At 46.5% G+C, this 141,119-nt stretch overlaps 5 protein-coding genes across 6 annotated transcripts in view; 1 reads left to right on the top strand and 4 right to left on the bottom strand.

The window, feature by feature from the left end:
* Positions 1-25,916: 25,916 nt before the first annotated feature.
* HSD17B10 (hydroxysteroid 17-beta dehydrogenase 10) lies at positions 25,917-41,545 on the bottom strand. Its single transcript, XM_068249782.1, has 6 exons — positions 41,460-41,545; positions 35,613-35,777; positions 34,249-34,413; positions 30,810-30,938; positions 29,871-29,979; positions 25,917-26,389 (listed from the first exon to the last, which is right to left on the bottom strand). Exons 1-6 carry the CDS (start codon positions 41,481-41,483, stop codon positions 26,199-26,201), a joined length of 783 nt encoding a protein of 260 aa, XP_068105883.1. The 5' UTR covers positions 41,484-41,545; the 3' UTR covers positions 25,917-26,198.
* Positions 41,546-46,401: 4,856 nt separating this feature from the next.
* RIBC1 (RIB43A domain with coiled-coils 1) lies at positions 46,402-82,308 on the bottom strand. 2 transcript variants are annotated; one of them, XM_068249780.1, is made up of 9 exons: positions 82,262-82,285; positions 81,554-81,597; positions 75,892-76,010; positions 75,723-75,804; positions 72,423-72,767; positions 68,161-68,279; positions 64,674-64,901; positions 49,803-49,969; positions 46,402-46,597 (listed from the first exon to the last, which is right to left on the bottom strand). In XM_068249780.1, exons 3-9 carry the CDS (start codon positions 76,006-76,008, stop codon positions 46,516-46,518), a joined length of 1,140 nt encoding a protein of 379 aa, XP_068105881.1. In that variant the 5' UTR covers positions 76,009-76,010; positions 81,554-81,597; positions 82,262-82,285; the 3' UTR covers positions 46,402-46,515. The 2 variants fall into 2 exon arrangements, with proteins under 2 accessions (XP_068105881.1, XP_068105880.1); XM_068249779.1 differs by lacking the exon at positions 81,554-81,597 and having other exon boundaries at positions 82,262-82,308.
* Positions 82,309-82,587: 279 nt separating this feature from the next.
* LOC137528484 (EKC/KEOPS complex subunit LAGE3-like) lies at positions 82,588-87,343 on the top strand. Its single transcript, XM_068249781.1, has 3 exons — positions 82,588-82,752; positions 85,030-85,158; positions 87,013-87,343. The coding sequence occupies exons 1-3, from the start codon at positions 82,703-82,705 to the stop codon at positions 87,128-87,130; spliced, it is 297 nt and encodes a 98-aa protein (XP_068105882.1). The 5' UTR covers positions 82,588-82,702; the 3' UTR covers positions 87,131-87,343.
* Positions 87,344-106,223: 18,880 nt separating this feature from the next.
* WDR45 (WD repeat domain 45) lies at positions 106,224-127,113 on the bottom strand. Its single transcript, XM_068248373.1, has 11 exons — positions 127,025-127,113; positions 126,871-126,944; positions 125,780-125,854; positions 125,594-125,698; positions 125,389-125,485; positions 123,028-123,122; positions 122,867-122,946; positions 118,155-118,363; positions 113,519-113,620; positions 112,089-112,234; positions 106,224-106,538 (listed from the first exon to the last, which is right to left on the bottom strand). The coding sequence occupies exons 2-11, from the start codon at positions 126,917-126,919 to the stop codon at positions 106,429-106,431; spliced, it is 1,068 nt and encodes a 355-aa protein (XP_068104474.1). The 5' UTR covers positions 126,920-126,944; positions 127,025-127,113; the 3' UTR covers positions 106,224-106,428.
* Positions 127,114-132,516: 5,403 nt separating this feature from the next.
* GPKOW (G-patch domain and KOW motifs) overlaps positions 132,517-141,119 on the bottom strand; it is a 49,098-nt gene continuing 40,495 nt past the window's right edge. Inside the window, exons 9-11 of the mRNA XM_068248367.1 lie at positions 135,085-135,154; positions 134,433-134,518; positions 132,517-132,746 (exon numbers count right to left, since the gene is read on the bottom strand). Of these exons, the coding sequence (XP_068104468.1) occupies positions 132,618-132,746; positions 134,433-134,518; positions 135,085-135,154 (285 nt within the window). The 3' untranslated portion in view covers positions 132,517-132,617. The remainder of the gene's footprint in view (positions 132,747-134,432; positions 134,519-135,084; positions 135,155-141,119) is intronic.

Here is a 141,119-nt window from a genome sequence, read left to right as displayed (position 1 = left end):
ACTGACACTGATCCCCGCTGCCTCCCGTCCCACTGACACCAATCCCCGCTGCCTCCTCTCCCACTGACACTGATCCCCGCTGCCTCCTCTCCCACTGACACTGATCCCCGCTGCCTCCCGTCCCACTGACACCAATCCCCGCTGCCTCCTCTCTCACTGACACTAATCCCCGCTGCCTCCCGTCCCACTGACACCGATCCCCTCTGCCTCCCCTCCCACTGACACTGATCCCTGCTTCCTCCTGTCCCACTGATCCCCTCTGCCTCCTCTCCCACTGACACTGATCCCCTCTGCCTGATCCCTTCTGCCTCCCCTCCCACTGATCCCTGCTGCTTCCCGTCCCACTGACACGGATCCCTGCTGCCTCCCGTCCCACTGACACTGATCCCCTCTGCCTCCTCTCCCACTGACACTGATCCCCGCTGCCTCCCGTCCTACTGAAACTGATCCCCGCTGCCTCCTCTCCCACTGACACTGATCCCCGCTGCCTCCCGTCCTACTGACACTGATCCCCGCTGCCTCCCATCCCACTGACACCGATCCCCTCTGCCTCCCCTCCCACTGACACCGATCCCCTCTGCCTCCTCTCCCACTGACACCGATCCCCGTTGCCTCCTCTCCCACTGACACTGATCCCCGCTGCCTCCCGTCCCACTGACACCAATCCCCGCTGCCTCCTCTCCCACTGACACTGATCCCCGCTGCCTCCCGTCCCACTGACACCGATCCTCGCTGCCTCCTCTCCCACTGACACTGATCCCCGCTGCCTCCTTTCCCACTGACACCGATCCCCGCTGCCTCCCGTCCCACTGACACCAATCCTCGCTGCCTCCTCTCCCACTGACACTGATCCCCGCTGCCTCCCGTCCCACTGACACCGATCCCCGCTGCCTCCCGTCCCACTGACACTGATCCCCGCTGCCTCCCGTCCCACTGACACCAATCCCCGCTGCCTCCTCTCCCACTGACACTGATCCCCGCTGCCTCCTCTCTCACTGACACTAATCCCCGCTGCCTCCCGTCCCACTGACACCGATCCCCTCTGCCTCCCCTCCCACTGACACTGATCCCTGCTTCCTCCTGTCCCACTGATTCCCTCTGCCTCCGCTTCCACTGATCTCTGCTGCCTCCTCTCCCACTGACACTGATCCCCGCTGCCTGATCCCTGCTGCCTCCCATCCCAGTGACACTGATCCCCGCTGCCTCCCATCCCACTGACACTGATCCCCGCTGCCTGATCCCTGCTGCCTCCCATCCCAGTGACACTGATCCCCGCTGCCTCCCATCCCACTGACACTGATCCCTTCTGCCTACCCTCCCACTGACACTGATCCCTGCTTCCTCCTGTCCCACTGATCCCCTCTGCCTCCGCTTCCACTGATCTCTGCTGCCTCCTCTACCACTGACACTGATCCCCGCTGCCTGATCCCTGCTGCCTCCCGTCCCACTGACACTGATCCCCGCTGCCTCCCATCCCACTGACACCGATCCCCGCTGCCTCCTTTCCCACTGACCCCTTCTGCCTCCCCTACCTCTGACACTGATCCCCGCTGCCTTCCATCCCACTGACACCGATCCCCTCTGCCTCCTCTCCCACTGACACTGATTCCTTCTGCCTCCCCTCCCACTGACCCCTGCTTCCTCCTGTCCCACTGATCCCCTCTGCCTTCCCTCCCACTGACACTGATCCCCGCTGCCTCCTCTCCCACTGACACTGATCCCTGCTGCCTCCCGTCCCACTGACACTGATCCCTGCTGCCTCCCGTCCCACTGACACTGATCCCCTCTGCCTCCTCTCCCACTGACACTGATCCCCGCTGCCTCCTCTCCCACTGACGCTGATCCCCGCTGCCTCCTCTCCCACTGACACCGATCCGCTCTGCCTCTCGTCCCACTGACACTGATTTTCTCTGCCTCCCATCTCACTGACACTGATCCTCTCTGCCCTGTCCACAATGCATCTAATAGACACACATTAATGGAAATAAGCCCTTGCTGTGCAAATTTTGGGACATTTGTGTGCCAGCTTCAAAACTGTAGCATGCTTTAGAGACACATACCATTTATATAGCATTTTTCTCCTGGTAGACTCAAAGTGCTTAAACTTCAGCCACAAGGGTGTGCTCCATAGGCAGTAGTAGTAGGAGTCTAGCCCAAGGACTCCTTACTAGACTCCTTTGTATAGTACGCTGGCCCAGCGGTGCGCATCCTAGATCGCGCTCCTGTTGCCGGGCACTTTCTGCGCATGTGCGTGACGTCATGAGCGATCAAAGACGCGCACCGCTGGCCCAGCGCAGCCGTACTACTCCGGGTCATTGCGACCCGGAAGTAGCAGCGGCTCCATAGAGGTTCGCCCGTGAACGGTTCGGGCCATCTCTACTCCTTACTGAATAGGTGCTGGCTTATTGAACAGGAGCTGAGATTCAAACGCAGGTCTCTTGTGTCAGAGGTAGAGCCCTTAACCATTACACCGTCAAGCCACTGCTGTGCAAGTGGCATTTTCTGTTGCAGGGGGGTTTGCCTTTAAAGGACACCTGAAGTGAGAGGAATATGCCATATTTTTTTCCTTTTAAACCATGAAAATTGCCTGGCTGTCCTGCTGATCATCTGCCTCTAATGGTGTCCATTAATGACACAATCCCACAGATAACTGATGATTTGATCATTATGATCGATTGGAAATAATCAGTCGTGCCCACTACCAAAAAGCTGCTAACCAATCCGATCAAATTGGTTAGCAGATTAGTGGGCATGACTGACCCATTTCCTATTGATTACAATGATCAATTTAATCATTTTCGTCAAAACGACCACCTCAATACTTGTAGCCATAGACCCTAAACAAGCACGCCAATCAGGTGCTCTGATTGAAGTCAGACTGGATTAGCTGCATGCTAATGTAGCGTGAGTGCCAGATCCCTGCTGCCTCCCGTCCCACTGACACCGATCCCCGCTGCCTCCTCTCCCACTGACACTGATCCCCGCTGCCTCATCTCCCACTGACACTGATCCCCGCTGCCTCCCGTCCCACTGACACCGATCCCCGCTGCCTCCTCTCCCACTGACACTGATCCCCACTGCCTCCTCTCCCACTGACACTGATCCCCGCTGCCTCCCGTCCCACTGACACCAATCCCCGCTGCCTCCTCTCCCACTGACACTGATCCCCGCTGCCTCCCGTCCCACTGACACCGATCCTCGCTGCCTCCTCTCCCACTGACACTGATCCCCGCTGCCTCCTCTCCCACTGACACCGATCCCCGCTGCCTCCCGTCCCACTGACACCAATCCCCGCTGCCTCCTCTCCCACTGACACTGATCCCCGCTGCCTCCCGTCCCACTGACACCGATCCTCGCTGCCTCCTCTCCCACTGACACTGATCCCCGCTGCCTCCTCTCCCACTGACACCGATCCCCGCTGCCTCCCGTCCCACTGACACCAATCCTCGCTGCCTCCTCTCCCACTGACACTGATCCCCGCTGCCTCCCGTCCCACTGACACCGATCCCCGCTGCCTCCCGTCCCACTGACACTGATCCCCGCTGCCTCCTCTCCCACTGACACTGATCCCCGCTGCCTCCCGTCCCACTGACACCAATCCCCGCTGCCTCCTCTCCCACTGACACTGATCCCCGCTGCCTCCTCTCCCACTGACACTGATCCCCGCTGCCTCCCGTCCCACTGACACCAATCCCCGCTGCCTCCTCTCTCACTGACACTAATCCCCGCTGCCTCCCGTCCCACTGACACCGATCCCCTCTGCCTCCCCTCCCACTGACACTGATCCCTGCTTCCTCCTGTCCCACTGATCCCCTCTGCCTCCTCTCCCACTGACACTGATCCCCGCTGCCTGATCCCTTCTGCCTCCCCTCCCACTGATCCCTGCTGCTTCCCGTCCCACTGACACGGATCCCTGCTGCCTCCCGTCCCACTGACACTGATCCCCTCTGCCTCCTCTCCCACTGACACTGATCCCCGCTGCCTCCCGTCCTACTGAAACTGATCCCCGCTGCCTCCTCTCCCACTGACACTGATCCCCGCTGCCTCCCGTCCTACTGACACTGATCCCCGCTGCCTCCCATCCCACTGACACCGATCCCCTCTGCCTCCCCTCCCACTGACACCGATCCCCTCTGCCTCCTCTCCCACTGACACCGATCCCCGCTGCCTCCTCTCCCACTGACACTGATCCCCGCTGCCTCCCGTCCCACTGACACCAATCCCCGCTGCCTCCTCTCCCACTGACACTGATCCCCGCTGCCTCCCGTCCCACTGACACCGATCCTCGCTGCCTCCTCTCCCACTGACACTGATCCCCGCTGCCTCCTTTCCCACTGACACCGATCCCCGCTGCCTCCCGTCCCACTGACACCAATCCTCGCTGCCTCCTCTCCCACTGACACTGATCCCCGCTGCCTCCCGTCCCACTGACACCGATCCCCGCTGCCTCCCGTCCCACTGACACTGATCCCCGCTGCCTCCTCTCCCACTGACACTGATCCCCGCTGCCTCCCGTCCCACTGACACCAATCCCCGCTGCCTCCTCTCCCACTGACACTGATCCCCGCTGCCTCCTCTCACACTGACACTGATCCCCGCTGCCTCCCGTCCCACTGACACCAATCCCCGCTGCCTCCTCTCTCACTGACACTAATCCCCGCTGCCTCCCGTCCCACTGACACCGATCCCCTCTGCCTCCCCTCCCACTGACACTGATCCCTGCTTCCTCCTGTCCCACTGATTCCCTCTGCCTCCGCTTCCACTGATCTCTGCTGCCTCCTCTCCCACTGACACTGATCCCCGCTGCCTGATCCCTGCTGCCTCCCATCCCAGTGACACTGATCCCCGCTGCCTCCCATTCCACTGACACTGATCCCCGCTGCCTGATCCCTGCTGCCTCCCATCCCAGTGACACTGATCCCCGCTGCCTCCCATCCCACTGACACTGATCCCTGCTTCCTCCTTTCCCACTGACCCCTTCTGCCTCCCCTACCTCTGACACTGATCCCCGCTGCCTTCCATCCCACTGACACCGATCCCCTCTGCCTCCTCTCCCACTGACACTGATCCCCGCTGCCTGATCCCTGCTGCCTCCCGTCCCACTGACACTGATCCCTGCTGCCTCCCATCCCACTGACACCGATCCCCGCTGCCTCCTTTCCCACTGACCCCTTCTGCCTCCCCTACCTCTGACACTGATCCCCGCTGCCTTCCATCCCACTGACACCGATCCCCTCTGCCTCCTCTCCCACTGACACTGATTCCTTCTGCCTCCCCTCCCACTGACCCCTGCTTCCTCCTGTCCCACTGATCCCCTCTGCCTTCCCTCCCACTGACACTGATCCCCGCTGCCTCCTCTCCCACTGACACTGATCCCTGCTGCCTCCCGTCCCACTGACACTGATCCCTGCTGCCTCCCGTCCCACTGACACTGATCCCCTCTGCCTCCTCTCCCACTGACACTGATCCCCGCTGCCTCCTCTCCCACTGACGCTGATCCCCGCTGCCTCCTCTCCCACTGACACCGATCCGCTCTGCCTCTCGTCCCACTGACACTGATTTTCTCTGCCTCCCATCTCACTGACACTGATCCTCTCTGCCTCCCGTCTCACTGACACTGATCCTCTCTGCTTCCCGTCTCACTAACACCGATCCCCGCTGCCTCATCTCCCACTGGCACTGATGTCTTCTTTCCCAGTGACACTAACGTTACTTTTTTCTCAAATATGTCAGTCACTTCAATTTATGTAAGGAATGGGATATAGGACTTAAGCTGGCCACTAACGGTCCAATTTCTAGCGAAAAACCGTTAGAGCGATCAGAGATTCTGATCAGATTGGTTGTAAATAATCTCCATTGGTGGACACAATGGATTATGAACGCTTCCACTGATCTCTGCTGCCTCCTCTCCCACTGACACTGATCCCCGCTGCCTGATCCCTCCTGCCTCCCATCCCAGTGACACTGATCCCCGCTGCCTCCCATCCCACTGACACTGATCCCTTCTGCCTACCCTCCCACTGACACTGATCCCTGTTTCCTCCTGTCCCACTGATCCCCTCTGCCTCCGCTTCCACTGATCTCTGCTGCCTCCTCTCCCACTGACACTGATCCCCGCTGCCTCCCGTCCCACTGACACTGATCCCCGCTGCCTCCCATCCCACTGACACCGATCCCCGCTGCCTCCTTTCCCACTGACCCCTTCTGCCTCCCCTACCTCTGACACTGATCCCCGCTGCCTTCCATCCCACTGACACCGATCCCCGCTGCCTCCCGTCCCACTGACACCGATCCCCGCTGCCTCCCGTCCCACTGACACCGATCCCCTCTGCCTCCTCTCCCACTGACACTGATTCCTTCTGCCTCCCCTCCCACTGACCCCTGCTTCCTCCTGTCCCACTGATCCCCTCTGCCTCCCCTCCCACTGACACTGATCCCCGCTGCCTCCTCTCCCACTGACACTGATCCCCGCTGCCTCCCGTCCCACTGACACTGATCCCTGCTGCCTCCCGTCCCACTGACACTGATCCCTGCTGCCTCCCGTCCCACTGACACTGATCCCTGCTGCCTCCCGTCCCACTGACACTGATCCCCTCTGCCTCCTCTCCCACTGACACTGATCCCCGCTGCCTCCTCTCCCACTGACGCTGATCCCCGCTGCCTCCTCTCCCACTGACACCGATCCGCTCTGCCTCCCGTCCCACTGACACTGATTTTCTCTGCCTCCCATCTCACTGACACTGATCCTCTCTGCCTCCCGTCTCACTGACACTGATCCTCTCTGCCTCCCGTCTCACTGACACTGATCCTCTCTGCCTCCCGTCTCACTAACACCGATCCCCGCTGCCTCATCTCCCACTGGCACTGATGTCTTCTTTCCCAGTGACACTAACGTTACTTTTTTCTCAAATATGTCAGTCACTTCAATTTATGTGAGGAATGGGATATGGGACTTAAGCTGGCCACTAACGGTCCAATTTCTAGCGAAAAACCGTTCGAGCGATCAGAAATTCTGATCAGATTGGTTGTAAATAATCTTAATTGGTGGACACAATCGATTATGAATGCTTCCACTGATCTCTTCTGCCTCCTCTCCCACTGACACTGATCCCCGCTGCCTGATCCCTCCTGCCTCCCATCCCAGTGACACTGATCCCCGCTGCCTCCCATCCCACTGACACTGATCCCTTCTGCCTACCCTCCCACTGACACTGATCCCTGCTTCCTCCTGTCCCACTGATCCCCTCTGCCTCCGCTTCCACTGATCTCTGCTGCCTCCTCTCCCACTGACACTGATCCCCGCTGCCTGATCCCTCCTGCCTCCCGTCCCACTGACACTGATCCCCGCTGCCTCCCATCCCACTGACACCGATCCCCGCTGCCTCCTTTCCCACTGACCCCTTCTGCTTCCCCTACCTCTGACACTGATCCCCGCTGCCTTCCATCCCACTGACACCGATCCCCGCTGCCTCCTCTCCCACTGACACTGATTCCTTCTGCCTCCCCTCCCACTGACCCCTGCTTCCTCCTGTCCCACTGATCCCCTCTGCCTCCCCTCCCACTGACACTGATCCCCGCTGCCTCCTCTCCCACTGACACTGATCCCCGCTGCCTGATCCCTGCTGCCTCCCGTCCCACTGACACTGATCCCCGCTGCCTCCCATCCCACTGACACCGATCCCCGCTGCCTCCTTTCCCACTGACCCCTTCTGCCTCCCCTACCTCTGACACTGATCCCCCCTGCCTTCCATCCCACTGACATCGATCCCCGCTGCCTCCCGTCCCACTGACACCGATCCCCTCTGCCTCCTCTCCCACTGACACTGATTCCTTCTGCCTTCCCTCCCACTGACCCCTGCTTCCTCCTGTCCCACTGATCCCCTCTGCCTCCCCTCCCACTGACACTGATCCCCGCTGCCTCCTCTCCCACTGACACTGATCCCCGCTGCCTGATCCCTGCTGCCTCCCGTCCCACTGACACTGATCCCCGCTGCCTCCCATCCCACTGACACTGATCCCCGCTGCCTCCTTTCCCACTGACCCCTTCTGCCTCCCCTACCTCTGACACTGATCCCCGATGCCTTCCATCCCACTGACACCGATCCCCGCTGCCTCCCGTCCCACTGACACCGATCCCCTCTGCCTCCTCTCCCACTGACACTGATTCCTTCTGCCTCCCCTCCCACTGACCCCTGCTTTCTCCTGTCCCACTGATCCCCTCAGCCTCCCCTCCCACTGACACTGATCCCCGCTGCCTCCTCTCCCACTGACACTGATCCCTGCTGCCTCCCGTCCCACTGACACTGATCCCTGCTGCCTCCCGTCCCACTGACACTGATCCCCTCTGCCTCCTCTCCCACTGACACTGATCCCCGCTGCCTCCTCTCCCACTGACGCTGATCCCCGCTGCCTCCTCTCCCACTGACACCGATCCGCTCTGCCTCCCGTCTCACTGACACTGATACCCTCTCTTCCTCCCGTCTCACTAACACCGATCCTCTCTGCCTCCCGTCTCACTAACACCGATCCTCTCTGCCTCCCGTCTCACTAACACCGATCCCCGCTGCCTCATCTCCCACTGGCACTGATGTCTTCTTTCCCAGTGACACTAAGGGTGGCCACTAATGGTCCAATCTTTTTCATCCAATTTTACCAAATCTATGTAGTAGAAGAGTAAACTGATGGAATATATTAATTGGATACTATAGGCAGTTCCCTTATATTAGATAGAAATAGCAAGATTGGATGAAAAAGATTGGATCATTAGTGGCCACCATTATTACGTTACTTTTTTCTCAAATATGTCAGTCACTTCAATTTATGTAAGGAATGGGATATGGGACTTAAGCTGGCCACTAACGGTCCAATTTCTAGCGAAAAATCGTTCGAGCGATCAGAAATTCTGATCAGATTGGTTGTAAATAATCTCCATTGGTGGACACAATCGATTATGAACGAGTGAAAAAAATGTCGCCCGAATGAATTTTTGTCGAACGAAAATTTGGATTTTCTTGGTGGTTGTGATAGATAGGATGCAATGATTGGTTAGTTGATGGTGTAGTGAACGATTTTTCGTCCGATCAGAATTTCTGATCACTCGAACGATTTTTCGCTAGAAATTGGACCATTAGTGGCCACCTTTACACTTGACTTACCAATTTTTTGCGAACACAGGCATTGGCTAGAGAAGATATATAAGAATATGTGAAAGCATAGACTGTAGATTAATAATTTGCTATGCTACAATCAGATTATTTGCACAGCCAACCAGATTATTATCAATGTTATCAGTGTCTAATCTGAACCAGTAGGGAAAAACAGATCCCTCATTATGGCCACCAAATAGAAGAATAATCTATCTCCTCTCTCCCTAGAGTGGCCTCTAGTGGCTGGAGGAAGCAGGAGTAATCTTTATCAACAGTCACTAGCTGTCATAAGCCTCAGAGGCTGGATATCCTTGACTGCACAATTGATGTTTATACTACTGCCTCATGAGCTGATTATAATCTGCTAAGAATGCCTAAAAGGACATTTACCCAGTACCCCAACCCAGCACATACAAAAGTTCAAGTAGATTGCACACCAACATAGCCACTAGTGTTGGGCGAACAGTGTTCGCCACTGTTCGGGTTCTGCAGAACATCACCCTGTTCGGGTGATGTTCGAGTTCGGCCGAACACCTGACGGTGCTCGGCCAAACCGTTCGGCCACATGGCCGAACTAAGAGCGCATGGCCGAACGTTCCCCGAACGTTCGGCTAGCGCTGTGATTGGCCGAACAGGTCACGTGGTTCGGGCCCGAACGCGCTCTGATTGGCCGAACGGTCACGTGGTTCGGGTAAATAAATACCCGAACCACGTCATATCTCCGCCATTTCTCTGTGGGTTTAGCTTTGGGTAGGCAGGCAGGGTAGTTCGCTCTCCAGCCACGCTAGCCAGGGTCCCCCCCAGTCATTGTGTGTCGCTGCTGGGAACAGTAGTACACCGCTCGCTCAGCCACACTATATATATATAGCATTGTTTACTGCCACTGTGTACCTCGCTCAGCCACGCTATATATAGCATTGTGTTTTCTGACACTCTGTGTACACGGCTTAGCCTGGCTATATAGCATTGTGTGTACTGCCACTGTGCACCTCGCTCAGCCACGCTATATATAGCATTGTGTTTACTGCCACTCTGTGTACACCGCTCAGCCAGACTATATACCATTGTTTACTGACACTCTGTGTACACCGCTCAGCCAGACTATATACCATTGTTTACTGACACTCTGTGTACACGGCTCAGCCTGACTATATAGCATTGTGTGTACTGCCACTGTGTACCTCGCTCAGCCACGCTATATATAGCATTGTTTACTGACACTCTGTGTACACGGCTCAGCCAGACTATATACCATTGTTTACTGACACTCTGTGTACACGGCTCAGCCTGACTATATAGCATTGTGTGTACTGCCACTGTGTACCTCGCTCAGCCACGCTATATATAGCATTGTTTACTGACACTCTGTGTACACGGCTCAGCCAGACTATATAGCATTGTGTGTACTGCAACTCTGTGTACACCGCTTAGCCAGACTATATAGCATTGTGTGTACTGCCACTGTGTACCTCGCTCAGCCACGCTATATATAGCATTGTTTACTGACACTCTGTGTACACGGCTCAGCCAGACTATATAGCATTGTGTGTACTTCCACTCTGTGTACACCGCTCAGCCAGACTATATAGCATTGTGTGTACTGCCACTGTGTACCTCGCTCAGCCACGCTATATATAGCATTGTTTACTGACACTCTGTGTACACGGCTCAGCCAGACTATATAGCATTGTGTGTACTGCCACTCTGTGTACACCGCTCAGCCAGACTATATAGCATTGTGTGTACTGCCACTCTGTGTACACCGCTCAGCCAGACTATATAGCATTGTGTGTACTGCCACTCTGTGTACACCGCTCAGCCAGACTATATAGCATTGTGTGTACTGCCACTCTGTGTACACCGCTCAGCCAGACTATATAGCATTGTGTTTACTTCCACTCTGTGTCTGCTGGGCCTGGGAACAGTAGTACACCGCTCACCCGCCACTGTATAGCATTGTGCTCTGTGTCGCTGCTGGGAATAGTGGTACACCGCTCACCCGCCACTGTATAGCATTGTGCTCTGTGTCGCTGCTGGGAATAGTGGTACTGTATAGCATTTCTGTACTGCCACTGTACTGCTGCCAGTCAGCGGGTACTGTAAGGATAAGTGAAATGAGGAAGAAATCCGGTGAAAGAGGAAGGGGCAAGGGAAGAGGTGTTTCCCCTGACGGTTCATGTACAGGCCACAGGGGAGCACCCAAGAAAACCCACTCAATACCGCCCATGTTGTCCAGGACAACAACCCTCACAAATCCAAAAGAACAGGACCAGATAATTACTTGGATGACCTCTCAAGCGTCCAGCAGTGGGTTAAGCAGCACCAGCACATCACGCACGAGGTCCGAGTCCTCAGCCAGTTACAAGGAGCCAGTGGGCACAAAGCTGACACAACCGGCAGCGACACCACGCACACAACTGCCAGATAACCAGTCCGATGAATTACCTCAGGACACAATGGGGTATTCGCAGGAGCTATTCCCAGCCCAACAAACTTCCACCTTTCAAAGGTCAATGGAGGAACAGCCAGAAATGTTGTGCCCGGATTCACAACCATTAACTGTGGGAAATGCACCGCGCACTGAAATACAAGGCGAGTTCGAGGAGGACTCGGAAACCCAAATCCCAGAGCAAGTTGGGCAGGAGGGGTTGCAATTGCAGGAGGTCGGCCGACAAGATCTGGAAGACGACGTTGGAGTGAGCTGCGCAGAGGTTGTTCTGGGGAGCTCTACTCCACGGCGGCGGCCCCCCACAATGACATATGACGAGTTTGAGGAGATGGAAGAGGAGGGTATGGACAATGTGGACATAGACCCAGATTTTGTTTGTGAACGAGAACATCGCCGTCGTAGCAGCAGCACAGATGAGTCTGTTGAAGAACCCACTGCTGCACGAGTTCGCCTTGTGCCACAAGGTAGGCGGCGCGCAATTTCAGGCACCACAAGTGTGGAAGTTCAAGTGAGAGGCAAAAGAGGAGCAAACAGAAATCGCCAGCAAGGAGGCAGGTGCTCCAAAGTCTGGGCTTTCTTTGAAGACTGCACTGAGGATGTTACCATGGCGATTTGCAAGGTGTGCAAGACCCGCCTGAGCAGGGGGAAAAGTATTAACAACCTCTCCACCACCAGCATGAGCCGCCACATGCTATCCAAACATCCCACTCTGTGGGCAAACGCGGCAGGACAGGGTACCAGCAACACTGCCTCCCTTGGGTTCACCAGACTCACCACCAGACCCGCCTCAGCAGCAGCAGTAGCCCAGCCATTGCGTGGTTCACAACATTCACAAACATCAGACGACGCTGACACTGTCACTTTCCGGAGTAGTGCTCTTGAGGTCTCCCAGTGTTCATCAAACACAACAACCAATAGCCCTTCCGTGTGCAGCGCTACGGTTCAGTTGTCTGTGTCGGAGATGTTTGAGCGCAAGAGGAAATTGCCAGCAAATGACCCCCGGGCCGTGGCAGTAACAGCCAGCATAGCCAAGCTTCTGGCCTGCGAAATGCTGCCATATCGAGTGGTGGAGACAAACAGCTTCAAGGGCATGATGTCAGTGGCCATCCCACGTTACGTGGTTCCCAGCCGCTACCACTTTGCGCGCTCTGCAGTGCCTGAGTTGCATGAGCACGTGGTCAGCAAAATAACCCGAAGCTTGAAGAATGCCGTTGCCTGCAAGGTTCACCTCACCACTGACACTTGGACGAGTGCGTTCGGACAGGGTCGATACATCTCCCTTACCGCGCACTTGGTGAACCTTGTGGAGCCTGGCAGCAATTCCTCACCTGCTACGGCGCGGGTGTTGCCCACGCCGCAAACAGCTGCACCGCCGTCCCTCCCACTGGATAACAACAGCAGCACCTACCTCTCTGACTCCTTCTCCTCCAACGCATCTCAAAGCTGTACCTCATCCGGAAACGCTAACCCAGCAGCAGTAGGATCGTGGAAGCAGTGCAGCACAGCTGTTGGCATGCGTCAGCAAGCGTTGCTGAAGCTGATCTGCCTTGGGGATAAGCAGCACACAGGGGAGGAAATTTGGAAGGGAATAAAGGAACAGACGGATTTGTGGCTGGCACCGCTGGACCTGAAACCGGGCATGGTTGTGTGTGATAATGGGAGTAATCTCATTCGCGCTTTAAGGTTGGCTAAGCTGACACACATCCCTTGCCTGGCGCACGTGATGAACCTAGTAGTTCAGCGGTTCCTGAGGACATACCCAGGCGTGGCCGATCTTCTGTTGAAGGTGCGTCGAGTGGCCAAACATTGTAGAAATTCCAGTACTGCTTCGGGGGCACTCGCCAAGATGCAGGAGCGCTTCAATCTCCCCCACCATCGCTTGCTGTGTGATGTCCCTACGCGCTGGAATTCTACGCTGCACATGCTAGCACGCTTTTGTGAGCAGAAGAGTGCAGTGGTCCAGTACATGACGGCGCAGTACCGAGGCGCATCCGGACAGCTGCCAAGCTTCTGTGGATCCGATTGGGCCAACATGTTGGACCTCTGCCAAGTCCTCCAAAATTTTGAGCAATCCACGTTGCTTGTGAGCAGTGACAACTCTTCAGTCAGCATTACCATACCACTGCTGTGTTTACTGAAGAGGTCAATGTTGAAAATCAAGGAAACAGCTGTCATGATGCAACTGGGGGAATCTGAAGGAGAAAACGATCAGCGTGATGGTACCAACATCAGGCCATCCGCCTCAGGGAACGCTGGCCCCAGCAGCTATGACGAAGAAGAGGAGGAGGAACAGCTGGAGTTGGAGCAGGAATTTCATGCCACCACTGACGAGGGCCAGAGCGGTGCACGTTGGACTTCCACAATTCAGCGCGAATGGTCAGCAGAAGCAGACCAGAAGGAAGGTGACGACTATGATGCATCACAACAACTATCACAACGCTCACAAGAGGATGATGAGGATTCTGGTAGGACTCTGGCACACATGGCTCAATTCATGCTAGACTGCATTGAACGCGACCCACGCATTGTGCGCATTCTGGACAACACTAATTACTGGGTTTATACCCTTCTGGATCCACGGTACAAACACAATGTTCCAAAACTGCTTGAAGAAAGAGTCAGACAGGTCAAAATGGAAGAATACCAGCAGGCCCTTGTGGAGACTTTAGAGAGGAGATTGACATCCTCCCCCTCCTCTAGCCAGTTGTACGCCGACAGACTGACTTCCGCAAACCCAGGACGACCAGGAGGGCAGCAAACAACGCAAGCCGCAGCTAGTGCCCAAAAGGGAATGGTATCGGCAGTGTCCTTGGAGTGGGAAAATTTTCTGACACCCATGCAGCAGCAGCCCACTGAACAGCAAGCGTGCAGATCCACCTCCAACACCGATCGCCTGGAGAAGATGGTCAAGGACTACATGTCAGATGACGTAGCTGTGTCGAACAATCCATCTGCACCCTTCAACTATTGGGTATCGAAGCTAGACACCTGGCACGAACTGGCAATGTACGCAATAGAGGTGCTGGCTTGCCCGGCAGCCAGCGTTATGTCGGAACGCTGTTTCAGTGCTGCCGGAGGCATCGTCACAGATCGGCGTATCCGCCTCTCCACAGAAAATGCAGACCGTCTGACTCAAATTAAAATGAATCAATCCTGGATTGGAAATGACTACGCAACACTCCAGGACCCCAACCAAGTAACATGACCAATGAACATCTGGGATGGTGTAGCGTTTCCCGTCCCTGTTTATTGAACCTCTCATCTGTATTACATTTATGACTGCATGGCGGCAAAAAGCATTGCTGCTATATCCGCACGCTTTTTGTCCTCATGCAAGGCCTGGGTTGTTGTGTCTCAAAAAGCATGGCCTTCTCCTCCTGCGCCTCCTCCTGTTCCATCACGTGTGCTGCTGCTGCTGCTGGGTTAGCGTTGCCGGTCCCTGTTTATGGAACCTCTTATCTTTATTACATTTATGACTGCATGGCGGTACAAAGCATGCTATCCGCACGCTTCTTGTCCTCATGCAAGGCCTGGGTTGTTGTGTCTCACAAAGCGTGGCCTTCTCCTCCTGCGCCTCCTCCTGTTCCATCACGTCTGCTGCTGCTGGGTTAGCGTTGTCGCGTGGTCCCTGTTTATTGAACCACTTATCTTTATTACATTTATGACTGCATGGCGGTACAAAGCATGCTATCCGCACGCTTCTTGTCCTCATGCAAGGCCTGGGTTGTTGTGTCTCACAAAGCGTGGCCTTCTCCTCCTGCGCCACCCTCCTCCTGTTCCATCACGTGTGCTGCTGCTGGGTTAGCGTTACCGGTCCCTTTTCCTGGAACCTCCTATATGTATTACATTTATGACTGCATGCCGACAAAAAGCATGTTACCTGTGCAAAGAAAACAGACATTTCCCGCATTTAAAAGACAGTTTTCCCTTTGAAACTTTAAAATCGATTTTCTCAAAAACTATAAGCTCTTTTTGCTAAAAAATTTTTTCCTCTTGTACCCACTCCCAAGGTGCACATACCCTGTAAATTTGGGGTATGTAGCATGTAAGGAGGCTTTACAAAGCACAAAAGTTCGGGTCCCCATTGACTTCCATTATGTTCGGAGTTCGGGTCGAACACCCGAACATCGCGGCCATGTTCGGCCTGTTCGGCCCGAACCCGAACATCTAGATGTTCGCCCAACACTAATAGCCACCCCTCTGCACTTAAATGGAACCTAAACTGAGAAGGATATGGATTTTTTTTCCTTTTCAAATAATACCAGTTGCCTGACTCTCCTGCTGGCTTTGTGTCTCTAATACTTATAGCCACAGCCCCTCAAACAAGCATGCAGATAAGGTGCTCTGACTGAAGTCAGACTGGATTAGCTGCATGCTTGTTTCAGGTCTGTGATTCAGCCACTACTGCAGCCAAAGGGATTAGCAACACTGTCAAGGGACAGGTATAGTTTAAAAGGAAACATTCATATCCCTCTCAGTTAAGGTTCCCTTTAGCATATAACACCAGGCTGTGTTTTGTTTACCCCGTTAGTCACCCCTTTAACAGACAAGCTGATTTTCAGCCCATTTAGAGTACCCTTAAGGGATTCTGCTGTGTGAGAGGAGCTGTTTTGTACATTCCAAGAATAACTACAGGACAGACAGAACTATTCTGCAGGCAGACAAGTTTTCACATGTGACTGATCAAGGTGCAGCACCTCTCTTATCTCTGAAGAACACAGCTATGATATTATTGAGTATAAATCCATTCACAAATACCCTGCAGCCTTGTATGTTCACTCCCAGCTCTGCTGTGCCCAGCTGCAGGCCTGTTCTTTCAGAAAAACTGCTGCTTACTACAAGGCTGCTATTCCTGGACTGCCTGAAGGGGGAGCTCTGTGATGGAAGAACTCCTCATCAAAAGAGAACTTACAAGATGAATATTCGAAAGCAAGACTAAAGGTGGCCATACATTAGAACGATTATGGGCAGATTCGACCAAGAGACACATTTATCTCTAATCGAATATGATTAGAGATACATTTGTCTCTAGTCAAATCTGCCCATACACTACAGGCCGATTCCCGTCCGATTTCAGCATGAAATCATCAAGGAATCGGCTGAGCCGCCATGTCCGCCCCGCCGCTGCCCCCAAAATGTATAAAAGTATGTAGTGTATTTATGCATTACCTGTCCTGTAGCTGCTTCCAAACGGTGTCCGTCCATCTCGCCAGGTAAGCCGCATACAATGCGCTAGTGGCGCATTGTATCTGACCTCCAACGCTATGCGCCGCCGACGTGTATGCAGAACCCGCGTGGAGGCTGACACCGGACAGGTAATGTATAAATGCACTACACTACATACAATTATACATTGCGGCGGAGGTTTCGTCATCTCGTCGCTCGTTCGCAATTTGGCCGTTGTACCGCCACGCACCCGACCAACCAACCTCAGCCCGAAATTTTCCAGCATGCACGATCGCCCATGCAGCCAATTTCTGTCCCGAAATTGGTCGCTTTTTTGGTCAGGCATGCACTTGGTTGGTCGCTCGGCTAATGTATGGCCCCCTTAATTTGTTTCCTCTCCATGGAAGAGATCTGAGAACTCTATGATTGTATCCAAACCTCACCTAATGGGCAAATGACAGATCACAGAGGTGTCTAGGCCTGGTATGGAGGGCTAGATGATTGGGAGTGCCTGGCACAGATTGCCTGCTGTATCATGGTAACTTCAGAAGAAGTGTGGAGCTGTGACTCAGATTGGTGTAGGGCGTTGGTGCTTGTATGTCCAGATGCAATGTCAATACTGCTGCCCATCACTTGCCACAGTACAACGCCTCCCTAATAATGCAGTGTCAGATTCCCCCTCCAAAAAAAACAACTTATGATATAATGAAATGTATGTGCTATAATACAATGCAGAAAGAATAACCCTTTGAACTTTCCTGCAGTAAAACCTTATCTAAGGCCTGGGACCCACTAGAAAGCGCAAGCAAGCGATTTCCCTGCTCCTATACAATCAGGGCTGTGGAGTCGGTCCAAAAATCCACCGACTCCGACTCCGACTCCTCAGTTTAGGATTCCACCGACTCCGACTCCACGACTCCGACTCCTCTAATTTGCATATTACAATTTTGTTGATTAAAAGTATGTAACATGAAATTCGTCTCTTAACTGCCAACGCTTAGGAATTTTACAAGACAACTGAAGTGAGAAGGATATGTAGACTACTATATTTATTCCCTTTAGACTAAAACTAGTCCTTGGTAAGAGAGTACTTGTAAAAGGTACAAACCGGAACAAAGAACATCTATCAGGCCCTAGGCAATGTAAGTGTGGGTACATGTAAGAATGATGTGCAGGTACTCTGCAGGGGAAGGAGGAGATTGTAAACAGACAACACCTCTGTGTTCAATGTGCACAGCATTCTCAGTGGATTCCCTGCAGCTCTGTGGGGAGTGCATATGTAGAGTATAGTACTACTGTGTAACAAAGTAAACCTGAGACAGATTGAATTAAAGTTTTATACATACCTGGGGCTTCCTCCAGCCGCCTTCTGGATAATCAGTCCCTCGTTGTCCTCCTCCACCACCTGGATCTTCTGCTATGAGTCCAGGTACTTGAGCCAGTCAGGCGTAGTGCGCATGCACACACTCCGCCGCCAGGAGCATACTACACCTGTGCAGCACTATTGCGCAGGTGCAGAATGTTCCTGGCTGTGGGAGCGGCATGCGGCTGGACAGCGCTGACTGGCTGAATTACCAGGACTCATAGCAGAAGACAGCGAGGGACTGATTAGCCTGAAGGGGGCTGGAGGAAGCCCTAGGTATGTATAAAACTTTACAAATTAAAGGGTAACTGAGATGGATGAAAAGTAGTCACCAAACCAAATTTTAATAACATATCAAATTATTTGATTTCATGAGCAAAGGGAGTGCATACATGTGCATAAATCAGCATCAATGCAGAATTATTTCCATCCCGTTGACCATCTCTATTAGTGACACGGCTACACATCAGGCTTTATTCTTACAGCATAGATGTTATTTAGTATATATAAGAGATTCCTGTGTACACATCATATATACAGTCACAATCAGATATGTATATCTGACCTTAAAAATACGAGGACTGCTTTATTGAAGCAGCACAAGTAACTAATTTTGATTGGTTTATTTCATTTTTGTGGACAAAGCACAGCTATTACTGTATATATACTGTATATATACATTATTTTTAATGACTATTATCTGAGAAATAGAACATATCATATTTTCTATTTTAATTACAGTTACAAATTAATTAGGAGTCGGAGTCGGTGCATTTTTTCCCGACTCCGACTCCAGGCACCCAAAATTGCCCGACTCCACAGCCCTGTATACAATACAATAGAATAAAAATGCTCTCAAAATGCTGCATGTCCTGCGATTGCGATTTGTTTAATCGAAATTGCCCTAGTGGAATCTGCCTCATTCATTTACATTGGCAGACTGTTTAGGGATATCGCTAGCGATTGAAAGCTATCCCTAAGGCCCCATTCACACTTGAGCGGGAATTGCGTGATTCCCGCTCAGCGCAAAACGCTAGCGGTTTTTAAAAACCGCTAGCCCATGTAAGCCTATGGCAGTATTCTCACTCTTAGCGTTTTGCGATTAGCAATCGCGATTAGCATGCATAGCACCGCTAATCGTGATCACTCCCAAAACGCTGCAGTGTCCAGTGATTTTTCCACGTTAATCTCGGAAAAATCACTCCCGCAAAACGCTGGTGGTAATCGCCGGAGTTTTGTGCGTTTAGGTGTGAATGGGGCCTAAACGCTCAAAAAAAAAACCTCTGGTGGGTTCCAGCCCTCAAGCTGTCTCTCAGGGCTCGTTTCCACTATCGCGAATCTGCATGCGTCCAACGCATGCAGATCCGCACATGTAATACAAGTGGATGGGCCTGTTTCCACTGTAGCGTTGTTGAGGTGCGTTTTTTTCAGCGTGAAAAAAACGCACAAAAGAGCCAACGATTTCGCCTGCGTCGGGAATCCGTGCGAATCGCCGCTAATGTATTTAATAGTAAAAACGCATGCGTTTGTTACATGCGTTTTTACCCGCGATTTCGCGTGCGATTTCGCACCTTTTTCAATTTTATTTAGCCCTGGCAGTGTCATGGTTAATTTCGCATGGCACCCTGCCATGCGAAATCGCAGGCGAAATCGCGGGTAAAAACGCATGTGGAAACGCATCCGCATGCGTTTTTACAAGCGTCGGAATGCGGCCGAAATCGCGTCGCAACAGTGGAAACAAGCCCTCACTGCTTCTTGGCTGTTTAAAGAAAACCTGTAACTAAAAAAAATTCCCCTGATGGGTACTCGCCTCGGGTGAAGGAAGCCTCCGGATCCTATCGAGACTTCCCCTGTCCTCCTGTGTCCCATGGCGCTCTCACTGTGCTCCTCTGAACAGCGGGGATGTAAATATTTACCTTACTGGCCTCAATACATGGAGCTTTATCAAACACTTTATCAAACGTTTGATAAATATATAACACCTTAGTGAATTCAAAATTAGATTTTACCCATGAGGTAAATTATCAAACGTTTGATAAAGTGATTGATAAGCTCCATGAATTGAGGCCACTGGCTCCAGCGCAGGCGCAGTATCGGTTTTCCACTCGGAGATAGGAGGAAATAGCCGATCGCTGTCGGGCCGATCTACTGCGCAGACGCACGTCTCCTGCGCCTGCGCAGTAGAGCGGACCTGACAGAGATCGGCTATTTCCACCTATCTCTGTGCTGAGAGCCACAACAGCGCCCCCGCTGGAGGCAGGGAAGGTAAATATATCAAGCCTTGTCAGGCTTGTAGAGCCAGGATTGCGGGACGCTTCGGGGGAGCCAGCGCTGGATTGCCTGCAGCTACAGGGATGGGGGAAGCCTCATTGGGATCCTGAGGCTTCACCCCTCCCGAGATAAGTACCCCCCAGGGGACTTTTTTTCAGTACAAGGTCTCTTTAAAGAGAAACACTGAAGCGAAAAAAAATATATGATATAATGAATTGGTTGTGTAGTACGGATAATTTCTAGAACATTAGTAGCTAAGATTTTTTTTTTTATAGCATTGCATCACTCTCTAATATTTGCAGTTCACACACTACTCAGCATTCTAAATGATTTTACAGAGCAGGCTATGGAACTTTTGAACTGTCCTCTGCAGAAAGAAAAAAAAAAAAAAAGTGCCAGACACTTGAAATAATACGCTTCAGAAGACAGAGCTCTCTGCAACTTTGAAAGTCATGGAGCTCAGTGGCTGTTTTGCATAGATAACTGGAGTTTCTTAACTCTTCCTGTACTGGAAACAATATTAGACTTACTGTATGTCTTTGCTCCTAATGTTTTATTGCTTAGCTGTACTACACAACCAATTAATTATATCATTTTTTTTTTCGCTTCAGTGTCTCTAAGTGCTTCAGACCCAGTTGGGTCTGAATATCTCAGAGAAGCTCTTTTGCATAGATAACTTTGCTTTTTTAAAGAGACACTGAAGCGGAAAAAAAAATTATGATATTATGATTTGTATGTGTAGTACAGCTAAGAAATAAAACATTAAGATAAGATACATCAGTCTAATTGTTTTCAGTACAGGAAGAGTTAAGAAACTCCAGTTGTTACTCTATGCAAAACAGCCATTAAGCTCTACGATTTTCAAAGTCGTGGAGAGGGCTGTTTTCTGACTTTTATTATCTCAACTGTTAGTTAATTTTTTACTTTTCCTCTGCCAGAGGAGAGGTCATTAGTTCACAGACTGCTCTGAAAGAATCATTGTGAATGCTGAGTGTTGTGTAATCTGCACATATTAGAGAATGATGCAATGTTAGAAAAAAACACTATATACCTGAAAATAAAAATATGAGAATATTTTCTTTGCTGCTAATCTTCTAGTAATTATTCATAGTACACAACCAATTCATTATATCATATTTTTTTTCGCTTCAGTGTCTCTTTAACTCTTCCTGTACTGGAAAACAATGAGGCTATTTTCTTTGCTACCAATGTTCTATTTCTTGGCTGTATTGTACAGATGTACAGAGGCGGCAAAAGGATAAAATTCACTAAAATTGTTAAAAATTAGTTATTAGAGAGGGGGAAATTAAATTTAGGGCCTTTTTACACTAGGTGTCACGTCCATGTCTGAAGCGGATGCTGCACCCTGGTTGCTGGCGAAGCCATGGCTGAATTGTAATAGTCAGCACGGATATAGGATTTCAGACGCGTGCTATGGAAAGCTGCAACATGCCGTCCAGAAACGCACTGGCATGCTGGTGTCTGGATAGGTGTGCGAGTAAACGCTGTGTATTCGTACATCGTGGAAACAGGCCCTTAGGACGTTTTTCTACTGCACAGCTGAATCGCAAATCACTGGTGATTTTTAAATTGCTAGGGTTGCTACTTTATCATAGAAATCATGAGAAGTATTTTCCACTACAGTGATTCGATTTGTAAATCGCAAATCACAATCGCTTTTTGGAGAGATTTTAAGAAGGATAATGCAATGCAAATAAAAAAATTGCAACCGCATAACAAAATTAATGAAAAATCGCAATCGCAAGCGTTTGCTAGTGGAAAAGGGCCCTTAGGCATAGGTAAGAGTTAGTGTCGGCCGTCCGAGAGTAGCACAGGTTAGTGTGAGGCATCCGAGTGGGGGAGGTTGGTGTTAGGTAGTGTTACTGTTCAAATTCGGCAATATGCAATTCGGAACCCAAATACACCTATATCCAGCACCATTTCACTAACCCCGATACCTCTACCTTCCCAGCTGGATGGAGGAAATATCAGGAGGGGTTTATCATAAAGTTAAATAACTCCCTGACCCTCCCTGCTGTTAGGTGCCGATATGGTGCTGAATGTGTGAGTTTGGGTTCTGAACCATGTATGGCCGAATTCAAACACCAACACTCAGGGCCGGTTCTCTCATGAAGCGAGGTGAAACATTTGCATCAGTACAAAAATGCTGCACCTGAAATCTCTGCGCCTGTGTGTACCTTCCTGAGGAGGAATGAAGTGGCTGAGGCTGAGCAGTGTGTTTGTCACAGACAGCCAGTGTTCCATTGTGTTGAGCTGCAGCATGTCATGTAAGAACATTAAATGAAGCACAGTAAATCGTTGGGTGCTGTGGGATCATTCCAAATCAGGAGGAGGGGGGGGGGGGGGAAGGCACATCCTCACAAGTTTGCCTCAGGCAGCAAAAAGTCCACAACCAGCCCTGCCAACATTAGTGTTAAGCCCGATACACACTTTGCTATGATTGGCCAATCACTTACCTTCATTCAGTTAACAGCTAAAAATGATCTGTTGCTGAACAACCACTTGCAAAACTTACTAAGTGAGAATACCCACCATTGTTTATGGGAGGAGAAGACGGATTAACAAGTTCACACTTAGACTCTTGTGTTTAGTTCACATGACTTCATTCTTCATGAATGGAGTAAGCATGTTCTCACTTCTAAGTGACAGAGCAGTGTCATGAAGAACTCTGTCTAGTCAGTAATTACTTCTCTCTAGTATTCTGTCTGCACCCAAGAGGCTTTAATAGATAAGTATAGCTATGACTAAGTAAACTCCATTTACTGACTCATTTCTGCGTGGGTGTTTTTTGCATCTTTCTTCCATCCAGTTATATTTTCAGCATTTCCTTGTAGGATCTCTGAGCACAGGCAGAGATGGATTACATGGACCCAGAATCCTTTGCATCCATCACATGATGCCAAGCACCACCTCTGGTGTATCACAATTTTAGCCCTACTACACTGCTTTATCTCGGAACTGGATTATGAAGAGTACAGAAGTGTCTTAAGACCCGCAGGTATTTGGAGGTTATCACTTCCACATGTCCAAATAGTAAGAGCCATAATTAACCAGTCGGGGATAGAAGCTGGGAAAATTGTTCCTTCAAGCAAACCTATGACTTGATAAGAAGAGAAAGTCACATGCACACCTCGGTAGAGGGAAGGCTTTCTCCTCCAGCAGCTTCCCACAACCTCCAGACCACCGATTCAGCAGTGGAACCCTCTGGAAGTTCACGCCCGCTCTCCTGACGGCGACGAGTACAGCGCAGGACGCCTCATGCTTGCACTTGCACGGTGGAAAAAGCTGCGCCTCACTGGCCCTAGGTTCCTATGCAGGCATGACGCATCCTGCGCAGTACAGCCGTGTTTTAAAGGACAACTGATGTGATAGGGAGGCTGCCATATTTATAACCTTATAAGCAATGCCAGGCTATCCTGCTGATCCTTCACCTCTAATACTTGTAGCCATAGACCCTGAAGAAACATTTAGCAGATCAGGGGTTTCTGACATTTTTGACAACTCTAACAAGATCAGCTGCATGCTTGTTTCTGGTGCGATTCGGATGCTACTGCAGCCAAATAGACAAACAGGATGCCAGACAACTGTGATTGTTTAAAATAAAAAAAAATATGGCAGCCTCCATATACTTCTCGCTTCAAAGTAAATCTATATAGTAAAAAACACTGTGGGGCACTTACCTCCGCAGCAGAGAGGATCCAGCGCTGGTCACCCCCTCCATGCCCGAGCACAGACGTAGATATTGTGGACAGCTTCTCTGGGCTGCCAGCACCGGAACTGGCTGGCTGATGAAGATGGGTAAGCCTCATTAGGATTCAGAGGCTTCCTCCTCCCGAAGCACTTTTTTCCCTTACAGGTTTACTTTAAAGGAGAACTGTAGTGAGAGGTATATGGAGCCATATTTATTTCCATTTAAGCAATACCAGTTGCCTGACAGCCCTGCTAATCCTCTGCCCCTAATACTTTCAGCCATAGGCCCTGAACAAGCAAACAGCAGATCAGGTGTTTCTGACAAATTTGACAGATATGACAAGATTAGCTGCATGCTTGTTTCTGGTGTGATTCGGACACTTCTTCAGCCAAACAGACCAGCAGGGCTGCCAGGCAACTGGTATTGCTTAAAAGGAAATAAATATGGCACCTCCATATAGCTCTCACTACAGTTCTCCTTTAAAAGGAAATAAATATGGCAGCCTCTATATACCTCTCACTACAGTTCTCCTTTAACTTCCTTGGCGGTTATCCCAAGCTAGGGTCGGGGCGGAAAACCACAGCGAAGAGCAGTAATCCCGACCTCTGCTCGAAGTAGCCACCGGAGGCTCTGTGCAGAGCAATGCGTGCAGCGGGCAATTTTACATACCTCCCGGGGATCCCGACGTCGGCCGGCATTCTTCCTCCTCTCGTCCGGGGCTCTGCTTCCTCCTGGTGAGATCGCCAGCTGTCGTCATGCCGACAGCCATCAATTTTACTTTAGCGTTGCAGCACCACCCGAAGGATGGAGGCATAACTGCAGCGTTGGAGCCAGGGAGGTTAGTGATTGTAAAAAACTGCTGCAGATCTCCTGGCAGCATGACTTTTTCCAGGTTTTAGTGTCTGAAAGGGTGCAAAAAAATTGCACCGTTTTTAGACCCCAAAATCTGGAAAGAATCATAACGCCAAGGGGGGGGGGGAGGGTTAAGGCTTATTTCGCACTACCCCATCTGTTGTGTCGTGGCACAGCGGACAATATAATCACATCAAAAGGCAATACAATTATATTTCAATGGGGGCCTTCACACCTGTTACTTCTGCTGTGCGACGATTAACGATGGGATAATGCACAGCCAGCAGCATTACCAGGTGACGCGTGCAGTGCAAGCATAGTCTATGGACTGCATACTGCACTGCTACACTGAAACTTTACATCACCGTTGTGCTCCTATTTTTCAGGATGTGCAAGGAGCCTAAACCTGCTGCTTTATAGCACAGCTATACCTTACAGGTTTTCACCATTTCAGCCTTTAACAGTGCAATGTATGCGCTTCTCATGACTTTTTTTGTTGAGGACAACCACCAGGATATTTTTCTATGTCTTTGCTGTGCAACACTGACATCAAGTGACCAAGCATAGAACTGCAATTTCCCGTGCTGTGACTTTTGGAGGGCAATTTACTTCTACAGCTAGCTAACAGTGTATACTGTACATAGCAGAGGTCCAGAATGAAAGAAACGGTGACATCTTGTGGTCGGATACACAAATGCAATTTACCTAAACTATACTATAAAGAGAACCTGAGCTGGTACCCAATTAAATTAAAAAAAAAAAAAACACACACTACTACCTGATCTGGGGGGCTAGCCAGATCAGGTAGATTCCATGTTAGCCACTCCCCACTGTAGAATACTTTCTTCGCATAACTATTCCAGAGGCTTAGCACGTTCTTCTCCCACAACAACTTCACCTCAGATAATCCTAATGATATAGCTGCATTCCGTAAATAAACTCCAGTCAGCCACAAACTTTAGATAAACTTTTCTTTTTAGGCAAAAGTTGTTAACCTGCAAACCATAAATTCTATTGATTTTCTGTAACAATCAGTTTAGGATTTGTTTGTGTTTTATAAAATCAGTCTAATCCACATTCCTGGGCAGATTTCTGGGTACATTCCTGGCAGGCGTCTCTGCCGATAACAGGATAACAGTCACACTGGACAATCTGTTGCTGCTCCTCGTCTACCCCAGCAATGATGCCGTAAGGCATAGACGGAGGGGCGTGGTGGTCTCCTGCACTGCGATTACTGCACTAAGGCTGCATACGAAGTGCACCATCAAGACGAATGACTTCTCCATTCAGCATGGGGTTCTCCACGATGGACTGTACCAAGTGAGCATACTCGTCAGGGTCACCCAGCCTGCTGGGGAATGGTACCTGCTTGGCCAGGAACTCTCTCGCCTTCTCAGGGAGTCCCATCAGGAGGGGAGTTGCAAATAAACCTGAAAAAAAAATGGAAGAATACCTCACTTTAAAAAAAAAAAAATAATAATCCAAAATTGGTTCCTAAATACCAGTGATGGCTAACCTTGGCACTCCAGCTGTGACAAAACTACGAATCCCATCATGCCTCTTCCTCCCCGAGTTATGCTTAGAGCTGTCAGAGTAATGCAATGCCTCATGGGACTTGTAGTTCCACCACAGCTGGAGTGCCATGGTTAGCCATCACTGCTATATATACATATTTAACCACACAAAAGGATAACAGCATCTGTTAAAATCCAGCCTTGATGGCGATCTGAACTGAAAGGGTTAAAGGACATCTGAAGTGATAGGAATATCGAGGCTGCTATATTTATTTCCTATTAAACAATACCAGATGCCTGGAATCCTGCTGATCTTTCATGCATCAGTGGTGTCTGTCGCTCCTACCTGAAACAAGCATGTGGCAAATCTAGCCAGACTTCAGTCAGAGCACCGATTTGTATGCTTGTTCAGTGGCTATGGATAAAAGCATTAGCAATACTAAATAAATAAATAAATCACAAGGAAATTCAATAGTACCGTACCTGTAATGTGATTCTTGCGTGCGCCTATAGACTTCAAAGGACCCTAAGGTGACAGACATATGGAGGCTGCCATATTCATTTCCTTTTAACTGCTTGCCGACCGTCTCACGCCAATTGGCATGAATGCCGCGGCTCCCCCAGGACCGTGTAACGCCAATTGGCGTTAAGTTCCCAGGGGGTGGGGGGAGTTTGGGGGTGGGGGGGGGGGCGGAGATTGCAGGGGATTGTGCGCAAATCCCTGCTAACAGACTGTTACACGGTGAAACGGCTGTCTATTTACATTGTACAGTGCTGTATTGGGGACAGCAGTGACACTCGGCTGTCCCTCTGGGATGCTCAGAGAGCGGTCGGCTCTCATAGGCCATAGGGAAGGGAGGGAGGGGAGAATTAACTTATTTTTTTTTTTTAAATCAATAAATAAAAGCAAAAAAACATTACAGCAGTGATCAGAGCCCACCAACAGAAAGCTCTGTTGGTGGGCAAAATAAAAAGGGGGGGCTGGGAGGGGGAGGGTTTTCATTTGTGTGCCGAGTTGTACAGCCCTGCAGCGAGCCCTTAAAACTGCAGTGGCCTGAATTAAAAAAAAAAAAAATAGCCTGGTCACTAGGGGGGGTGTAAGCCTACGGTCCTTAAAAGGTTAAACAATAGTTGCCAGTCCTACTGATCTTTAATGCATCAGTAGTGTCTGAAAAAGGAATGCAGCAAATGCCAGACTTCAATCAGAGATCCTGATCTGCATGTTTATACAGGGTCTATGGCTATAAGGGAATCAATATCAGCAAGGTAGTCAGGCAATGTGAATTAGTATAAAAAAAAAAAAAAATTATAGCATGCCACATGCCTCCCACCTCGGGTTCCCTTTCAACCTAAACGCAGCTAAAATGCCGCATGCAATCCATTTGCATTTAGGTTGAATCGCCGCAGTGGGCCAGGGCACTTTAATTACATTTATAAGCACGGCGCCATTGTGATTCCCAAAGCATGGGAAAAATCACATCTGATTTTAGGATCGGAACGCAGCCAGTGGAAAAGGGCTCTTAGGTGCCCATAACCTTGTCCCTGGTTCCTTAATACCCATGACCACTGGTCAAAGAACAGAAAGCTATCCACTGCATATTGGCAACACCCCCCCTGTCCAATATAACCTGACATTTTAGATATGCTCTGAACCAATCATCCAGTGAGCAGAATTTGGCTGTGTCCAAAATTGCTCAGCTCATTATACTTCCTCTTTAGGAACACACAGTTGTTTAGCTGCCCAATATATCACAACCAATGACAGTTGCCATTGTAACATGATAACCAGTGTTATTCACTTCACCCAACATTGGTTTTTAACATTAAAGTGAAGCAGAGGTGAAGCACCCTCATGTATTTCATCATATATATCAGTGGGAACATTAGAGAAAACGCCTACCCTGCTCTGTTTCTTCCTTTACTGCTCAGCCTGCTTGTTATCAGCCCTGATAAAATCCCCAACTGAGCATTCAGTCTGGCTTTGCTCAGAAATCATTATAGCTGAGGCTGTCTTCTCTGATGTCTTTTCAAGCCCAAGCCTGCCCCCTTCTGGCTCTGCTTTCCTGTTCTGTATATTTGCAGCATCACAGAGAGCTGTGATGAGATGGGAGGAGCTGCTAATGTAAGGGTATATTGAAAAACTTTTTTTTTTTCTTTATTCCATATTTGTTAGTCATAAGATGTTTTTAGCAATGGTGATTTAATTTTGCACAAAGCCCACTAAATAATATGATTTTCTGATGAACTGTGTTTTGCGACGAGTTTTAGTTACAATTAAAAAAAAAAAAATAGTATAGTATTTATTTAGTAAAATCTTTCAGGGGATGTGTTTATTTTGTGCCAAATCGTTCATCTCTGGTTTTCTTTAAGACTAATAGTTGCAAGTATATTCTGCTTTAACAACTTCAGGACCAGAGGTTTACACCCCCTAGTGATCAGGCCATTTTTTTTATAATTCAGCACTTCAAATCTTTAACGGTTTATTCCTCGGTCATACAACTTAGCACCCAAATGAATTTTACCTCCTTTTCTTCTCACAAATAGAGCTTACTTTTGGTGTGATTTGATTGCTGCTGCTATTTTTAGATTTTATTATGTTAATAATAAATACATACAGATTAGTTAATTGGCTTTCCCTTTAATTGGCTCTAGACTCTGATATACACACACACACAGTAGGAATTAGACTGTGAGCCCCTCCAAGGGACAGTTAAAGGACAACTGAAGTGAGAAGGATATGGAGGCTGCCATATTTACTTCCTTTTAAGCAACACCAGTTGCGTGGCAGCCCTGCTGATCCTCTGCCTCTCATACTTTTAGACCCTGAACAAGCATGCAGCAGATCAGGTGTTTCTGACATTATTGTCGGATCTGACAAAATTAGCTGCATGCTTGTTTCTCTTGTTTCTAGTGTGACAAAGACAGAAGGAAGGGAGCACCGTTCCAACAAGTGAATGCAGCGTGCCAAGGTCTCTCCCCAGGACTGGTGTGATTCAGACACTACTGAGCTAAATGGATCAGCAAGACTGCCAGGCAAATGGTATTGTCTAATAGGAAGTAAATATGGCAGCCTCCATGTTCTTCTAACTTCAGTTGTCCTTCAAACTGCACTTATGTCCCTCGCTTTGGGTATCCTATAAGAAGACACTGCTGTACACTTTGCAGTGCGTTTGGTGGAGGAATTTTGCAGCACATCAAATTAGACCTTACAAGTCCTGGCAGTGTTGGACAACTTGGAATTGGATAACGGGTCTCAAACCAACCAACCAACCAACCAACCAACGACCCCAGCTATGTGTGTATAACTTTTGCATTCGGAATGCAAGGATGCATCAGTTTTTAAGAAAACCAGATTTATATATGCATTTAAAAAAAAAAATGAAAACTAAAGCCATACCAGGAGCGATAGTTACAACTCGAATTCCAAGTGGAGCCAGATCGCGCGAGATGGGCAGCGTCATTCCTACGATTCCTCCTTTGGAGGCAGAGTATGCAGCTTGGCCAACCTGTAACACAACAATAAAAAGTACTATAACACTATGGCCTTGCTTCATTAAGGGTATCGCGCTGAAACATCGCAAGTTGAAACTTCTTACACGCTTTACTGAAATTAATGCAACTTAATTATGCCGCAGGCACGCCACGTGCGTTACTAGCATTGTAGTGTGCGCTCCTTAACAACGACCGATCCTTGTAAAGGCCACACGATAGTGACGTATTGCTACCGTGATGCTTTACTAATGCGGCTGTTACTACATTAACTGTTCAAGTGTGTTCATACATCCAATTTTACCAACTCCATCTAGTATGAGGACCAACAGATTTTGAACAGAGCAGGAGGGCACTCATACTACATGGGAGGTGATAAAATTGGCCATTTAAAGTTAGATGTGTGTACAGTATGCACTAGCTTTGGTGTTTAATTCAGAATACTGACAAACACCACACTTCAGTACTGAACAAGCAGACAGGGTCAGGGGGAGGGCACTACTTGCACATCATGGCACGTTTCACATGACCGTTAAGTGCAAGAAGTGACCTCTCCCTGACCCTGTCTGCTTGTTCGATGCTGAAGTGTGGTGCTCGGCAGTATTCAGGCATTCTGAATTTGTTATGCCAAATTTGAACTAGAATGCACCCTAAGTGGAGCTTTAGATCACACTTCAGGGTATTTAGGATCAACACACTGATCTCTTTCATAAATGACAAGTAGGCATTTTAGAATAATGGTGATTTTAAAGGAGCAATCTAGTTTCGAAGACTGGGGAACCCAAAACAAGTAATCTAAATCACATTGGTATATTTTGCACAAATCCCCCTCCCCCTGAATTCTGACCTGCCCATCAAAGGCTGCCACACTGGCGGTGTTTACTATGACTCCTCTGTGGCCATCCTTGTCCGGCTCATTCTTCATCATCTCTCCTGTGGCCAGCCGGATGACGTTAAAGGTTCCCGCAATGTTCACCTGGGGGATGAATAAGAAGTCAGAGTATAAGTCAAGGTGCAGAGCGGCATCATTCAACTTTTGGGCAGGATTTGCCCAGCTCCTTTTCTCCGGTAATTCTCCAGCAATTTCCTGTCTCTACCAGAAGTCTGAAATCACAAACACTGGTTTGCATGACAGCCGGGGGTCCTGGACTCTCTCGCTGGCCGGGGCCCCCACACCACCATGTGATACCCAGAGGAAAGTGCAGGCGAGCCCTGGACCTCTCACCACCAGGGAATTCATCCCCACCACCTCTGAACTGAATGCTAACTGCAACACACACACACACACCACACACACACACACACAATTGATTACTCCCAGCTAAAGCAATTTCCTACCTTTATTTGGTCAGCAGGCGCCAGTCAGCCAATCAGGTGCACTGTTATGCACCCTTTGCCTGCCGTACCAAATCTAGCAGGAATTGCATAAATTAGGTAGCATTCAGCTGGGAGACTTCAGTTGGACGTAAGCATAGATTACATCGCTAGCAGGGACGCCCCGTGCAGGCAGGTCTCCCACACGGTCTCCTCCCTAACCACTCACCTGTCAACCAAGCGGTTGATTTTAAATTTCTTTCTTGCAACTTCCATGATGCGTTTGACAGGTGAGTGGTTAGGAAGGGGACCGTGTGGGAGACCTGAGCAGCATAGAGCGTGTGGCTGTCAGGAAGAGGAACCTGAAGCAGCGCTGGAGTAGGCATATTAAACTGCTCCACTAGGCTACTCTGCAGAAAAGGGAGGAGCACCTCCTTAACCCCCCCCCCCCCCCAATATAGTTAACCCCCTTGGCGGTACGCAGTTTGAGGCCACGTCCGCCAGGAGGTTTTTTTGCCCCCAAATTTATTTTTTTTTAAACGCTTTAGCTAGCATTTCGCTAGCTAAGCGTGTGTAGAAGGTTGCTCCGGTCCCCCCCATGCCCGCCGATCGCCGCCGGCTATACATACCTCGCCACGATCCCACGAAAAGCGCAGTTTCCCGATCGGCTTCCGGCATTGCTATGGCGACGATCGGAGATGACGTCATGACATCAGCCGCAATCCCGATCGCCGTCCTCGGCAAACCATGGAGCCGATTGGACGGCTGCGCCGGCGTGAGAATGCTGGGGGTACGTATACCGGAAGTAATTGCGAAGCGATCGCGGGGGACCGGAGCAGCTGCTTAGCTAGCGAACCGCTAGCTAAAGCGTTTTGCACCAGTTTTTTTTTTCTAAAGTCCTGGGGCCATGTGATCCTCCGCGGCGGCTACCCCATGTGTAGCACGAGGTTACTGCTGAGGAGGTTAAACCACTAGTTTGAGACTGTTCCAGATATGTTAAATTGGCCCATGACAAACTAGGTTTTAGATTTTGGCCCCTTATGTGATTGAGTTTGACACACCTGCCCTAAGGGCTCAGAACACAACGAAATGCCACAAACCGAAGCCAATCGCTTTTCTGCTTGGTAGCAGAAAAGAGCTTAGCATCAGTTAAATGCTGCCAGTCACCTGTGTAAACCAAGCCTAAATGTAATACCCGTTAGCTCCTGGGAGAGTACATCATGCTAGGGGGATTACATCATGCAAGGGAGATTACATCATGCAAGGGAGATTTACCAGCCCCTAATTTAACAGCAAAATCCAAACAAAGGTCACTTAACCAAGTGCACATCTCCAATCTTTACTGCTTTAAATCACATTTATAGTGGCAATACAGACAAAAACAAAGGTTCGGGCCCTTTGTCAAATGCCAAATGGAGGCACTACACCACATGGAGGTAGATGACAAAGGGCGTAGGCCCAAAACATTGTGCGTTTTTGTGTCTGTATTGCCATTATACACATGCCTGAAATAAAGTAGTGAAGTTTGTGCATGTACTCACCTACTGTGCCAAACTGTAAATCCAAACCTCCCTTCAGTGACATTTAAGAGTTAAAGTGGACCTGTACTCAGAACTTCCCCTCTGCTCTAAAAGATTAGCAACAGCAAAATAACCTATAAAGAACAACATTTCTTTGTTGCAGCTGATACAAATCATGCTATAAATCTGCAGTGTGTCTACTTCCTGCTTTCATAAATGCAGACATAGGGCTAACATCCTGTGTTTGTGTTTACAAATTAGCTGCTCGGCCGTGGCAGCCAGCTGACACAGCTAAGAGATAAAATTACAGTTGTGATTAGTCATAGATGAGGGGGAAGACGGGCTAAACTCTCTAAATACATACTGGGTGCATTTCTATATGTTTTCCTTCTGTCCTGTTCAAGAGTTCAGGTCAACTTTAAATGAGCCACATAGAAAGCAATAGATATCTGACAGGAACTGAAAACCTTCCTCACTATTTATTACTGTCTATTGTCTTTAGCAAGATTTCTCCTCATGCTCTACTCTTAGTAAAAGGCATAGCTATGAATCTGCCGCTGGGAGATTTGGGCACAGGATAAAGCAGATATACGGCTTACCTTGTTCCTGCACAAGTTCCGGCAGCGTTAATTACTATTCCCCCTCCAGGCTGCCAAGGATAGTGGGGAAATGATGTAAAGTTGACTTCCAGCTATTGCTGGCAGTGAATTACATTTTTTTAACCCTCCTGGCGGTCTAATAAAAACCGCCAGGGGGCAGCGCAGTAGTTTTTTTTTACATTTTTTTTTTTAAATCATGTAGCAAGCGCAGGGCTCGCTACATGATAGCCGCTGTGCAGCGGCATCCCCCCCCACCCGCTTCAATCGCCTCCGGCGATCTCAGATCAGGAAATCCCGTTCAAAGAACAGAACGGGCTTTCCTGGAGGGCTTCCCCCATCGCCATGGCAACAGGCGGGATGATGTCACCGACGTCATTGGGAGTCCCGATCCACCCCTCAGGCAGCGCACGGGGTCTGGGGGGGGGGGGCAGAGCCGGCGCGGCGAGCGGCGGCTAATCGGCGCGAGCGGAGTACAAAAAAGTGCAAAAAAACAAATTATGCAAATCGGCCCAGCAGGACCTGAGAAAACCTCCTGCGCGGCTTACCCCCGCCAGGAAGGTTAAAGTAATTTGAGCTCCGTCTTTTGACGGCGCCCAAGTTACTCAGTAAACGCAGCTATAGCTGTAATTCCTATTGCGGCCTATGGTGGCGCCGGCTGCACCCAAAATCTCCTGGGCGTTTTTAACAGCGATCGTAGTAAAATGTGTGGCAGGAACAAGATGCAAGTAAAACTACACCCAATGGGACCCTTAACAGCAATACAAATCTGACAGGAACTGTTGCCATTCCTGTTTGTGAGGCTCTGTACGATTCATGTTGGACAAGTACAGTAACAGAGGCGTTAGTAACTCACAGTGATGACTTTCTGGAAATCTTCCAGGCTGTGGGGCTTCTGCTTGCTCTTATTGAATGTCTTTATGGCAACAGCGATTCCGGCGCAGTTCACCACAGCATGCACGCCGCCGAACTTGGAGCGTGCCATTTCCAGCGCATTGTTCACATCAGACTCCGAGGTCACCTGTAGTCAACAGAGAGAAGGTTAATCTAATGGAAGTGCACAAAGCACCACTTTGTGGACAAGGAACACTCCAGCATAAAAAGCAAGCTGTTAAAATATGACAGAATCGACAGGTTTTGGACTAGTTCATCTCCTCATGGGGAATTCTCAGGGTTTTCTTTGTTTTCAGAAGCAGAGGTAACCTAATCCAATACAAATAAAACTTATTTTATAACAGTTGTTTTGTGGCCAGAACAAATAAGCATTATTATTCATTAATTGCTTCCGGACCGGGTTAATTGAAATCTACACCCTGTTTGTTCCTGCCAGATTGTAGATTTCAATTACTGCCAATCGCGCCTGTCTGTATGACACCAGAGCTCTGTGAGCCGGTCAGAAGCGGATTTCATTGGCTTCTGACCATGTGATCACTGTTAGCTAATCACACTGGCTCACAGAGATCACAGAGTTAGTAGCCAAAGAAACTGACTGTCTCACGGAACTCTGCTGTCATAGTGACAGCAGAGCGAGTGGGCTTCAGCTACGGGAGAGCGGCGCGAACGGCGAGAAAGACAGGTTCGTTCCACATGTCTGTGGAGAAGTCTCTGGTCCTTAAAGTGAACCTCAGCCCCCTGCAGCTGACCGGTGCCCTCGCAGCCTCGCTCCGATCCTCCTGGACCCGCCGGCGGCCACTTCCGGTTTCACCGTCACCGGCCGTCAGGCTGGGAACACGAGTGATTCTTCGCGTTCCCAGCTACAATAGCACCTCCTATACTGTTATTGCGGCAAAGAATCGCTCGCGTTCCCAGCCTGACGGCCGGTGACGGCGAAACTGGAAGTGGCTGCCGGCGGGGACAGGAAGATCGGAGAGACACGGCGAGGGCACCGATCAGCTGCAGGGGGCTGAGGGAAGCCCCAGGTGAGTAAACTCATTTTTTTATCTGACTTAAGGTTACCTTTAAAGAGGAATTGTCGCGAAAATCGTAAAAATTTAAAACACATACAAATAAGAAGTACATTTCTTTCAGAGTAAAATGAGCCATACATTACTTTTCTCCTATGTTGCTGTCACTTATAATAGGTAGTGGAAATCTGACATTACCGACAGGTTTTGGGTTAGTCCATCTCTTCATGGGGGACCATGGCCTTTATTCTTTATAAAGACGTTCCCTGAAAAAGATTTATACACTTAAGCTGTAAGGCCGTATTCATATACTCACATCAGTGGGAGCAAAGGCACATTTGTCTCCAAGAGAATTGGCCACCTTTTCACCATCGGAGCTTGGCAGATCCAAAATGACGGCACTGGCTCCCTGACGCACAAACCGCTCCACTGTGGCCCGGCCTAGGCCAGAGGCTCCGCCAGTGACAATGCCAACCAGGCCCTGGAAGAAAAAATAGCCATACAAACTTTTGACTTATCAATCCAAGTGCATCTCCAGTGAAAAGCTACATCCTTCTGCAGAAAGTACTTATGTATGTAAAGCAAAGCATGCATGTGCTATTATTAGGAATACAGCACTAGTCATTCCAATCCACTTGCTTCTATAGCCTGATACTTCTAGCTAGCCAAACGATTGTTCCAGGCCCACACAGTTCAACTGAGCTGATGCTCTGCCCTCTCCTGCCCATGAAACTGGCCAACACTGCAACAGAGCCTTCCCGGTCCTCTATCTACATGCCCTCATTCCACCGTTGTCCCTGTTTGAATTTCCATGCCTCTGGGACTCCTCGGCAGGCTGAAGCAGCCGTGTTCCGAGCACTTCTAAAGACTGGTGCGTCTGTAGTACTCCGAAGGCTCTATGGCAGAGGTGTCCAAACTTTTTAGGACAAGGGCCATATTGCCTTTCTTGAGAGTGCTAGGGTACCAAACTAGCAAAATTACATTTCTCACTGCTGTTAGGTACACTATGCCTGTGACAATGGTCTCTATTCACAAAACTTCTCATAAATTATTTATTTTATAAAAAATAACCTTTCAGCACATTTACAAACAAAATAATTACTCAAACTAAGTTGCTCCTGATTAATTTCATTTCAATATTACTTTTCTGACCTTAAACAGAACCAGAGATAAAGCACCCTTGTGTATTTTACCATATAGATCAATGGAAACATGACAGTAAACACCTCCTCTGCTCTTTGTTTAATTTTTCACTGCTCAGTCCTCTTGTTATCATCTGATTATGATTTATAATGATTATAGCTGAGTCAGTCTTCTGTGATGTCTTTTCAAGCCCAAGCCCACCCCCTCCTGGCTCTGATTTCCTGCTAAGAGTATACATAGCAGGAAAGCAGAGCCAGGAGGGGGCAGGCTTGGGCTTGAAAATACATCACAGAAGACTGACTCAGCTATAATCATTACAGGGCAAAGCTAGACTGAATGCTCAGTCAGAGATTTTATCAGAGCTGATAAGAAGACTGAGCAGTGAAAAATTAAACCAAGAGCAGAGTAGGTGTTTACTGTCATATTCCCATAGATATATATGGTAAAATACATGAGGGTGCTTTGTCTCTGGTTCTCTTCAAGGGGAACCTAAACAGAGTGATATGGATTTTTCCTTTTAAAATATACCAGTTGCCTGACTCTCCTGCTGATCCTGTCCCTCTAATACTTTCAGCCACAGCCCCTTAACAAGCATGCAGATCAGGTGCTCTGACTGAAGTCAGACTGGATTAGATGCATGCTTAGTGGGATGTGGGTGTCAAAAAACACCCTCCAGTGAAAACTACAGGAGACAAAAGCGGGAGCCCAATGGTGTACTGTAGTATGTCAACAGCAATTGAACGTAAAAAAGTAAGACACTACTCACAAAGGTGGGTTGCAGAGGGGCAACCGACCACAGGAAGCAGGTGGAGACAACAAACCCGACTCTACTCGGGGTGGTCCCTAGGGGCCTGGATGCGGTCGCTTTCCTTGGTAAAAGTAAGGGGACAGATGTCCACCGTGGTCAAAGCCACAAAGCCAGGAGGTGAGGTAAGGGGGTATGGTAGCACAATAAGGGTGTAAGAGGCACCCTGGTGTAATATAAAAGCATCTAAAAGCAGTTTAAAACGGGAAATAAATATGAGGTAGCTTACCTCAATAACGAAAAATCTTTGTGTTTGACCACTTTGTCCTCCTTGACGTAGTTCTACGTCAAAGAGGACATGTGCACACCCGCGGCCGATCGTGCGCGTGCACGCGCACTCCCGCCCGCGGATGGTTAGCCCAGGAATCAATGAATCGGGCCATGGTGCCCGATCACTGATTCCTCTCCCCCGCAGAAAAAGCGACAGCTTCTTTCGGAAGCTTCGCTTTTTCTGCCTACTATGTCCCTCTAAGCGTACATTGTACATTGTACGCTTAGAGTGACGTCATGTAAACAAACTAAAAGTAAAACTACATCTAAATGTAAAATACACATATATTTACCCACATCAAATCCCATTTACATCCCACCCTCCCAAAAATACCCACATAAAATGTTTAATAATAAAAAAAACAACATTACAATAAAAAAATAAATCAACACAAATATTTACCCAGGGTCTAAACTTTTTAAATATCTATGTAAAGATGAAATATTTCTATATTTTTTTATTTTTTTTAATAAGCTTGTAAATCGTGATGGATGCAAAACGGAAAAAATGCTCTTTTATTTCCAAATAAAATATTGTCACCATACATTGTGATAGGGACATAATTTAAACGGTGAAATAACCGGGTCAAATGGGCAAATACAATACGTGGGTTTTAATTATGGAGGCATGTATTATTTTAAAACTATAATGGCCGAAAACTGAGAAATAATGAATTTTTTCATTTTTTTTCTTATTCTTACTGTTAAAATGCATTTACAGTAAGGTAGCTCTTAGCAAAATGTACCACCCAAAGAAAGCCTAATTGGTGGCGGAAAAAACAAGATATAGATCAGTTCATTGTGATAAGTAGTGATAACGTTATAGGCTAATGAACGGGAGGTGAACATTGCTCGGATGCATAAAGTGAAAACGACCAAGGGCTTAACCACCATGACCGCTGCAGTGGATTGCTCAGGCCCTGGTGGGTGGATTTTAATAATTTAAATATATTTTTGCTCTTTGGGAGAGGGCTCATCGCAGGGCTGTGGAGTCGGTACAAAAATCATCTGACTCTCAGGCCTTGTTCACATCTAAAAATGAAATCGCAAACGCAAGTGCTTTGTGATTTTGTGCGCCTTTTCTAAGCACATCCCGGCGCTTGCCTGTGTGCTGCGTTTTTTAAAGCGGTTTTGCACAGCGATTTTTTAATTCACTCCATGATGCAAGTCAGGAAGTTAACTCTTTGACCCGGAAAAGAATAGATACAATGTGTTTAGTCTTAAAATTGTGAACGCAATTGCCGCTTAAAGGGAAGGTTCAGGGAGGGTGGGGAAAAAATAAAAATCAATTTCCACTTACCTGGGGCTTCCTCCAGCCCATGGCAGGCAGGAGGTGCCCTCGCCGCCGCTCCGCAGGCTCCCGGTGGTCTCCGGTGGCGCGCCCGACCTGGCCAGGCCGGCTGCCAGGTCGGGCTCTTCTGCGCTCCAAGTCCTTGTACTTCTGCGTCCCACGCCGGCGCTCTGACGTCATCGGACGTCCTCCGGGCTGTACTGCGCATGCGCAGTAGTTCTGCACATGCGCAGTACAGCCCGGAGGACGTCCGATGACGTCAGAGCGCCGGCGTGGGACGCAGAAGTACAAGGACTTGGAGCGCAGAAGAGCCCGACCTGGCAGCCGGCCTGGCCAGGTCGGGCGCGCCACCGGAGACCACCGGGAGCCTGCGGAGCGGCGGCGAGGGCACCTCCTGCCTGCCACGGGCTGGAGGAAGCCCCAGGTAAGTGGAAATTGATTTTTATTTTTTCCCCACCCTCCCTGAACCTTCCCTTTAAAGAGAACCCGAGGTGGGATTTAATTATGTTACTGGGGCACAGAGGCTGGTTGTGCACACTAAGATCAGCCTCCGTTGCCCCATGGTGTGCCTCCAGGACCCCCCTGCGCGCCGTTATCCCCTCCGCAGTGCTAGCGACACGCAGCGTGTCGCCAGCACAATGTTTACCTAAGCGCTGTCTGTCAGCGCCGCTCCCCCGCATCGGCGCTACCCGCCGGTGTCCCTTCCCTCCCGCTGATAGGAGGGAAGTGACGCGGACGGGTATCGCCGATGCGGAGGAGCGGCGCTGACAGACAGCTGTGAGCGTTTAGTGCTCTTCCTATACCTTCCATTAGACCAAGAATCGCCCCAAAAATGGTACAAGCACTGCTTTGTGAAGCGCAAAGCACACGAAACGGACTGATGTGAACCTTCTCATAGAGATTTGTTACACAAGCGTTTTGTGGGCGATTTTGAAAATCGCCTGCGCTTGAGAAAAGGCCGAAAACGCCCTAGATGTGAACGAGCCCTGACTACTCCGTTTATGAAACCACCGCCTCCAGGTACCCAAAATTACTTAGACTCCAACTCCATAGTCTAATTTTTACAAAGGCTATGGATTTGGTTAAAAAAAAAAAAAAAAATCATCCGACTCCTCCGTTTATGAAACCACTGACTTCGACTCCAGGTACCCAAAATTGCTCCAACTCCACAGCCCTGGAATCATGCCCATTATGTCAAAACCGTTCCATTGTAAATAAACATATACTGTGTGCAGTTAGCAAAGTGGCAGCTGTCAATCAGTGGCTGTTACTGCTGCCGGCCCCTGAATGCAGCACCACAGCTACGGCTTGCGCCCAGCATGGAATTAACAATTGTTGAGAGCTTTCAGGGCTACCAGAGATGTCTTGCTGGGCCACATTTGACCCCTGGGCAGGACTTTAGACATGCCTGCTCTATGGGGTCCAGAGCCTTCCCTCTACAAAAGTATTTTTTTTCAGGTTTACTTTAACCTTGTTATTTTTAACAAGGTTTAGCTTTCAGGAGTACCACTTCCCTTCACTACACTCCTGCACATACTTTCAAAGAACATAAAAACTATTTTTTGCCACTTAACCTGAGGATGTCAGTTTAACCTTCTCAGTCACTATCACCCCAAATGTATTCCTTAAAATCTGCTGTCACTGTACAAGTCACAAAAATGCCAGTCACATAGCCATGTGCTTGTTAGAATTATTTAGGGCCGGATTTCTGAAAGGTCACAAAGGCCAAGGCCTTTGGCGGCTGCTACCCAGCAGGCCACCTGGACATGGAAAAAGGGTTGCTGAATGTGAAAGAAAAGCCAACAATTGAAAAAAGGGAGGCTGCAAATGGGGAGCTACATTCAGAAAATGAGGAAAGATGCTGCTCAAGGAAGCTGCACATGAAATAGAGGGACTGCTGTACAGAGATGTAACACATGGTAGAGGGGGCTGCACATGGAATGGGAAGGGGGCTGCTGCTCATGGAGTGGAAGCAACAAGAAAGGTGGCCTAGGAGTGGAAAAAGTCTAAATCTAGACTTTTATTTTATTATGAAACTTTATAAAGTGCTAATATTTTGTTGTACAATAGATAGCGACGGTATACAGACGGTGGATCAACAGAGCCCCATTGGTCTGTTGCAATCCAATTGGGAGCTGCCTATGCTTCTGCCGGGGCACCGATCTGTATACCAGCACTTGTCCCGTGCTGCGGCCCAGACGGGTAGCAACGCAAGCTGACCAGATGCACAACCGTGCGTATGCGACTGCGGTGCATGGACCACAGCATATCCTGTGCGGATACATGACTGTGCAGTGTGAACCCAGCCTAAATTCAGCTTGCTTGCCACTGTAATGTACAGTGCATGCATCTTGGAAATGGGCCAAACAAAAGATGCCAAAAAGTGCATTTGTTTGGCCCAACTGAAATCTGCATGCAAACCAAAATTGTATGTATCTTATGATGACCATCTCTAATGCTGGATGGCAGACAGAGGTCCATGTAACACGTTGCTCCCGGCTGGGGGGACACACTGCTGCTGCTTGTAGGCATGTCACATGACCAGCCTGCTGCGAGCATATAACACCCCCATCAGGCCAGTGCGAGTTCCGCCCGGGGATTGTGATAATGGCCCGGTAATAATTCTACTTCACCTCTCACCGATTCCAACTCACCTTCAAGCTCCGCAGATTCGCCATGATGCCCCAGAACCCGAAAGAAAAGTCACCCAATCACAGGCCTGACCATTCCGCGGCGGCCCAATCACAGGAGCGAACGTCACGGGGGTAAAGCCGGCTTCCAGCCAGTAAGAAGACGGGAGGATTATACCCGTCAGCCAATCGCAGCTCAGTCCTGTGAGGCTTAAAGGGGCAAGTCATACTGTCTGCCGACTTTTAAACTACACTTAAAGGGAACTCGCAGCCAAAGACGAAGAGGTACTGCGCGGAGCTCTCCGAGGTGCTGAATCCAGACAGACCCGCCTAGAGATCTTATTCTTCCCAAAGTGGTCTTGAATGGGGAATGATCAAGGAGATGATTATTATTATTATTATTATTTAGTACTTATATAGCGCGCATTTTCTGTAGCACTTTACAGAGTACATAGTCATGTCACTGCCTATCCCTCAGAGGATCTCACGCTCTAAGGGCTCCTTTAGACTATGCGCATATGCCATGCACATTTTGGCAGCGCGCATAGTGTGCGACATGCAAGAATGGTAGAAAAAGGGCATAGACAGCCCTTCTGCCGTTCCCATCATGTGCGATGTGCTATTGCACTGCTGCATGCATTTTCGAGTATCGCAGCGCAGATCCCATTCACTGTAGTGAATGGGATCTGCAGCGCGCAGATGGCGTGTGATCGTACACGTTGCATTCCGATCGCACAGCCATCTGCGCTGAATGATGTGAACAAAGCTTAAGCCCCACATAGTCATAGTGTAGTGTCTTACCATATTATTGTTATTTTTACAGCATTAACATAATCTGCTCATTTTACAGAGTACATAGTCATGTAAAAGCAAGAAGTTTTAAATCAGGATGATACCATTTATTGGCTAACTAAAAATGAATAAAAATAAGTAAGCTTTAGGCCTTGCATTCTTCGTCGGGCTTACATCCTGTTCGTTTCCTTAAAGGATCATCTCACAATCTAATACCTACTATAGTCATTTGTCCCTCATAGTATAGGGCCAATTTTAGGGGGAAACCAACTAATTTATAGGTATATTTTTGTTATGTAAGAGAAACTGGAGTGCCCAGAGGAAACCCACAGAGACACGGGGAGAACATACAGACTCTGTGGGATTCCAACTGGGGACGCCGTGCAGCAAGGCAAGGGTGCTAAAGAGATCCACATAATCCCAAATTAATGCAGAATTATGCAAATGTATGCAGCTAGAAAATGGACCAATTGAATCCAACACATTTTAAAGGTGCATGAAAAATGTGCATAGTTCTGCATCAAACAGCACAATTGTTGCCTCTTTAGTAGGATATAAAACGTAACTTTTAATAAATAAAGATATAAAATACACCCTGAGCTAGCTGTCTTAATTACAAACTCATAACTTATGAACTAGGGGTCTATAATAAGCAACACTGGAAAGATTACTTCCCCCTCCCCCCTTACAGTTCTTATCGTCAATAATAAATTACACAAAACCCCCACCAAAATAACCCAACATGTTTCACTTCCTAGCGGAAGCTTTTTCAAGGGAACAAAGTGAAGTGCAAAAGTGCATTGGTGCTAAGGTGCAATATTATTAAAACAGAGAAAATAACATGAGTCAAATAGCGTGTCCACTCATGACAGCAGCCAGAAACATGTTGTGTTATTTTGGTGGGGGTTTTGTGTAATTTATTATTGACGATATGAACTGTAAGGGGGGGGGGGGGGAAGTAATCTTTCCAGTGTTGCTTATTATAGACCCCTAGTTCATAAGTTATGAGTTTGTAATTAAGACAGCCAGCCCTGGGTGTATTTTATATATTTATTAAAAGTTACGTTTTATATGCTACTAAAGAGGCAACAATTGTGCTGTTAGTTTAAGTAATCAGGTGTTTGTGAATACTATAGTTCTGCATCAACTCAGAAGTTGGCCATTCCTAGTGGTGATCAGGGCTGAACTTATGATTTCTACCCCTAGTGAATGTGGCCAATACAATCACTCTCATTCCCCCAAATGTATCGGTTGGTAAGTGGAGTGGCTTCAGAGGTTAATTGGTAATGTGGGATTGATGCAAGGGGATTTGGCATGAGCTGCAGGGGATTGTGAGAGGGGCGGAGATGAAATATCGCTGATTGGAGTGGCTCTAAGAATTGTGAGTTTTCAGTGGGTTCATGTGACTTCAAAGCTAAAGACCCCTGTAGATGCTGGGAGTTGAAGGGGCTCAGTGTTAGGTTAACTAGAGGAAAAGGAGGGGGTCAGTTCGAAAAAACGAGAGCGGTTCCCCTGGTAACTGTGCATATACAGGAAGTACTTCCTGTAAACGCACCACGACAGGAACCGCACTCATGTCTCTCCACTGCCTGCAGCCGGGTCACCGATGATCTGAGGTCTAGTGCTAGTGAGGGGGACCGGGCGGGACTGTGGTGGAGGAGGGGGCCGCCGACTCGAGAAGGAAACTGAGCAGCAGCAGAGGAGGGCGAGTGGGTGGGATGCTGTCCCTTGGAAGATGCCGCCTCATACAAGTTGTTCAGGTGACGTCATAGGCGTGCATCCACTGTGGTCATGCTCACACAACAAAAAAGGGGGCACCATTTTTCAGCAGTTAAATAGGACTTGAGCGGAAAGTGCTAAAATTATAAATATGGGAAAAGAAGACATTCCTGTTAAAAAAAACTCAATGAGGAACTGAGACATTTGATGATGCTTGAAAAGCTGGATGCCAATTTAAGAAAAAGGCACTAAGAGGTTGTTCAGATGTTGCCATAGCAACATATCAGTAACCAATCAGGTTTCATCTGTCGTTTTATTCCCCCCAAAAAAAGGATTGTCTAATTTCAGTCCTTGAGGTCTAGTTCACAGTATGTCCATTTCCCTGCAGTTTATTGCAGTGGACAGGCGGACATACAGTAGGGTTATTTCACACTTACAACTACACAATCGCTATTGCTGATTCAGCTATGAGATTTTGTTTGGGGAACAAGATACGCATCGTTATCACTCAAAAAATGCTGCATGAAGCATGTTTGTTATTGTGTACAAATCGCAATGCTGCAGTGAGAATGCTCACCTAGGGTTACATTGCCACAGCAAAACTCCCTGATAAGCGCCGAGGGTGAAATAGCTTAAAGTACCCAAGCTTTCCTTTGGGCCCTTTCACACATGTTCATTGTGATGTTGTCTATTACACATGAATTTTACAGACAGCAAATTGTGTTGCAATTCAGTAGTGGCAAACCATGCCCTAATTTGGATTGGTACAGCAGCATACAATATGGATTTAGCACTGTTGTGGCATAGTTTAAACACAGCCTAAGAACCCTCTCACACTGTGTAAGTTGCATTGCGAATAGATCACAATGCAATGGAGCTAAAAAGTCACACTGCAGAGTAGTGTTGTGACCATACAGTGAGGTATACAGTAAGATGAAAGTATTGTAAACGCACACATTGCCCTGTTAATGCACACCATGCAGTGCGTTACTGTGTCGGAACCTGATATAGATATGAAATCCCCCATAGGAATATTATTGCATGCAGCGCTGGGTCCCCGGGGTCGTATCCAAGCCAGAGCACTATCTGCACAGAGTTTATATGCTCTCCCCATGTCTGTGTTGGTTTCCTCCAAGCACACCAGTTTCCTCACACATCCCAAAATCATACAGATAAGTTAATTGTCTTCCCCCTAAATTGGCCCTAGACTAGGATGCATATACTACACAATACGTACATAGACATATGAGTATGGTAGGGACTAGATTGTGAGCCCCTCTGAGGGACAGTTAAGTGACAAGGCAATATACTCTGTAGAGAGCTGCGGAAGATGTTGGCACTATAGAAATACTAAATCATTTTTAAAAATGCAAAAATTGAGTCTAAAGAAGTCTAATTAGCTGAAAACTATTATTTTAAATTAGCCAATAAAGCATCCTGATTCAAAACTTCTTGGTTTTAGTGATGGTGCAATACTCTGTTGCAATGCCATGATATTGTCCGCAATAGACTTAGTGTGAAAGCGCCCTAGAGGCCATATCCATGTTGGTGTTTTGGGATAGATAGAGGTGTGACTTGCAAAACCATTCATTTTCAATCCTTTGTTAATAGTAAGGCTACTTTCCCATCAGGATGTTGCGTTTGATGCGACGTTAAGGTCGCACAACGTGCCCCTAACGCAACGCATTGTGCACTATAACTTGGACATTATAGTGCATTCTTTAGCCCTGCATTTGGTGCGCCGTTTTCGACGCACAGTGATGGAACGAAAGTGGCGCATGCGCTACATATAAAAAAATTCATTACTGAGCATGTGCAACACAACTAACGCAGCAGATTCATTTTTAAACGCACAGCATGCAGCACTTTCTAATAACGCCTTACGTTACACACAAACGCAATGTGTGCACTGTGAATGTCGCACAGACTTTCCATTGCTGTGCGTTTCTCTGCATTATAAAATTTTCTAATGTGCGACTTTAAAGGGGAACTGAAGAGAGAGGTATATGGAGGCTGTCATGTTTATTTCCTTTTAGACAATACCAGTTGCCTGGCAGCCCTGCTGATTCTCTGCCTCTAATACTATTAGCCATAGCCCCTGAACAAGCATGCAGCAGATCAGGTGTTTCAGTGGTTCAGACTTATAAGTCAGATCTGACAAGACTAGCTGCATGCCTGTTTCTGGTTTTAATCAGATACTACTGCAGAGAAATAGACCAGCAGGGCTGCCAGGCAACTGGTATTGATTAAAAGTAAATAAACATGACAGCCTCCATATACCTCTCTCTTCAGTTCCCCTTTAACATCGCATTGTGAAAGAGGCCTAAAACTATGTGTGACAATCCCGGCTCTACAAGGACTGAAGTTGGACACAGGCAACTTCTCAGAATTCATGATCATCTCCTCTCTACAAGTTAACATTAAATTCACTCATAAAACATCCAAAGAGAGTATATTTAACTGTATACACTTGTCTTTATTGATATGAATGCATTGAGAGTGTCTATAAATGACAGACGGGGCAATGGCCATTTGCTGGCAGGACTGGGACTTCCAGGAATTTCTCCATTCAGCGACTGGTTGTGTTGAACTGACTGTGGTAATGTGCAGTTGGGTTGTTGGTGTAGACTACTTTATCCAGGTACTCCAGACTAGAAAGACAGAAGAAGAAAATATACATTGATGCTGTACATATACATTGATGCCTGATTCCAGGTACAGATTTTAATATACAACCTAAAAACTAAGAGTACCCAAATGTTACCTTTTTGTGTCAAACTAGGCTTCTTTAAAGGACAACTGAGGTGACATGTGACACGATGAGATGGACATGTGTATGTAAAGTGCCAAGCAAACAAATGACTATGCTGTGTTCCTTGTTTTCTTTCTATGCCTTAAAAAGTTAAAAGTCAGGTATGCAAGTAACAGTGTCTATCCGGGTCAGGACTGGGTCGAACTATAGCATAACCCTCACTGATAAGTAATTACAGTCATAAAACACTTTCCAGACTGTCAGTAAAGGGCTTCTGAGTGCAAGAAAGAGATAAAAAGGGTCAATAATTCATAGATTGGAGCTCTGGCATACTTCAATGAATGTGTCATTGAGCAGAGACATTGAAACAGTAAAAACTTTAAAAAAAAAACCTGTACTAAAAAAAACATCCCCTGGTGGGTACTCCCCTCGGGAGAAGGGAAACCTCAGGGTCCCAATGAGGCTTCCCCCATCCCTGTAGCTGCAGGAAATCCAGCGCTGGCTCCCCCGAAGCGTCCCACAATCCTCCCCCGACAAGGCTTGATATATTTACCTTGCCAGGATCCTGCGCAGGTGTACTAGCGGCTCTTCCTTCGGGTAAGGCGTAAATAGCCAAACCTGATCGCATCCGCTCCACTGCGCCTCCGCAAAAGGACTCGCGCCTGCGCAGTACAGCGAATCGATCAGGTTTGGCTATTTCTGCCCTACCCGAATGAAAAGCCGCTAGTACACCTGCGCAGGATCCTGGTTAGGTAAATATTTACATCGCTGCACTTCGTGGGACCCGGGCAGGTTAACAGAGGCACGCAGGAGGACAGGGAAGCCTCGTTAGGATCCAGAGGCTTCCCCCTTCCGAAGTGAGTACCCCTCAGTGGCGTTTTTTAATACAGGTTTTCTTTAAAAACTAGATTTAAATATAAAATTAAACTGTGGATATAAAAAAAAAAAAAAGTAAATTTTAGGAGAATGAGAATTCCAGATCAAGTCTGTATGCGGATCCCTCCTTTGATTCTGTGGATGTTGTTTGCTACAAAGTTCCAGCACCAACAACCATTCTCACCAGGTGTGCAATCCTTTTGATGAGATATGATTGTGGTAGGGCTTACACTGTGAGCTCCTCTAATGCTGGGAATACACCATACGTTTTTACCTGCGATAAATGGGTTCGATAGATAATTTCCGACATGTCCGATATTCTTTCCGATCGTTTTTTGGCTCGATTTCTCATAGAAGTGAATGGAAAAAGATAAGAAAAACAAGCGGAAGATAAGATAATCGAGTAGAAAAACCGATTGAGTGGAAAATCGAACGGAAAAACGTATGGTGTGTACCCAGCATAAGGGACGGTTAGCGACATGCAGGCCCGGTCCGCCCATGATGCCAAGTGAGGCGACTTCTTCAGGCGGCAGAAGTCCAGAGGAAGCACCAGGCAGAAACAGGAAGTGAAGAGTGCCTGGCCAACCTATACTGGGGGCAACTGTACTTGGGTAACCTATACGGGGGGCAACTGTACCTAGCTACCAATACTGGGGGCCCCTATACTTGGCTGCCTACCTATGCTGAGAATGCTTTTTTGGGGGGCTCACCGCAGGTATGACGCAAATTGTCGGGTGCTGTTCGATCATTCCAATTCGGGGGGTGTGTGTGTGGGGGGGGGGGCATCCTCACAAATTTGCCTCAAGCAGCAAAAGGTCTAGAACCGGCCCTGGCGACATGACTGTTAGGCTTTGTTCACATCAAAAATCAACATTGCTGACGCCAGCGAATTTTGATTCTTTGCACAATTTTTTTCCCCCTCCCGGTGCTTACTTGCACATTCCGATTTTGTGTAAAGCGCTTTTCAAAGCGCTCTTGCAGATCGATTGTTTTTTCACTTCCTGACGCAAGTCAGGAAGTGAACTTTTTGGCCCTGGAAAAGAATAAATACAATGTACAGTATTTATTCTTAAAAGCGCAAACGCAACCGCCGCACAAAGCGATTTTGTGAACATTTTGCATTTTTACTATACCTTCCATTGTAGCAAAATCACTCTAAAAATGGTGCAGGCAGCGCTATGCTGAGCGGATCAGAAACGAACTGCTAAGATGTGAACACTCTCATAGGGAATCATTGCATAAACGCTTTTAGGGCGATTTTGAAAATCGCCAGCCCGAAAAAAAAAAAAGCAAATGCCCTAGGTGTGAACAAGCCCTAAAGGGCCTGAGTGCACTTGCACTCTTCTGTGCATTTTACAGTTATGCGTAGTCTGTAACATTGATGTGTTTCTGAAAATGCACAGAGACGCGCACATGTGTGCTCAGGCTCAGACTCTGTAAAGCTCTGCAGAAGGTGCCAGCGTTATAAAAATACGTAACAATGTATAAGAGGTAATAAAGATCGCAGCCTCCATGTTCCTCCCCCTTACAGGCAATGCTGTGCTTAAATACTGTATATGTATGACATTTCTCCACGGTGGATGCTATGAAAAAGCACAGTACAATTCATTTGAGTTTGAGGAAAGGTTCACACTTATCATTGCGGAAAACTGAATGTTTTTTCGTATTCAAATTCATTTTATTAAGTTTGTGTGTGACTCTATGCTGCTAGAAGTAAGTTTTTCACACCTTCTGAAACATGAGCTCAAAAAAGTGAATTTTAGAAGTACGATTCTACATTGATTGTCATTAGCTGTGCAGCAAATGCGTTTTTGCAAATTCACAAAATGCATGCAAATTTCAATAGGTGGGAACCCTGTCTCAATTTCAGGTGAACCCTTCCAAGACAGTATCCTGTGAGCTGTTATCTCCTTTGGACATATTGGGGCTGCTTCACATTCGGCGAATCCCTACCGCTTGCCCGTGATCGCGATTCCGCGGGTGAAATCTTGAGATTTGCACTTGTGATTCCCATTCAATAGAACGAGAATCACATCGTGATAACCCCCGAAATGCTGCATGCATCGAAATCGCAAACGCTGCAGTGTGAATGTATCCACAGGGATACATTAGCAGCAGCGCTTTACTGATCACTGGCGATCAACAAAGCGCTGAAAAGACGCCCAGTGTGAACCAGCCCTTAGAGGCTACAGTATGTAGAAAAGATTGTTGTTGGGTCATCCACTTACTGTGCCTTCTGCTCTCTGGTCAGCTGCTGGTTATACTGATCCATCCTCTTCCTGATATCCTTGCTGAATTCCTCCTCCTGCTGCTCCACCATCATTGCAGCCCGAGCTGCCAGGATCCTCTGCCTGTCCCACTCAGCGTCCCTCTGCTTCTCTTCCTCCTTCAGCCTCTGAGATATCAAGAAAGAGAAAACTGTATCTGTCAATATATCATAGTTACATAGTTATTTTGGTTGAAAAAAGACATACGGGGGGCGTGGCCTAGCACGCAGAGATGATGGACGCTTAAGAACAGAGCTCCGGACCCAGTGCTACTTTAATCGAGTGGGACGAGAGTTATATGTCACAAAAACCAAAAAGAGAGCGACCCCCCGAGGGATGTAGTGTGCTGCCTGGCCTCATTCCAATTGAAAGAAGAGATAATGAAAGCGGCCAGAGCTCAAGATGAAATTATCTTCAATGGGACAGCCATTTCCCTATATCAGGATCTTTCCCTTATCACCCTCACAAATCGCAGAGCGCTAAAACCGCTGACGAAACTACTGCAGGACAAAGGCTTCCAATATCGGTGGCGCTTTCCCTTTGCACTTACTGTCCTACACAAAGGCAGAATAGCGACCCTGAGAACAACGCAAGACCTGCCGGGTTTCTTAAAGATCCTTGGTCTACCCAAAGTAGCTCTGCCTAACTGGTACGAAGAGTACCAGCTACAAGAATCTAGCGCCATTGCAACAGAGCGCGATCCTGCTAATAAATCCCCTCCTCGCAGACAACAGGACGGGGGGTCTCCACGAAGCAATGCTGCAAGCTTTTCAGGCTCAGAGGAGGAAGACACCACCTAGACAGACTCCAGCTTTGCAAGTTACCCACTTAGTCTGCAGCTGTATGAACGGACTGCATTTACTGTGATACCACCAAGGCGGACTTTATAAAAACACGGAAACAAACAACCAGCACGAACTATCATGGGGATGAAACATCAGCATGAACAACTATCACTCCGCACAGCAGCAAACACCCCCACCTCAAAGTATCCCGGCTGCAACAATAGGGCCACCCAAAACAACGGACCCGGCTGCCATGCACACTACCTACGCAAGATATGCATGTCGGGCATAAAAGCTCGCTCCCTTAGGGGAGAACTGTAACTGTCGCTTGCCCCTATATGCTTACAGGGACACACAGGAGGGACAATGAAATAATGGCCCCGCTCTGGGAGAGTCAATCACTTGATGGCAAGCTCCGTAGGAGCCTACAATACAAGAGGGAAGAGATAGCTTTTAATGAGGGCAACAAAACATAATAATGGGACATGAGGGATCCCTCTAACCCACTCTATAGATAGCGTTCTCCAGGATGCTAACCCATAAGCAACCGCTAACCTCCCTGACTAACAAGGCATAAACATTCCTGCTTCTTTAGGGATTTAGCAAACTCTACTTACTCCCACTCTGCTAAATAAGCACTAACTCAAGAACTAACATTTCCGCAACCTATAGCTAACCATATCTCTCCCCCCTTACGCATGCATGCTCTAACCTGAATTCGCTTACTGATAAGATTAAGATTTAAAAAATGATTTGATGGGTGAAATAACATCAGCTGCATGATTTTGAAAATGCTATATATTGACCCCCTCAACCGGACCATATAGATTAATCCCATAGTAACAAGAGAAAAACATCCTAGTTGTGCTACTTGCTTCCTCTGCCTGCCTTTAAAACGGTGGATATACCTATAAGGAACATACTAAAGGGTCAACATTGGCCCTCTGGGTCCTATCTGCCACCAGCCCTGAGGGGCGGATATAAATATCTACTATTGCCGTATACCGCTAGCTTGTCGCCCCCAGGAAGACATACCCAGAAAAGACTTTCTCTATAATTGTTCCCACACTTTTTGATCCAATTAGGGTCCAATAGTTTTTGTTCTTATAGCTAACTTAACGTTCTTCTTATTGAATATATAGATAGCGCAATATACCACTACCCCACATCAGAGATCCTTGACTCAGGGCTCTCTGGTAACTTCCCCATTTGATTTTGAGAGGGTACTTGGGTGAAGGCCTACTAGGCCTGCACCAAACTACCTCTCAAAGGGGAACCAACTCAATATCCACCTAGAAGGTTTTACTTAAAGGTGGCTATATCCCGTGTCGGTGCGCTCGCACAACAGGAGCCAACTACATAGCCCACTCTGCGCATCCAACACAACTGTTTACAGCAAAATTGCAAGCGCTTGCCTATTAGTGAAAGGCGACAATGAGATCTACACAGGAAAATGGAAACACTGAGGGGAGACAGGTGAAATGGAAAGTAACCTCATGGAACATAAACGGTCTTAACACACCGGAGAAACGCTCGACTATTCTTAGGCTACTACAGAAACAAAAAACATCAATAGCTATCCTACAGGAAACCCACTTTAAAGAAAATAAAATCCCTTTCCTAAGGGATAGAAACTTTACTAATTGCTATCATGCCCCCTCAAAAGAAGGGAAAAACAAAGGGGTTTCAATTTTATTACACAAAAACTGCACCATCACCATTACAGAATGCAAAAGGGACCCAGAGGGAAGGTATTTGTTTATTAAGGGGAACTCAGGCAACAGGGCAGTCACTATCGCAGCAATATATGCCCCAAATGAAAAACAAGAAGCTTTCATGAACAAAATCACTAACCTATTACATGACTTTGCACAGGGCATGATAATTGTGGGGGGAGACCTAAACATTCCATTAAACCCTAACATCGATTCCTCCACTGGAAAATCCTCAATCCCTTTCAAGTCTCTCAAAAACATCAAACAGAACCTACTTTCATTGAGACTGATGGATGTTTGGAGACTCCAACACCCACAAACCAAAGATTATACACACTATTCAGATCCCCACTCCAAATACTCCAGAATTGACTACATACTTCTAACTCAAGCAGATTTGGAGTGGGCGATTGAAACTGACATCGGGCAACGGGTAATTTCAGACCACGCACCAGTCCATTTGACGATGCAGTTCCCAACAGTTAGATTAAACCAATTCATCTGGAGGCTTAACCCTGACTTGCTAGAGTCCCAAAACGATGTTAACAGGATAAAAGACTCCATCCTAGACTACTTAAAACATAATGATAAACCTGAAAGCCCTCCTCTCCTGACTTGGGAGGCACACAAACCTGTAGTAAGAGGAGAATTTATAAGACTGGGAAAAGAAAAAAAAAAAAAAAAGAAGCGAAGCTAAACTCTCTACTACTGACACTCCAAAAGCTAGAAAGAAAACACAAACAGAAACACGCCAAAGAAATACTCACAGAGCTTAATAACATGAGAGAAGAAATTAAAAATGTACTGCACCTAGCGGCAAAAAAGCGAATCCTCAGGGCGGAAAAAGCAATATATGAATGGTCCAATAAAGCAGGTGCCTTTCTAGCAAGAAGAATAAAAAAAAAACAAGCTCAACAACAAATAGATGCCATTATAGATAAAGCAGGGAAAAAACACACAATTTCCAAAAACATATTAGAAACCTTCAGACAATATTATGAAGGCTTATATAATATAGGAGATAAGTCTTTAACACCTCAACAGCTAAAATCCAGATTAAACAAAATTCAAAGCTTTTTAACGAAATTTGGCCCCAGCCCCTTAGACAGGAGTATAACTGAAAAATTAGACAGTCCAATATCCAAGGAAGAATTTCTATCAACTGTCAACAAGCTGAAAGCTGGCAAAAGCCCAGGACCAGATGGTCTGACAGATATATACTACAAAACTTTTGCACCCACTCTAGTAGACCCCTTTCTGGCAGCTTTTAATTCCGTAGGCCCTAACCCCACCCCATCCCCACAGCTTCTAGAAGCTCACATCACAATCCTCCACAAACCAGGCAAAGACCCAACTAACTGCGCCAGTTACAGACCCATTTCCCTTCTCAATAATGATTTAAAAATTTTCGCAAAAATAATCGCCAACAGAATCTCCCCTTTACTCCCAAGCTTAATCGAGCAGGATCAAGCAGGTTTTGTTCCAGGAAGGGAGGGAAAAGACAACACTACCAAAGCAATCAATATTCACAATTGGCTTACAAGGCGAGCCGTGGAGGGATGCTTTATCTCCACGGACGCCGAAAAAGCCTTCGATAGGGTGGCGTGGGACTACATTTCTGAGACAATTAAGCACCTAAACTTCGGGTCTAGCATGATTAATTGGATCAACCTTTTGTACTCCCGACCCACAGCACGTATCAAAGCAAACTTTTTGCTATCGGACATCTTTTCCCTCTCCAATGGAACGAGACAGGGCTGCCCGTTATCCCCTATCATATACATTCTGACACTGGAGCCTTTTTTAAATCAAATAAGACAAAACCCTAATATAAAAGGGGTGACAATACAAAACAAAGAGCACAAAATAGCCGCTTTTGCGGACGACATGCTATTCTTTATCACACAACCACTGACATCCATGCCAAACTTGATCCAATGCCTAGAAGACTTTGGATTAATATCTAACCTAAAGATAAATTTTACAAAATCCAGCGCCCTGAATATTTCATTAACCCAAATCACTCTCCAGCAATGTCAAAGCTCCTTCCCCCTAAGGTGGGAATCATCTGACATTACTTACCTAGGAATTAGAATCCCAGCTGATCTGCAAAGAATTTTCGCATTAAACTATACCTCCTTAGAAACAAACATCACAGCTGATCTAACATCATGGGGGAAAATGCAGGGAATCTCATGGTTTGGCAAGATGTCAATAGTAAAAATGAATATCCTACCCAGGTTCCTCTACCTATTCCAAAACCTTCCAATTTCGCTACCCCAATCATACTTAAAGGGCATTCAACGGAAACTCACACAATTTATCTGGAATAAGCAAAAACCCAGACTAAGATTTGAGATACTTACTAGAGCTAAGGCTGCCGGGGGCCTGGGCCTTCCAGATCTATCAAAATATTATTGGGCATCCCAATTGGTAAGGGTACTAGGATGGGCCGACTTCAAATCAGGGAAGGATTGGGTCCAAATAGAGAACGCCAGCGTTCAACCTCAAATTCCGATCATTCAAAATTTACTGTGGGACCTTGCGTCACAACATTCTAAAACCATATCCCATCACCCATTAGTGGCCCCAACTCTGAAAACGTTCCTAACCTGTAACAAAAAATACAAACTTTTAGGGAAAGGAAGCCTACTAACACCCTTGTTAAAAAACAAGGACTTCCCACCCGGCCTGGAAAAAAACTTCCTCACGGGATGGAAAAAAACTGCATCTCCTAGAATTATAGACTTCATGAACAAAGGGGAGGTACTACCATACATGCAAATCAAGGACTTCACATACCCACAAAATATACCAAAATGGCAATACTTTCAAATAAGGCATTACATAAACTCACTAAAAACCAAAAACATGCTAAGCCAATACACCACGGTGTTTGAGGAAAAGATCCTCTCTGTAAAAGAACCAAGACATATACTTGCATGGGCCTACTCTTTGCTGAACAATTACAGCTCTGATGAGCTGCTACAGTACCAGAAAAGATGGAATCATGCATTAAACAAAAATATCTCCTCAGAACAATGGGAATCCATAGCATTAAACACACATAAATCCTCCAGAAACGCCTGGGCCCAAGAACAGAGCTTTAAATTCCAATCGCTATGGTACAAAACACCTGAAATTATACATAGATATGCCCCCGATATCCCAAATCAATGCTGGAGATGTGGCAACAAGGATGGTTCCTTTCTACACATCACTTGGCACTGCCCATCCCTTAAAACATATTGGGTGAACATTCACGACCTCACTCAAAAAATATATGGCTTCCCTATCCCATTCGAACCAGATGTGTTCCTGCTTCACAACTACCACATTAGCCATAAAGAATATAAAAATTCTATACTACCACACCTGATCAATGCAGCTAGATCACAGATCCCAGCACTGTGGAAACAAAAAACCATCCCCTCTATCCAAAGCTGGATGCAAAAAGTAGGTAGAATACAAAAACTGGAAGAGCTAATCCATAGCACACAATACACCATGGATAAATACCACCTCATATGGGATAAGTGGCTGCGCCACATGGAAGCAACACATTCAGAAAGGAGCCTTGGGCTAGATTAAGGTCTCCCAGTACTGCAACCCCAAATCTAATAATCCCCGGGAATCAGACACCCCCGGCACGGACATCAGACCCCCCTTCACAATGGCACAAACACAACTGGCAAAAATATTGGATAAAGCGCACGAGTGGAGCATACTTTATACTTTATCTATGGTACACCTGGTGGGCGGGCTCACCGACACGGAAGACACGGAAGACACGGAAAACACTGACACGGAAAACACCTACTTATCATTTCAGTTACTATCTCTTAAAGTAGCTACGGTTGAAAGGTGGAAAGACGACGAACATTATGGTGCAGATGTTAGAAACATGTCTTAAAGAAGACATGAAGTGACAGCGTAAGACATGTCTAGATATCAACGCAGTATGTCTATACTGAACCTCTGCACTCGACAGTCACCACCAGTTACTTAGTTAATAAAGTTATTGTACAAAATTACATAACCTGGCAAAAATGCTAGATAATTAAAATAAGCGATTGCACTCCAGAGACGCTTAACAATCTAATAGAATGGATAACTAGCTCTTTGTACTATGCTTTTTAAATGATTCAATGTAAATGATTAGATTTATGGAGTGTACTACTACACTGGATAAGCGTTCATATGTTTGTACTGTTGTTCTTTCAAATTTGTGTAAGCTTTCATATGATCAATAAACAATATTGAAACAGAAAAAAGACATACGTCCATCGAGTTCAACCAGTACAAAGTACAACTCCAGCCCGTCCCCCACATACACCTGTTGATCCAGAGGAAGGCGAAAAAAACCCCACAAGGCATGGTCCAATTAGCCCCAAAAGGGAAAAATTCCTTCCCGACTCCAGATGGCAATCAGATAAAATCCCTGGATCAACATCATTAGGCATAACCTAGTAATTGTAGCCATGGATGTCTTTCAACGCAAGGAAAGCATCTAAGCCCCCTTTAAATGCAGTATACATATATACTAATAATCTGAGAACACACAGCAGAGGAGCATGTGGTAGCACGGGTGGCGCTTGCAGCTAGACTCCAAGCCCCCCACCTACCACTAAAGGCCCGTATCCACAATGCAATTTTCCAGACAATTTTTCCAGTGACCCGCGACACTGTAGAGCGACGGGTACAGGCGCGCGAACACGTGAACGACGCTTAGCGACACGCCGATAAGGACCGTCACAGGGGATCGGATCTTTATGATCACTGACAACTCTGCGCACAGTACCGTGATCGCATGACTTCCCATCCGTGCCCGTCGTGTAATGTTCGGTGATGTCGTGCATACCTGCCGGCCAGAAGATGGATCATGGAACGCTCGTCGTCAGGGGGACAGCGCTGGATCCATCTTCCTCCATCGGGTGGTTAGTATTAAGCTTAACCTCTTAAGGACCACAGGCTTAAACCCCCCTAAAGACCAGGTCATTTTTTTATAAATTGGGCCACTGCAGCTTTAAAAGCTCGCTGCAGGGCCGCACAACTCAGCACACAAGTGATTCCCCCACCCCCCTTTTCTCTCCACCAACAGAGCTCTCTGTTGGTGGGCAAGGATCGCTCCCAGGATGTTTATTGTTTATTTATTTTTTTAGCAAATATTTATTTCATTATTTTTGTAATCAAAATGGCTATTTATTTATATATTTTTTACAATCCCCGCCCTACTTCTCCCTGCCAGCCAATCACCGTGATCGGCTGTCATAGGCATCAGTGTCACACGGCTGTCCTCAGTACAGCGCTTCCTTAGATCGCAGTGCTGTACTGTGTTAATAGACGGCAGTTTTGCCATCTAACAGTCTCCGAGCGGCGATCGCCGCTGGAAGGCTGGAGGCGGAGCTATGTCATCCAAGCAGAGATGCGTGATCTCCTGCAAACCGCGCTCCAAGGACTTTATGCCAATCGGTGTTAAGCGGTCCTGGGGCTGGGGCTGCGTGCACGGCACGCCCATTGGTGTGACACGGTCGCCTAGTGGTTATTATGCGAGCTGCAAGTTGCATTAAAGCTAAACGCTTCAAACTGATGCATTGTGAAAGGGCGTACATAATAAAAGGGCGATTGGAAATTTGGGCACCCAGGAAAGGCAATAGTAGAGTATCGGTAAACTTACAGATATTCTATAAAGAAGAATTGTAAAATATTAAATAACAATATTTTACTATAGCTAAACCTAACCTTACTCTCACACAGAACCCACCCCCCTGACACCTAACCCTAACTGTTCCTGTCCCCTGCACAAACACCCTTCCTAATGCCTAACCCTAACAACCCCTACACACACACGCACGCACGCGCGCGCGCACACACACACACACACACTCTTCCTTCTGCCTAACCCTAACAGCCCCCCTCACACACACACACACACACACACACACACACACCCTTCCTTCTGCCTAACCCTAACAGCCCTCCCCCCCCCCCCCCCCACACACACACACACCCCTTCTTGATGCCTAACCCTAACAACCTCCCCCCTCCTCCATAAGTTTATTTTCGCTTCAGTGTCACTTTAAGGAAATAAACATGGCAGCCTTCATATCCCTCTCACTGCATTGTACCTTTAAGAAGCACCTCAGCCAAGAATCTAAACAAAATGTGCAGGAATCCCCCAATGTCAACTAAAGATCCGGCATACCAGATCTCAAGCGACGTCCAACCGACCACTAAATCTATTGTTCCTACTCACCCCACCCCCGGAAGCCGCTCCGTCGTGTCCCGCGCTTCATTCCTCCTCCCCCTGCCATAGCAACAGACATGTCACTAGACTATAGGCTAGAGACACACATGCACAGCACAACTGTCACCCGAGGGACTGCATCCTGATCCTTGTGGGCGACAGTTCTCGTACATGTATGAGGTTTCACATTCTCAGTATCCTTAAAGAGAACCCGAGGTGTGTTTAAAGAATGTTATCTGCATACAGAGGCTGGATCTGCCTATATAGCCCAGCCTCTGTTGCTATCCCAAACCCCACTAAGGTCCCCCTGCACTCTGCAGTCCCTTATAAATCACAGCCATGCTGTGAGGCTGTGTTTACATCTGTAGTGTCAGTCTCAGCTGCTCCCCCGCCTCCTGCATAGCTCCGGTCCCTGCCCCCGTCCCTTCCCTCCAATCAGCAGAGAGGGAAGGGATGCAGGTGGGGACTGGAGTTCTGCAGGAGGCGGGGAGAGCAGCAGACTGACACTATAGAGATAAACACAGCCAGCTCTGACAAGCTGTTTGTCAGCAGCGTGGCTGTGATTTATGAGGGATTGCAGAGTGCAGGGGGACCCTAGGGAGGTTTGGGATAGCAACAGAGGCTGGGCTGTATAGGCAGATCCAGCCTCTGTATGCAGATAATATTCTTTAAACCCACCTCGGGGTCTCTTTAAGGGTCCTTTTACACTGGTGCAGTGCGGTTTGGAACAATCGCACCATGCACCGCAACAGAGCCAAAAAGTCACATTGCATGTTATAGTCACGGTGCAATCCAAGAACAAAAAATAACATGTAACTTCTGGTGCACTTCCGGGGACTACCATGGAAGTCGCATGTTAACGCACTGCTGCTTCTACTTTACCTGCAGCACTTCCGTTGCATTGCGTTACATTACAGGTAGTGTGTCATGTTACACTGCCTGTAATGACCACTACAGGAAGCTGCGGAAGGAGACAGTACTGAGATAAAGCTCAATGTGATAAGTGTAAACGGACCCTGCAAACCGGCGGTAGCGTTGTGGTGTGGCATACCCTCCGCACCACATCACCAAAAACTGGCCTTCAGGGAACACTGCGTTTGTACACGGTGTTCCCTGTCTGGCCAGTGGCCACCAGCTAAGCAGGAAGTGACGCACGCTTGTGGTTACTTCCTTCCTGCTTCGGGTATGCGGAAGCGTATTGTAAAAATGCTTCCTTTCCGCAAAGTATGAACTTCCCCATAGGGTTTCATTAAACTGCGGTAGCAGTGCCGCAATTCTCCACACCAGTGTGAAAGGGCACTGAAGCATCTCTTGTACTAAATAAACTGAGTCAACAGACACGCAACTTGACAGCAAATTCCACCATTTTGTTGCTCTGTGGAGACAGAGTCGAGGAGTCAGAGCAATTTTGGGTACCTGGAGTCGGAGTTTGAGTAGGAGTCGGTGGTTTTATAAACTGATGAGTCAGATGATTTTTGTAATGACTCCACAGCCATAGCAATTTGATCTGGGTACAGAATTTCCAACTCCATCTACTCATGTTCCTCAGTGTAGCAGCTTGCTGCTATGTCGTAGCTGAATATAATGGACTGAAGCCAGTTACAGAAACACGAAAGGTGTAAAACTAGTCCTAGATCAATAATGCAAATACACTGCATAATTGATCTTGCCTCTTGTTATGACGAGATGACACAACACCAAACTGCTTATGTACAGGATCTTCTCAAAAAATTAGCATATTGTGATAAAGTTCATTATTTTCTGTAATGTACTGATAAACATTAGACTTTCATATATTTTAGATTCAAATACACACAACCGAAGTAGTTCAAGTCTTTTATTGTTTTAATATTGATGATTTTGGCATAAAGCTCATGAAAATCCAAAATTCCTATCCCAAAAAATTAGCATATTTCATCCGACCAATTAAAAAAAAGTGTTTTTAAAACAAAAAAAGTCAACCTTCAAATAATTATGTTCAGTTATGCACTCAATACTTGGTCGGGAATCCTTTTGCAGAAATGACTGCTTCAATGCGGCGTGGCATGGAGGCAATCAGCCTGTGGCACTGCTCAGGTGTTATGGAGGCCTAGGATGCTTCGATAGCTGCCTTAAGCTCATCCAGAGTGTTGGGTCTTGCGTCTCTCAACTTTCTCTTCACAATATCCCACAGATTCTCTATGGGGTTCAGGTCAGGAGAGTTGGCAGACCAATTGAGCACAGTAATACCATGGTCAGTAAACCATTTACCAGTGGTTTTGGCACTGTGAGCAGGTGCCAGGTTGTGCTGAAAAATGAAATCTTCATCTCCATAAAGCTTTTTAGCAGATGGAAGCATGAAGTGCTCCAAAATCTCCTGATAGCTAGCTGCATTGACCCTGTCCTTGACAGGCCTGGCCCTAGACTTTTTGCCGCCTGAGGCGATCTTCAAAAAAATCGCCGCCCCTCCCCCTGCTGAAAAATGAAATCTTCATCTCCATAAAGCTTTTCAGCAGATGGAAGCATGAACCCACTTTTGAACTAGAAACAGCAGCAGAAGCGCCTGACCTGGGCTACAGAGAAGCAGCACTGGACTGTTGCTCAGTGGTCCAAAGTACTTTTTTCGGATGAAAGCAGCTTTTATATGTCATTCGGAAATCAAGGTGCCAGAGTCTGGAGGAAGACTGGGGAGAGGGAAATGCCAAAATGCCTGAAGTCCAGTGTCAAGTACCCACAGTCAGTAAAGGTCTGGGGTGCCATGTCAGCTGCTGGTGTTGGTCCACTGTGTTTTATCAAGGACCAGGGCCGGCCCGCCCATGAGGCGGGGTAAAACTTTTGCCTCAGACGGCACTTCTGGGGGGGCGGCACCCGCCAGTCCGTGTGTGTGGGGGGCCGCCCGAGCTGGAAGGGATAGCGGGCAGGAAGGGGGTATTGGGCCTAGCGGCGGGGAGGGGGGTCGGACCCCCCCCTCCCTCGCCTGGGTCCCCAGTCCTCCGCTCCCCTCCAGCTTTAAAAGTGACGTCGCTGGCTGCAGATACATTGTAAGAGGCAACGGGCGGGGATCACTCACCTCTTCCTCGTTCCAGCGTGCGCTCCACTGACGTCACTTCCTGCGGCGTAGCAGGAAGTGACGTCAGTGGAGCGCAGGCTCGGGCTGGAACGAGGAAGAGGTGAGTGATCCCCTGTTGCCTCTTACAATGTAGCTGCAGCCAGCGACGTCACTTTTAAAGCTGGAGGGGAGCGGAGGACAGGGGACCCAGGTGAGGGAGGGGGGGGTCCGACCCCCCTCCCCGCCGCTAGGCCCAATACCCCCTTCCTGCCCGCTATCCCCTCCAGCTCGGGCCCCCCCCCACACACACACACACGGCTTGGGGGGGGGGGCGGCGATTTTTTTGAAGATCGCCTCAGGCGGCAAAAAGTCTAGGGCCAGGCCTGTCAAGGACAGGGTCAATGCAGCTAGCTATCAGGAGATTTTGGAGCACTTCATGCTTCCATCTGCTAAAAAGCTTTATGGAGATGAAGATTTCATTTTTCAGCACAACCTGGCACCTGCTCACAGTGCCAAAACCACTAGTAAATGGTTTACTGACTGTGGTATTACTGTGCTCAATTGGCCTGCCAACTCTCCCGACCTGAACCCCATAGAGAATCTGTGGGATATTGTGAAGAGAAAGTTGAGAGACGCAAGACCCAACACTCTGGATGAGCTTAAGGCCGCTATCGAAGCATCCTGGGCCTCCATAACACCTGAGCAGTGCCACAGGCTGATTGCCTCCATGCCACGCTGCATTGAAGCAGTCATTTCTGCAAAAGGATTCCCAACCAAGTATTGAGTGCATAACTGAACATAATTATTTGAAGGTTGACTTTTTTTGTTTTAAAAACAATTTTCTTTTATTGGTCGAATGAAATATGCTAATTTTTTGGGATAGGAATTTTGGGTTTTCATGAGCTGTATGCCAAAATCATCATTACTAAAACAATAAAAGGCTTGGACTACTTCAGTTGTGTGTATTTGAATCTAAAATATATGAAAGTCTAATGCTTATCAGTACATTACAGAAAATAATGAACTTTATCACAATATGCTAATTTTTTGAGAAGATCCTGTAGTTTTGCTGCACAGATTACACTGCCTGTCTGCAGTCTCAGCCGCTGCCCTGTTCTACAGCTCAATATGCTAACATTAACACCTAGGGCCTGAGCCCACTAACACAGTTGAGTTCGCTTCTGTCTGCTTCTCAGCATCTGTAATGTTGATGTATTGCTAAGAAGTGGACACAGCTGCATTAGGGCTCGTATCCATATGCGCGATTTTTGCCACGCTTTTTGGAAACGCGATCGCAAGGGACATCAAAGAGTGCATAGACTGCACTGTCTACTGTTTCCATATATGCATTGCGTTTCACCACAAATCGCAGGGCATGGTTGCACACATTTTGGTGCGATTGCACAGTCCATTCATTCATTGTAAATGAATGGGATCACAAGCGAATGACGTCATGCAATGCAGACCCGCACTGACGCACGGCCACCTGCGTTACATATGGAAACGAGTCCTTAGTGGGCTCAGGCTCTTAGACTAGTTTCACATTGGGTTGTTGCATTGTGCTATATTATAGAGTATATATACCACAACCAAAACGATTGTGGTGGCATACAATATAACACACGCAAACGTGACTCAAAAAAAGGCTTGTTTGTAGGGGAACGAAGAAAAGACACAGAACATTTATATTGTGCTTTTCTCCTGGCAGGCTCAAAGTGCTTCAGGGCTGCAGCCACTAGGGCGCGCTCCATGGGCAACCAGGATCATTAGGCAGCCTTGACCAAAAACTTCTTACTGTTTTACATACCTTTTCTTTGTTGGAGGGTCTGCTATGGATCCTCTAGCTGCCATTAAGGGCTCATTTCCACTATCGCGAATTCGCATGCGTTTTTCGCATGCAAATTCGCATAGCAATAAAAGTGAATGGGACTGTTTCCACTTGTCAGGATTCCTTTGCGTTTTTCTGTGCAGAAAAAATTCGCATGGCAGAGCCATCAGAATTCGCATGCCGCATAACGCTATGCGAATCGCATACAATGTATTTAATAGGAAATTCGCATGAGGTTTAGGTATGCGAATTTTCATGCGAATTCGCATAGAAACAATGGAAAAGCACACCAGCACTGCCATGGTTAAATTCGCATGCATCATCATCGAAAATTCGCATGGACCCGCATGCGAATTTCGCATCCGCATGCGAATTTTTTCCGCGGCGATTCGCACCGCACAAGTGGAAATGCAGCCTTAAGAAAATATTTTCTGAGCCTTATGTAAAACATTGGGTAGAGGGTAACCTAATAACAGACCCCTGGATGCTTATGCAATCATCCACACCTGTCCATTTAAACCATGTGTGAGTTTCTCTACTGTTTTTCTGCAATGGACAACCCAGAAAAAATGTACATTAAAATCTACTGCCAAACCATTGGCAAATCTGTGGTTAAATACAGTATTCTTGGAGAATCAAAGTCATATTAGGGCTAATTCACATAGATGGCTGCAAGGAGCATTCAGTGTGTGTGTTCCTGCTGCCAGTGCCATGGAAGAAATAACCTATTGACTCAAATAACACATTTATGTGCCTCTAGGCCCCTCACCCCCACTGCTGCAATGCCTTAAGTCAGCAGATGGTTGTACTCAGACCTTAGGGCCCGTTTCCACTAGAGCGAATCCGCATGCGTTGTCCGCATGCGGATTCGCATAACCAATACAAGTGGATGGCCCTGTTTCCACTTGTCAGTTTTCTTCTGCATTTTTCTGTGCAGGATTTTTCTGCACGGTAGGGCCTGCAGAATTCGCCTGCGTGTGGAATGCAGGCGAATCGCAGGCAATGTATTTAATAGGGAAATCGCATGCGTTTTTTGCATGCTTTTTTTCCCGCGATTTCGCGTGCGATTTCGCATTGTAGGTAATGTTAATTGACACAGGCAGTGACATGGTTAAAATCGCATATACCCTGCCTGTGCGAAATCGCATCCGCATGCGATTTCGTCAGCGGTGCTATGCAGCGATTCCGCACCGCACTAGTGGAAACGAGCCAATTACTGATTGCTTCACCTGTTTCTCTTGCTGCTGCTGCTCCTGAATTTCCAGAATGCTCTTGAGCTGCTCCGGACTCATTCCTTTCCATCGATCCGGAACAACGCGGTGCGGCCCGAAGCAGCTTGCAGCCACCTCAGGATTCTCTGTCAGGATGTCTCCGGTCAGGTGGTTGTACATCTCTGAAAAGTTGCTGTCTTCTTCTTCCTGCTTCTCCTGCTTCGTACGTTCTGCTGTTTCCATAGCCTGGACCAGAGAGACAGATATGGACCATCACTAGAAGAGCTCTCTTATTACAGCTATGTGTAGCACTGATGATGCTAATACAGCATATGAAAGTTTAGGGGGGTTACTGGTGCCCAGAATCCCCCCTCAGACCAGGTCCGGTGCAGTGTGAGGGGACAGGCACAAGTTGAGACACCACAATATCTGCAGGAATCTGTCTTCGAGAAAGAGTCAGCACCTCCAAATATCATAGCTCTTTAAAACATAGCTCTTTTATTCAAATATCTTAAAAAAGGTTAAAAGTGCAAAAAAAAAAGGAGCAGGGCTGATATCCAGCTTTTTGCACTTTTAACTTTTTTTTAAGCTTTTTGAATAAAAGAGCTTTGTTTTAAAGAGCTTGGAGGTGCTGATTTTTTCTCGAAGACTGTACGACACCCTCTGAGGGGTACTGAAAGACCGCCAGGTCATAGCACTCCATTCTTTTTTGAACTACATGGGTGCTGATCACACCAGGAAGATTATCTGCAGGAATCCTGCAGCCCCCAGCACCATGCACCACTATGTGCTGCCCCGCCCCCTTTCTTTCCCAGCTACAGTTGATTTTGGATGGAGCAGCAGCGTGTGTACAGAGCATGGAGCAGCTCTGGAAAACTTGACAGAGCACAGAGCCATGTATGGAGCGGGAGGGAAGGGACGCGGGCGGGTAGCGCCGATACAGAGGAGGCGGGGGAGCGGCGCTAACAGACAGGCATAGGTAAACATTGTGCTGGCGACACGCTGCGTGTCGCTAGCACTGCGGAGGGGATAGCGGCGTGCAGGGGGGTCCTGGAGGCACACCATGGGGCAACAGAGGCTGGTGTTAGTGTGCACAACCAGCCTCTGTGCCCCACTAACATAATTAAATCCCACCTCGGGTTCTCTTTAATCCGGGTGAATGAAGAACTGTGGAAAAACACTAACCAACTACCAATAGAAATTCAGGAATAGGACATGGGGTTGGATAGGCCACACACTCAGGAAGGGGGTGGAATCTATAGAAAGAAGAACCCTAAGATAGAATCCAAAGGGGACGGCCTCGAACAACATGAAGATCAGTGGATATATCAGAATCAATTATTTTGCCAAACATGACTGGGTTATGCCCGGAATTAGGTTTGGCACATACATAGCCAGTGGCGTAGCTAAGGAGTTGTGGGCCCAGATGCAAGTTTTACAATGGGGCCCCCAAGCACTCTATACATAACAATTGATACGGACCACCAAAACCTGCCAATGGCAACTACAATGTCAGAGGTGCAAGAAGGGGATGGGGAACAGTTTGTTAGATATTACCACTATTCAAAGTATATGTAGAAGTGATTATTATGAGCTCAGGACCAATAAAGAGCTAATATTACAGTTGAGGAAGGGCCCTTCGGGGCCCCTCTGGCCCAAGGGCCCCGATGCGGCCGCTACCTCTGCACCCCCTATTGCTACGCCCCTGTACATAGCTCAGCACACTGTATTTACAATATACAATGCAAGACAATAAGACAATAGAACAATAAGACAATAACAATATCACAGTCTCTGTTAAAAGAAATCTAAAATGAAAAACAAAAAGAGCAGTTTAAGGGGGTTCTGTGTAGGGTATTAAAAACAAAAAAACAGACACTTACCTGGGGCTTCTATTGGCCCCCTGCAGTTGTAATACTCCACACCGTCCTCCTACAATTCTCTGTTCCCCGCCGCCAGCCCGGTCAAATTATTTGTCTAAATAGACGAATAATGCTCACTCCCACGTGCGTCATCGGGAGCTTACAGTGCAGGCGCAGTACGAAGTTTTCTTCCGCGCAGCCGCAGTTCTATTGCAGGAAGAATTAGACCAGGACCGTCGGCGGCTAACGGAGAATCGTAGGAGGACAGTGCGGGACATAACAGCTGCAGGGGGACGATAAAAGTCCCAGGTAAGTGTCTGTTTTTTTGTGTTTAAAGTGGACCCAAATTAAAAATACAAGATTTCAGAAATAAAATCTATTTTCTAAATTATAATAATAAATAACAGCCTTTTTTTCAGCTGCATGATGACAAATATAAAATAGTTTACATTTATTGGAGGAACCCCTACCTTCCTTTCATATTGCCGGAACAGAATCCGGCAGACTGGTGGAGTAGGAGGTGTCCGGCAAAGGAGGAATTGCTAATGGCTGCCACCTGTATAACCCTAGTTATGAAAAGAGAAGGGTGAAAAGCATGCACTGAAATGATCATAGGCTTGAAGCAGAGGCGTAGCTAGGGCTTTCAGCACCCAGGGACAAAGACAGTTTATGCGCCCCCCCCCCCCCCATGGTGGCATAGAGCAAAAAGGGGCATGGCCCCGCATCAGAATGTGAGCGTGGTCATCGGTGTTGCTATACAAATACATAATAATAGACTGTGACTATGGTAGGATTAGAGCGTGAGCTCCTCTGAGGACAGTCAGTGACATGAATATGTACTCTGTAAAGTGCTGCAGAAGATGTCACTGCTATAAATACAGAGACATGACAGAAAACATTTACATGGCGCTTTTCTCCTGGCCTCCAGCACTGACTCAAACTTCCAGGGGCTCCAGTGACAGCATCCTGCACGTGTAAGCTCCGTGCACAGCACGTAATGATGTGCGCTGGCACCAGCTACTCTTGGCAGACTCAGGCAGAGAGGAGATTTAAAAAAAAAATTAATGCGGCTGAGTGCCCTTAGGGAGTCAGCGCCCGGGGACACATGTCCTACCCCGCCCACCCCAAGCTACGCCCCTGGCTTGAAGGAGTGTTTATTTATCTTTGTATGTGACAGAGTGGTGCAACTAAATATTTTGAATTAAATAAAATGTTTGGTTTGGGTCCGCTTTAAAGCCATACACAGAACCCCTTTAACTTACCTGGGGCTTCTTCCAGCACCCTACAGTCTTCCTCTGGTCAGCTGCAGCGCCCTTCTGTCAGTGAATCCCCGAGTCATGCTCCTCCTCATCGTGCTCCCGTGTACGGGAGCATTCTGCATTTGCGCAGTTTGTAAAAATTGCTACTGCGTATGCATAGCATGCTCCCGGTCACAGGACCCCCGAACAGGAGGTGCATGTAGCCCACGGCTGGTCAGCTGGCTGGGGCCTAGTCGGTGTCAAGGGGTACCCCAGCCACCTTCTCTAACTTCTCTCCACTTTAGCTTACCAAAAAGACCACGCAGGGCCCCAAATCTACTACTTTGCATAGGACCCCATTACATCTTTAATCCATCTCTGTTAAGAATGGTTTATATTACTCACAAGAGCTTGGTTGAAGCTATTGATGGCCATGTCCACAGCCTTCCTGCACTCTTCCTCCATCTTGCTTAGATGCTGGGCTCTCTCATCCAGCTCAACTCTCTTCTTGTCATATAAATCATCTGGTAAGCACAGAAATTCACACATAATTCAAAATCTTACATCTGTGCTGAGGGTTCTGATGGTCAGGAGCATTCATTCTAACACTAATAGCTTAGGCTAGAGCTAGACAGCTGTGATTTTGGATGTCTCACTCAGGGACTCATCAAGCGAAATTAAGTCAAACTTTGATGGCTCTCCCTAGTGTCCACACCCCTTCACCCTCCAGCTGTGGTGACCACCACTCAGTCACAACAAATATGCATTTGACCAGTCATAGGTCAGAGACATAATTTACCGGATGTGCATACTTGTTCCAGTTGAGTAACTCAGAATGTATTATAGCCAGAATAATAATAAGCAAGTTGCATTCTCACATGGGTTCTCACAGTCCTCAATTCAAAACATGTATTGGACAGTATGCTGAATGTAGAGTGTGTCTTGTAAAGCATTCCAAGAAGACCTCCTGCAGGTGCGCCAGACCTCGTGTCTTCTGACTTCCCACAAGAGCTCCAGGACTATGACTTTGGGTGAATCACTCACTGATGCCACAGTTTTGGCACTCAAGGGGATTCAGAAGACAGGAAGGCTCACAATGCCACTCAGTGAAGATTGCAATCCTTGGCAGCACCGAGCAGAAGACACCAGGACAGGTGGCCTCAGTGGCACTTGGGTGCTTTTTGCCTGCGATGCGGGCCTTGCTGAATGCCAGCAATCAGCAAAGCAATGCTACACAAGTAATCCTGCAGGATTACTCACACTGAAATGATTGCGGTGCATTTGAGATTTTCGACGATTAAAAATGTGCTACATGTAGCATTTTCACAGAGATTGTGTCGCGATTCTGATTCACTGGAATGAGAATCACAAAACACAATCGCTGAAAAACACTGCAACACAAAATCATTTTGAGTTGCTGAGCATGAATAGGGCATAAATCTGTACAATATTTTTGCCCAATTCAACATTCAAACTTCTAATTGTACAAAAACGGTGGTTCTCCACCTTATTGCGAGCGGTCTGCAATTAACCTGCAGGCGACGATCCGTTGGGATAGGCAGGATTAGTCATAGGATGGATCACTAGTCAGTCGCGGGAGGATCGGCGTGGCGGTTGTAGTGTATGGTTAATTTAAAGGACACCTGAACTGAGAGGTATACGGAGGCTGGGACATTTATTTCCTTTTAAACAATGCCAGTTGTCTGGCAGTCCTGCTGATCTATTTGTCTGCAAAAGTGTCCGAATCACACACCTGAAACAAGCATGCAGCTAATCCATTTAGATTTCAGTCAGAAACATCCGGTCGGCATACTTGTTTAGCGTCTATGGCTAAAAAGTTTTCAAAGCAGAGACTCAGCAGGAGAGCCTGGCAGATTGTATTGTATAAAGGGAAATAATGTCAGCCTCCATATCTCTTTCAGTTCAGGTATGCTTTAAGTATGGCATCTGAAGGAGGACATAAGGACAGGAGAGAGCACCCAAAAGAGTACACAAAAGTTAAAGATGACACCTGGAGGAGGACACAAGGAAAAGGAAGGAAACCTGAGGTGAGAGGAATATGGAGGCTGCCATATTTATTTCCTTTAAAACGATACCAGTTGCCTGGCAGCCCTGCTGATCTTTGATGCATCGGTAGTGTCTGAATCACACATCTGAAACAAGCATGTTGTTAATCCAGACAGACCTCAGTCAGAAACACCTGATCTGCATTCGTGTTCAATGTCTAAGGCTAAAAGTATTAGAGGCAGAGTACTGTAGTGTAGTGCAAATTACCAATAAACAGTGCTGTAAATGTAAAATGTACTTTCCTAGAGTTGCATTAGTTGTTGTGAAAAATAGGAAAAGTGTGATGAGGAAACTGGAAGGCAGATCATTGACCATGAGGTAATGAACAGATTATATAATGTGCCATTGTATATATGTAAAGTCTGTAGTTCAGGGAAGAATTATTGTTGGGTTGCCATGGTAGCATTCTTATACATGCACTGTCTGGTAACATCACCATGGCTATGTACTGCTATAATGAACTTGACTCCAGGCAGGCATTGTACTCGCTGTTGCTGCAATTAGTAGACTGATCAGTCCTTGAGGAATGAACAACATCTACATAAAGAGACATTTGAGGCTAACAGCAGAAGCCTCCAGATCTCTGGAGAATCATACTTCAACGCTGGCGGTTTCCAGACGCATACATAGACTCCCATTGACTGCTCAGCCTCAGATCCTGCGTTAGCAATGTATGGATGGAGGGAACAGTGAACCTGCTGGCAGCCTGCATCGTGCTAGTTAGGGACAGCAATGCTTAGAACTCATGGAGAAGCATGTGATTAGTGTGATCAGCTGATAGATTTGTAAGGCCCTGATTTGCTAGTCATGATCATGCGTTAAATGAGGAAGTAATCATCAGCAAAACAGAACCTTACAACTCTATCAGCTGATCACATGCTCAGGGGCCCCAACCGTCCTGTTTTCGCCGGGACCGTCACGGGTTGGGGGAGGGGTCCCGCTGTCCCGGGATAGCCCCCCTTGTGTCCCGGCAGGCAGCAGAGGAGGCAGCGGAGGAAAAAGAAGGATTGAGGCGCCAGCCGCGGCTGTGCTGTGCGGGATGCGGGTCAAGCTTGTCCCCCCTCCCTCCGAATGTGCCCCCCAGTTGTCCCCCTGTATGGCGAGATACGAGCGCAGCAGAGCGGCAGTCTTACCATCTTCCTCGCGTACTGGCATCTCTTGCTTCCAACTACTTCCTGTGACGTCACAGGAAGCGGAGAAGACGAGATGCCCATATGCGAAGAGGAATGGTAAGACTGCCGCTCTGCTGCGCTCGTATCTCGCCATACAGGGGGACACTGGGGGGCACATTCAGAGGGAGGGGGGACAAGCTTGACCCGCATCCCGCACACCACAGCCGCAGCTGGCGCCTCGATCCTTCTTTTTACCTCCACACCCATGGGCACCCTCACCCTTCTCCCCACCATTCATATATATACAGTATATATATATATATATATATATATATATATATATATATATATAAAACAATTTTTGACTAGGGGTGTGTCAGGGGGTGTGTGGTTGGGGGCGTGGTCGGGGCGTGGCTTAAGTGTCCCGGTTTCTCATCTCAAAAAGTTGGGAGGTATGCATGCTTCTCCATAAGTTCTCCTAAGCATTACCATGCCTGCTAGTATCCCAGCATCCTTTTCCAAGACAGGCTGTGCAGCTCACACTGAGATAAGCATTGGCAGCTCAGTGTCGTCAGTTTCATTGCTGAAGCTGTTAGAACTGTCTCAGTTTTGGCCAAACCTGACATCTTTCCCGCCGTTGGCCTCAATTCTGGTAGCTATGTGAGGTAAATACTGTATTTTTTGTAGGTAAAATACCTCATGCTGTATTTTAGTCTTTGGAAGAGGTTTTTATTTTGAGGGAGAAGGTGTATTTGATTATCTAGCAACCTATGAAAAGTATATTTATCGGCATCCCCTATAAAAACAATCCAGTAAATATTCGGAGTTTTATTTCTACTATTCTTTTCTATTACACAGCCTGCATAGGAACTCTACTTAAAACTGCAAAATGCACACAAATTGACTTTAACTCCAGGTACAGGCAGGTCTTAAACTGATCGGTAAATTATGTGCCAACATGCCTCCTAATTGCTATGAGAATAGCTATTTTTGGTAATGTATGCAAATTAACTTATAATTTACCACATGAGGTAAAGTAAAACATGACTAAAACCTACCAGAGTTGCAAAATGTCATTACCTCATGAGGTAAATTACCGTACATGAAGTAATTTGTTTGAAAACCCAACCAGAATTGAGGCCATTGTGTCCTGAACCCACCATAAAAACTATTTCCCCCTTCATAACTTTGCATTAAAGCAATCCTGGGTCGGGATTGCTTTAATTCAAGACAAAGACAAATAACACTTACATTGCGCTTTTCTCACGGCGGACTCAAAGCGCCAGAGCTGCAGCCACTAAGGAAGGACGTGTCTATAGGCAGTAGCAGTGTTAGGGAGACTTGCCTAAGGTCTCCTACTGAATAGGTGCAGGCTTACTGAACAGGCAGAGCCGAGATTCAAACCCAGGTCGCCTGTGTCAGAGGCAGAGCCCTTAACCATTACACTATCCAGCCACAAATTCAGTATTTCTGTGTGTGATGACTCACCAGCGTATTTTTTCTGTGTTTCGCTCTTCTCCCTCTCCTTGATCTGCTCAGCCAGCCACTTTTTGGACAGCTCAGTCTGAAGTTTCTTGCGGTCCTTCTCACTCAGATCTTCCCCAGAGAATTTCTGCAGGCTGGCAGGCCCACACCTGGGATCGTTATCGCTCACCCGAGCAGGTCTGTCCTTCTTCAAGGCCTCTGGGTCATACAGGTCGAAGTCCCTCCTGCTGTCTGGCTGCTGGTGCTGATCTCTGAAGCCCTGCACTGCCATATTTAAGTCACGGACAAACTGCTGTTCTTTCTGCTCCAACATCAGAGCAACTTTATCACACTGCTGCCTGTCTGCGTCTGTAAGGAAGAGAAAGGCATCAGTTACCACAATAGACGCAAGAGTATACTGCAAATAATGCTGAACTACGTTATCCAGAACTCAGGCAAATGGAAGTCTCAACTAACCTGCATGTCTAAGGGGGATAATGGGGACAGCGCTTTGGGGGGTTTGCAGGGCAGAAAATACTTACAGAGCCTCCAGGTGCCATAATCTACCCTCCCTGCAGGCTTTCTGCAGGTCAGGTGACACGCTGGAAACCTTACACAGAGGAGGTTGGAAAGCCGCTAGGAGCTACAGGAAGGGTAGAAGATGGTGCCTAGTGGCTAGGCAAGTATTTTTAGCTGCACAGGGTGGAGGTGGGGGGTGGGGGGGGGTATGGCTTGTGCTTTTTCAAGCAACTGGCAAGCACATTTATCTAGTAGGAGGCAATCACTGTCTGTGTCGTGTATACCAGCGGTCTTGCTGTATTACAAAAAGCCTATTTTAAGCCTAACTTCAAGAAGCAATCTTAATTTATATTCAGATATTCCCTCCAGTGTCTCCCTCTGGAAAATAATAAATCCCTGTGGCAGTAACAGGAACAGTAACAAATAAAACCTTTAAGGCTAATTACACACCAGGGCGTTGCGTTTAGGGGACGTTATAGGGCACATAATGTGCCCCTAACACAACGCCTGGTGCTCTCTGATGTGGACGTCAGCGTGAACCTCATTGTGCAGCTCACTCTGTAGTCCGTGATGCCGTGATGCGCACTCTTGGACGCATGCGGCATCACGTGGCGGTACGAGAATACTTGCCGCAGTTATAAATGGACGTGTGTGTTGCCGCAAAGCTCATGTCTAACAGCAACGTTCAATGGTTGATAGCCGTATAATAGCCGTATACTAAATGTCTTTCATATTTTGTTACGCGTACCTACAAAGCCCCGGGCCCTCCTGCAAACCCCGTCCCCCCCCTGGGGCCCCGCTCGGGGACTTTTTGGGGGCAGGAGGGGTCGCAGCATAAGAGGAGAGCTGTGGCCGCAGATCGGTGGGGAGGGGGGAAATCCCCCCCCCCCTCCCTCACCTCGGGCTCTCCTCTTAGCGCTCCCCTCCTGCAATCAATCATTGGTGGTGCTTGTGGCAGCCGCGGCGGCGGCAGGCAAGCTGAGCACATACCTCCTTCTGGCCGGAGGTCTGCTATCACTAAGTGCTTTATGGAACTTCCTGTGTAAACAGGAAGTTCTATGAAGCTCTTAGTGATCGGAGGCCAGAAGGAGGTATGTGCTCAACTTGCCTGCCGCCACCGCCGCGGCTGCCACAAGCACCACCAATGATTGATTGCAGGAGGGGAGCGCTGAGAGGAGAGCCCGAGGTGAGGGAGGGGGGGGGGGGGGAGCCACAGCTCTCCTCTTATGCTGCGACCCCTCCCGATACAACTTGAGCAGGTACATCAACGGCTAAAACATTCATTTCATCTTTCGGCTTGGAAATTTACAAAACTGACTTTGCCGAATCATAGCCGTTATAAAAACCGATAAATTCAGGCACGGCGCCGATTTGGAAGGTTATTCATAACGGTAACCAAGCTACAATGGGATGAACCTGCGCGTCCATTTCATCTTGCGGCTAAATAGCCGTTTTCGTCACGTGGTCCCGCCCAGCCAATCGCCGCACAGAGCGGCCGCTCCAGGAAGTAAACACTGCACGTCACACCGTGCAGTGAATATTAATTAGCCATGTGCCTGTCCGCTCTCCACTCCTCCCCAACACTACTGAGCATGTGTGCACAGTCTAACGCGGCTTAGCCGCGCATAACGCACAGCATGCAGCACTCTCAACGGATGTGCTGCGTTACAATGTAACGCAACGTGGGCACTGTGACCAGCCCATTGATTTTTCATTACTGTGCGGTGGGGCTGCGTTACAGGCTGCACTAACGTGCGCCTGTAACGTCTCAATGTGAAAGCAGCCTAAAGGAAGAGTGACCAGCAGCTGGTAGTAGCCCCACGCCGTTTGACACCCTTTTTTATGGAACCTTTTTTAAAGAGATAAAATAAAGAGCTATATTTTATACGTAAACGAGCCTTTTTTTGTGGAGTTGCCGACCTTTTTTTGTGGATCAATGTTTCACCTTGCTTCATGAGAAACTGGCCCTGGGTACGACCCCACAAGACACAAGTGTTTCTTATCCCTTGCACTGGAAATATATGTTGCTTTTGAAAATGATTTCAACTGTTATTTTGAACATTATATACCTCTTTATAATTCAATTAACAATATTGAAAATAAAAATCACAAACATATGACCGTGTGGCAGAGTACACCGACAGGGTTATATGCATAGCACCACCCTCTGCATGCCCCTCTCCTAGTGATATACTCGCTGCTGGACAGGAAGTACACCACTGGGATTCCTAGGGTTTTCCATCGCATAGCTGAGGAAGTCCAGTGGTAACGCGCTGTTACCCCAGCGGTTCAGGCACTTCCGGCGCAACGTAACAGGCCGCATTAAAGGAAATGTCCAGAGAGATTTAAAAAAATAACATTCCTCCAGCCCCTTGCAGCTGACATGTCTCTCGCAGCCGCCATCCTGGGGTACCCGCCGGCGCAGAGGTCGACCTCGCGAGTTTGTCCTCTACTGCGCCTGCACGAGCGCCGCTGTCAATCATTCGCACGTGGTGTGGAGTATACTGCACAGGCGCAGTAGTTCTCAGGAGGTCGGCTTCTGCACCGGCGGCTGGGACCGGAGCTGCTGTGAGGGACATGTCGGCTGCAAGGGGCAGGAGGAAGCCCCAGGTAAGTAAGTGTCATTCTTTTTTTATCTCCCTGGATATTCCCTTTAGGTAGGAAATGTCCTACTGACTTTCATTACCTTTGCAACCCCTTACGGCAAAATAGGGTAACACAACGTAGGTTTAGCCTGCTAGTGTAAAAGGGGCCTTAGTCTATACTTATGTTTTGATATAGTTCATCGGGATGTGACATACTTACCAAATGCTTCCTCCCGTGCTTTCTCCAGTTTCTCCATCGACTTCCTTTCCTCCACCTGTCTCTCCAGGGAGGATACATCAACCTATATCATGGAAAGTGCCACAGATTAGTGTATAGCTGCTTGACAACAACATTAAACACTATATTCAACAATAATAGTCCAACATACCCCAATTGTCCGAACTTTGGCATTGAAAATTCGGCTTTGCCGCTGCTGTTCCCTGTTTCTTCTCCTTTCTATTGATGCAGCTTCCTTAGGATCTATAGGTAGATCTAACTTATACATGACTGCAGAAAAATATGAAGATTATCTTTTATTAATTTATATTGCACCATCATTCTGTGATATTGTACAGGCTGCAATTTAATTAACAGTAAGAAAATATGCGCACAGTTCATGCAAATTACCATAAGAACATTTAACAATTCCAGTATATAAAAATATAGTAGTTCAGGCAGAACATCTAACCGTATAAAATACATGTTGTTATGATATAATCACTACAGCAAATAGAAAAAAAACAGTAGAGGGGAAGGAGAACAGGGGAGGACTGGCCAGGGGGAGATTTCCCGCCAGGCTGCCTCTCATTTAATGATTTAGGGCTGGTGATGCATTCAGGTTTTTGTATAAGGCAATGTAAACCACTAGGCTAGCTGGCTGAGGAAAATATAAGCACAATTAAAGAGCAATTAGAGGGCGGGCAAGCTGGTAAATATACGCAGCATGATGCAGAGCAGAGGCTTGCCTGCAGGGTCCGTGGGTAAAAAATGTGTCTGGTCTTTCACAATCATAGATTCCAGCCGTCCCTTTTTTGAAGGGACAGTCCCTTTTTGGACATAATTATGTGTGTGTTGAGGGGGTGAGAATTAAGGTGGCCATACATGTGTCGACTGGGCAATCAACCAACTGTTTTGATAATTATTATCGAATTAGATGAAAATCATTGCCGCCACAAGCATGCCCAATGGATGATTTGGCTGATTTCAGGCGAAAATTGGTCTGAGATGCTGGGAAATATCAGGCTGATGTGGTTGATCGGGGGCGCAGCGGTAACGGCGTGGGATAATCACGAAAGACGGACATGACGGAAACCCCTGGCTGTCATCCCTCCAAATGTATTATGTGACCCCGATGCCTGTGCATTTATACTTTCACGTAGCGCTGGCCTGCAAACGTCCTTGCTGTACTTCCGCATTGGTGCCACATGTGACTACTGGCGTATGGCACATGGGGCGCATGTGTGACGTCATTTGGGCTGATGCTGCCATGAAAACGGGCCTCTAGTTTGTTTTCCCCCCAGGCCAAAAGATCCCAGTCCTCCCCTAAAGGAGAGGGTCCTGCTCGCTCCTACTAGCTTTCCACCTAGAGAAGAGAGAAGGAGTCACTAAGTCATGGTAAAACAGTAGCAGAGGAGGCAGCAGGACCTTTCATAGATGGTGCAGAAGGAAGCAGATTTAGATAAGTGTCCAGAGAGTGACCAGAGCTAATCATATGCCTATCCGATAAGGTATTTTAAAACATGAACTCTTGCACAGAACAGAAGGAAACAGAGAGAAATGCACCCTGTATGTATTTAGAGAGTTTACCCTGTCTAATTTCCCTTCATCTGTGTCTAATCACAAGTGTAATTTGATCTCTCAGCTGTGTCAGCTCAGGGATCTGGGAAGTCCTTGGCAGAGCAGCTAGTCTGTAAGCATAGGATGTCAACCCTATGTCTGCTTTCATGAATGCAGGAAGTAGACGCTGCAGATTTATTGCAGGATTTGTATCAGCTAGCAAAGAAAATGTTTTTCTTTAAAAGTTATTATGCTGTTGCTTACTGGTATCTTTTAGAGCAGAAAGGTGGTTCTGAGTTCAGGTCCGTTTTAAAGGAGGGATGAAAACTGAGAATAGTCTTCGATGCAAAAGTAATAGGCTCGATTTCATATTCAGAGTGAAGCTTGTTGCTAGGATACTGCAATGGCTTACCTACCATAGGGCTGCAAGTGCTCACAGCACCGAGTGTAGCCATGGTTAGGGGTGCCGCTGTAGTGCTCAGCCACTGTGTTCTTCCACCTGGGACATTTTCTCATAATTTGGGTAACATTCAGGAAAATAGCAGCAGGCAGTGCAGGGGACTGTACTACTTTATGCACGAGATGTAGCACCCCTCCCCCTTCCTGTCCCGTGGGCAATGTGTATCCTTGCTCGTTACACACAGCCTGCAGTGAGGCCCGGTGCACACCAAAAACCGCTAGCAGATCCGCAAAACCCTAGCGTTTTTTGAAACGCTTTTTCTTATTTTTCTGTAGCGTTTCACCTAGCATTTTGCGGTTTTGGGAGCGTTTTTTGTGTAGTAGATTTCATACATTGTTACAGTAAAGCTGTTACTGAACAGCTTCTGTAACAAAAACGCCTGCAAAACCGCTCTGAACTGGCGTTTTTCAGAGCGGTTTGCGTTTTTCCTATACTTTACATTGGAGGCAGAAACGCCTCCACAATCCAAAAAATGCCTCACCCCGGGAGTATGCGTTTCTGCAAAACACCTCCCGCTCTGGTGTGAACTACCCCATTGAAATACATTACCCTAGCGTATCCACAGCCGCAAGCGGCTGTAAAAACGCGAGAAAGCCCGCTCTGTATGTGCACCAGCCCTGAGTGAATGTGCAGAGCAGCAGGGTGAATAGAGAGAATGATTGCTGTGCGGCAGCTGGGACATTAGCAGGGAGAGGTGGCAGGATGTGTTCAGTGCTTCAGAAGTTTTCTGTCATTAGCAGCCCTGTGCTCTGGCTGCTGTAATACCAGAGTGCCCTGGACTATTGATTATCCATCAGAGTAATTAATCAATAATGCAGGGCAGTCTGCTCTGCTGTTGCAGAAACCATTGATACAGGTGCTGACAGCCGACTTCTGTAGTGAGCAGAGAAGCAAGCTCCAGGCAATTTAGATTAGCTTGATTGCAGATAATCTTATTTTCCCAGCTCCTCCTCCCACCCTGTTGTCTTCCCCCATGACCCTTTCCTCTTCTCAGCTTTTTGTGGCTTCTTTTAACAGCATGTCCCTGCTAAAACAGCACTGGTAATGTCTGTAGTCCTGGTGAGAGGTCTTCCTGCCATTTCTCCTCTCCCACCAGGCTCTCTGTCTTGTGGCTCTACCTCTGTACCCCTACCCCCTCCTCCTATGCATCCCCCTCTTTCGTTTCTCTCCCTTTTCTGACTGTCCTCAGAGGAGCTCACAATCTAATCGTACCATAGTCATAGTCTAATATCCTACCATATTACTATTGTGTATTTATATCGCACTGACATCTTTTGCAGCACTGTATAGAGTACAGAGTTTCATAACAGTTAGCTCCGTCCACATCCTGACCACTCCTTTTCCCTTCAAATCCCCCAAAATTTGCAGAGACATGCTTGGTGCCCCAACCCGTTAACCGTCCCATCAATTTTTTTTTAATTGGGGGGGGGGGGGGGGGTATGTGTCTGTAAATAATCAGCACCAGATGTCAAATTCCCTAAGTACGCCTGGGATCCTGCCTGGCTATTAGGTAGTTGTTGTTTTTTTTTGCATTTTTAGTGAAGGTTAGGAGTTTTACAGGATTCTTTCAGGGGCAAATCCAGGATTTCCAAGGGGGGGGGGGGTTTCCTGAAAGTGGCGTGTGGGCGTGGCCAAAATATGGTGTGGGTGGAGCCAAATACTAGCAGTTTCTAGGCTAAATTGCACCCAGGGTGAGGGCGTAAAATGCGCCCCCAACGTGGAGACAGGTATAGGTGCCCGCAGTATAGGTAGCCAGCTATAGGTCCCCCCCAGTATAGGTAGCCCATATAGTTGCCCCCAGTATAGGTTAGATAGGTATATGCTCCCCAGTATAGATTAGATAGGTATATGTTCCCCAGTATAGGTTAGATAGGTATATGCCCCCCAGTATAGGTTAGATAGGTATATGCCCCCCAGTATAAATTAGATAGGTATATGCCCCCCAGTATAGGTTAGATAGGTATATGCCCCCAGTATAGGTTAGATAGGTATATGCCCCCCAGTATAGGTTTGATAGGGATATGCCCCCCAGTATAGGTTAGAGAGGGCTATGCCCCCCAGTATAGGTTAGATAGGGCTATGCCCCCCAGTATAGGTTAGATAGGTATATGCCCCCCAGTATAGGTTAGATAGGTATATGCCCCCCAGTATAGGTTAGATAGGTATATGCCCCCCAGTATAGGTTAGATAGGTATATGCCCCCCAGTATAGGTTAGATAGGTATATGCCCCCCAGTATAGGTTAGATAGGTATATGCCCCCCAGTATAGGTTAGATAGGTATATGCCCCCCAGTATAGATTAGATAGGTATATTATGCCCCCCAGTATAGGTTAGATAGGTATATGCCCCCCAGTATAGATTAGATAGGTATATTATGCCCCCCAGTATAGGTTAGATAGGTATATGCCCCCCAGTATAGATTAGATAGGTATATGCCCCCCAGTATAGGTTAGATAGGTATATGCCCCCCAGGATAGATTAGATAGGTATATGCCCCCCAGTATAAGATAGGTGAAGGAAGGTGCCCACCCCCTGTGTGGGGAGAAGATTGCCCGGGGGAGAAGACAGAATAAAATGATGGAGGCGCCAGCCGCGCTAATAAGGGATGCGGGAACCGGCTTTATTCCTCGCTCCCTCCCTCCCTCTGAATGCCCCCACCTGCGGTGAATGTGTGCCGGCTCCCCCATGAGTGTGTGCGCAGCGGAGCGGTAGGTCCTCCTACCGCAGATCAGGCGCACCAGCAACTGGAGTCTCATGCTTCCTGTGACGTCATGGTAAACAGGAAGCATGAGACTCCAGTTGCTGGTGCGCAGCACACTCATGGGGGAGCCGGGCACACATTCACCGCAGGTGAGGGGCATTCAGAGGGAGGGAGGGAGGGAGGGAGCGAGGAATAAAGCCGGCTCCCGCATCCCTTATTAGCGCGGCTGGCGCCTCCATCATTTTCTTCTGTCTTCTCTCCCCAGCCGGCCGGGCCATGCGGCAGCCCCACTTCCGGTCCCGGTGCAGGGGGGTGTTCTAGACACCCAGAACAACCCCCTCCGTGCGCCACTGTTCTTTGTACTATCAGTAGCCATAGCTCCTTCCTATCTTAATCAACTTATTTCCAGATACCATCCTACACGCAATCTCCGCTATGCTAACGATATCCTTCTGTCTTCTTCCCTGGTCACCTCTTCCCACTCCCGCTTACAAGACTTCTCTCGATCCTCTCACCTCCTCTGGAACACTCTCCCTCAACACATCCGCCACTCACCCACACTTACTATTTTTAGGCGGAATCTGAAAACTCACCTCTTCAGGACACTGCCCATTGACCACTATTTCTACCATCTCATACACCGCTTCCCTTTACCTACTGTCCTCCTATACCTTAAATGTTTAGACTGTAAGGCCTTTTGGCCAGGGCTCTCTTCCATTTTGTCTCACAATGCTGTGTAATGGGTGTACATACTGTACCTCTCACCCCTTGTAAAATATGTAGTTAATTTGTTCACTGCATTAGCTGTTATACCCTCTTGTCTTGTATCAACTGTTGTATTGTATACTTTGTATTGCTATACCCTGTATGCTATTGTACAGCGCCACGGAAGATGCTGGCGCTATATAAATCAATAATAATATAATAATAATAGCCAGTGGAGGGACTGATAGAAAGGGAGCTGCATCAAAGGAGCTGCAAGAAAGTAATATCAAATGAGCGGCTGAGTTTAGTAGGAACCAGACACCATCCTGTAAGGTCACAGCAGGAGATGGGATGGAGGTGACAGAAGCTTAAATGAGCATATATGAGAGCTCAGAGTGGAAAATTACCTCCAGGAAGCAGGCTTGGCAGGTTGATAGTGCAGAAGTCCTGTCTATGTTTATAGTAATTGCATGCAGGGAGCAAGAAAAGATGATATGAAAAGACAAGTTATATTTTATTTATATTCAGAAGGCAGACAAGAATGAGAGTCAAGTGCCATCCACACAGTATATTATTGCTGTCCCATACACACACACACACACACACACACACACACACACACACACACACACACACACACACACACACACACACACACACACACACACACACACACACACACACACACACACACACACACACACACACACACACACACACACACACACACACACACACACACACACACACACACACACACACACACACACACACACACACACACACACACACACACACACCCCTAGAAAAAAAAAGGATAGCTATAAGCTGGAAAGCTGGCCGCAGTGTCCAATCAGAAATAAGAAATTAAATTCATTTTTGGCATAAGATAAAATATGATTGGTTGTTATGTTCTCATTTTTTTTTTACATTTTTCATAACTAAGTCAGAAATTTAAATACTAAATAATAATAATAATACAATAATATAAACCATATAAAAGTTCATATTAATTATGAATGGTGCAACACAAATCCCATACTGATGTCAGCATTGCAAATATAAAAAACAATAATATTCTATACAATGTAAAGACACACATTCCTTATACAGACCTGTTGCTGGTGCTCTCTTCCTGTCCCAGATACAACATTGGTTGCCATGGACACGGACTGCACCATCACTCTACTCCCGTAGCAAACAATAGCATAGAGACAGGAGGAGGTGGGACACCACGAATTCCTATATTCTTATTATTACTGATGAAATATTTCATTTTTAAAAGCATGCTTATTTTATATTTATATACTTTGGAGCCTAGTTAAAAAAAAAATCAACGTTGTTTTGTTGTGTCTGAAAAGAAAATATTGTAAAAGCAGAACACCCCTGTCTGGGGACTCCTATGGACTTATCCATGCTTAAGCGGACGGCCACATGTTGGCATAAGCAACGAACAGCAGGTGGCGCCTTAGCACGGATGTAACTGATTACTATAGAGGGGAAAGTCCTCCACGTGATATACAGGCCGAGCAGTCTGGAACGCTGCCTCTCGCTCTATGGTGAGTGGAGACTTGCCAGTAGTTACAATGGCGCCACCGCTGCACTTGTATCCTTTTACTTATGTTCATATCGAACAGTGAGGTTTTCGTAAGAAAAGCAAACACAGATGAAAAGGTCTGCTTAACAAATGGGACGGATGGATTTTTTTTTGTTATTTTGGTTGTATTGCTGTAGACAGGTTATTGCAAGCTTCCAGTTCTGTTCCCAGCATGTCATGAATCTGATCAGTGTAAAGCAGGCAAAACATGATGAGATATCCATACTACTGTCCCATTTTTGGAGGGACAGCTCCTCTTTGGCAACCAAATCCCTCTGTCCCTTTTTCTTTCATGACTAAAGAAAATAAATGTACAGATCCAGGTAAACATGTATGTTTCTACAAAGAAATGTGTTTGATTGACTTAGCTTTATTCACATTTTTTCATTGATCATATCCCATTTTTAAATGTTAAAAAAGCGGATCGTTCAGGAACAGCCTTATCAGTCCGCCGACAGTGCGTACACACGCACTACAGTCTGCTAAAAGTCCGCCCAGCAGGAGGGTCTGACGGACGTAGTGCGTGTGTACGCACCATTAAAGACCGCTGTTGAGTGTGTGTGTGTATGGGGCTTTACAGAAAATCTAATCTGACAGGAAATTGTATGGTGTGTACTAGGCCTAACATACAGCCAACGTAAGTACCGTATATTCCGGGGTATAAGACGGAACTAACTTCTCTAGTTAAAATATAGAGTTTTGGATGTACTCGCCGTATAAGACTACCCCTCTTCCAACGCACACCAAATAAACGTTTTTAAAAAAATCATATACTGGTGCTATGTATGAACAGATACTGGTGCTGTACTGTATGTTGTACCCAGTATATAACAGTATATAGGCGATTGACTGGTTGGATTGGTCACCTCTCTCTAAAGGCTTATACACACATCAGACCTAAGGGCCTGTTTCCACTACACGCAGATTCTGCATGCAGAAAACTGACTCCAATTAATGCCTATGGGCCTGTTTCCACTGAACGCGATTTTTCTGATGCAGTTTTCCCATAGGCATTCATTGGAGTCAGTTTTCTGCATGCAGAATCTGCGTGTAGTGGAAACAGGCCCATAGTCTTTGGAAAATGAAAGATCACAGACCAATCTTACCACCCTTCATGTAGGATGAGAGCCATACCTTCACAGTCTTTTCTATGGAGCTGAACTCCCCATCAGAAAAAAAATCTTTGCAAGATGCTGCACACACAGATGCTGTACAGACACAAAAGATCAGTATCTGCAAAAGATCCGTTCCTGCAAATTGCATTCATAGTCTATGAGATCTGCAGATCATCATACACACCTTGTTTAACTGACATTCATCTGCAGATCAGACAATCATGTGCAGATCTGAAAATCCATCCTGGTGGATCTGATCTGCAGATGAATGTCAGTTAAACAAGGTGTGTATGATGATCTGCAGATCTCATAGACTATGAATGCATTTTGCAGGAACGGATCTTTTGCAGATACTGATCTTTTGTGTCTGTACAGCATCTGTGTGTGCAGCATCTTGCAAAGATTTTATCTGATGGGGAGTTCAGCTCCATAGAATAGACTGTGTAGGTATGGCTCTCATACTACATGGAAGGGGGTAAAATTGGTCTGTGATCTTTCATTTTCCAAAGACTATGGTCTGATGTCTGATGCCTTAAGTGTAAGCCTTTGGGCAGGGTCCTCTAGATTGTAAGCCTTTGGGCAGCGTCCTCCTCCTCCTTTTGTGTCCTACCTGATCATGCACCTCCATTACTGTGCACCCATGCTATGCATTTGAGTGAACCTAACTTGCCTAATCTCCATGCTCCCCTCCAGTGACTGACTAAGCATTACCTTGTACTCATACTGTGCTGCATGATCTGGTTTTCTTGTATTCCTGTATTGTCATATTGCTGTATGTCACCCCTAAATATTGTCTGTAATCTAAATTAATGTCCAGCGCTGCGTAATATGTTGGCGCTTTATAAATACAAGAAATAATAATAATAAGTGGATTGGTTAGCTCTCTTCGTCTACCTGTTTATCAAAACGGTATGGAAGAATAGATTGCGTTGTGCCCATAAAACACGCCTATTTCACCCTTCTGGCCCACCCTTGTATCCTATTTACCTTCTTATCTGCCTCTCAGATCTCGCACATGTACGCCTGTCGGTAACAGGATAGGGTTTATCACCCGGCATCAATGACACCCGGCGTATAAGACGACCCCTGACTTTTCAGATGGTTTTCAAGGGTTAAAAAGTAGTCTTATATGCCAGAATATACTGTACATATTCCATAACAAGAAATAAAGCCAGTTGGATGTGCCATTCCCCTGCTCTGAAGATGCACAGATCGCCCATAACTCCCTGAGCCCTGATGCAGAGCCCAGAAAAGGAGGCGTCAGCAAGACCCTGAGTGTCACAGAAAACGTACTGCATGTGTAAGTAATAATAATGCTAACATTTGTATAGTGCTTTTCTCCTGCCAGACTCAAAGCACTTGAGATCTGCAGCCATTAAGGGGCGCTCAATAGGCCACCCTGCACTGTCAGGGAGTATTGCCTATGGACTCCTTACTGAACCCTGGTCTCCTATGTCAAAGGCAGTGCCTTTAAAGTGGACTTGAACTCTTGCACAGGATTAAAGGAAAACATAGAGAAATGCACCCTGTATGTATTTAGAGTTTAGCCTGTCTAATTCCCCTTCATCTGTGTCTAATCACAAGTAGTAATTTGATCTCTCCCCTGTGTCAGCTGACTGCCACGGCAGATAAGCTCATTTGAAAGCACAGGATTTTAACAATATGTCTGCTCCCATGAAAACAGGAAGTAGAAACACTGCAGATTTATTGCAGGAATTGTATCAGCTGTAACAAAGAGATGTTTTTCTTTAAAGGGAAGGTCCAAGATGAATAAAAATAAAAAATCCACTTGCCTCGGCTTCCTCCAGCCCCTTGCGGCCATCCTGTGCCCTCACCGCAGCTTCAGGTCCCCTCTGGTGCAGATGCTAGCCTCACTGAATCGCACTGACGTCATCTGGACTGTACTGCGCAGACGCAGAACTACTGTGCCTGGGGGCAGAGCAAGGCTCAAGAGGCCATCCACCAGAAGGGCAGGTTAAGATAATGGGCGGGAGGGGCGGAGCCGCTAGCATGACCGTGGGCCAAAATCAATGTAAACTGAGAAAGCAGTGGCGGGCCAAGTTTTTTTTATGGCGCTGCGGGCCAGAGTTTGACACATATGGTTTAAGCAAAGCTTTAAAAACGTATATCACGGATACATACACAAAGTGTGAACCGGCCCTTAATCCGATAAGAGCCTGTCTCCACTCGTCAGCTTTTCTGTGCATTTTCTTTACAGAAATACTGTAACCAATGTTAATTAATGGGCTATTTCCCTCTTGAATGCGTTTTTCACAGGCAGAAAAACAATTGACAGCAAAACTGTCAGACAACTCAAGAAGAAAAACTGACAAGTGGAGACAGGCCCTAAAGCAGGGGTCTCAAACTCCATTTACCTGGGGGCCGCAGGAGGCAAAGCCAGGATGAGGCTGGGCCGCATAAGGGATTTCACAAAAAAAGTCAACCAGCAGCTCCCGCCCCAACGCGCCCCCCCCCCCCCCCCCCTTGCATTGATTTTTATTTCAAAATCAAATTCACACTGAAGCGAACTATTTTGCCTATTTTACCTAATAGTTCGCTTCAGTGCTCCCATTACAAGGAATCCGCCGTGTCCCCGCCGCAAAACGAGGGGTGCAGAGCCCCCAAATCGCCCGAGGGACAATCCGCCAGCATTTCCTGGAAGGGGCAGAGCTTTCAGCTCTGCCCCTCCTGACGTCAATCACGGCACATCGCCGCTTCTCCCCGCCCCTCTCTGTGAAGGAAGAGTGAGAGGGGCGGGCAGAGACGGCGATGCGCCGTGATTGACGTCAGGAGGGGCAGAGCTGAAGCTGAAAGCTCTGCCCCTTCCATGAAATGCCGGCAGATTGCCCCCCCGGGCGATTTGGGGGCTCTGCAGCCCTCGTTTAGCGGCGGGGATGTGGCGGATTACTTGGGAGACTTGATGCAAACTATAAGGAAGCTTTTGCCGGTGCGGGCCACAAAATATTGTATCGAGGGCCGCAAATGGTCCGTGAGTTTGAGACACCTGCCCTAAAGTAAGATTTATCAGGAACGATAGGATGGATACTGGAACACAAATGGAGCAGCAGCTTAGAGCAGTCGGGTTTCAGCTGCTAAATGAAACAAAGCTTCTGATTGGCTGTCCGTCAGCCTCATATTGATGTGTTTGTTCCAGGAATTGGCAAGCAGATGAAGCGCGGATCCTGCGAGTCTCCGTCAGCTCCTTCCTGGAGCACCTCTCGCTGGTGGTGAAGACCATGGTCCGGTTTGGGCCGCCAGTAACAGACTGCTGACAACCACTATGGAGGCTGCTGCTATGAACGTTACTAGGGCTCTTCTGTTGCTGGATAACACAGAGGATGAATGCACTCTGCTGGAACTGGCCTTGCATTACAGCAGGGACTGGGATTTCTTATCTGCAAAACATGGTTCTGCTTTGACATTTACAGTAAATATGCTTAGCTTATTTTTTGTTCAGAGATTTTTTACAATAAATATTTCTTACACGTCTGTTTCTTTTTAAAGAGCCTGAGGTGGGGACATAAAATAAAAAAAAACTGCTTCCTGATCCGGGGGGCTGGGCGGATCAGGTAGCCGCCATCCACGCCACTCTATGGTAGGGACTAGATTGTGAGCCCATATGAGGGACAGTATAAGTGACAAGACAGTATACTCTGTACTATATAAATACTAAAAATAATAATAATAATAATAATAATAATAGTACTCTCATTGTCACTTGCTTTAATCCCAGTACAAGTGCGGAAAACATTGTCACCAATCATACCCGTTGCCGGTTAACCATTTCTGCTGCTGGGACGTGAACCTCATGTCTGCAGCTGCTACAGCAGCAGGGACGCGCTAGTCACGTCCCTGCAGTTTGGGGGGCAGTGCGCACGATCTGCGGGTAGATGCCCGCAATCACGCTGTTACCGGCAACGGGGGATTGGCTGCAGGGGACAGAAGTCCCCTGAGCCAATCAGTACATGCCCGCTGAGAATGAACACTGTTTTAGTTCAAAAACAGTGGTTATTCTTAAATAGAGCCGCCGTCGATCGTTAGATTTATGAATGGGAACAAAGTTCCCATTCATGAATCTCCCCTCTAGGCCACCGTGATCCGCCATTTCCCTAGTTACAATGTAACTAAGCAACACTATTGCGTACTTATTGTATGTGAATAAGAAGTACTCAGTGGGATCGACTTGTGGCCAAATAGTAAAATTACACTTACTGGCTTTGGGGAATACATTTTTTAATATGTATGTCAAGAGGGGATATTATTATTAAATTGTGGGATAAAAATTAGTGATGCATGTAAAACTGGAAAAATGCACCTTTATTTACAAATAAAATATTGTCCCCATACATTATACTAGGGATATAATTTTAATGTTGCAATAACCGGGACAAATGGCCAAATAAAATTTTTCTTATTTCCATTATAATGCATTTAGAATAAAATAAATCTTAGCATAATGTACCACCTAAAGAAAGCCTAATTGGTGGCTGAAAAAAACAACGTATAGATCATTTTGTTGTGATAAGTAGGTCTGCTTTAACATTATTCACTTACGATAAAATTATAATGACAATATTTAACTATTTCACATTCCTGGACGTGAAACTCACGTCCAGGAAGCCATGTGCGCTCCTGCGCGTCCACGCGGCCGATCGCGCGCGTGCACGCGCGCGATCGGCCGGCGGTTTGTTAGCCAGTGAATCAGTGAATCGGGCAACGGTGCCCGATCACTGATTCCTCTCCCCCGCAGAAAAAGCGACAGCTTCTCTCGGAAGCTACGCTTTTTCTGCCTCCTATGTCGCTCTAAGCGTACGTGGTACGCTTAGAGTGACGTCACTGTAAACAACTCATGGCTGCCATCTTGTGGCCAAAAAGTAAACTACATCTAAATGTTAAATAAAAATAAAAATACACATATATTTACAAAAAAAATACAATTTCAATCCCACCCTCCCAAAAATACCCACATAAAATGTTTAATTAAAAAAAAAAAAAAAACATTACAATTAAAAAAAAAAAAAAACACAAATATTTACCTAAGGGTCTAAACTTTTTAAATATCTATGTAAAGATGAAATATTTCTTTTTTTTTTTTATTATAAGCTTGTAAATAGTGATGAATGCAAAATGGAAAAAAATGCACTTTTATTTCCAAATAAAATATTGTCGCCATACATTGTGATAGGGACATAATTTAAATGGTGTAATAAACGGGACAAATGGGCATATACAATACGTGGGTTTTAATTATGGAGGCATGTATTATTTTAAAACTATAATTGCCGAAAAGTGAGAAATAATGATTTGTTTCCGTTTTCTTCTTATTCTTCCTTTTAAAATGCATTTACAGTAAAGTGGCTCTTAGTAAAATGTACCCCCCAAAGAAAGCCTAATTGGTGGCGGAAAAAACAAGATATAGATCAGTTCATTGTGATAAGTAGTAATAAAGTTATAGGCTAATGAATGGGAGGTGAACATTGTTCGGATGCATGAAGCGAAAAACGACTGAATGCGAACTGGTTAAAGTATATTGAGGAGGAGGCACTCCTATATAGGTAAATGGCGATGTGCTCAGGCAATCCGTTAACCAGACGGAGAAGAAACGGTGGAAGATGAAGCCGGCACCATCTAGATATTCATGCCCTTTTATTGAAACATCAAAAATAGCAGGCTGTCACACGAAGTGCGACGTTTCGGGGGAGTTCCCCTTTATCAAGCAGTTGACAGTCTGATAAGTGTAACAAGACATACAGCATATATATATATGAAACCACCCACCTATCAGCCAATCACAGGTCTGAAACATTCAGACCAATCACAGGACCTAGTGTTACATGCGGACCTGATGGGGAACAGATGTAGTAAGAAGAGGGGCCAAATAGAACATAGGACACTCACCCACATTCTGTGCAGGGCATCTCGCTGTCGCGCCCCATCCCCACGCGTACTAGACGCCATCAGCGGCGAACTCCGCCCATCAGAGGCAGGCCGAGTCTCCGCATTGGTGCGCGGCCGGGGAAGGAATGACGCGAGCGGCCAGGGGAGTGGCCGGACGCGTACAGGAAGACGGCTGGAACGCAAGGCGGCCGCACGCGTGCCAAAACAGCGCATGCGCGCTCCGACAGAGCTCCCAGCCGCCACCCAGAGCCCCGGCCGCGCTACCATAGCAACCAGACGCCATGAGGGCGCAGCGCCACGGAAAGAGCCCGCCAGAGGTAGAGAGGCTAAAGCTGAAAGAGGCAGAGGCAACAATAATATGTAATAGAGATCTAAATGGGTGATGTGTTCCACCCAAGTGACAAAGCGGAAATCGCATATAATCAAAGTATAATGGATATATAATTAAGAATCTATTGTCACAAGGGTAGGTCACATCAGAACCATAGATACAGGATGCCAGCGTAGCAAATTATTCACAGTAAGGGTGCAAGGTCATATTCTCTATTGAGGCCCCTTGGATCAAGACAATCTAGTGTCCTGATCCAGTAGGCCTCTCTGTGTAGAAGCCTTTTAATTCTACTACCCCCTCTAGTCATAGGGGGGACACCTTCTATAATCTGACAGCGGAGTTGATTAACACTATGTCCAAATTTTACAAAATGTGAGGGGACGGCCTGGTCGATCAATTTATTACGAATAGCTGACTTATGGGCAGACAGTCTGGCCTAAAATTTGGAAGTAGTTTGTCCCACATAAATAAGTCCACATGGACACTTAAGTAAATATATAACATACTGTGAATCACAGTTATAGCATCCATTAATGGTGTATTGTTTACCGGTGTGTGGGTAAACAAAGTGAGGGGATCTAATGATGGAGTGGCAATGGACGCAGTTAAGGCAGGGGAATGTCCCCCTACGAGTGGGTCGCTCGGGAGGTCTAACCAAGGTCCTCATCTCTGCATGGACCAATCTGTCCCGCAGGGTGGGAGCTCGTTTGTATGAAAATAACGGCGGATTTTGAAATTTATTAATGGAGGGAAAAGAGTGAGACAGAATATGCCAGTGCTTTTTAAGAATTTTATTATCGAGTTACTCCATACATTAAACTGTGAAATGGCAATCTGTTAACATTCTTGCCCCTCCTATGATGTCCCGAGGGTCCACTCACCTCCCTGCGAGCATTTGCCACTACATCCACAGGATATTGACGTGCCAGAAATTTTTGGGTCATTTCGTCTAAACGGGATTGTAGTACCTCGCCATCATCCACTATACGGCCTATCCGTAGGAACTGGCTTTTTGGTATAGCGCATTTCGTATTTCTTGGGTGGAAGCTGTCAAAAGAAAGAATAGAGTTACGATCTGTAGGTTCCACAAATAAATCAGTAAAGAGATAGCTTCCTTGATACTTTTGTTACTCTCAAGGAAGGCCGACACCATTAGTGTCAGAATGTATAGTGAGGCGAATGGCCTCAGCCTCACACTGTTGGTGTAAATGTGAAACAAACATGGCCCCGCCCACATGCAAAATATATCATCTATATATCTAAGCCAAATTTTTGGCATATTTTTGAAAGATATGATTGGTGTACACGAAGCTTTCCTCGTACACATTCATATATATATTAGCGTAGGACGGGGCTACGTTCGACCCCATAGCTGTACCACGAATCTGTAAAAAGAATTTATCATCAAATACAAAGTAATTGCACTTCAAGACAATACAGAGGAGGTCAATCAAAAATGTAACCTGTGGGTCCAAATAATCTGAGGCCACGTTTATATCTATGCCCCAAGATCCATAAAAAATTTAGAACATCCCCCAGGGCACCCCATAGTTTCAGGGATTGATTCAGTCCTGTCCCCTTTAGCTAAATATCTTGACTATATTCTACGCCCATATGTGCTATCACAAAAATCCTATCTTAGAGACACAACTATGTTTCTGGATAGTCTCCTGGTTACTATGGATGTTGAGAGCCTCTACACCTCCATCCCTCATGATGGAGGTGTGGAGGCTGTCCGCCATATGCTTTTTGTGGCCTCAGATTATTCGGACCCACAGGTTCAATTTTTGATTGACCTCCTCTGTATTGTCTTGAAGTGCAATTACTTTGTATTTGATGATAAATTCTTTTTAAAATATGCCAAAATTTGCCTTAGATATATAGATGATATATTTTGCGTGTGGGCGGGGCCACGCTCGACCCTTGATGAGTTTGTTTCACATTTACACCAACAGTGTGAGGCCATTCGCCTCACTATACATTCTGACACGAATGGTGTCAGCTTCCTTGATACTTTTGTTACTCTCAAGGAAGGCCATTTCTTTACTGATTTATTTGTGAAACCTACAGATCGTAACTCTATTCTTTCTTTTAACAGCTTCCACCCAAGAAATACGAAATGTGCTATACCAAAAAGCCAGTTCCTACGGATAGGCCGTATAGTGGATGATGGCGATGTACTACAATCCTGTTTAGACGAAATGACCCAGAAATTTCTGGCACGCCAATATCCTGTGGATGTAGTGGCAAATGCTCGCAGGGAGGTGAGTGGACCCTCGGGACATCATAGGAGGGGCAAGAGTGTTAAGAACAGATTGCCATTTATCTCACAGTTTAATGTATGGAGTAACTCTATTAATAAAATTCTTAAAAAGCACTGGCATATTCTGTCTCACTCTTTTCCCTCCATTAATGAATTTCAAAATCCGCCGTTATTTTCATACAAACGAGCTCCCACCCTGCGGGACAGATTGGTCCATGCAGAGATGAGGACCTTGGTTAGACCTCCCGAGCGACCCACTCGTAGGGGGACATTCCCGTGCCTTAACTGCGTCCATTGCCACTCCATCATTAGATCCCCTCACTTTGTTCACCCACACACCGGGAAACAATACACCATTAATGGATGCTATAACTGTGATTCACAGTATGTTATATATTTACTTAAGTGTCCATGTGGACTTATTTATGTGGGACAAACTACTTCCAAATTTAAGGTCAGACTGTCTGCCCATAAGTCAGCTATTCGTAATAAATTGATCGACCAGGCCGTTCCCCTCACATTTTGAAAATTTGGACATAGTGTTAATCAACTCCGCTGTCAGATTATAGAAGGTGTCCCCCCTATGACTAGAGGGGGTAGTAGAATTAAAAGGCTTCTATACAGAGAGGCCTACTGGATCAGGACACTAGATTGTCTTGATCCAAGGGGCCTCAATAGAGAATATGACCTTGCACCCTTACTGTGAATAATTTGCTACGCTGGCATCCTGTATCTATGGTTCTGATGTGACCTACCCTTGTGACAATAGATTCTTAATTATATATCCATTATACTTTGATTATATGCGATTTCCACTTTGTCACTTGGGTGGAACACATCACCCATTTAGATCTCTATTATATATTAGTTGCCTCTGCCTCTTTCAGCTTTAGCCTCTCTACCTCTGGCGGGCTCTTTCCGTGGCGCTGCGCCCTCATGGCGTCTGGTTGCCATGGTAGCGCGGCCGGGGCTGTGGGTGACGGCTGGGCGCTTTTGCGGAGCGCGCATGCGCTGTTTTGGCACGCGTGCGGCCGCCTTGCGTTCCAGCCGTCTCCCTGTACGCGTCCGGCCACTCGCGTCATTCCTTCCCCAGCCGCGCACCAATGCGGAGACTCGGCCTGCCTCTGATGGGCGGAGTTAGCCGCTGATGGCGTCTAGTACGCGTGGGGATAGGGCGCGACGGCGAGATGCCCTGCACAGAATGTGGGTGAGTGTCCTATGTTCTTATTGGCCCCTCTTCTTACTACATCTGTTCCCCATCAGGTCCGCATGTAACACTAGGTCCTGTGATTGATCTGAATGTTTCAGACCTGTGATTGGCTGATAGGTGGGTGGTTTCATTTGCTGTATGTCTTGTTACACTTATCAGACTATTAACTGCTTGATAAAGGGGAACTCCCCCGAAACGTCGCACTTCGTGTGACAGCCTGCTATTTTTGATGTTTCAATAAAAGAGCATGAATATCTAGATGGTGCCGGCTTCATCTTCCACAATGACAATATTTAATGCACACGTTTATTTCAAGGTCAGTTTCACGTTAAGCTTGAAGCGAAAAACAAAACAAAAAAAAAAAATCAAGCTATATGACATCTATGAATGATGCAGGACTGTGGAGTCGGAGTCCAGGAGTCGGAGCAATTTTGGGTACCTGGAGTCAGTCGGTGGTTTTAATAAACTGAGGAGTTGGATTATTTTTTACCCAAATCCATAGCCTTTGTAAAAATTAGACTAAGGAGTCAGATTCGAGGAGTTGGAACAATTTTGGGTACCTGGAGTCGGTGATTTCATAAACTGAGGAGTTGGAGTCGGATGATTTTTGTACTGAGTAAAATAACATTTTGTATTTCGACTTTTGTTCTGACTTCACAGCCCTGGAAGGATGTGAAATTTGCATCCCTCTCCACTGCCAGATGCTCAATTAACATATAACAATTCGAACATGTGCTTAAAGAGACACTGAAGCGAAAAAAATATATATGATATAATGAATTGGTTGTGTACTGTGAATAATTACTAGAGGATTAGCAGCAAAGAAAATATTCTCATATTTTTATTTTCAGGTATATAGTGTGTTTTTCTAACATTGCATCATTCTCTAATATGTGCAGATTACACAACACTCTGCATTCAAAATGATTCTTTTAGAGCAGTCTGTGAACTAATGACCGCTCTATCTGGCAGATAAAAAGAAAACTGTTCACTAAAGCTACATACTCACAGGGGACAATTGTCCCCCGTAGCATGCGCGCACGCGAACAGGGAGCGACAGCTCCCTGCTGGAGACAGCTGTGCACACGTTTCGCCAGAAAGGCAGAGACGCGGCGGAAGCTGTTTGTGAATGGAGCATCCCCCGGCCGGATGCTCCATTCACTCGCGTAGGTCTCCTGTCGCTAGCCCGCGTACTCACGCGGGACTGGCGACAGTTTCGGCGAAGTCGCGGTGACAACTGTAGCCGGCGATTGAACATGTCAATCGCCTGGCGACAGCTCCGACGGGCGATGGTTCGGGGCGCGCGCGTTATACACACGGGCGACCTGTCGCCGCAACACGCGCGTGCCACGTGGCTGCGGCGACGGCCGTACCCCGTGTGTATGGGCCTTTACAGTTGAGATAATAAAAGTCAGAAGACAGCCCTCTCCACGACTTTGAAAGTCGTAGAGATTAATGGCTTTTTTGCATAGAGATAACAACTGGAGTTTCTTAACTCTTCCAGTACTGGAAACAATTACACTGATGTATCTGAGCTTAATGTTTTATTTCTTAGCTGTGCTACACATACAAATCATAATATCATAAAAATGTTTTCGCTTCAGTGTCTCTAAGGCAGGCATGGGCAAACTTGGCCCTCCAGCTGTTAAGGAACTACAAGTCCCACAATGCATTTGCCTTTATGAGTCATGACTGTGGCTGTAATGCTACGTACACACATGCGACAATGATCGTTTGTTGAGAACGACGAACGACCTTTTAATTGATGAAAGAACGACCTAACTAAAGTTAGTTTTAAAAGGTGTGTAACGATCTGATCGTTAGAACGAACGTTACATCACGTAAAGCAACTATTGCGCCTGCGCATAAAAATGAGAAGTTTCAGGGAGAAATAGTGAAATGCGCATGTCAAGCCTAGTACGAACGACCGTTTCCAACTATGTACTACTTTTGCAAACGATCATCGTTGGTTAAAATCCGCCGAGACAGAACTTTCTTTTGTAGCGATTTGGCTCGTTCGTCGTTTGCCTTAATAGTCGGTGGTTCGTTTTTTGTAACGATCGTCGTTGGTAAAGATCGGGGAACGATCGTTACAAACGACTATAGTCGCATGTGTGTACGCACCTTTAGACTCCTGCAATGCATTGTGGAATTTATAGTTTCTTAACAGCTGGAGGGCCAAGTTTGCCCATGCCTGGCTTAAGGCCATTTAAGGAAATAGGTGACGATGAATGACTGTTGTTCTTTTGAAAAGTTATGAGTCTGAGAGAGAGGAGATACTACCTCGTACTACAAGCTGTTGTTGTTTTGGGTTAATCTCCCGCAATACCTTAACCACTTTACCCCCAGCGGTACGAATTTCTCCGCCCCTTTTTTCCCCCCTAAAAAACCAGGGACGGAGAAATCCGTACCTTCCGCGCTATCGCCGCTGTCCGCGCTCCCGCCGCTTGTGCGCGCGCACCCGCCGCTCGTGCACGCCGCCGCCCGCTCGCCCGGAGATCAATGAACGGGAAAATCCATTCCCGTTCGTTGATCTAGCCCCCGCAATGATCTGCTGCTTCTTTCAGAAACAGCGAGATCATTGTGAGTCTCCCAGCCTCCTACTGCTTCCTGTAAGCGTCCTTCCGGACGCTTACAGGTCGCATGTAAACAAACACTCTGTGGCCATCTTGTGGCCAAATAGTAAACTACACCCTAAAAGCATTTTACATATTCAAACATTACATTTACACAATAAATTAACTCATTACCTCCCACACTCCCCAATTTTTATTTTTTTTTTGTAATTAAAAAAAAAAAAAATACAATAAAAAAAAAAACATAAATAGTTAGCTTAGGGACTGAACTTTTTAAATATTTATGTCAAGAGGGTATAACACTGTTACTTTATAAACTGCGGGCTTGTAATTAGGGATGGATGCAAAACTGAAAAAAATGCACCTTTATTTCCAAATAAAATATTGTCGCCAAACATTGTGATAGAGACATAATTTAAATGGTTTTATAACCGGGACAAATGGGTTAATACATTTCATGGGTTTTAATTACAGTAGCATGCTTTATTTAAAAACTATAATGGCCGAAAACTGAAAAATAATTTTTTCCCACATTTTTTCCTGTTTCCCCATTAAAACACATTTAGAATAAAATAATTCTTGGCATAATGTCCTACCTAAAGAAAGCCTAATTGGTGGCGAAAAAAACAAGATATAGTTCATTTCATTGGGATAAGTAATAATAAAGTTATAGACGAATGAATGGAAGGAGCGCTGAAAGGTGAAAATTGCTCTGGTGGTCAGGGGGTAAAACCCCTCAGTGGTGAAGTGGTTAAATTTGTCACCAGAAGGCAATAGACATTCCATAGCAGCAACCGATATATTGGCTCTATCCAAATAAATAAAGCAGAGGATAACAGACCAGTGCATGTAAACTCTATATGCAGCCATTGTAACCATGTAACCTCCCCAAGGATGAGGTTATTTACCATCGGTTTCAAGCAAGCTATGAAATGCTCTCACGTACATTGCCAAAAAATCCCTGTTTTAAGAACCGTTATTTTCCATTCAACCAATCTAACCTAAGAGATTAGGCTTTAGAAGCATAAAAGGATAAAGATGAAATAGGGCCCTAGGAAAGATACCACTTTTTGCCCCGCGCTGATGGTCATCTGGCTTTTTTAGTTAGATTTGGTTGGGGCTAGAATCCACCAAGCCCCTAGATTCTCTCCAGGCCCTAGGCGGCTGCCTAGAATTGCCTTGTGGATGAACCGGCTCTTTTGGGTCCGTTTTTATGAGCTCTCATTCACATAGTGTGTCAGTCTTCCTTCTCTGTTCAGTATAAATGTTTAGGCTAGGTTTACAGTGGCGAACACTAAGAATCCAGCGCAGGAGATTTGGGCGCAGCCGGCGCCACCATAGGCCGTAATAGGAATTACGGCTATAGCAGCGCACAGAGTGTAACTTCAGCGCCGTCAGAAGACGGAGCTGAAGTTACATTTTAAACACTGTAATTCGGCTTCCAGCAATAGCTGGAAGCCGAATTCTCCACTATTCATGGCGGCCTGGAGGGGGAATAGTAATTAACGCCGCCGGGACTTGTGCAGCAGCAGGATCAGCCATATAACGGCTGTGTCCTGCGCCCAAGTCTCCTGTGCCGATTCCTCTCGTACGCCACAGTGGGATGTCACATTGTGGTACAACATTACGGACACACTACGGAACTATAACGCAAGGGGAATAGGGTGAGGACCACTCGCCATCATACAAGCAAATTGCATTTATTTGAAAACGCTTCTATGTATAAAACAATTTACCTACTCACATGCTGGGTCCTAAAACCAGTTTTTATAACCCATTTGGTAAGCTTGCCTCCCACACAGAAGTGGCACAATATCCAGTAATCAATTGCCCAATTAGTTTTACTTCCAATGGCATCAGGGGTACTCACCTGGAGGCCAATCTAGTCAGAATACGGTTACAGTTTTAGAGATGAGAAGAAAATAAATATGCTGATACTGATCTATATTTATTGGAACAAAAAAAACATACTCTGAACTGATTGTTTGCCACTTTATAAATAGCCTTATCTTCTGCAGTGTTATTTTCCACTAACTTGTGACATAAAAATAAAATATTCTATGAACTCACCATGCCCCTCACGGAATACTTTGGGGTGTCTTCTTTCCCCATCCTCTGGAGACTGGGGGAATCCAGCACTGGCTCCCCCTAAACTTCCTCGACAAAGGCTGACAAATACTGAAATACTGTGCAGGCGTGGCAATATTTGCCTACGGCCATCCGGGGCATGCGCAGTAGTGGCTCTTTGTTCGGGCTAAGGTGGTAATAGCGGAGCCCAATCGTATCCGCTCTACTGTGCAGGCGCAAGACTCGCACCTGCGCAGTACAGCGGATATGATCGGGCTTGGCTTTTTCCGCCTTACCCCGAATGAAGAGCCGCCATTGCGCCTGCACTGGATCGCCGTAGGTAAATATTTACCTCGCCACTGTTTGGGAGGTGGCAGTGCTAGATTGCCGGGGCGGAGGAGGACGGTGGAAGCCTCTTTAGGATCCAGGTGCTTCCTCCTTCCGAGGTAAGTATCCCCCAGGGTTTTGTTTTTTTTTTGTTACAGGTTTTCTTTAATTGCACCTGAATGGTACTAATGGATGGCAGGCGGGATGCTTAATTACCCAACAACAGCACAATTCAGCCTTCCATCTGAAATAAGCTTAAATCTGCCATGCAGATAGTAGCTTGGACTCCTCTTATGGCACTTTTGGTAATCTGCAGTGGGAGAGGGGTCAGAGAAGGTGGTAGCTGAGCCTCTTGGCTCAAACTAGGCCCCAAGCACCTGCCTTGTTTTCCTTGCGAATGATCCCGCTTTGCCACAAGTATTTACACAAGTAACGTTAATGCAAAAACTTGCCTCACTACTTTTGTCTGTGCCTGTATACCTGAAGCACGTGATGTCACTTCCTCACAAGCGCATCAGCCAATGCATGAGCAATCGAGTTGTGGCAGGATGTTGCCACTTGAGTGACAGATTGGCTCCACCCCCTCCCACAGTGCTGCACCCATGATCAAACTATCCCTTGCTTGCTCCATGGACACACTCTTTATGTACCCAACATAAAAAGGTAAGTGAATATAACAGTCATGTCCCAACTTCAATAGAGGTAACAGGAAAAGATACCTGGAGTGGCATTGGCCCTGGGGGATGCCATGCCCCCGGATTAAGCCTTGCCCCTAAATGAAGACCCACCGCTGACCAAGGCTCCACCTCCCACGAGCAGGGAGTTTGTTGTGTCCTGAAATGCGGCCGCATCGCTTGTCTCTGGAGAGCAGACATCACAAGGTCCAAATAGTATAAGTTGCAGGCACCCTCCACTGTGTACCTCTGTGCCACCTTCCCCCATGCATCCTTCTGCCCCCCCTTTGTGACTCCTCCAGTCCCCCTTTGTACTCCTCCCCATCTTTTGTCCTTTGTGCCACTTTCTGTCCCTCTTTGTATCTTCTTCTGCCCCCCTGTGCATCCCATGTCCTCCTTTGTGAATCCTTCTGTCCCCCTTTGGGACTCCTTGTGGCTCCCGTGCCTCCTTTAGTCCCCCCGTTCCTCCTTCAGTCCCCATTAGTGCTTTGGAGTTGGTACAAAAATCCTCCAACTCCTCATTTTAGGATTCCACAGACTCTGAGTCCTCAACTCCAACTCCTCTATTTGCATACAGTAGAATGCCTTCATAGCAAATTCCAAGAGTCCAGAAAAAGTAGTTTACTATAGCAGAATTAAGGCTCATACACACATCAGACCATAGTCTTTGGAAAATGAAAGATCACAGACCAATTTTACCCCCTTCCATGTAGTATGCGAGCCATACCTTCACAGTCTATTCTATGGAGCTGAACTCCCCATCAGACAGAAATCTTTGCAAGATGCTGCACACACAGATGCTGTAGACATTCAAAAGAATCAGTATCTGCAAAAGATCTGTTCCTACAAAAGATCCATTCCTGCAAAATGCATTCATAGTCTATGAGATCTGCAGATCATCATACACACCTTGTTTAACTGACATTCATCTGCAGATCAGATCCACCAGGATGGATTTTCAGATCTGCAGATGATTGTCTGATTTGCAGATGAATGTCTGTTAAACAAGGTGTGTATGATGATCTGCAGATCTCATAGACTATGAGTGCAATTTGTAGGAACAGATCTTTGGCCGGAACAGATCTTTTGCAGATACTGATCTTTTGTGTCTGTACAGCATCTTTGTGTGCAGCATCTTGCAAAGATTTTTTTCTGATGGGGAGTTCAGTTCCATAGAAAAGACTGTGAAGGTATGGCTCTCATACTACATGAAGGGTGGTAAGATTGGTCTGTGATCTTTCACTTTCCAAAGACTATAGTCTGATGTGTGTATGAGCCTTTAGTCATACGTTGTATATTTATACAAACGCATTTGCTGGGACTTGAGGACTGAGTTTGAGATTCTGCTGTATTACAATCTTGAAAGTATCCTACCTAATAAAACCTAAGTGTCGCTGAATCCAGCAGTTTGCAGCGTCCGTGTCCCTGGTAATTTACAGCTGGAGAGACCAGGGAGGGAGCTTGGTGGGCAGGCAGTTGCGTGCGAGCTGCGGGTGTGCGCCGGGCGCGTGCATGCGCAGTGACTGGCGGCGTTAAAAAAAAGACCAAGAGCCCGTTTTTAAATCGGCTTGGGTCTACTACCTGTAACATAAAAGGCATTTCATTACTGCCAAAGCTTAAGAATTTTAAAGCTATATTAAGATGGCATCTGCGTTTTTGGAACAAAAAAAGCTCCAGGCCAGGAAGCTGACACTTTACCCCATCAGCCATCCTGGCCTGTCATTGTCCATGTGAATGCCCCGGTATGATGTCTCTGTATAATAAGAACTCACCAGAGCCCCATATCTGCTGGGTTCCAGTGTGTAGCCCTGCCACCTTGCAGGGTTGACACAGGACTCCTTGCCTGGGGTGACAAAAAGACTTGAAACGGCGTTGCCACAGTTCCTCCAACTCATAGGTTTAGGAGAGTGAGGCTACTACAACAGAGGGATTGCAAAAAGATATAATAAATGCTTAAAGGGACACTTAAGACTAAAAAAAAAAAAAGTTTTACTCACCTTGGGGCTTCGATCAGCCCCCTGCAGCAGTCCCGTGCCCACGCAGTCTTGCTCAGATCCTCCTGTCCCCGTCGGCAGCTACTTTCGTTTTCGGTGACAGGCCTGGAAGTGCGAGTGATTCTTCACGTTCTTGGCCGCAATAGCAGTATAGAGGGTGCTATTGCGGCCAGGATCGCAAAGAATCACTTGCGCTTCCAGGCCTGTCGGGCTTGTCACCGAAAACGAAAGTAGCTGCTGACGGGAACAGGAGGATCTGAGCGAGACTGCGTGGGCACGGGACAGCTGCAGGGGGCTGGTAGAAGCCCCCAGTGAGTAAAACACTTTTTTTTTTTTGCCTTAACCACTTGCCGACCGCACGCTTATACCGTGCGTCGGCAAAGTGGCAGCTGCAGGACCAGCGACGCAGTATTGCGTCGCCAGCTGCAGGCTGATTAATCAGGAAGCAGCCGCTCGTGCGAGCGGCTGCTTCCTGTCAATTCACGGCGGGGGGCTCCGTGAATAGCCGATGGCGGCTCGCAGGCTAAATGTAAACACAAGCGGAAATAATCCGCTTTGTTTACATTGTACGGCGCTGCTGCGCAGCAGCGCCGTAAGGCAGATCGGCGATCCCCGGCCAATCAGCGGCCGGGGATCGCCGCCATGTGACAGGAGACAGCCTGTCACTGGCTGCACAGGACGGATAGCGTCCTGTGCAGCCCGGTTTACCAGGGGGGGCCAGGTAGGAGAGGGAGGGGGAGGATTTTGCCGCGGAGGGGGGCTTTGAGGTGCCCCCCCCCCCCGCAACATCCGGCAGGCAGGAGCGATCAGACCCCCCCCAGCACATCATCCCCCTAGTGGGGAAAAAAGGGGGGCGATCTGGTCGCTCTGCCTGCACGCTGATCTGTGCTGGGGGCTGCAGAGCCCACCCAGCACAGATCAGCTAAAACAGCGCTGGTCCTTAAGGGGGGGTAAAGGGTGAGTCCTCAAGTGGTTAAGTGACCCTTTAAAGCAGAACTGAAATTAATAAAGTTTCACTTCCCTGGGGTTTCTGCCAGCCCCTTGCAGCCGTCCTACCCCGCGTTGGTCCTCCATGATCCTCCGTTCTACCGCCGGCAGCTAGTTTTGCTTCGGTCGACTTGTAAGTCGATGGGCCGCTGCGGCAGTGCAACCCTGCCACGCGTAGCCTTGTTTGTGTTCCCGTCCACAATAGCGTCCTGCAGGGCGCTATTGCAGACGGGAATGCGAGTGAAGCTACGCATGGCCAGAGCTGAGCAGGCGCAGTGGCCCGTCGGTGCAACCGAAAGTAGCTGATGGTGGCTGAACGGAGGATTATGGAGGACCGGCGCGGGACAGAGCTGCTGCAGGGGGCTGGTAGAAGCCCCAGGTAAGTTAAACAGTTGTTTTCTTTAGGATCCCTGTAATTGATTAATTTAAAATAGCTGTCACTTTCCAGATGACTTTTGTAGTTTTCTGTTCTCCTCTTTCTTTCCATGGGGGCTAGGAGGGCCCCTGAAGACACGGAGCAAAAATATTACTTTATTTAATCTAGCTTTTATAATGGTAAGGCTTTTATAAGGTTCTGTATTTTGGTAATTTTGTTCCATAGAATGAATAACTTGATATAGCCAATGAGTAATCACTCATCTCAGGGAGAGGAAATTAAAGTTAATGGGAACCTAAAAAAAAACCCAAACAAACTGATACTTACCTAAGGGGAGAGAGAAGGCTCTGGGTCCTATAGAGCAGAGTTCCCCAACCCTGTCCTAAAGGCCCACCCACAGTACATGTTTTGCAGGAAACCACAAACATTCACAGGTGAGGTAATTAGTGTCTCAGCAGAGCTGATTAACTACCTCTGTGGATTGATACAAAACATGCAGTATTGGTGGGCCTTGAGGACAGGGTTGGGGAACACTTCTTATAGAGCCTTCCAGCTCCTCTCACGGTCCTCTCGTTCCAGTGCTGTCTCCCTGGTAGCAGTACTCGAGTACTTCCGAAGAAGGGCTGCTGTGTACTGTGCATGCACAAGCATGATCTCCCGCACGCACAGTATGGAGCCGCCCGATCCTGAAGCCTCCCACAACAGGGGATATAAACATGGTGATATTGCAGCAGTGACAGGAGCTGGAAGGCTCTATAGTATTCATAACTGTTTTTTTTTCTTTTTTAGATTCCCATTGACTCAGGGTTGCCAACCGTCAGTCAAAACACGGGCAGTCCGTTCATATGCCTTGATATTTCCCCTGTCCGTACTTGTCCGTATCTAGAAATTAGTGTCCGTCAAAATAATGGTGATTTGCCTGCCGCGGCACATTCTCTTGTGCGCATGCGCGGCAGACTCCGGGATCATGTTAACGGGTGGCCGCAGCAGAAGCCTCAGGCTGCTGCCCCCTTCTCGCTCTCTCCAGCCAATCAGAGGTTTTGTTTGTCGGCAGCGTCTCTTTTCAGGAAGTAGAAGTAAGGGCTTGTTTCCACTAGTGCGGTGCGAATCGCCGGGATTCCACCGCTGACGAAATCGCATGCGGATGCGATTCCGCGTGCGTTTTTTGCCGCGATTTCGCATAGGCTGGGTATATGCGAATTTAACCATGTCACAGCCTGGTTCAATTTAGTTTTCATGCGAATTCGCACGCGAAATCGCGGCAAAAAACGCATGTGCGTTTTCCCTATCAAATACATAGCCTGCAAATCGCTTGCATTCCTCACGCAGGCGAATTCTGCAGACTCTACCGTGCAGAAAAATCCTGCACAGAAAAACGCTGGAAAAAACGGACAAGTGGAAACAGGGCCATCCACTTGTATTGGCTGTGCGAATCCGCATACAGACAACGCATGCGGATTCGCTCTAGTGGAAACGGGCCCTAAGAGGGGCAGCCAGCCGAGTGTGCCACGCCCCCACAGTCCAGCTCTCGAGTCCCGGCAATTACAGACAGAAGAGCGCTCTCTCACTGTTGTACTTTTCCTCTCCTGCTGCTTTTGTAAGTGCGATTGTAAGTGTGAATGGGCCCTAAACTCAGTTTTGTGTAACGGTCAGGTCTGAAAGGGCAAAGCAATACTTAAAGCAGAGGCATTACTGTATTTCTTGAAATAGCAAATAAACTGTTGTGAGCTGCTCAGATGTAGTATAGCAGCAGCAGAAGGTCTGTGTGTTTATTTGATCTAGGTTCACTACCTGTTGGATGGCTTGATTGAATCTGGGACTGGAGTCAGTTAATGAGCTGCAGGTGTCTTTAGTGTCCTCTCTCCCCCTTCGACAGTCACACTGCTGGACTTATGCTGGGTACACACGGTGCTTTACCGCACTAGATGCGCCGATCGATTCCAGGCCGCTCAATAATTTCTGAGCGCATTTCGATGATTGTTAGGTCGATTCTCATGCAAAGTATGCCAAATTGACCTAACGATCCATCAAAACAGGAATCTGACATGTCGGAAATAATCGAGCGGCCGGGAATCGAGCAGGAAATCGAGTGCGGGAACGCACCATGTGTATCCAGCATTAAAGTCATTGGGAGTCGTGATTTAAAAAAAAAAAAAAGCCAGATACTTACCTGGAGAGAGAAGGCTCTAGGTCCAATAGAGCCTATCCCTCTCCGCTTCCAGTACCCTCAAGTGCAGCACTAGCTTCCCCGTTTGAATCGCCCACTGTGGGGGACTTCAGGAGCCGAGATCTCCCGAAGAAAGGCGGCTCTGTACTGTGTATGCGAGAGAGGGCGCTTACACAGGTGTGCAGTATGCAGCAACCCATCTTCTGGAGCACTCGGGCTTCCACACCCTCTCTCCGATGGCGGAGACAGCAGCATTTGACCTAATTGGTGGAATGCTGCTACGGAAAAGCCAGCGCTGTAACGGGGACCAGGAGAGGAGAGGGAAGCCTCTATAGAACCCAGAGCCTTCTCTCTCCTTGGGTGAGTATCTGTCTTTTTTTTTTAATCTGACTCAAACCTCTCCCTAAGAGAGGTTTGTATATGATGTGTTTGTGGGGAGCAGCTGTGAGCCTTTATGTACATATTATGATCCCTAACCCCCCCCCCCCTCCCCCCCCGAGGTCTACACAGGTACCTCCATCTTACTTACTCGTATTCCACAGAAATGCAGTACAAACAAAGCAGCTGCGGTGTTATGCACCCCTGACCGGATGCTGTAATAATGCATGCTGGGAGATATAGTCCATAAATGTGACTATATGTGCCATCTGGTAGATTAATGGACTGCATCTCAAAGCATGAATTGTGGTGGCTGGGGATGCACGATATCACTGCAGCTGCTTTGAACTGCATTTATGTGGCACATTTCTAGATTGTGAGCTCCTCTGAGGACAGGAAAGTGCTGCAGAAGATGTCAGTGCTATATAAATACATGATATTAATAATATGGTAGGACATTAGGCTTTGACTATAGTAGGATTAGATTGTGAGCTCCTCTGAGGACAGTCAGTGGCATGACTATGTACTCTGTAAAGTGCTGTAGATGTCAGTGCTATATAAATACATGATAATAATATAGTAGGATGTAGAGGTCAGTGCTCTATAAATACATGATAATAATATAGTGGGACTGGACATTAGACTATAGTAGGATTAGATTGTATGCTCCTCTGAGGACATGACTATGTACTCTGTACAGTGCTGCAAATGATTTCAGTGCTATATAAATACAAAAAAAAAATGGCCAGCACTTAGCCCCACTAACAACTTGACTGAAAAGTGCGCTTTTGACTCTGCCCCTAACTCCGCCCCCTGTCCGTCCAAAATTATAGGTGTCCTGCTTTTTGGGGCATTTTGTCCGTCTAAAATTAAAAATTAGGTTGGCAACCCTGCATTGACTGACAGCATGATGCCCTACAGAGCTATTAAAGCTGAAGTAATACAGGGCAGAATACCACATAAATATACATACAGTTTACCATTACACTGTGTGGCTGTTTTTGTCCATATTTTTGAGCAACTGCAAAGTTACATTCCTCACAGCCGTGGGCTTATTAGCCACTAAAACCAGTTCTGATTCCAACTCACTCTTTTCAATCAATGAAGGAAATCTAGGTTCATTTTTTTGTCTTTAATTAAATCCGATGTACTCTAGGGTTACATTAAATCCTTTTTCGGGTCCTAAAAGCATTTCTCGCAATGGATGTGCATACATTTAAATATAGTCTATATACAATGATAATACTGCAGGAACACAGCATGAATGTCTATTGTCCATCTCACACAGGGCGGGCGTGGCACTGTGACCGTCCCACAATGCCTTAAAAAATGTCATCATCGCAGATGTCCAAATACACATCAAAGGCCTCACGGTTACAGTTCCCTTCGGGGGAGAAGACGTACTTGTGAAACGTTCCATCCACACAGACAGCTGCGGAGCAGAGAGGAGAAAGAGTCACTCCACTTTAGTACAAGAGATCTATATAACATATCATCAGTACACAAGTTATCAGAGAGGGATCTATCTGTTGGTTGATCTGGTGACACTTCCAGTGATGTATGGCCACCCACTCAAGCTTTTCACCTTGTTTAGCTGCTAGATACACTTGCTGTTGCTAGCCAGGATGATCAGATTGTTTTGGAAGTGTATACACTGTGTAAACAAAGCACACACGTTTTTGGAGTCGGGGAGCAGAGAACTTTCTCTCCTTTATTTACTCACTAATCGCTTAAAGAGAGCTCGAGGTGGCCTCATGAAATAAAAAAAAAATAGGCTACCTGATCTGGGGGACTGAGCGGATCAGGTAGCCTCAAAAACTGCTACTCCCCGCCGCTCCTGTGGACCGCAATGGCCCACTTTCACTTTCCTGACCTCTGGGTCACGATGCTGAAATTAGAGATTCATTCTCTCATTCACAGTGTGCAGGGAGGTGGGGGCGTGGCCAGGGCCGGCCCGCCCATGAGGCGGGGTGAAACTTTTGCCTCAGGCGGCACTTCTGGGGGGGGTGGCACCCGACCGTCCGTGGGTGTGGGGGGCCGCCCGAGCTGGAGGGGATAGCGGGCAAGAAGCGGGTATTGGGCCTAGCGGTGGGGAGGGGGGTCGAACTCCCCCTCCCTCGCCTGGGTCCCCCATCCTCCGGTCCCCTCCAGCTTTAAAAAGTTACGTTGCTGCCTGCGGCTATTGTAAGAGGCAACGGGCGGGGATCACTCCACTCTTCCTCGTTCCAGCGTGCACTCCGACGTCACTTCCTGGTAGCAGGAAGTGACGTCAGTGGAGCGCAGGCTGGAACGAGGAAGAGGTGAGTGATCCCTGCCCGTTGCCTCTTACAATAGCCGCAGGCAGCAACTTAACTTTTTAAAGCTGGAGGGGAGCGGAGGACGGGGGACCCAGGTGAGGGAGGGGGGGGTTCAACCCCCCTCCCCGCCGCTAGGCCCAATACCCCCTTCCTGCCCGCTATCCCCTCCAGCTCGGGCGGCCCCCCACACCCACGACTTGGGGGGGTGGCGGCGATTTCTTTAAAGATTGCCTCAGGCGGCAAAAAGTCTAGGGCCGGGCCTGGGCGAGAGCTGCCCAATAGCAGCTCAAGAAACCCTGCAGGAACGCCCCTGGAGGGGTTTTAAACAGGGAATCCCTCTCCCCTATGTTTACCTCCAAGATAGCGACAAATATTGTCGCTAATCTCGGGGGGCTGTAGCGCAGCGGTGGGGGGGCAGAGAGCAGTGGTGTGGAGACACAGAGGCATGTCATGAGGCAGAGAACATTCCTCTGTGTCCCATCTGCCCCCCAAAAAACCACCTCAGGTTCTCTTTAAGGCACCCATACATCTAGCGACTTGGCAGCTGATCGACCATCTGATTTGATTATTATAGAATCGGATGAAAAACGGTGCTGCCAAGAGCATGCCCGATCACGGATGCGACAAAACCCCCGACGCCGGTTCCCCAGTCTATAAATGTACATGTAGATATGTGCATTTATACATTACCTGTCCTTTGTCGCAGTGCCCGTGCGTCTTCCAAATCCGCTGCTCTTCATTAGCTCTAAACATGTTGCCGGCATGGCGTGTGTGTGTGTTCTGGCAGGGTGTATAGGGCTAATAGAAAAGCAGCAGATTCGGAAGACGGACAGGTACTGCGACACAGGACAGGTAATGTATAAATGCACACATCTACATGTACATTTATACACTAAGGCTGCTTTCACAGTGAGACGTTACAGGCGCACGGTAGTGCAGCCTGTAACGCTCCCCAACGCACAGCAATGTAACTGCAATGGGCTGTTCACAGTGCCCACGTTGCGTTACATTGTAACGCTGCACGTCAATCTAAAGTGCAGCATGCTACGGCGTTAGAGCGGCTTTGCCGCGTTAGCCTGCTTGCACAGGGGCAGTGATTATCCACATGGCTAATTAATATTCACTGCACTGTGCTGACGTCACTGGCGGGACCACGTGATGCGGAGTGTTCCACTCACGTGGTCTCCACCAGCGCATGCGTACTATAGTATGCATCACGGACACATCAAAGAGCCGCTTAACGCGGCTATTTGCTAACGTCCTCTGCCACCACCACCATGCGTTGCGTTAGGTGCACATTATGCGACCTTAAAGGGACACTTAAGTCAAACAAAAAAAATGAGTTTTACTCACCTAGGGCTTCCAATAGCCCCCTGCAGCTGTCCGGTGCCCTCGCCGTCTCCCTCCGATCCTCCTGGCCCCGCCGGCAGCCACTTCCTGTTTCGATGACAGGAGCTGACAGGCTGGGGACGCGAGTGATTCTTCGCGTTCCCAGACACATTAGCACCCTCTATGCTGCTATATGGTATATGATATATGCTATAGCAGCATAGATGGCGCTATTGTGGCCAGGAACGCGAGGAATCACTCGCGTCCCCAGCCTGTCAGCTCCTGTCACCGAAACAGGAAGTGGCTGCCGGCGGGGCCAGGAGGATCAGAGGGAGACGGCGAGGGCACCGGACAGCTGCAGGGGGCTATTGGAAGCCCCAGGTGAGTAAAACCCATTTTTTTTTTTACTTAAGTGTCCCTTTAACGTAGCACCTAACGCAACGTATTAGTGTGAAAGAAGCCTAAAGGAACAGCGGCAAGGCAGCGGATGTGGCGCAATGACCGATACTCGAGAGTTTTCAGCATAAAATGGATCAGCAATCGGCCTGCGGTGTATGGGCAGCCGACTGATCTCTCTCTAACCAGATTTGATCAGAGAGAGATTTGTCTCTTGGTCAAATCTACCCATCATCGCCTAATATATGGGCACCTCTAGTTAGGAATCAATCTAATCATTTGTCCTGCAGCTGGCAATATCTGTTAGCTTCAGTGAGATGTAAATATGCATTTAAATTACATCAGACCAATCTTAAAGGGTTTAATATTAATTGTATACTGTATTTAATGTTTTGGAGCAAAAATGTAATTTTGAGTTCTATCCCACTTTGACACATTGCAGCATTCAATCATTGCATCAACTGATGTATGGCTCCCGTAATGGAAGCATGACAAGTTCTAACCATTTGCAGTACAGCCTCGGAAGAAGCGATGAACAGCGCGAAACGGCTGTCAGGTTTCCCTGTTCAGTCAAACAGTGTCACGGCGCCAGGATTTAAGCTGTGTCAGGCAGTCAAACAATCCACTTTACTCCACTTCCAGAGGTATACTCAGATCTGCATGCTTCCTGTGTGACTCGTTAAGCCGGAAAGCAGAAAAAAGTCTCTCTCAGTGGGTAGCAGTAACACTTTAATTTTCCATACAAGGCACAATAAAACGGAGTAAAAAACACTTACATCAAGAGGGTCCTATGCCAATATAGGACCCCCTCTGGACATATCGCTTCCCACCCTTGTGGTACTAAGGAACATGAATAATCGATCGCTGGTGCCCAGCCCGCTCTCGTCCCGACTAGTTTTGGCTTTCCGCCGTCATCAGGGGATCCCCTGATGACGGCGGAAAGCCGAAATTAGTCGGGACGAGAGCGGGCTGGGCACCAGCGATCGATTATTCATGTTTCTTAGTACCACAAGGGTGGGAAGAGATATGTCCAGAGGGGGTCCTATATTGGCATAGGACCCTCTTGATGTAAATGTTTTTTACTCCGTTTTATTGTGCCTTGTATGGAAAATTAAAGTGTTACTGCTACCCACTGAGAGAGACTTTTTTCTGCTTTTCTGCTTTCCGGCTTAACGAGTCACACAGGAAGCATGCAGATCTGAGTATACCTCTGGAAGTGGAGTAAAGTGGATTGTTTGACTGCCTGACACAGCTTAAATCCTGGCGCCGTGACACTGTTTGACTGACTATCTGAAAGGTGAAAGGGATCTATCCTGGTCACGGCAGCGGAGGTGGCTGTCAAGAAGGGCTTTGCCAGCAATCTTGTGGAGCGCCTTTTTGCCTATTTTCTTTGTCTTCTGGTTGTTTTGATCTGTGGTAAGGCTGCATACACGGGTTAAATCTCAACCAACAAGGTACTGTTTTGAAAAATGGAAACTGCTAAATTGGATGTTTTTGACTTTTTGGAAAACCGTAATTATAAGGTATCCCCTGATGACGGCGGAAAGCCGAAACTAGTCGGGACGAGAGCGGGCTGGGCACCAGCGATCGATTATTCATGTTCCTTAGTACCACAAGGGTGGGAAGCGATATGTCCAGAGGGGGTCCTATATTGGCATAGGACCCTCTTGATGTAAGTGTTTTTTACTCCGTTTTATTGTGCCTTGTATGGAAAATTAAAGTGTTACTGCTACCCACTGAGAGAGACTTTTTTCTGCTTTTCTGCTTTCCGGCTTAACGAGTCACACAGGAAGCATGCAGATCTGAGTATACCTCTGGAAGTGGAGTAAAGTGGATTGTTTGACTGCCTGACACAGCTTAAATCCTGGCGCCGTGACACTGTTTGACTGACTATCTGAAAGGTGAAAGGGATCTATCCTGGTCACGGCAGCGGAGGTGGCTGTCAAGAAGGGCTTTGCCAGCAATCTTGTGGAGCGCCTTTTTGCCTATTTTCTTTGTCTTCTGGTTGTTTTGATCTGTGGTAAGGCTGCATACACGGGTTAAATCTCAACCAACAAGGTACTGTTTTGAAAAATGGAAACTGCTAAATTGGATGTTTTTGACTTTTTGGAAAACCGTAATTATAAGGTATCCCCTGATGACGGCGGAAAGCCGAAACTAGTCGGGACGAGAGCGGGCTGGGCACCAGCGATCGATTATTCATGTTCCTTAGTACCACAAGGGTGGGAAGCGATATGTCCAGAGGGGGTCCTATATTGGCATAGGACCCTCTTGATGTAAGTGTTTTTTACTCCGTTTTATTGTGCCTTGTATGGAAAATTAAAGTGTTACTGCTACCCACTGAGAGAGACTTTTTTCTGCTTTTCTGCTTTCCGGCTTAACGAGTCACACAGGAAGCATGCAGATCTGAGTATACCTCTGGAAGTGGAGTAAAGTGGATTGTTTAACTGCCTGACACAGCTTAAATCCTGGCGCCGTGACACTGTTTGACTGACTATCTGAAAGGTGAAAAGGATCTATCCTGGTCACGGCAGCGGAGGTGGCTGTCAAGAAGGGCTTTGCCAGCAATCTTGTGGAGCGCCTTTTTGCCTATTTTCTTTGTCTTCAGGTTTCCCTGTTCACCCACCACCCTTCTGTGCCGCTATGTCCATTATTGTTGGTTGTATTATGCAATTAAAAATATGCTGAATAAAGGATATTGATTGCTTCATCATGCAATAATGTCGGGATTCTGCTGCTACCTGCATGTCAGACAAGACTCCTCGATTCCAGAGAACATTGTTAGAAGCATACCAGCCCTATATTATCACCTCTGGTCTGATCAGTCTTAGATGATTCTAACCATTTGCTGCTGATTACAAGTCATTTCAGTATGCTCTGTCTCTGTAGCTCTATTTGTCTGATTGGTTGATCTGTATAGCACCATTTTGTCCGTTCAGTTAATAAAGAGAAATTCTCACCAATCACAGAGTTGACATTTTTGGAGGTGTTTTTCCCGAAGGCACAGATGCACGCCGATTCTGCAGGAACTGTGAAACTGGCCAAACTCCATTGTGAATCCACATACTGTCCAATCATAGGGCCCACCTTGCCAACACGTGCCAACCTAAGGCAAGGAACACAAAATCAGACAAATGCATTCAAAGCAATCGTTTTGTTAAAATCAATTTATACAGTAAGTGTGTGTATAGTAATTTCTAGAACTAGAGCTTTGTGAAATATTGCAAGTACATGCTTTATGTCTTAATGTAACATCCAAAAATAAAAAAATTGCCTTGAAATAGTTAGTGCCCCAAATATATATGTAAATCCTTTTTTCTATAATAGGTCCCATTTTTTTTTTACCTGGTCTGTGTACCTTTGCTGAACTGTTTTAGCTACTGTAACAAGCTTCTCCAAATAAAAAACAAACAAACAAACACACACACAAAAAAAAAAAAAAAAAAAAAAAACAGAAACTTCCCATTTCAGATAAGATAAGGACACTATGAACAGAAGGTAATTGAACCCCTCTTTGAAGAGTTTACACACTGATGTAAGCCTGTCATCTAGGTGATGTTTGCTGTAGGAGGGAGAGTAATCTGTAAAATAAGCAGTAAATTAACACTGAGCTGGGTTAAAGTTAATTTGAAGTGAAATAAAAAAAAAAAACAGATCCTTTTTATTGTCAGAAAAACAGATACTTACATACGGAGAGGGAGTTACAGCTATAGCCGCGCTCAGTGAATAACGTCGGCGCCGTCGGAAGACGGAGCTGAAGTTGCTTTTAAAACACAATAATTCGGCTTCCAGAATTACATCATTCCCCACCATCCATGGCGGTCAGGAGGGGGGGAATAGTAATTAACACGGCCAGAACTTGTGCAGGAGCAGGGTAAGCCATATACCGGCTGTATCCTGCGCCCAAGTCTACCGGTGCCGATTTCAAATGTATGCTATAGGAGCCCAAGAGCTCCCAAAGACAGGCCGCATGCACAGTACGGAGCCACCTGTTTTTTGGGGCACTCGGACTCCCAGAGCCTCGCATGGCTGCAGATTTGAATGGGGTAACAGCACTAGAACGAGGGGACTGGGATAGGAGCGGGAAGGCTCTATAGGACACAGAACATCCCCTCTTCATAAGTAAGTACCACTATCTGTTTTCTGTTTTTTAATTTCACTGCACATTTGCTTTTTTTAAAAAAGGGGGCAGAAATGATGTCACTTTTGGCATCACAGAGAAACAGTAAAAATGGAAACCAGCAGAAATATTCTTTTGTTTTTTTGGAGTGAAGTTTCCAGGCCTGGTAATGACTAAAAGTTGGTGGCAGAGATGCTTGAACCAATCTTTGTTTTCTTATTTTTAACCTTCTAACTAAATGGAGTAAATCCAGAGTAAGATGAAACCTACGCAGATCGGCGGTTGAGCTTGGTGTCCTTCAGAGCGAATATATGGACTGTGCCTTTATCACTGGAGCTGCACAGGAAGGAGCTGTCATGGCTGAAGCTGATACTGCAAAGGGAATAACACAGAATTAGATGGGGAGAGATTCAAATTTAACAAAGCTTTTACGGTAATTTTCCTTCCGGACAGAACGGGGGAGGGGAACAGCTCTTGATTGTTATTGCCATTTGTGTTTCTTCTGCTCACTTCCTGTTCCAATGAATGACAAGTGAGCTGAAATCTCCCAAATGGAGTACAGATGGCAATAAAATATTTTGGTAGAGCGGAAAACGTATACAGCATTTCTCAGGTTATCACTGTCTGTGTCCTGCCTAAAGTACACCTGAAACAAGGGAAAAAGTTGTTTTTTTACTTAGTAGACATTTAGGTCTCTTGGTGGCAGTGGCGTAGCTTAGGAGCTATGGGCCTGGATGCAAGTTTTACATTGGGGCCCCCCCAAGCACTCTATACCTAACAATTGATACGGTGCACCAAAACCTGGCAATGGCAACTACAGTGTCAGAGGTGCAAGAATGGAATGGGGAGCAGTTTGCTAATGATTACCAATATTAAAACTATCTATATAACTGATTATTATGAGCACAGGACCAATAGAGAGCTAATACTGCAGTTGAGGGAGAGCGGGCCCTGATGCGGTCGCAACCTCTGCACCCCCTATTGCTACGCCCCTGCTTGGTGTTCTTTGGGTCCCCTTTTTCTTTTAACACCCAAATTAAAGTGCGCAACCCAGCTGGGTTGTGCACTACTGCACACACGTTGCCCCAGCCGTACGCCTCATCGACTGCACTTCCATCAACGGGAGCATTATACACGTGCAGTTACAAGAATTTATGAACTGCGCATGGACAGAATGATCTGGGCTACAGAAGCACGATCAAGAAGACATACAGTTGTGTTCAAAATTATTCAATCCCCACTGAAATTGAGTGTTTTGGCCAGTTTGACATTGATTTTGATTATTTCAGTCATCTTGTTTACAATTAAATCAAAGAGGCACTTGTAAGTCAGACAAATATAACATAACATTTATAATGAAATAACCACAAATGTCTTTTCTGTGCTCACATCATTATCAGTTTTATTCAACCCCCAAGTGACATTCATTCTTAGTACTTATAACTGGAAAAGGATGTTGTACTAACAGCTTTTAACCACTTGCCGACCGCGCACTCATAACGCGCGTCGGCAAAGTGGTAGCTGCAGGACCACCGGCTGCAGGCTAATTAATCAGGAAACAGCTGCTTGCGCGAGCGGCTGCTTCCTGTCAATTCACAGCGGGGACTCCGTGAATAGCCTGCGGGCCGGCGATCACGGCTCGCAGGCTAAATGTAAACACAAGCGGAAATAATCCGCTTTGTTTACATTTTTACAACGCTGCTATAGCAGCAGCGTTGTACTAGATCAGTGATCCCCGGCCAATCAGCGGCCGGGGATCGCTGTCACATGACAGGCAGGAGCCTGTTAGAGGCTGCACAGGACAGATCCGTTCCTGTGCAGCCTCCGATCTCCGGGGCAGGGAGGGAGGAGAGGGAGAATCCTGCAGCGGAAGGGGGCTTTGAGGTGCGCCCCCCCCCCCCCGCCAGCCACACGCAGGCAGGAGTGATCAGACCCCACCAGCACATCATCCCCCTAGTGGGGAAAAAAGGGGGGCGATCTGGTCGCTCTGCCTGCTATTTGATCTGTGCTGGGGGCTGTAGAGCCCACCCAGCACAGATCTTCTAAATCAGCGCTGGTCCTTAAGGGGGGGGGTAAAGGCTGAGTCCTGAAGTGGTTAAACGTGAAGCATAGCTTGACACAATTGTCTTGCAGCGATCTACGGGTATCTTAGCCCATTCTTCATGGGCAAAAGCCTCCAGTTCAGTCACATTCTTAGGCTTGTGCGCTGCAACTGCTTTTTTTTTTAAGTCCCTCCAGAGGTTCTCAATCAGATTTAAGTCTGGCAACTGCGATGGCCACTCCAAAATGTTCCAGCCTTTAATCTGCAACCATGCTCTAGTGGACTTGGAGGTATGCTTGGGATCATTGTCCTGTTAAAAGGTCCAACGTCTCCCAAGCCTCAGGTTTGTGACGGACTGCATCACATTTTCTTCCAATATCTCCTGGTACTGAAGAGAATTCATGGTACCTTGCACACGCTGAAGCTTCCCTGTACCTGCAGAAGCAAAACAGCCCCAAACCATGATTGACCCCCGCCATGTTTCACAGTAGGCAAGGTGTTCTTTTCTTCATAGGCCTTGGTTTTCCTCCTCCAAACATAGCGTTGATCCATGGGCCCAAACAGTTCTAATTTTGTTTCATCAGTCCACAGAACACTACCACAAAAGTTTTGGGATAGTGTTCTGTGGTGAAGAAACAAAATTAGAATTGTTTGGGCCCATGGATCAACGCCATGTTTGGAGGAGGACGAACAAGGCCTATGATGAAAAGAACACCTTGCCTACTGTGAAGCATGGCGGGGGTCAATCATGCTTTGGGGCTGTTTTGCTTCTGCAGGTACAGGGAAGCTTCAGCGTGTGCAAGGTACTATGAATTCTCTTCAGTACCAGGAGATATTGGAAGAAAAGGTTATGCAGTCCGTTACAAACCTGAGGCTTGGGAGACGTTGGACCTTTCAACAGGACAATGATCTCAAGCATACCTCCAAGTCCACTAGAGCATGGTTGCAGATTAAAGGCTGGAACATTTTGGAGTGGCCATCGCAGTCACCAAACTTAAATTCGATTGAGAACCTCTGGTGGGACTTAAAGAAAGCAGTCGCAGCGCGCAAGCCAAGAATGTCTCCCAAGCCTCAGGTTTGTAACGGACTGCATAACATTTTCTTCCAATATCTCCTGGTACTGAAGAGAATTCAGTGGCTGGATAGTGTAATGGTTAAGGGCTCTGCCTCTGACACAGGAGACCTGGGTTCAAATCTCGGCTCTGCCTGTTCAGTAAGCCAGCACCTATTTCAGTAAGGAGTTTCTTGGGCAAGTCTCCTTAACACTGCTACTGCCTACTGAGTGCGCTCTAGTGGCTGCCTCACAAGCGCTTTGAGTCCGACAGGAGAAAGGCGCTATACAAATACTGCCATTAATGTGACTGAACTGGAGGCCTTTGCCCATGAAGAATGGGCTAAGATACCCGTAGATCGCTGCAAGACAATTGTGTCAAGCTATGCTTCACGTTTAAAAGCTGTTATAAATGTAAAAGGATGTTGTACTAAGTACTAAGAATGAATGTCACTTGGGGGTTGAATAAAACTGATAATGATGTGAGCACAAAAAAGACATTTGTGGTTATTTCATTATAAATGTTATGTTATATTTGTCTGACTTACAAGTGCCTCTTTGATTTTATTGTAAACAAGATGACTGAAATGATCAAAATCAATGTCAAACTGGCCAAAACACTCAATTTCAGTGGGGATTGAATAATTTTGACCACAACTGTACATTCAGGACAACACATGCACCATAGTGCGGGACCCAGCCAGCTTGTGGACTTTACTTGGGATGAATCCCATACAATGAGGACACAGAGGGTTCTCAAAGACTACAGGGGGCTGGAAGAAGCCGCACGTCAGTAAAAATCAACTTTTTTCTCCCGTTCCAGGTGTACATTAAAAAGACCACCAATTTTCAGGAGTACATATTGTGGTGCCGCCACATCAGTTGGGCGCTGGGTGGTGTCGCTAATAGTAGAATATTGATGATTTAAATTACCATTATTTTACTATACACTATATGGCACCCACTCTAATCTTAACCCCCGCCCTCCACTAAGTGCCTAACACTAACCAAGAAATCCAGTCCCCAAATGACCTATAGGTTACAATCAGCTATAACCTTTAATTTGTAACTACCGGTAGCCGCTTTTAGTGCCCAAATGACTGCCTGGGCACCTGATTACCTAAAATGAACTCAGACATCAGGCATCTATTAGACGCCTGACGATCGCGGCACCCAAATGACCTGATCTGTATTTTCAGTCCTGTTGACAGGGTTCCTGAGAACAGGAAGTGAATTTTCAAGTGGTGAATATTTTGCAATAAAAATCATACAGAAGTGCTTATTTTTTTCTGGTCTATCCAAAATAAAACTAAAAAGGTTGGAGTAAAACATAGATATTTTCAGCATTAGAGATGATCGATTCTACTAGCAGAGTCTCTACTGCAGGTGAATTACTGGTGAAGCACATGATCAAATTGTACTTCTCTGACTGGCTGACAATGATCATGTGATCACAAGAAGCAGAAGTGAATCATGATCAGCCAGTCAGAGAAGTAAGAATGAATCACCTGATCAAAGCAATCATATGCTTCCCTGTGTATTCTCCTACTCCCACTGGTCATGTGTCTTCTCTCTTTAGCTGCGCCTCGATGCATGGCGTTTCCAGGTAGAGTGACAATTGATTTTAGTAACATATCAATAGTTACCTGATCTGAAGCACTTCTGATAAGGCATGGGAGGTTTACAATTAAATACTTGCCAAAACTGAGACAGGTTGACAAATCATTGTCAAAACTAGTTCTCTGCTTTTCCTCACCACCAGGAGCCTTTCGGGAACAACATGACTCCTTTTCTCATTTCTGTACAGCACTTACCAGTATAGTGTTGCAGGATCTGTACCGCGTCGTAATTCTACCAGCTGTTCCCGCGTCTGCGTGTCAAACAGCCTTATTAAAGTGCCCTTTCGTGATGCAGATGCCACAAGAGTGCCCTGCTGATTGACGGCCAGGCAGCCCAATTCACTCTGATGGGCATTTATCGTGAATGGGGCTGATGAACTGCTGGGCTTCGCATTGCACAGGTCCTAAAGGAAAAAGGAGGTCAGATTCAGAAATGAACTGCATGCATGTCTGTTGTACACAAGGGGGAGCTGGTGAGAATCATTAATTTGGCTGGGAGAGAGAAAGAGATAGAACAACCATAGTCTGAATGACCAATTCACTTGTCAGTAGGTTTTCAGGTATAACTAAAATTAACTTGACAAATATAAACTATCGTGTAGCCATGCTTGTCAGCTAGTGTGCATCTATCCATACAGGCAAAGGCAAATAGGTTCCCTAGCAGTTTCCTGTTAGCAGACTGAGGTCTCATAACTGCACCACCAAGCACCAACTTAAAAATCTATTAACCCTTCGCACTCTCGCATGCAAATGTTCAAACAAATGCATTTACAGATTCACTCATACAGGCACAACTGTTATCCCTACAGCTAAGTTAAAAGCCGGGGTTTTAGTTCACAGAAGAATGCATTCTTATGCTTAGTCACCTATACTGCGCAGAAGTACCCAGGTAAACATAGGTGTCCTAACTCTGGCCCTGTAACATGCATAGTGCAGACATGTAAACGCATTCATTGCATCAAACCTATCAATAGATTAGGAGCACACATCCTGACGTCCTCTCCTGGGGCAGATAGTGCATCTTACCAATCGCACAAGGGAGCTAACATTATGTATCCATGTGCACCATGCACATACACCAGCATAAGCTGTGTGCATGCTGACAAACACATACAGGGGAAGGAGGGAGTGCACTGAATTAGACCCTAGCCACAGGGGTTAGTAACAAGAAAAAAATACATATATCCAGGCACATCGCCTCTAGTTAGGACATTATATAAGTTATTAAGGAAAGGGAGGTGCTGAAGGGTGTGTGGCTAGAAAACATCAAAAATCTATTAACCCTTCACACTCTCGCATGCAAATGTTCAAACAAATGCATTCACAGATTCACTCATACAGGCACAACTGTTATCCCTACAGTTAAGTTAAAAGCCGGGGTTTAAGTTCACAGAATAATGCATTCTTATGCTTAGTCACCTATACTGCGCAGAAGTACCCAGGTAAACATAGGTGTCCTAACTCTGGCCCTGTAACATGCATAGTGCAGACATGCAAACACATTCATTGCATCAACCCTATCAATGGATTAGGAGCACACATCCTGGCGTCCTCTCCTGGGACAGACAGTGCATCTTACCAATCGCACAAGGGAGCTAACGTTATGTGTCCATGTGCACCATGCACATACACCAGCATAAGCTGTGTGCATGCTGACAAACACATACAGGGGAAGGAGGGAGTGAACTGAATTAGACCCTAGCCACAGGGGTCAGTAACAAAAAAAAAAATACATATATCCAGGAACATCGCCTCTAGTTAGGACATTATATAAGTTATTAAGGAAAGGGAGGTGCTGAAGGGGGTGTGGCTAGAAAACATCAAAAATCTATTAACCCTTCGCACTCTCGCATGCAACTGTTCAAATGCTCCTAATCCATTGATAGGTTTGATGCAATGAATGTGTTTACATGTCTGCACTATGCATGTTACAGGGCCAGAGTTAGGACACCTATGTTTACCTGGGTCCTTCTGCGCAGTATAGGTGATTAAGCATAAGAATGCATTCTTCTGTGAACTAAAACCCCGGCTTTTAACTTAGCTGTAGGGATAACAGTTGTGCCTGTATGAGTGAATCTGTGAATGCATTTGTTTGAACATTTGCACGCGAGAGTGCGAAGGGTTAATAGATTTTTGATGTTTTCTAGCCACACCCCCTTCAGCACCTCCCTTTCCTTAATAACTTATATAATGTCCTAACTAGAGGCGATGTGCCTGGATATATGTATTTTTTTCAAGCACCAACTTAGTGTGAACAATATGGTGACTACGGTAATGCAGAACTGTAGGGAACGGTTGTCTTTATTCTTCCTAAATGATTAGTTTACTAACAGAAACAGAACGGGTTTAACAGCCCAAAAAAGTATAGTTGATCAGCATAAAGGACAGTGAGCGATCACATAAAACATCAGTACATCCCGGTATGGTTACTAACTATACAACTTAAGTTAAGACAATAAAAGTACTGTCTTTTTTGGACTATAAGACTCACTTTTTCTCCCCCAAAAGTGGGCAAAAAAAGTCACTGCGTCTTATAGTCCAAATGCAGGGAGTTCCTGACTTGTGAACACCTGCCAATACGAACCTCCAACCTGCCGCAATGACGGGGACTCCCTGTACTGTGCCCATGAAAAGGAGGGCACAGGGGGACAAATGGAGGACAGGGGGACACAAAGGTGCATAGAGGACACAAGGGGACACAAAGAGGCATAGAGAAGGACACAAGGGGGACACATAGGGGCATAGAGGAGGACAGAGGCGGAAACATGGGGACACAGGCGGACACAAAGGGGCATAGAGGAGGACACAAGGGGCATAGAGAAGGACACAAGGGGGACACAGAAGGATACAAAGGGGACAGAGGAGGACACAGTGAGAAACGAGGTACAAGGGGGCATGACGTACAAAGAGGGCATAATCCACAAGATGCTGCTTCACCATGGATGCACCAGGTTTAGTATATATATTTTTCCCCTGGTTTTTGTCCTCTAAACCTAGGTGCGTCTTATGGTCAGGAGCATCTTATAGTCCGAATAATAATACATATTCCGGTGTTTGTACTCCTTCCACTATTACTAGTACATATTAGTGATATCTAGGAATCTAGGAGAACTCATGAAAACTCATGGAGCAGCATGTGATCAGTAGCAGGATAGCGTAATGGCTAAGGGCTCCGACTTTGACACAGAAGTTGGGTTCAAATATCGGCTCTTCCTATTTCAGTAAGTCAGTAAGGAGTTCTTGGGTGAGACTCCCTTACACTACTACTGAGCGTGATCTAGTCAGTGGCTTCCTTGCAAGAGCTTTACGTCTGACAGGAGAGAAGCGCTATACGAATACCGGAATTATTATTAAGAAGCAGTAGAGATGGCAGCCTCCATACTTATTTCACTACAGGGTCACTTTAAAGCCTATTTATGCCTTCTTAACCTTTCTAACCCCTTTACCCTTGCCCCATCTACCACTAAGAATGCCCCCGCATACTCATGTATGGCAATGGCAAGTTTTGGCAATGATATTATACTCGGATTTCAAGTCAGATCATTATTGCCTTCCAGAGGTAAGCTGCTGTGTCGTCAAAGCTGGAAATCCTTCTGCAGTGCTTACACCACTCCCTCTCACCCTTCACCATCAGCAGGAGGGGAGATGTGGCTGTTACAGTCACTAACTTCCCCCAGTCTATCCAGTTCAGTGGGTACAGGACTAAAGTAGAACTATTCTTGCCAAAGAAACCCTACATGCTCCTAAAATGTTACATTGGACTGTAGTTTTAATCTGATAAACATAGTGCAGCTTAACTATTGGACGGTGCAGAATTAAACTGAGGTTGTGTTGCCATCAACCACTTTTGTGGAGCACCTCCCATTAAATATTGTGTGTAATCCTAGAGAGATGCAGTCCTGACTTTATGGTTATGATGCAGCAAGAGGGTGTAGTAATGTTGGGTCGTTTTTTTTATGCAGCATGAGGGTTTGAGAAAAGGTTAGGACTATTGATGGTCATTAGTGATTTTAGCTACGAATACGAAGCTACTTGATATCAAAATGTAAATTAGATAGCGCTATGCGTTCCACTTGATGTCCATGTAACACCACTACTTCTACTACTACTTTTGGCTTTGGAGGAAGTAGCGGAGTCACGTGGACTGCAAGTGGATTGCATCGGCCATAGACGGCGGCATAGGAAAGTGTCCTCTCATCCATACAACCCCCCCCCCCGCCAGAACTAATTTAATTTTGGGTTACGAGTAGCTACATACTCGTAGCTATCATTAATGGTCATGTCTAGGAGAACTTATGGAGAAGCATGTGACTTGTTTTTTCAGCTGATAGATTTGCAAAGCTCTGATTTGCTAAGATCATCTCCTGTTTTAGCACAGGATCATGACTAGGAAATCAGAGACTTAATTCACCTAACAAAACTGATCACCTGCTTCTCCATGAGTTCTGCTACACATGGCCATCACTAGTGAGGACAGAGTGCTTGAAACCAAAGTGGCTCTGATGGTCAAATCATCAAGTCTTGAAAAGATGATAACCTGAACTCGATCAATGATCAGAATAGCTTCTACTGAATCACCACATTTCGGGCGGGAGCCCTTTCTCAAGTCATCATATTTTCACGTATCATTTGACAGGGATGGTGGACTACCCTGAAGGACTCTAGTGCTCCCCCACTATACAAACTTTATTTGTGCAGCCTGCAGGACCATGTATATTTCAAATCAAAAAGTGACGTGCACGTAATCCCTAAAGTTGGGGACCTACATAAATGAGTAATGAAGGGGGGGGGAGGGGGGAGATGGACAGGAAGACAGGTAGTAAGGAGATGCTGAGAGGTGGCGTCAGCATCAGCAACAATCAGAACAGCAAATGGCTGGGGATCAGGGCTGTTGCCTAGCAACTTACCACAAGCTGTAAGCTGCCACACTTGTGCCCAGGGAAGACCAGTAATTGCTTCTCCATACTGGGGCAGAGGTCACACAGGCCTGGAAAACACAAAAAGGTACTGATTCATCTGGAGAACAGATTAGTCAGTCCCAACACTATAATTATTGGTAAGGTATTACCTTTAGGATTGTCTCTCGTGTCAAACTCAAAGAGTTTAGTAGGATTGTCAGGGAAAGAGTACACATATATCCGATTCTTCACTATGATAACAATCCTGCAATAAGGGAACATAGGGATGTCAGCAGAGAATACACATGTATTAAAGAGTACACTATTATCTTTATACTTGTATATTTCATGTGTTTATATAGTACCACCACGCCACCCAGTACTCGAGTAGATAGAAGAATCCAATCCAGTAATCAGTCATACCATCACATACATATATGCTCTTGGACTGAATTTAGTCTAAAGGAAATATATCCCAAGAGAAATATGGAGGATGCTGCAGAGTCAGAACACTTTATCTGCATGCTAGTTCCATGTGATGACTTAGAAAACATTACTCTCAGAGGATCAGCATGCTCCTATCACAAATGTACTTTAACGTACCAGTAGGTTTTATTTCTGGCTTCAAAAGAAAAGCAAGGTAAATACAGGGAGAACATACAACATGTATTCAGGTGTATTAGGTTAGAATTACAACTTGGGCTAGGTAAGTTAGATACTTACCCAAGGAGAGGGAAGCCTCAGGATGGTCCAGAGGCTTCCTGATCAATTCATGAGCTCACTGTTGCTATGCAGGGTCCCTCAGACAGGAGCCTGTTGTTGGATATGTTCTCATGACTGCACTCCCCTACATGTATGAGTGAGCTGTTCTGTGCACGTGCAACTCGTGGATGTGCAGTATGGCCACGCTCGTAAATGGAGGAGAGCGCGGCCGCGAACAAGAGGAGGGTCCCGACTAGCGGCAGTGGAGCTGAGGAGAACATGGGAAGCCTCTGCTCAGTGGTGCTGGTGCCAATTGTGGTCATTTGTATGGAATTGAAATATGGTAAACATCCAAAAAAGGGGCCGTGCCTGATATATTGAAATCTCTTGGCTAGAACATTTAGCAACAATGGTCTATGTCATAGGAGGGGCATGTGCAGTCGGATGGTTGTGGCTCGTGTGACGTCAACCTCCAGTCTACTTCATTGAGTTTTAGAATGGTTTTAAATCATCTGTATTAATAATGTTCACTTACTTTTGAATGTGCACAGTAAAGCCATTTTTGTATTTGACCAAAAGCAAGGTCTAAAGTTAATCATTTTCTTCTTGCTATTTTGAAGTGACTAGTGAAATCACGCCCCCTGAATTCCTGATTCTCTTCTTCAAGCTTTAGCACTAAATTCACAATGCACCCAGTATAGTTTAGCCAGGTACATTAGGTGCCTCCAGTATAGCTGCCCCCAGTATAGGTAGCCAGTATAGTTGTCCCCAGTATAGGTTAGCTAGGTAGGTGTCTCCAGCATAGGTAGGCAGTATAGTTGCCCTTAGTAAAGGTTAGCTAGGTAGGTGCCGCCAGTATAGTTGCCCCCTATAGGTTAGCTAGGTAAGTGCTTCCAGTATAGTTAGCCAGGCAGCATAGGTGTCGCAGCGGGGGAGAGCAGGCATAGTAACAACTTGCCTTACGGGATGACACCAGCAGCTTCTATCTTCTTCCTCTCCCAGCCGTCCATCGCGTTAGTACCAGCGCCCCCTGTGATGACATGCGGTTATGTCATCACAGGTGGCGCGGTTTCCAACACAACTGATGCCTGGGAGAGGAAGAAGGAAGAGGCTGTTGGGGATCCCGGAAGGTGAGTTGCGCTATAATTATACGTGCAAATGCGACAGGATAGCAGCAAAATATACGCGTTTTTAAAAAAAAGTCCCTTTTGTGATTACGTAATCGTCGTCGGCCCACATCACGATTTTTATTTTTAAATGATTAATCGTGCAGCCCTACTATGGAATTTATAATACAGTCAACAGGCACTATGGGAAGTGCCTATGAATCAGCCGTCAGGAGATTTGGGCGCAGGTTAAAGCCGATAAATGGCTTACCCTGCTCCTGCACAAGTCCCGGCGGCTGTAATTACTATTCCGCCTACAGGCCCCCATGGATAGTGGGGAAAGAAGGAATTCAGCTTCCAGCTATTGCTGGTGGCCGAATTAGTGTTTTTGTAGTAATTTGTGCTCCGTCTTTTGACGGCGCCCAAATTACTCACTGAGCGCCGCTATAGCTGCGGTTTCTATTACGGCCTATGGTGGCGCTAGCTGCACCCAAATCTCAGGCGCTGTTTTTACAGTGCTCTCGGCAAAAGGTGTCAGACACAGGCAGAAAAACAAGTACTGATATGTGGAAAAAGCACCGATTCATTTTTGTGGTGACAGACAAAGTGAACAGAGGTAACACGGAGGTCTGTGAACATGCCTTATAATCTTTTATGTATTGCTGTGATTCCATATTTCCTGGAGTTGTGCTTCAAGGCAAGAAAGAAATATCTGGAACTTACTTGTCTGCTCTCAGGCGTACACTCAGCACAGGTTTGGTGAAGGTAAACTCCAAAACCAACTTGTCTTTTCCATCCCGTGAGTCATCCCAGATCAACACTGAAAAGCAGAAGCAGATTATTACCCCAACGCATCATCAGCTATTTAAACCATCCCCGTGGCATTTATGACAGCGAGAACAAAATATACTACTGTACAGCAACATACCTGATATATCAGAGAATTTGGGATTACTGCCACCTCCCACTAGAGCCAGCAGGTTACATCTGTGCAGCATCTCCACCTGGCCCACACTCCCCACCTGCTCCTGGTCTGAGAGAAAAGGGAGAGAGTTAGCAGTGACATCTCTATGACCATCCTCCTCATTGCTGAGACTAGACATTGCATCCTCACCAAGGTGCCCTTTCTCCATCAGCGGCTCAATGTTGAAGATTCTCACTCCCGTCTCCATGGCACAACAAAAGCAGCCTGAAGCACGAAAACAGAAATTTAAAACAAAGCTTCACATAGCTTTATCGGTAGCTGGGCTGGTATGTTTTTCATATGTGCGATTCTGCGTTTTGAGATTTTTCAGGCGTTTTGTCTTCAGATTTTTCAAAATGCAATTTTCCCGCCCATGTCAATGGAATTAAAAAACATGACAATGAATCTAACTTCAAAATTGGATGCAATTTTGACGTTATCAATGTGATTTTTCTGCGTTGACTCACAAACGCAAATCGGATTTCCATTATGAAGAAAAAGCGTACATGTTGGCCTATTTTTTCCCTTCAGAAAAAAATGCATCAGAAAAAAATGCACAAAAGCAAGTCAAATGCGATGTTATTGACTTATATTACGTGTGCGGCAAACGCAAATTCGCAAACATGGAAACTGCACACGATTTCTGTTATGCATAAAAGCGGCCTCAATCCTGAAACTGGAGTTGAAGATGTTTCATACCTCCCAACTTTTTGAGATCAGAAAGAGGGACACTTAAGCCACATCTCTAATCACGCGCACTATAAAGATTTCATAAGAAAATTATGATGTTTTATAATTCAAACCACACTGGTCCTTTCTATTCTGGTTCATTTTCCTTCATATTAACAATTGAAAGTAATAAATATATCAATTTAAAGGATGGGAATAAAGTTTAGAGTCAAACACATTTTTCAGTAAAGAAATATATATATTTACATAGAAAGAGGGACAAAGTCCTGAAAGAGGGACAAATAAGGAAGAAATAGGGACAAGGCTCCCAAAGAGGGACAGTTGTGAGCTATGATGTTTTTAACATTAGAGGTCCAGTTCTGTTCTCTCTTACTTAGGCACTGTAACTTTTTTTTTTTTTAACTTGTCATTGCATGATTAGTCAGGGACAGCTGGCTGAGGAAGGCATACTGGGATTTGTAGTGCCACTGCGGTAACACTGGTTAGGCTTGGCCTATGGTAAAGCCATCAATCATTATAGTTCGGCCAGAACATCTGTCATCCCCACTCACTCTGATCCTGGTTGAACCGCAGCCCGTTCACCCCACGTTGCTGCGCCATGATAACTCCCACTGGATCGCCCCAGCTGGAAAGAAAGGGGAAATATGACATGAAAGTGTCGTCACCAGCCGAGTGTATACAATAGAACGCGAATAGAAATCTCACCCGCGTCCTGTTTTGTTGTTCTCTTTCAGCTTCCTTGTTTACATGTTTGCGTCATGAAACAGGAAGCGACGTTAGCGCCGGTGTGATGCCCGGAGCGCCCTGCTTACTGAGGGCAAATCAGGGGCTGCTGGGATTTGCGTTCCACAATATATCCTCTCTTGCTGCTCACGTGTGTATATTCTGCCTGTTTTACTCTATTTCTAATACCTCCTATCTTCTCTTAGTGAGCATTTAAACGTTGCCTATAATGTATATCCCTGTCTTCACCAGTGTTTCTCAACCATAATAAATCATTTCCTATTATCCTTAAGTTGCCCATACACCAAGAGACAGATCGCTCACTGATTGAATCTGATCAGTGAGAGATCCCATATACTGCAGGCCGATTCCTGATAGATTTCAGCATGAAATCTTTGGGGAATCTGCCTTTTGACACCGCCTCGCCACCTCCGTTGCGCATACCTATAAATATGCCGCTGGGAGATTTGGGCGCAGGATAAAGCCGATATATGGCTTACCCTCCTCCTTCACAAGTCTAGGCAGCGTTAATTACTATTCCCCCTCCAGGTCGAGGTGGATAGTAGGGAATGGTGTAATTCAGCTTCCAGCTATTGCTGGCGGACGAATTACAGTGTTTTAAAAGTAATTTGAGCTCAGTCTTTTGACGGCACCCAAGTTACTCACTGAGTTACTCACACTATAGCCGTAATTCCTATTATGGCCTATGACTGCACCCAAATCTGCTGCGCTGTTTACAACAGCGCTCGTCCGTTGCTACCCCCAAATGTTAATGTGCCCAAAATACTTTACCTGTCGTGTGGCTGTTAATGACACAGGTGCCAATACATCTTTCACATTCTCATCCTCACATGGTGGCGGCGTATGTGTGATGTCACACACATGCCCCATGTGCTGTATGCCAGCAGCCACATGGTGCTCCAATGCGAAATATGTATGGGCACCTTCGTCACTAGTGGCGACAGCGGACAGGTAAAGTATTCAAATGCATGTGCGGCACATTTACATTTGGGGGGACGGTGGGCAGGGGTTCCATCACTTTCGTTGCTTGTCCCTATAATGTATGCAGTTACCACAGCACCCAATATTTTCCAGCATGTCCGTTTGATACATTCGACTGATTTTGTTTTAAAATCGTTGACTGGGCATGCTTGTTGCAGCACTGATTTTCATCCAACTCGATAACTATCGAATTGAGTAGTCGATCTGCCGCAAAATCAGCAGATGTACGGCCACCTTTACACAACCATGTTGTAGGTGCTGTCTGCTCTCTTGCAACTAATGTTGGCCACACATACATTGGCCACCTTTACACAATCATGTTGTAGGTGCTGTCTGCTCTCTTGCAACTAATGTTGGCCACACATACATTGGCCACCTTTATACAACCATGTTGTCCATGCTGTCTGCTCTCTTGCAACTAATGTTGGCCACACATACAAATTAATACAACTTCTTCAACTACGGATTTCAAAATTGGCTGGATGCACAGGATTCAATTTTTTAAATATTTCTTTTCAATTCAAGTATGATCAGTTATTCTGGTTGATTGTTAAGCTGACCACTTATTATACAATGTTGACTGTACAATCTTAACAAAGCTATGTAATACGGTAAACTGAATGAACATACTTTAGGTAGCAAATATAATTGTATCATTAATAGGCTTCTTAAAGAGAACCCGAGGTGGGTATGATAAATCATAATAGGACACAGAGGCACGTTCTGTATACAATGTCCAGCCTCCTTTGTCCCCCCCCCCCCCCCCTCAGGCTCTGCTGTCCCCCATTAACAAAAGTGCCAGGCCAGTCTAGCGGCACGCAGATTGTCGCTAGCCTGTGATTTACCTCTGCCTCTCATTCACCCGCCGCTCCCCTGACCCCTGTAAAGTGCGGCTCCCCGTCTGTGACCCTTCCCTCCCTGCCTCTGTAAGCTTCCTCCAATCGGCATACGGCGGCGGGAGGGTAGGAACACAGGTGGGGAGCCGCACTATACAGGGGTCGGGGGAGCGGTGGGTGAATGACAGGCAGAGGTTAATAACAGGTTAGCGACAATCTGTGTGTCGCTAGCCTAGCACTTTTTTTAAATGGGGACAGCAGAGCCCGGAAGGGGGGGGGGGGGGAAGGTTTTCGCTGGAAAAACGCTAGAAGGACACAGAGGCTGGTCATTGTATACAGAACGTGCCTCTGTGTCCTAATATGATTTATCAAACCCACCTCGGGTTCTTTAACATTTGAAATATCAGACCAATTTAATAAACACATATGTAGGTACGTACTTTCATTTTTTCCACAGTTAGGAATTTTTATTGAAAACTCCGAAAAAAATTGCTTGGGTCCATAAACTAAGAAATTATTGTACTTTAAAGAAAACCTGAACTGAAAATCAAAGTCAAAATAAACATACACAAGTCATACTTACCTCCCGTGTAGTCTACTCCTCAATCTCTTTCTCCTTTCCCGCGTCCGGTTTGTCCACTGTGATCAAGGGAATTCTCTGTCCTCCATTTTGAAAATGGCCATTACCCTATAACAGCTTTCTGGTCAGCACACAGTTACACTGTAACATCGCCCACTTGAGCCATATGGAAACATAGACATTCCTTGGCACAGCAGTTGTCCTCTCAGCTGTAACTGACAGCAACTGATAAATAACTGACAGCAACTGATATATTTCAGTTGACAAAATGTTGTCAGAACTGGAAGGATTCATTGTCAGAAGAAAATGATGCGCTTCTGAGAGGAACTGATGGCAAGGTAACTATGTAATGTTCATTTGAAGTTACCTCATGTGTTTATTTTAAATAATTTTACTCAGTACAGGTTCCCTTTAAGTGATTTTATTAAATTTTCACAAAATTGTTCTGTACAATCATTTTATCAAATAGTCATGAAGATCAAAGGATTTGGTTGTATTCTGTATGCCCACCTTTGCTTATGCAGACTCACCTGCAACTTTGGAAAGCACAAACTTGCCAAAATCCCAAGGTGGCACCTGAGCAGATACAGAATGTCACTGTATGAATGCCTCCCCTCCCCTCTAAACTACACGCCATGGTCCAAGCTTCCCTCGAGGCTGTGGGCCAACTATATTCAATGGTCTTTCTTCCCAGGACCCACCGTTCCCCCTAAATCTCCAAATGTAGCAGGGTATGGAACTTCATACCCTGACTTTGCACTTTAACATTGTCCTTCTGCTCTCTGGAACTATGCTCCATGGCTAAGGCTTAACACAATACTCTAATTAGCCTCCTGTTGTCCTGCCTTAAAGGAAACCAAAGCTGGTATAAAGAAAACGTTTTATACATACCTGGGGCTTCCTCCAGCCCCATATGCACGGAAGTGACGGGACCCGGTATCGGAGCTGCGGGAAGACTGAGGACAGCGGCGTGGGAGCGATCCGTACGTATGGGGCTGGAGGAAGCCCCAGGTATGTAGAAAATGTTTTCTTTATACCAGCTCTGGTACACTTTAAAGGGAACCTTAACTGAGAGGTATATGGAGGTTTCCTTTTAAACAATACAAGTTGCCCATCAGTCCTGCTGATCTCGTTGGCTGCAGTAGTGGCTGAATCACACACCTGATCAGGCAACTGGTATTTTAAAAGGAAAAATCCATATCCTCCGTTTAGGTTCCCTTTAAATGAGCATCCTGATACCTTCTGAGGGATATAGACATTCATAGCCTCCATTCGCATTGTCAGAGTGTCTCCCCCACTATGTGACATGGTGCCGATTTCTTTTATGGGTGTGGACTACATCCTCAACACCCTGTGACTTTCCTAGGATCCCTATAACCCCACATTCCATGGTTTCCTTTTCCCAGAGGGAATATGGAATTTCAGAGCACTGTGTGCCCATTGCCCTCCCAAACTATGCACTTTTGTCCACATCTCCCTTAATGAACACCTGAAATGAGGGACATGGAGACTGCCATCTTTATTTCCTTTTACAACTACAAAGCACTTTTCTGCTGTAGGACCACAAACAATGCTAATTGCCTGGCTCACCTCATAAGCATGGTGATAAAATGAGAAGTCTGATTGAATTAGCCCATGTGCTTGTATCAGTTGTGTGATTCAGATATTAGTGATGCATGAAAAGGTCAACAGGACTACCAGGCAACTAGTAAACTATTGTTTAAAAGGAAAAATACATGGTAGCCTCCATATTCCTCTTTTCAGTTATTACAGCCTTCATTTGCACTGGGAGAGTGCCTGCCATCTTCCCAAACTATGCACCTTAGCCCAGGCTTCTCTCAAGGCTGTGGACGACTTCCCATGGACTGTCTGAAAACTTTCCCAAGAACATTTGCATCACCATAGGAGATTAGCCCCAAAAGGTGGGGCTAATAGTACGTAGCATTTGTCCCCATAGGAGATGTGTCCCCCCAAAAAATGGGGCTAATGGTACTAGGCTTTGTCGACACTTCCTGCACAGTACTACTGTAAGCCTTAACATTTGTTGAACTGTTTTACTTTACTGTGATATAATCCATTAACATAGGCAAGTTGCTGGGTCACTTTTTAGGTGCCCACTAATGGTACAAATGTACCACTCCTATGTAATGCAGAAGGGACTACGCTGAGCGGATCTCTCAGAAACAGCCTTATCAGTCTGCAGACTACACACGCTCTACTATCGGTGGAATGCCCGCCCAGCGGGAGGGTCCGACGGACCAGTCGTTCCTGAAAATAGAGCGTGTGTACGCAACTTAAGACTCCCCAACGTTGCTACTGCCTACTGAGTGCGTCCTAGTGGCTGCAGCTCTAGCGCTTTGAGTCCACCAGGAGAAAAACGTGAAATAAATGTTCTGTGTCCTGGAGGAAGTATCTGGAGAGCTGGAACGCATTGTGGGGGGCAGCGCACAGAGGTGGCGTCACAGGTGAGTTCACCCCACCAAATCGGCTCTGCTTCAAATTCTTGCTCTGTTCCAAACCATTCGAAACAGCTTTACGATATGGAATGCTTATCCATGGTTAACACCGATGCACTTTGTATCTCGGTTTCTAAACATTTTGGAGTAATATAAATCTGTTTTTACCATTTGTTAAAACAAACTACAAAATAAATAATTTCCTCTCTGCTGCAATAGCTTTGCTTTTTTTCGTAAGCAGCCTGAGAGGGTTAATGAATGAATGTTACAATGGTGGGAATTGTGATTTTCATAAAGATAACATTACTTTGGGCTAAAGTCAGATAGGATGACTATACAATTAATAAGGATCTAGGGTATTGTATGCAATGCCAGAAAGTACTTTTGCTTTCAGCAGCTCTTTTAGGGGCATTCTAACCCTTACTTTATATGTGTTAATAAACCTGTTATTTTAAATATTCTTTTGGCAGGCCGTGCAGCTGTTTTGTACAGATCTTTGCTGCTGAGAGGTTTTTGTGTTGTGTAGGATAATTTCCAGTGGTGGTCCTGGTCATGACAAGTCATCAACGCCTGTGAGAAAAATCACAAATCAAAAACGGGTTGGGTTTAAAGAAACCTTGTTTATTTACAAATATTAAATAAAAAGAGCAAAAAAATGGGATCACATATAAAAGTTATAAGGTCTATAGTTGTTGGCGGAACTAGTCGTCACGCTCTCCAGCATACTGACAGATGACATCATAGCTGAGGGTGACTGCATCATCATGGTCTCCTTGTAGCTGCACCAGAGCTCTGCTCTTCTGTCTGTCTCTATGGAGGATTCTCCCCACCTGGAACAGATAGAAATATCATTCCTGGTCTGTATATACAACAGTTTACTTGGCTGAAGTTCCAGTACTGTTTAGTCAACTAGTGTGGAACTGTCTAGTCTGGACACAGCTGCAGCCTCTACATGCTTGTTTATTATTATATAGTTTATAGAGTACCTAAATAGTCTGATAAAAAAACATAGCAGTGAGCATCCAACCCCAACATTCACTAACTTGGCACTGATTACGCCAGACACTCACCGCTCTGCTGCTGCCTCCCCATTCACTAATATGGCACTGATAACACCAGACACTCACCGCTCTGCTGCTGCCCTGCCTCCCCATTCACTAATATGGCACTGATCACACCAGACACTTACCGCTCTGCTGCTGCCTCCCCATTCACTTAATATGGCACTGATCACACCAGACACTCACCGCTCTGCTGCTGCCTCCCCTATTCACTAATATGGCACTGATCACACCAGACACTCACCGCTCCACTGCTGCTCTGCCTCCCCATTCACTAATATGGCACTGATCACACCAGACACTCATTGCTCTGCTGCTGCCTCCCCATTCACTAATATGGCACTGATCACACCAGACACTCACTGCTCCACTGCTGCCCTGCCTCCCCATTCACTAATATGGCACTGATCACACCAGACACTCACTGCTCTGCTGCTGCCTCCCCATTCACTAATATGGCACTGATCACACCAGACACTTACTGCTCCACTGCTGCCCCGCCTTCCCATTCACTAATATGGCACTGATCACACCAGATACTTACCGCTCTGCTGCTGCCTCCCCATTCACTAATATGGCACTGATCACGCCAGACACTCACCGCTCTACTGCTGCCCTGCCTCCCCATTCACTAATATGGCACTGATCACACCAGACACTCACCGCTCTGCTGCTGCCTCCCCATTCACTAATATGGCACTGATCACACCAGACACTCACCGCTCTGCTGCTGCCTCCCCATTCACTAATATGGCACTGATCACACCAGACACTCACCGCTCTGCTGCTGCCTCCCCATTTACTAATATGGCACTGATCACACCAGACACTCACCGCTCTGCTGCTGCCTCCCCATTCACTAATATGGCACTGATCACACCAGACACTCACTGCTCTGCTGCTGCCTCCCCATTCACTAATATGGCACTGATCACACCAGACACTCACTGCTCTGCTGCTGCCCTGCCTTCCCATTCACTAATATGGCCTGATCACACCAGACACTCACTGCTCCACTGCTGCCCTGCCTCCCCATTCACTAATATGGCACTGATCACACCAGACACTCACTGCTCTGCTGCTGCCCTGCCTCCCCATTCACTAATGTGGATCTTATCACACCACCCACAAGTGCAGCCCTGTGTAAATAATGCATTTTTCAGCAGTGGAGATCAGTGGTCCTATTTATCCACTCTGCTAATGCAACCTTGCTTCCTATAATGGTCGAGTTACATGAATTACTTTTCCAAAGGGAAATTTCTGTGTTACGGCTGCATCAATTATGAAAATGGTGTGAGTAATGGTACAGTCCCCAATTCACCTCTACTAGCAGTGAACTGAGGCTTTAAGATCCATAATTTGCAATTCAGAAATGCATATCAGATGCAAAACACAAATGCCTTCTTACACAATTCTGTTCTTACATGCAAACCGCCATTTGCCATAGAAGCTTACCTGTCCTCTATGTTTTCCCAGCACCACCATAACATAGCCCCCCTCCTCCTTTGGTATAAGAGTCTCCAGCATGTTCTGCTTTATATCTAGGAGGAAGATGCAAGGAAATGAGTACATACAGTATTATCTGTGGCGCTCTGGCAATGACATCACACTGAAACATTACCAGTTTATGGTGTGGCTATCTAGCAGCAGTATATAGCAAGTGGCTTGTAAGCTTTGGCTGTAGAGACACTCAGTAAAAGCTGAATAGCCGGTGCCCAAATTACGTGTCATGTGTCGTGTTGTCTCTGCCGCCCCCCCGCCATATGTATTTCCTTTTAAACAATACAAGTTGCCTGGCAGTCCTGTTGATCTTCTGACAGTAGTGTCTGATTCACAACCTTGAAACAAGCATGTAGCTAATCCAGTCAGACTCGGGGCAGAACACCTCATATCTACATGCTTGTTCAGGACCTTGCTTAAAAGGAAATAAATATGGTGGCCTCCATATCGCTTCCTTTTCCTTCAGGTTCCCTTTAAGTTTGAGTTCAGACCCACTTTATGGATTTACTTTGACATTCTGATCATGGAAAGTACATGCATATTTGCATGTTGTGACCTATCAGGAATATACATGTGACACGTGACTAATCACTGGTCAGGTCCTCACCTTCTAGGATCCGTCCATTTTCTGTCCGACACACACAGGTAGTAGGGCTCACAACATCTTCAACCAACATCTAGGCAGATTGATGAAGAAAAGGAGAAAATTAAACATCAAATTCTGAATCCCAATACATACTGTGTTACTTGTTTGGCAAGCTTTTAATACTATTGTATACCCTGTTCATATACTAGGTGTTTCTGTGCACTGAGTACTTTGTGGGTTCTTTATCAAAATGTTCAAAAACAAAATTGTTTGCCCATAGCAATTATTAGGAAGAAAAGGAATAATCTGGTTGCTGTGAGGAATATGGACTATTTTATCTTTATTAGTGCCCTTTTCCACCATAATGGACTATCCGTAGTAAGTTTAGAACAGGGCTTTGTTCTTGAAACATGAATGCAATTCAGATGTTGCATACTCGGTTTCCCTGAAAATAAGACATAAGCCCCCCTCATTTTTGGCTCTATTTTCTTGCTACTCGCTTTGCCCAGATTATGCCCTGGAATACAAAGAAAAATACCTCTCCCTGGGTGGGATTTGCGTGAACCTCTATATTACCCTTTAATATATCCTCGATAATTTACCTTAATGCTTCCTATATTAAAAACATCCAAAAGAAAAATCTTATTTTGGGGTACAATTTAACCACTTGGCATAGATATAAGGACACTTTTAAACATATCTCACCTAAACCTCCCAAACTGTCGTTTATTGGACATCCTGATTTTCCACCAGCTTTCTCAGATCACACACGCGTCACCTGGTGGATAGCTAATGACTACACTACCTCGAACAGGTTCTGGTTAGGTGGCAAATGTATTGCCTTCGAAACACTAAGATTTGGTAAAGATCTTCCTAGGTCACAGCACTTCATCTATACTCAAATTCATCATCTTTGGCCTCTGCTTCTAGCTCAGAAGGTTTATTTAAATTGTACTTTTTATGAAAACTTCTTCCTGGCCTCCACTCCTGTGTCGGGGATAATCTCACGGTTATATTTGCAGATGGCTGGGGCCTCTGAAGAGCAGAAAACTAAATATATGCTAGAATGGGAAACTGATTTTCAAATATTTCTGACTCCATTAGAGTGGAGCAGATTGGGACTAAACCTTTAAAATGCCACCAATACTCAGTTAAAGACACAGCCGTGAAAATATTTACCAGATGGTACAAGACGCCAGCCAGACTATATAAAATATTCCCAACAGTCTTTGTGCTTCCGTGGATGCCTGGAGGACGGTTCTCATTCATAGTTTTTGGGCCTGCCCCATAGTGAAGAATATATGGGATAAATTTAAAGGATACCCAAACTGACCTGTGACATGATGAGATAGACATGTGTATGTACAGTGCCTAGCACACAAATAACTATGCTGTGTCCCTTTTTTTTTCTTTCCCTGCCTGAAAGAGTTAAATTTCAGGTATGCAAGTGGCTGACTCAGTCCTAACTTAGACAGGAAGTGACTACAGTGTGACCCTCACTGATAAGAAATTCCCCTTTTTACCTCTTTCTTGCTCTCAGAAGCCATTTTCTGCTAGGAAAGTGTTTTATAGTTGGAATTTCATATCAGTGAGGGTCACACTGTAGTCACTTCCTGTCAGGACTGAGTTAGCCACTTCCATACCTGATATTTAACTCTTTCAGGCAGAGAAAGAAAAAAAAAAGGAACACAGCATAGTTATGTGTGTGCTTGGCACTGTACATACCCATGTCTATCTCATGTCACATGTCAGTTCGGGTATCCTTTAATGAAGGTTTTAAATATTGAACTAATATAGACCTTACGCTTAATGTTCAACAGACGTTGATTTTTACCCCTAACCATAAAGTTCCTAAAAACTGGAGAAGGGTGTATAATGTGTTCATTACCTCTATACTATGGGTAGTTGCCCATAACTGGAAGCAATCAGCTATTCCTTTCAACATCTAGGGTTGAAGACATTCACACCATGGACTTTATTCACCATACAATGCTAGATACTCTACCTGTATTTCATGCAAATTGGGACGATTGGTCTATTTCTAAAATGTACCCCAACTAATTTGAATGTTACGGAGACTTTTTTTTTATGTTACTTTACTAGTTTTTTCTTTGGGAGGACAGTTACTTTCTTTGTCATTTTTTATTTCAGTAACATCAGTTATATGCTGTCAATACAGATATTCTTTTTGTATATTTGTTTGACTCATTACTGCATATCTTGTTTGTTATCTATCAATGTAATATTTCTGTCACTACTGGATATCTAGCATGGCCTAATCTGTGTTAATCAATGCAATTCTTGTTGTTGCTTTGCTAATCTTTAATAAAACTTTAGTTAAAGAATTTAAGACATAAGCCCTAGCCACAGTGAGGGGAAACCGTATGGCAACTTGTGTGATTACTGGAGCCCATGGTCTCTCGGGCAGGACCATGGCTCCATCATTGGGCCAATCACTGCACTCAATGCTAATCAAAGAGTGCAGTGATTGGTCTAATAATGGAGCCATGGTCTTGCCTGCGAGACCATCAACTCCAGTAGAAACACAGGTTGCCATACTTCTTCCTCATAGGCTATAGCTCGGGGACACAGCGGCATGGAGCTGGGGGAAAGAAGAGCATGCAGGGGGACATCGGAGGACACTGGGGACTGCGCGGCATGGAGCTGGGGGTAAGAGGAGGATGCAGGGGGGGGGGGTTTGGAGGACATGGGGACAGTGGAAGAAACTGTGGAGGACATAGGGGGACACAAGACACAGGAGGACAGGGGATAGAGGAGGACACCGATACAGAGGGGGGCACCAGGAGGACACTAAAAGGTACAAGGGGGACACAGAGGCACACAAGAGGTGGCTCCAGCAGAGGAAGTGGCGACACAGTGGGGAAGGCAGGGAGACACTGTCTTACTTTTGGGGAAACAAGGTACTTTAAACACTACATCCCCACTGAGTTCAATTGAAACTTTAATAATATATATTCCCCTTTCAACTGAATAATGAGGTCTGCTTTAATCAACTCAGCTGTTTTTGCCAACGCAGGTCAGTTTACATATTCCCCTGAAGCAAGATGCCCTGTACTGTGCAGCCAATACAAGTCAGACCTGTGTACACTACCAGATATCCGTATAACTCAGCAGAGGGTCACAACGCAAGGAATCTCTGTCCAGTTTTCAATCTCAGTGAATCTTTGAAAACTGTAGGGCCTGTTTCCACTACACGCAGATTGGATGCAGAAAAACTGACTCCAATGAATGCCTATGGGAAAATCTGCATCAGAAAAATTGTGTTTAGTGGAAACAGGCCCATAGTCTTTCATTGGAGTCAGTTTTTCTGCATCCATTCTGCGTCTAATGGAACCAGGCCCTAAAGCATTATAAAGCATTGTACCCATGCATAATCACTGTTGTCTTGGACAGTCAAAATGGCCATACAGACAATTTTGCGGCCGATCGACCATCGAATCGGATGAAAACCGGTGCTGCAACAAGCATGCCTGATTGATGATTCGACCCATTTCCAGCTGAAATTGGTCAAATGTATTGATTGTACATGCTGGGAAATTTCAGATTGACATGGTCGATTGGCTTGTGATATCGCAACCGATGACCGTGATGGAACCTCCGGCTGCTGTGCCTCAAATGTTATATGTCCGTACCCAAGTATTAAAATAATGTTGCAGGGGAACAGTAAATCCAGGAGCTCTAGTCAATAAAATTCTCTTTAATCAATCTTCTCATAGTAAAAAGCTCTTAGGTGGCCACTAATGATCCAAATTCTATTAAAAAAAATCGTTTGAGCGATCAGATAATATTGATCGGAAGTGAAATCGGATAATATTGATCCGAAGTGAAATCATTCACTACACCATCAACGAACAAATAGTTTCCTATCTATCACAACCGACAAGAAAATTCAAATTTTCTTTAGACGAAAAACCAATCGGACGACTGTTTTCACAATCGTCTGTAATCGATTGTGCCCATCAACAGAGATTATTTACAACTAATCCGATCAGAATTTCTAATCGCTCTAACATTTTTTTTCTCTAGAAATGGGACAGTTAGTGGCCACCTTTAGCGCTCAACAGTGAAGTATAAAAAAACATGATACTTATCAGGCACATGACGCCTAACAAGAGGTGAGGAGGTTGGTCATTAAAATACTTTACCTGTCCGGCCGCCCCCCCCTAGTGTCTGCTGTACTTCTGCATTTGGGTCCCACATGACTACTGGTATAGAGCACGTGATGCCCAAATGTGACGTCACAAACGCCCCACGTCCTATAAAGCCGGCAGCCATGTGGGGCGCCAATGCCGAAGTACAGCAGACACTAGGGTTGGGCAGCGTAATAGTTAAAGGACACCCGAGGTGAAAATAAACTAATGAAATAAACAATTGTATCTATCTTCCTTCTCCTAAAAATGACTAAGATATTCCAGTTTTATTTTATGTTTAAATCTACTTTTTAAGTTTTAACTGTTTTATTGTTTTTGCTCAATGTCACATTCATTGAAGTATGCCAGACCAAAAATTTATGAACTATTAACCCTTTTAATCTCTTTCCTGCTCTCAGCAGCCATTTTCTGCTAGGAAAGTGTTTTATAGTTGGAATTTCTCATCAGTGAGGGTCACACTGTAGTCACTTCCTGTCTGAGTCAGGACTCAGTCAGCCACTTACATACCTGATATTCAACTCTTTCAGGCAGAGAAAAAAAAAAAAGGAACACAGCATAGTTGTTTGTGTGCTAGGCACTGTATATACCCATGTCAGTCTCCTCATGTCACCTTGGGTATCCTTTAAAGTATTTTAATGCACGGGCACATATCATTTGAAGGGACGGCGGCCGAGGTGGCGTCACAAAGACGATACCTTTAAAAGGGAACCAGAGAGGATGACACATACATACCTGGGGCTTCCTCCAGCCCCATACGCACGGATCGCTCCCACGCCGCCGTCCTCCACTGCCTGGATCCGCCGCCACCGGGTCCGTCATTGCCGCGAGTCTACCAGTCGGCCGGTGGACGCGGCCAATTCTCCGCATCACAGGGTGCTCTCTCCATACAGATATGCATGTGGCTGCCTACTGCGCAGCCGCATGCGTACGTGTATGGAGGGAGCCCCTGTGATGCGGACAATTGGCCACGTCCGCCGGAAGTGATGGGCCCGGTACCGGCGGATCCAGGAAGCGGAGGACGGCGGCGTGGGAGCGATTCAGGCTTATGGGGCTGGAAGAAGCCCCAGGTATGTATGAAATCTTTTCCTTTTTTCACCCCCCGTTCCTCTCTGGTTCCCTTTAAGATTTTATGCTAAAAACAATCCGGAATTGGCCTGAAGTCTATGGGCAGCCAACAGATCTCTTTCTGATCAGATTCACTCAGAGAGAGTTATGTCTTGGTTGATCTGCCCATGATAGCTAGATGTATGGCACCGGCGGATAGGGCGAGGATGACACAGGAAGCCTCTGGACCAGCCTTTCTCAACCTTTCTACCCTGGAGGAACCCTGCAAATAACTTTTGGATCTCAAGGAACCCCTGCAAACAATTTTTTGATCTCGAGGAACCCCTGCAGTTATTTTGCAGGAGGCATGGTCTTTAAAGGATACCCGAAGTGACATGTGACATGATGAGATAGACATGGGTATGTACAGTGCCTAGCACACAAATAACTATGCGGTGTTCCTTTTTTTCTTTCTCTGTCTGAAAGAGTTGAATATCAGGTATGTAAGTGGCTGACTCAGTCCTGACTCAGACAGGAAGGGACTACAGTGTGACCCTCACTGATAAGAAATTCCCCTTTTTATCACTTTCCTGCTCTCAGAAGCCATTTTCTGCTAGGAAAGTGTTTTATAGTTGGAATTTCTTATCAGTGAGGGTCACACTGTAGTCACTTCCTGTCTGAGTCAGGACTGAGTCAGCCACTTACATACCTGATATTTAACTCTTTCAGGCAGAGAAAGAAAAAAAAGGAACACAGCATAGTTATTTGTGTGCTAGGCACTGTACATACCCATGTCTATCTCATGTCACATGTCACCTCGGGTATCCTTTAAAAGTATGT

This window comes from Hyperolius riggenbachi, chromosome 8 (assembly GCF_040937935.1).
Source record: "Hyperolius riggenbachi isolate aHypRig1 chromosome 8, aHypRig1.pri, whole genome shotgun sequence".
Lineage (NCBI taxonomy): Eukaryota > Metazoa > Chordata > Amphibia > Anura > Hyperoliidae > Hyperolius > Hyperolius riggenbachi.
Note: the sequence above shows the minus strand (reverse complement) of the source record. Positions and strands in the feature narration are given on the sequence as shown.

Excerpts from the sequence above, each read along its gene's own strand:
- LOC137528484 (XM_068249781.1), top strand. The coding sequence starts at position 82,703 with ATGGTGAGTGGAGACTTGCCAGTAGTTACAATGGCGCCACCGCTGCAC. Across the intron at positions 82,753-85,029 it reads ATGGCGCCACCGCTGCACTT|CCAGTTGGATGTGCCATTCC; the intron begins GTATCCTTTTAC and ends CAAGAAATAAAG. Across the intron at positions 85,159-87,012 it reads ACAGAAAACGTACTGCATGT|GAATTGGCAAGCAGATGAAG; the intron begins GTAAGTAATAAT and ends TGTTTGTTCCAG.
- WDR45 (XM_068248373.1), bottom strand. The coding sequence starts at position 126,919 with ATGGCGCAGCAACGTGGGGTGAACGGGCTGCGGTTCAACCAGGATCAG. Across the intron at positions 125,855-126,870 it reads GCGGTTCAACCAGGATCAGA|GCTGCTTTTGTTGTGCCATG; the intron begins GTGAGTGGGGAT and ends TTCGTGCTTCAG. Across the intron at positions 122,947-123,027 it reads CACGAGAGACAATCCTAAAG|GCCTGTGTGACCTCTGCCCC; the intron begins GTAATACCTTAC and ends TGTGTTTTCCAG.
- HSD17B10 (XM_068249782.1), bottom strand. The coding sequence starts at position 41,483 with ATGGCGAATCTGCGGAGCTTGAAG. Across the intron at positions 35,778-41,459 it reads CGAATCTGCGGAGCTTGAAG|GGCCTGGTTGGCATTGTCAC; the intron begins GTGAGTTGGAAT and ends TTTTTCTTCCAG. Across the intron at positions 26,390-29,870 it reads AGTTGTAACTATCGCTCCTG|GTTTATTTGCAACTCCCCTC; the intron begins GTATGGCTTTAG and ends TTTTTTTTTCAG.
- RIBC1 (XM_068249779.1), bottom strand. The coding sequence starts at position 76,008 with ATGTATAAGTTAGATCTACCTATAGATCCTAAGGAAGCTGCATCAATA. Across the intron at positions 64,902-68,160 it reads ATAGCTTCAACCAAGCTCTT|GCTATGGAAACAGCAGAACG; the intron begins GTGAGTAATATA and ends TCTCTGGTCCAG. Across the intron at positions 46,598-49,802 it reads ACCAGAGAGCAGAAGGCACA|TCTGGAGTACCTGGATAAAG; the intron begins GTAAGTGGATGA and ends CTGTCTTTCTAG.